The sequence below is a fragment of the Pleurodeles waltl genome, chromosome 12 (genome assembly GCF_031143425.1).
Source record: "Pleurodeles waltl isolate 20211129_DDA chromosome 12, aPleWal1.hap1.20221129, whole genome shotgun sequence".
Taxonomy (NCBI): domain Eukaryota; kingdom Metazoa; phylum Chordata; class Amphibia; order Caudata; family Salamandridae; genus Pleurodeles; species Pleurodeles waltl.
Window position 1 is genome coordinate 278,907,232 of NC_090451.1, and position 107,654 is coordinate 279,014,885.

The 107,654-nt window shown below is 46.5% G+C and overlaps 1 protein-coding gene across 3 annotated transcripts; it reads right to left on the minus strand.

Annotated features, from left to right (window-relative positions):
* Nucleotides 1–1,081: 1,081 nt before the first annotated feature.
* On the minus strand, nt 1,082–100,250 carry B3GNT9 (UDP-GlcNAc:betaGal beta-1,3-N-acetylglucosaminyltransferase 9). 3 transcript variants are annotated; one of them, XM_069216177.1, is made up of 5 exons: nt 100,183–100,250; nt 67,973–68,061; nt 46,668–46,792; nt 18,104–18,280; nt 1,082–4,651 (listed from the first exon to the last, which is right to left on the minus strand). In XM_069216177.1, the coding sequence occupies exon 5, from the start codon at nt 4,582–4,584 to the stop codon at nt 3,361–3,363; it is 1,224 nt and encodes a 407-aa protein (XP_069072278.1). In that variant the 5' UTR covers nt 4,585–4,651; nt 18,104–18,280; nt 46,668–46,792; nt 67,973–68,061; nt 100,183–100,250; the 3' UTR covers nt 1,082–3,360. The 3 variants fall into 3 exon arrangements, with proteins under 3 accessions (XP_069072278.1, XP_069072277.1, XP_069072276.1); XM_069216176.1 differs by lacking the exon at nt 18,104–18,280 and adding an exon at nt 66,179–66,214; XM_069216175.1 differs by lacking the exon at nt 18,104–18,280.
* Between the last annotated feature and the right edge of the window lie 7,404 nt (nt 100,251–107,654).

Genomic DNA, 107,654 nt, shown 5'->3' on the forward strand with positions numbered 1-107,654 from the left:
ATTTTACAAGTTCACAGAGCCCCGGAAATGTCTGTTCATAGTTCTCAACCTGTCATTAATTCATCGTGAAACACTTATGACTGATCTGAAAGCCCTATTTGTAAGGTAAGGACACGTGACGGTAATGTGTGCTGGGGCTGTCTATCAAGTATCAGACATTTAAAACATTTGGGGCCATATTTATACTCCGTTTGCGCCGAAATTGCGTCGTTTTTTTTGACGCAATTTCGACGCAAAACTAACGCCAACTAACGCCATATTTATACTATGGCGTTAGAGGCGAATAGCGCCAAAGTTCCCGGAATGTGCGTCATTTTTTAGCGTGAACCCCTTCCTTGCGTTAATGATATGCAAGGGAGGCGTTCCCGTCTAAAAAATGACTCCCAGGCCTTTACGTGGTATTTATACTCCCGGGCAAAAGAGACGCCCGGGAGTTGGCGTGGCTAAAAATGGCGCATTTGCGCCACTTTTTAACGCCTGCTCAGGGCAGGCGTTAAGGGGCCTGTGGGCTCAAAATGAGCCCACAGGTGCCCTCCCATGCCCCCAGGGACCCCCCCTGCCACCCTTGCCCACCCCAGGAGGACCCCCAAGGATGGAGGGACCCACCCCAGGGACATTCAGGTAAGTTCAGGTAAGTATAATTTTTTATTTTTTATATTTTTTTTTGGTGGCATAGGGGGGCCTTATTTGTGCCCCCCTACATGCCACTATGCCCAATGACCATGCCCAGGGGACAGAAGTCCCCTGGGCATGGCCATTGGGCAAGGGGGCATGACTCCTATCTTTACAATGATAGGAGTCATGTTGATGGGGGATGGGCGTCGTTAAAAAATGGCGCAAGTCGGGTTAAGACGATTTTTTCGACGTAACCTGACTTGCCCCATTTTAAGACGCCCATGCGCCATTTTCCCCCTACGCCGGCGCTGTCTGGTCTACGTGTTTTTTTCCCACGCAAACCAGGCAGCGCCGGTCTGATTGCGCTGTCTAACGCCATTCCATAAATACGGCGCCCGCTTGGCGCTTCAGAATGGCGTTAGACGGCGCAAAACTTTTTGACGCTAAACTGCGTTAGCGCAGTTTAGCGTCAAAAAGTATAAATATGGGCCTTAGGGGCATATTTATACTCCGTTTGCGCCAAATTTGCGTCGTTTTTTTTCGACACAAATTTGACGCAAAACTAACTCCATATTTATACTTTGGCGTTAGACGCGTCTAGCGCCAAAGTTCATGGAGTTAGCGTAATTTTTTTGCGTGAACACCTTCCTTGCGTTAATGATATGCAAGGTAGACGTTCCCGTCTTAAAAAATGACTCCGATGCTATTGCGTCGGATTTATACTCCCGGGCAAAAATGACGCCCGGGAGTGGGCGGGACTAAAAAAGCCGCATTTGCGCCGGATTTTAGCGCCTGGGTCAGGGCAGGCGTTAAGGGACCTGTGGGCTCAGAATGAGCCCAGAGGTGCCCTCCCAAGCCCCCAGGGACACCCCCTGCCACCCTTGCCCACCCCAGGAGGACACCCAAGGATGGAGGGACCCATCCCAGGGAAGAAAAGGTAAGTTGTGGTAAGTATTTTTTGTAATTTTTTTTTTGGCATAGGGGGGCCTGATTTGTGCCCCCCTACATGCTACTATGCCCAATGACCATGCCCAGGGGACAGAAGTCCCCTGGGCATGGCCATTGGGCAAGGGGGCATGACTCCTGTCTTTGCTAAGACAGGAGTCATGTTAATGGCGTCTGGGCGCCAAAAAAAAATGGCGCAAATCAGGTTAAGACGATTTTTTGGCCTCAGCCTGACTTGCCCCATTTTTGGATGCCCAAACGCCATTTTTCCCTACGCCGGCGCTGCCTGGTGTACATGTTTTTTTTTCACGCACACCAGGCAGCGCCGGTCGGCTAACGCCGGCTAACGCCATTCAATAAATACGGCGCCCGCATGGCGCTTCAGAATGGCGTTAGCCGGCGCTAATTTTTTTGGCGCAAAACTGCGTTAGCGCAGTTTTGCGTCAAAAAGTATAAATATGGCCCTTAGGGCCTCATTCCGACCCTGGCGGTCTAAGACCACCAGGGCCGTGGGCAACGGAAGCACCGCCAACAGGCTGGCGGTGCTTCAGTGCCCATTCTGACCGCGGCGGTAAAGCCGCGGTCAGAAAAGGGGATCCGGCGGTTTCCCGCCGGATTTCCCCTGGCTGGGCTGAACCTCATGGGGATTCCGACCCCCTTCCCGCCAGCCTGTTTCTGGCGGTTTTGACCGCCAGGAACAGGATGGCGGGAACGGGTGTCGTGGGGCCCCTGGGGGCCCCTGCACTGCCCATGCCACTGGCATGGGCTGTGCAGGGACCCCCTAACTGGGCCCCAGCATGATTTTGACTGTCTGCATAGCAGACAGTGAAAATCGCGACGGGTGCAACTGCACCCGTCGCACCTCTGCAACACCGCCGGCTCCATTCGGAGCCGGCCTATGTGTTGCAGTGCCTTTTCCGCTGGGCCGGCGGGCGCTCCCTTGGCGGGCGCCCGCCAGCCCAGCAGGAAAGTCAGAATGGCCTCCGCGGTCTTCTGACCGCGGAGCGGCCATTTGGCGGTTCCCGCCAGGCGGCCGGCGTCTGCCGCCCGCCCGGGTCAGAATGACCCCCTTAATGTAAATTAACACAGATTATACCACTTTCTGTTTTACATCACTAAACAGCACTTATTTTCTCTCTGTGATGTTAACATAGACGGGGACTCACAGCTGATTGTGTGTTCCAAAGTCTTTGCAGTGAGAAGTACAGCTATTGCCAGAAAAAAGACAGAAAACGAGCCAGAAAAGTGTGGGCTCTTGGCTGGAAGAACTAAACAAACTGACAGCCAATGCATAAAACATCATTTAGAAAAAATCCGTTTACAAATTTTAAAACCTTTTGTCATCTTTTATGAAAAATTACTATTTACTGTATAACAAATTATTTTTTTCCTTTTGTAAAATCGGTTTTTCTGTAGCTTAATATTATGTGGTATGTTTAAGAAGGGTTATTTTCTAATGTACCTATTGTTTGCTGGTGTGCCTTTGTTTCATGTTGTGTGTCTTTTATTGAAGAATGTTCTTTGTATTATTTTCTGTGTTTAAAAGATAAATTATGAAAAAGACCTCTAGCATGCACTTTGCAGGACACAATGAAATTTCAAGCCACAGGTCTACATATCATAAATAAGGTTCTAATGAAATCAGACAGAATGAATTCTCCAGCACAGGATAGATTTTTTACCTGTGGTCTGACAGTGCAAACAAGACATGTTAGACCTATAAGCATTTTTCACTGGTCTAGTTCAGATCAAATTCCCAAAAGTGGTATTGTCTATACTTCAGAGGTACAAATACCCGACCTATTGGTTCAGTGCTTTCTTTTTCCTCCTCCAGTGGAAAGACCTCCTGATACGTAACTTCCGGGAGCAGGATAACTGCTGGTTGTGAAGAAGGTTCCACATCAGCCAGATTTCAGCTACTTTTAGACTATGTACCACCATGAGATCTTTGTAGAAGCAGGGGTCAAATGTTTGCATGTGGGGTGCTGCCGACGGTCTGGTTATGCCAAATGTCTTGAACCCTTCATGCAGTATAGGTTTAACATTGATTCGTTGCAAGCACATGCCCAAAAATACATCATCAATGGGGAACAGCTCTACTTCTTCACAAGCCTTAGATAGTTTTCTCATTGTAGTCCCAGACATAACAAACCCTCCACCACCGGCGTAGGCTGGGTACATCCCAAGGCCATACATGGTTTCTGGAATATAGTATTTACTCTTCTTTGACCGAATAGGCTTGGCATGGTTTATAATGTGGCCAACAAAGAGATCTTCATTTGGAGGATGGGGTGCCAGGAAATTGATAATGTTATCTACATTGACAAACACATCTGCATCGCCCTTGAAAACAAACTTTACATTTGAACAAAACTCAGCAGCCCATTTCAGGAAGTGGACCTCCTTAAGGGTCAAGTTAAAGAAAGTATCCATGAAGTCCCAGAGTAAAATATCTTTGTAGGTCTGACTCTCATGATGCAGCAAGGTGTCCCACATGCTTACTGCTGTTCTATTCCTAGGAACTCCCAGAAGAAAAAGTCTGCGGACATGGAGGCCATTATAAAGACCTTCCCTGCCCCATGTTTTACGGACAATTTCACGCCTGTCAAAATCTTCCACCACAGATTTAATAGCAATGAGCAGGAAAGGGCCACCTGGGAACGTCTTGCATTTGTTGGGTTGATTCACAAGTAGAGTATAATTCCTATCATCTATATGTCTTAGATATTCCTGGAAGTCAAAGGGAGACTGTGTCAGTGCTGCAGAGAGAGTAGGCAAGGCCTTGTAATCAACCATCAATTCTGGTTTAGATGCCGGATCGTTTTCCACAAATTCCCAATCCTTGTGTGAGAGTTCCCTTTGGACTTGTGGGCCTTGCATCAATGATTTAACTCTAGGTGTCCAACTCCTTTTTTCCTCCTTCTCAGGAGTAGAAGTACTCCCAAATTGTAAGTACAACATAGCAAAAAATGTAAGGAAAAGGACAAGGGTGCACATCACATCTCCTTTTAGGTGAATTCTCATTGTCTCCTGAAGCTGTTGGAGTATGTCAAAGGCTGCTTTTTACAAATTCAGATGAGCCCATTTCCACCTGCAAAAATAAAACAAATAATCTATTATTAAAAAAGGGTGTGGCGTTCCACTGTATACATTGAAAGACTGAAGGATTAATCAAGTGGCAAAGTGGAGTATTTTCTTATACTAATTCAGGTTCAGGCCTGTCCTACTTTTAATACTAGCTAATTTCTCAGTAGCAAAAAAGTACCCAAAAGAAAGAATAGTGAAGATTAGGAAAGTTTTGTTATAAACCATCCAGAGGAATACAGGCTATCTCTCTATATAAGCTCCTCCAACAACTCTTGGTGTTGTAGGGCATTCAGCACATCACTTATTCATTCTCAGTAGCAATCACTTTGGACCACTGTATCACAATTAACTAAGTATGTATAAGTAACATGTATTTTGAAGGTAAGTATTGAAGTACTGTTTGTAAGTACACATCCACGGCTTTCAAAATATGTACACCATCTATGGGCATAGAACGTGAAAGAACAGTAATTGATTATATATGCTTACTGTGAGAAAGTGGTTTACTAGTCAGGGTGGATGGTAGTCCACCACAAGAAATAATGGCACTATCCTTTTTAGGTGCAGTAAAGTTTTCAGTCATTTAAACCTGAGCTTGACCCCCTCGTAGCTATGCCACACAGCAGGCCGGCTTAACTTCAGAAAATGTGTAAAGCATTAAGAAATACCAAGATGATTAAAAATTCATAAAAACATCAAACATAATAGCAATCCAGCTCCAATTTATGAAAATAGAGAATATTTTAATAAACAATATGATACAGAAATGATAAGAATCCAATAAGAAGAACCAGAAATATACATTTTTAAAGCTTGGATTACATTTTTGTGCCAAAAAAGCACAAAGCGCCACCAACAAGCAATTGGGTGCTTAAACCGGGGCAAATGAAAGGTTTAAGGCAGAATGCGATACAGGGTTGGTCGGACACAAGGATCAGGCCTTCGGACTCAGACACATTTCTGGAGAAAAATTGGTTGTTGATGAGCCATCTGCAGGGCAAGCTGCAAGCTGGATTCGAAGCAGGGCTCAGTGATGGTGGGTTGCTGAGGAGCAGGGTCCCAGTGTGGTCATTAATGAAGATGGCAAAAGCACCAAACAAGTGGAGTTTGTGCCCAGGAAGGCATCAACATCAATCAGCTTTGGATCAGTGTTGATCTTGGTAGAACATTCTAAATTCGGACTTTGCATTTTTTCCGAAAGTCAGATCTCTTTCAGCAGGACAAACCAGCAAGTTGGATAAGATCAGCAATTTGACGCCAGTGTCTTAGGCTTCACAGTGATCCCGGTCTCCAACTAGTTCTACAGAGGAAAAGTTGGAAAAAACTTTTCAAGTCACAGTGTGTGCAGCTTGGGCAAGAGGAGTGCATTCTAACAATTATGAAAGGGCCTCTGCACCATAGGGATACCATTCAGGGATCAGGACACACTCCAGAAGAATCCACCAGCAGTATCCAGGGTAGGTCCAGTTGGAACTTGTCAGCTAGGCTCCTCGAGAAAGCAAGTTTCTTGCAGCTTTTGCATCCCTGTAGCTTAACAGGAAGTCAGCCAACAGACCCTTGGAGTCCACGTCTTGGTCCTGGGTACACATGGAAGCAGGTCCAGCCCTTTGGGCTCTCCTCACAGGTCACAACACCAGGTGCAGTCCTTCTGCCTTCCATGGGTCCTGCAGTGTCCTTAAGAGGGTGCTGGAGGTGACACATTTATGCCCAGTGCCATCCTGTGGGTGGGGTAAACTCCTGGTCATTCCCTAACCAGTGGGGTAAAGTTCCCAGAGGTGACCCTGTACACTTTCTGAAGCACTTCCTGTGTGTTTTACTAACCTATCCTACGGTGTCCCTTTCTACCTAAAACCAACCGGACAGAATCTTTCTTCCCTGGTGCAGAGCTTCTTGTGCCCCCAGGGGAATGGCTATGATAATGGACAAACCCTCCATTGTGGTCATTCCTTAGCAGTTCAGGCGTAACATCCCCTACCACTGTGTTTGGAGGAAGGCTGACTATGAAGGCAAAATGAAGGCAGGCCAATCTGCGCGCTACATCTGTCAGTGACAGGGTAGGCTTTCTTTGAAGCTCAGGAAGGGACTGGGCCGAGCCCCCAAGTCACCTTACTCTGGGATGAAAAACATCTCCACACACCAAAGCTTTTTGATTACTCAGGAGCAATCCACATCTTACCACAGGGGAGCCATCAACAGGCAGCTGACACTGAACATCGTCAGAAAGGAATATCTGGCTTAGGCAAGAAAATGACAAGTTTCTAAAAGTGTCATTTTTAAAAATAGTAATATAAAATTTGACTTGACCATTAAGTTGGATTTAGATTACCAGTTAAACGAGTCCTTGAATAATTTCTCTAGCTACTCCCAAACTGAAGTTAAGCACTATAGGGTGTTTTCATGAAACCAGCTCTTTCCTATGGGAGAGCCAGCCTTGCCATAGTAAGAAACGGCTTTGAAGGTTTTTCACTGCCAGGACATGCGAAACATAAAATATGCATGTCCTAGTTTTTAAATAACATGCACTGTGCCCTATGGGCATTTAGGGCCTACCTTAGAGGTCACTTATAGATAATGAAAAGAAAGGTTTAGGCCTTGCAAATGGTTCATTTTCTTAGGTCGAATTGGCAGTTTTAAACCTGCACACTCACTCTGCAGGGTCAGACTTGGAGACATGCTTTGTATTGCCACTTTCGTGGTGGCACCATGTGTGTTGCAGTCCAGGGGTGACATTTAACTTACAGGGAGTGACCATACAACACCAGACATTTTCTTACACTTCCTATCACTATACTGCAAACAACAATAATGCTAGGCAGAGTATTATGGCAGGACAATATTTAAAACTCAATATTGTATTAGACTATCTCCTGCATACTGCTACAAATAGGACAGTACCAAATATCTCCATCCTTATGCAGGACACACAACACTAAACCTTTTCAGATTGAACACCACAGAATAAAATAAGAAATACCTTCTCACAAACATCACAGTACTTTCCTAATACTCTCCTAATAGGGTCCAAGAAACATAAGTAAAAAAGAACATTGGAGTTTTCCTCTTTGTGATGAGGCTGCGTAGAAAACAAAAACAAACACTGACCCTCTTACTGCACAGTCATCCTATCACATGCAATGATAACTCATTAAACATGTAGGGCAGACTACAGCCATACTCCATTTTCTGCTCTTGAAATCATATCAGCAAAGGAGCCAACATGAAAACTATAGAAGTAGACTAGGCAATACAGAACCTTCTCCTTCTGATCATTGTGTCAACACAAGGGAGCAACTCCTCAAGAATAGAGCATTAATCAACCCACCTTCCCACTTAAAACCCTGTTCATGCAGTGTTTATTCTACCTACACACAAGGACTCACTTTTGTTCTTCAATTGTATTTATATTTTGTCAACCAATGATACATAAACAAAAAACAAAAAGGAAAATCACAGATTGCTATCGTTATTTCAAAGTAGAATACTGTTCATTATATCAGACAGTACATTCCCTGTATGCAAACAGGCGTCACATCGTGCTGACCATTTATATGTGTGTGTGTAACAGTTAGGCGAGCGTCACCCGACCCTTACCCTCCATCATCGTCACTCCCACAGACGGCTTTCCATTAACATGTTGTGTTGGGTTTGAATCAACAGACAACAGGTAGTTACGCAGGGGTTGCCATACGTTTTTGGGGCGTGATGTTGGTGGCTGGAGTTCTGTGTATATCGCAATAGATAAGACTACGTAGCCATGCTCCTATTGTGGACTTTTTTTTTATTGCACCAATGTATGGCAAGTTCACGTTTTGCTAATAGTAGGGCTAGTGCCGTATACCGTCGTACCGACTGAGGTATGCCAGTTACATAACCCACCAGTGCAAGCAGAGGGCAGGGCCCTGTTGTGGCTTCTATAATTAAAGAAAGTTTGCTCAAAATGTCTTGCCAATATGACGCAAGTAGGGGGCATGTCCATGTCATATGTGCAAAATCTGCCTGAGGGGTCTGACATTTAGGACAGTGCGATGAGCGTGAGGGGTCCATTTTGGCTAGCGCCTCTGGCGTAACATACACCTGTCGTAGGAATTTGTAGTGTATGAGCCTGTGGTGGTGGTTCCGTGAGATTAATCGAGTTTGTAAGCAGCATGCTGCCCATATTTTGTCCGGGATCAGCTGTCCCAGATCCCCCTCACAGGCAGCTTACAGTTTAGCGTCATGTGTCGGTAGTAGTTTAAGGCATGTGCAATATAATCGAGATATCAGTCTGTCTCCATCGATGTCTGTAATCAATAGAGTCAGCGGTGTGAAGTCATCCAGCTCTAATTGGATATGTGGGAGTTTGCGCTCGTATGGCACTTTGGAGGCGCCTAAGTACGAAGTGGTCCATATGAGTTGCAGTGGTGAACTGTGCGCCTTCTGTCCTTGAAAACACCAGTCCCTCTGGAAACAAGTCGCCAAGGGTGTGGAGGGCGAACTTGGAGAGTGTGCACTGTACTGGTGTTTCCTCAGTCAGGGGAAGTCACGCGGGATTGGGTAGGGGTAGTGCAGGTGAGTAGAGAAGGTCAGCATGGAGGAGCCAGGCCATCTTATGCCGTGCCCAACACGTGGTTGAGACCGTCTGTATATCATTAGGGTCCAATGGGTAACCCCCTGGTTGGAGGGAGCGTAGGGGGGCCAGGAAGACAAGGTCTCTTTCGGGTATGTTAAACTGCAGTCTGGCGTCCGGGTGGTACCAGTGTGTTGCAAGTTGACCTTGTGCAACTACATAGTACAATTGAAAATGTGGGACTCCAAAACCACCACTTTCATAAAGAAGTGTCAGGACATCCCAGCGGATCCTGGGGTGCCTGCCTGCCCAAATCAGGCGTGTAAGGTGTCTCCTGAGCTCCGAAAAAAAGGAGTTGTAGAGTGGTATAGGGATGATTACAAAAAAATATAAAAATCGGGGGAGGATAACCATTTTAATGATGGCTATGGGGCCTGCCATTGACAGTGGACGGTGAATCCACCTGTCTACTTGTGTGGACATCCTGTCTAAGGCATTGCCGTAATTGAGTCAGATCACCTAGTTCTTATCCCTATGTATGTGCACTTCTAGATACTTGACATAGTCATCGCACCACTTCAGCGGGAAAGTTAAGCAGCTGGGCCATGTCCTGTCTGTGAGGGTAGAAACAATGTTCTGAGATTGATGGCTGTTGGCCGATGTGAATAAAACCAGATTGTGCTGATGATATGACACTATCCAGGAGTAAGGCCAGCTGGGTTGCTAATAACTTAGCCAGGATTTTGTTATCAAAGTTTAATAGTGAGATGGGTCTATAGGAGATGCATTTTGTTCGGTGTTTGTCACGTTTTGGCAGTAGTGTAATAACCGCCTCTCTAAGTGTTGGTGGTAAAATACCGGTTTTTAGCACTTCGGTATACATTTCTGGTAGATGTGGCGCTAGTTCATTCCGTTATGCCTTGTAGAAAGAACCAGTGAATCTGTCAAGCCCCGGAGCCTTTGACCCATTCAGAGCTTCTATTGCCTGGAGTATGTAGTCGCATGTGAACAGTTCAGCCAGAAACAGTTGTTGTGCGTTCGTCAGCCACACAATTGCTATTTCGTTAAGATAGTGTGCCAGGGCTGGATTGTCACCGCTTTGTGTGGCGTAATATAGTTGCGTGTAATAAGTGAGAAACTTAGATTGTATCCCTGCTGAGCTGGTTATATGTGTGCCGTCTTCCTTTCATAACTCGGGTATATGCGAGGAGGCCCTAGATGGTCTTAGCAGGTTTGCCAGTGTCCAACCCGGTCTCTCACCCTCCCCATATCGTCGAGCTGTCGCATATTTGCCCATAAAGTGGGTTTCACGCTCAGCAAGGTCTCAGAACTTCTCCACAAGGGAGGCCCGCCTGCTCCCTCTAGGTTGTAGATGGTGTGCCGCATCAGTTTGATCCAACTTCACCAGTGCCCCTTCCACCCTGGACAAACTGTTGCAGATATCCCGCAGGATTCCCACTTGTTTTGCTATACTGACCCCTCTTAGATAGGTTTAAAAGTTTCCCATAATGTAGCGTGACTGAATACTGTGCCCTTGTTGAGGGTGAAATATTCTTTAATTGCTTTTTGTAATTCGGCGCTGAAGAGTGTACCTTGTAAGGCTAAGGAGGGGAATCTCCATCTGTGCTCTTGTGGGACTGGCAGTAGGATCCTACAGCAGAGCCTCACTGGAGAGTGGTCTGACAGTGTGCGTGGGAGGACACTGATAGTGTCTGCCCAGAGTGTGATGGTGCCCGTGACCAGCCAGTAGTCTCTCCATGTCTACGTCTTATGTGGGGCCGAATAGAATGTGTAATCCAGTGCATGCATGTTTTGTAAGCACCATGGGTCTCTTAACCCGTGTATTTCACAAATGTCTCGTAAAACCGGCAGGGATCGAGTTTTGACAGTGGGTTTCACTGCTGTAGTGTTCCCGGAGTGAGTCCATTATTATATTAAAATCTCCACCCATAATAATGTGATCTGCTGCCATTTGATCTATTCAGGATAGTAGGGTGTGGAAAAAGTCTAAGTCGTCTGTATTTGGGGCATAGACATTTACTAATGTGGCCGGCCAACATCCCTGCCACTAATATATCTGCCCTGATCATCTGTCGAGGTGGAGATGGGATGGAATGGCAGGTTCTGATGTACTTACGTGCAGACCCCACGGGAGTACGAGCTATAACAAGAGAAGTACCTGTGAGGTCCCCAGCTAGCCGCAAAATTAAGGCCCGTATTTATACTTTTTTTAGCGCCGCATTTGCGCAGTTTTTGGCGCAAAACGGCGCAAACCTACAAAATACAATGGTATTTTGCAAGTTTGCGCCGTTTTTGCGTCAAAAAACGACGCAAATGCGGCGCAAAAAAAGTATAAATACGGGCCTATGTGTGTCTTGCGGTGGTAAGACAGTCTCCTGCAGTAATGCTATCTGCAACGCATGGCGATTCAGATATTGCAATACCTTCTTGCCTTTACGGCGATTGTTCAAGCCCCGAATATTCTAGGACAGTGGTTCCCATCCTGTGGTCCGGGGACCCCTGGGGGGTCAGCGAAGCCTTCTCAGGGGGTCCACGACTGCTTAGAAAATTAAAAAATATTAATAAATATTGACAAATTAGGTCCCAAGCTTCCAGTAATGACTCAGTGGCGGGGTCCCCGGATTCCAATGCTGATTCAATGGGGGTCCCTGGGGTCCATTAATGATAAAGTGGGGGTCCCCAGAAGTGAAAAGGTTAGGTACCACTGTTCTAGGACATATACAGTCTCCAGGGTCGCTCGCTTGTCGGCACTACTGCCTGTCACGTATTGAGCTGTATGCACGAGTATGTTATGGTACACTGCAAGTGCTGGCAATCTGTGTACTAAAATAGGAACATACAACTGATATGTAATGATAATATGAAAGACTTTCCCAACCCCTCACCCACACCCAGCAAAGAACTGCCCGTGAATCCCCGATTATTGACTAAATAGGATACAAACATCAAAAACAAACAAACAACAATCCCCCAAAAGATGCATGTGGTGTCCACCATGGGAAGGAGCAACACCACGACGGGCATCCTCTCATAACTTTAGGATTGAACCGTATTGAGGTATAAAGGAGTCTAGTGTACCATTTTGGTATGCTGCATTGTGCGCCCATCAGCGACACACTCTTTTGATGTTCTGTAGGCGTGCAAGCTCAGCCTGCCATCGCCACCCGGATCGTCCAGCTTGGTTACTCCTCGGTAAACATGTCCATACTGGTTGAGTTCTGAGTGTTAGGTGGGGAGTTCTGGTGACCCTCGATATTGCGTTTGGCCAGTATTTTACAAAGGTCCAGGGTGGTGGATGGCCTTTCCATAATACGTGGTTTGCCCTCCACGTCGATCCGTATTCGTGCAGGGTATACCATCCCATATCAGACACCAAACTTGCATAGTCGTAGTTTCGCCTCCGCGTATTCGTGCCGTTCCTCCTGCACCACGATTGTAAAATCGGGGAATATTGACACCGAGCTTCCCTGGTATTGCAGGGGGCCTTTTTCTCTTGCCAGGCATAGTGCAGGGTGGCGATCTCTAAGATTAAGCAGGCAGGCCAGGATGGGTCTCAGTGGCACCCCTAGCACTGGGCGCGGTCCCAGGGTTCTGTGGCCTCCTTCTACCACAAAAGTAGTGGTGAAATTGTTTTGGCCTAGCAGGTCTGTCAACAGGGTTTCTACAAAAGTGTCCAAACAACCAGTGTTGATGGACTCTGCAATTCCCACAATGTGGATGTTGTTCCTTCGTCTTCGGGCTTCGAAATCTACATTCTTGGCTGCCACCATACGGAGCCTGTATTCCATCCATTCAAGGTGTTTCTCCATTTTGTTTGCTCCATCATCTAGATTAGAGATACCGTCTTCAGCTCCATGGATTCTGGTATCCTGTTTATCCATTCTGGCTTTCATCCCATCAAGGTGGGACTCCATTGTGTCGAACCTGGCATTGAGTGCCCGAAACCCAGATCTCAACTCACCCATGATTGCACCCAAGTGTGCGGGTTGGGCTGTCTCCGGGCCCCTGGCCGCGGTCCCCCCCTCGGCCATGCCCCCGTCTGCCGATTTGGCACGGCGTTGCCATTCAAATGTAAGTTTCTTCTGCTTGGAATCCCCTTTGACCATGATCTCTAGATGTAGTTGTCTTAGATTCCAGTTCCCGCAGTATTAGCTACTGCCTGCACATTCCTTCCTTGCTCTGGACTGCATGGGCCATGAACCAGGGGGTTAGGCTGCACTCAGTTTCTCTCGTCGAGTATGTGTCGCCATCAGGATCTTTGACCCCTGAGTGTAGGCATCAGACTGTGACACCAGGCCGTCCCATGTGGTCCGCCGTGGGGCTTCTGGGGCACAGTATCGAGCACATAGGCCCAAGCCACAGCGGCCGCACCGTTGGCGTCACAAGGTGGGCCCCCCGCCTCCACCCGGCCCAGGGAGACTGCCCCCGTATTTCGGGTCGCACCAAGCAGCCCTCCACCCACAGCTCCTGTCGCTGCGGGGCTTCCAGGGCGCTTGGTCGATTAGCGATGTCTCTGGGCGGTCTTTCGGTCGCTCACCTCACGCAGAGCCTGTTCTTCCGCTACACATTCAGGGGGACCCCGCGGTTCTCCGTGCAGGTCCGGACGCAGGCTAGGGTCGCTCCATTGGCCTCTCGTTCATGGCAAGAGGAGATCACCCGTCGAAGCTTCAGCGCCATGCGGCTATTTTGGTCTCAGGCGTGGCTCCCCCCCACAAGGACTTACTTAAAACTAATATCAGTGATTACTACGCATGCATTTCCGATGCGTGCCTTTACCACACAAGTAATACAATTATTTTACCTCTCAGTGTGTTGTATTACACAACAGGTGTTTACCATGCATTTGCCACTAGGTAGTTATAGTTAGGATCTAGTTTCTATATAATCAGTGTTTTTTTACTTGCCTATATCTTTAGCACTGCTTGACGAATCTTAACAAAACTTTCCCCAAAAATTTGCCAGACATGGCAGCTGCTGTCTGCAAACTTTCAGGGTGATCTGTCCAGGGGGGCTGAGAAAAAGAGGGGGGTCACAATACATTTGTTCTGCATTCATTTTTCCACAGGGATTTTGAACAGCGATAGCGCCAAAACTACTGGATCGAATTACACCAAATTTGGCATTAAGGTAGGTCCTGGACCAGAAAGCAAACTTATTTTGTTTTGGTGTAAATCTGTTCAGTAGTTTTTAAGGAAGAAAGGGAACAAATGTATATATAGGGACGCGATTGATTCGCCACTCCTCCTGATCTCGTGCTGAGATCTGACTGGCTGTCAACATTTCAATCAGGAAGTGTTGGCAGCCATCTAGGGACTCGGCAGCCAAGTCCCAGACATAATGTAAAAAAAGGAAAAGGGGCCAGGGTACAGATACCCTCACCCCTTAGCTCTGGTGGTGGATTGGATTAGATGAAAGTTTTTTAAGAATGAGGAACGGGCTACTAGGGGCATTTTTTTTGGAGTGCGGGGGGATGCCTGGCCCCCCGCAGCCCTGGGGACCGCCACCTTCCCGAGGTGAAGCTCTAATTGTTTGTGCGCCCCAGGGATCACCCCCTCCCCGGGTCAAACGATAATAATGGTTGTGGGAGAGGCCATCGGCCCCCTCCCAGCCCCGGGGATCGCCACATCCCTGGGGCTCTGTTCATATTAGGTGCAGGGGGCTGCCCAGGCCCCCTCGCTGCCCCAGGAACCACCATCTCCCCAGGGCAAAGAGTTGGAAAAGTAAAGGGAGTCAGTTTCGGAGCCCCAGAGACCTCCCTGGGGCAATCTGCACGTTGGAGGGGACCGCGAGCCACTTACAGCCCTGGGAACCGCCATCCCCAGGGCCAGCTCCTGATATGACCGGGGGTACCCATCCCCGGGCCATAGTTGTTTGCTGTGGCTTGGCTGCAGCTTTGAAGCTGCAGCTAAGTCATAACAAACAGAACTCCGTGTTTTGGCAGTGAGACTTGTCAAACAGATACCGCAATCAAAAAGTGGAGTTTTCATCTCTGTTTCCTGCACACAGGCATGCAAGATGAAAGCTTTGCTCTAGCAAGCATGGAGCTGCTACTTAAAGCAGCTGCCTGCTTGTTGGAGCAATGGGACCGTATGGGAGGCCTTGAGACCTCCCCAATGGTCCCAGATAACCCGTAAAGGGCAGATTATAAAATATTTAAAAATCTGTAGGGACCACCGGGAAGCTCTTGAGGTTTCCCCTCTGATCCCAGATAGCCCATAAAAGCCTAAAAAAAGTATTTAAGAAAATGAATAGCTCAGTGTGAAGCTCTGTGTGTTCAGGGTTCGAGTCCAGCTAGACTTGTTTCCCTTATTTATTTATTTTAAGTAAAAAGGTTTAAGGCACATATGAAAGGTGATCCTACTCTTAATATATGACAAATACATTTTGTTTCAAATTTTGCGGAAATAACTTTCCAAGTATATCATATACTAAAGTCTAAAAAAGTCTTTATCTTTCTACCTCTCACTTTCTTTCTCTCTCTCTTTTTCAATCTTGTTCTCCCACTCATACACCCTCTCAGGCACTAATGCACGCACTCACAGGCCCATTCAGATACTCACGCACCCACTCGCAGACGCACTCGACCCTAGTGCATCCAGTCACAGCCCCAGTCCAACCCTCATGCGCCCATTCACAGACCCACTCAGGCAGTTACGCATCCACTCACAAACCCACTCAAACTCTCACGCACCCACTCCCAGACCCACTGACACCCTCATACACCCACTTACAGACCCACTGACACCCTTATATACCCACTCAAGGACTTTGGGTTTTTGAGGAATTAAGGGTGAAAAAATGTGTATTTAGAGAGATGCGACAGATTCAGCACTCCTCCTCATCTCATGCAGAGATCTGACTGGCTGTCAACACTTCAACCAGGAAGTGTTGGCAGCCATCTAGGGTCAGATACACCCTCTCACACCTATTCTCACACCCAGAGAGGCCGTGGCCAACTCCTGCCGAGCACGGCCAAAGGGCCGTGCACAGCATGGGGTTGAGTGGTTAGGAGGGTTGGCCGCAGGGTCTGGCTGCAGGCCAGGTCCTGAGGGCAACCTCTGCTGTGCACAGGTGAAGACCGTGCACGATGCAAGGTTGGGTGCTTATAGGGGGATGGTCTCACTGTGGCCAACTGCCACTGCGCCGAAGGCCGTGTGCAGCGGTGGTTGAATTAATGTATAGGCCCTCATTCTGACCTTGGCGGGCGGCGGAGGCCGCCCGCCAAAGTCCCGCCGTCAGATTACCGTTCCGCGGTCGAAAGACCGCGGCGGTAATTCTGACTTTCCCGCTGGGCTGGCGGGCGGTCGCCTTCAGACCGCCAGCCAGCCCAGCGGGAAAGAGGCTTCCACGATGAAGCCGGCTCGGAATCGAGCCGGCGGAGTGGAAGCTGTGCGACGGGTGCAGTTGCACCCGTCGCGTATTTCACTGTCTGCGCAGCAGACAGTGAAATACATGTAGGGGCCCTCTTACGGGGGCCCCTGCAATGCCCATGCCAGTGGCATGGGCACTGCAGGGGCCCCCAGGGGCCCCGCGACCCCCCCTACCGCCATCCGGATCTCGGCGGTCCGACCGCCGGGATCTGGATGGCGGTAGTGGGGGTCGGAATCCCCGCGGCGGTGCAGCAAGCTGCGCCGCCGCGGAGGATTCAATGGGGCCGCGGTACACTGGCGAGACCCCGCCAGTGGTGCCGGTCCGACCGCGGCTTTACCGCCGCGGTCGGAATCCCCATTGGAGCACCGCCGGCCTGTCGGCGGTGCTCCCGCGGTCCTCCGCCCTGGCGGTCAAAGACCGCCAGGGTCAGAATGACCACCATAGTCATTAAAATTACTATACCCTAAAAAAAACGTAGAAATTCACTGAAAAAAACCAAAAGCTACTGTGACGTTATAGTTAGGAAATAGAATTTAAAAAAAACATCCAAATTCACTGAAAAAAACAAAGGTTACAGGGGCGATATAGATAGGCTCACATTTTAAAAGTATGAAATCATAGAAATTCACCAGTTATAGTTAGAGTTATCTCACATAAATATAACTCATGCCCTTAGGTAACTATAACTTGCGCCCTCGCCATGCACTGCTAACTACCCCACAAATTATGGCACTCATGACACCTTTGATAATATCATTGCTAATATCAATGTAATATTTCCAGTAAAACATTTGATGAAAAAACTGTGCATTACCAGGGCGCGAGTTATAGTTACCTGAGGGCACAAGTTTACTTGAGGTAACTCTAACTATAGCTGGTGAATTTCTGTGGTTTCGTACTTTTAAAATGATGATGGGTGGGCTGTTCTACTCAAAGCAATACTTTAACACCAATATTGTGAAAACAAACAAAGGACTAAATTCTCCCCTGCTTCTCAAGGATATTATGGCAGCCAAATTTAACATAGGTTACTCATCATGCTTAGTATATCTGCTTTGGAGATCGCCTGCTCGATATATACACATAAATATACTGATTAAGAAAAACAATATTTAAAATGATGAAATAATATTGTCTAATAAACAACTCTGCAGAGAATGACAAATCTTTCTCTCTTTTTAAAAAAACCTCCTATGTGGCCCCATGGCCTCAGACATTGAAAGTAAAATAGAGCATAAACAGCCGCAAGATATCATAATGCAGTGTCCCCCATGTATAAATAATTTAAAGGGACAAGCTGTGCAATACATAAGTCCTAACTGATTTCATACATCAAAAAAATATATATACATGGGTCCAATCTTACAATCTAGCCCAAGTGGTCTGGCATCACCAGCTCAAATACAGAGAGGCCAAGTGGGCTGACATCAGCCAGTAGTTCTAAAATACAAACCTTAATAAACATTCATAATACACAATGTGCATGCTGTAATACAAGAAAATAATCACAATAAGTACCAAAGTCTTACTGTACCAAGACGATAGGGCCCAAGAACAGAACTAAACAAAATCTATCTGCATTAATATAAGAAGTACTGCAATACTGTCCACAGTCGTAACAAAGGAGTCCATGAAGAGCTGATTCCAGTCATTATAACTCTTTCAAGCGTGCTGCTCTCCTTCCACAAATTAATCCTTCATGTGCCAATTAGATAGAAGATTCAGAAAAAGAGAGACAAAAGAAAGAAACAGCAGTTAATTTATTTAGCCATTTATAAGCTGGGGATGAACATGTCACCACAAACACACCAATTTTTAACGTAAACTCTAAAAAGTGATAGAACTACCATTCTATGTCTTACAATTAATCATTTCAAAAAATATTTTTCAAAAAAAAAAAACAAAGGGGTTACAGCAACCAAACTAGGTGGAGGAACCTAGAGCTAAATATCTCTGACTATCCTACATGGGTGCCAGACAAGAACCACCTCGGGAAAAGTATAGGCACACTATTGATTCTATGGCAAGTGACAATGTGGCCACATATGATTTCGGCTATTGGTGATTATTCAGTGAAAGGTTGTTCACCCTATATACACTGTTAGTGCATGCACCTCACATGGTGGTGGATTCTTTTTGATCCTGGCTGTGGGTTTGCTTCTCTGTGATTCTTCAATCTAACATAAAAGTATATCAGGCAAAGGCCTCACGAGCCCTATGTGTATATATAAGTGATGTTTGTTTGCCTTTAGAAAATCACAGACCAATTACTTAATGCATGAAGAAATGGTGATCGCTAAGAGGTTTAAGCATTGTTCCCCTGAAGAGCTGGAAAATTGGAGTTGCCCTGAAGAAGGTGGTTCCATAACAGAAGTAACACGGTCCGCATAGTCCAGCTTCTTCTAGTTATCTTTATTTATTTCTTGGGCAATAATTGTGTCTGTACATGATTTGAAAATAATGGACTATCAATTGATTGCAAGGGCCATTTGATCTCTATAATTAAGCATACTAATCATACTGAGACCCTAGAAGGAATATATAGGAGTGTAATATGATTAGGCCATGGGCCTTGGATTGGTTTGTATAATTTATTTTACTGGAAGTGTGTGCAAGGTATGCAATGATTGGGTTTGAATGATATTTTTATGGTGATGGGAATAGCATTTCTTTTTAGAGGGGCAGAGTGTGATCACCTATGAACAGTATTTATTTAGTGTTTTTTTGTCCCTTATTTAGATTTATGGAAACTGCCGAAATTTATGGAGAACAGAATGTAATTATATTTACTTGGAATACAGTAAGGAAGATTATTTTTTGAAAAACAGAATGATACATACAGGCTCAAGAGGCATTTATTGAAATTATAGGAAAGTAATACATCCATTCATTTATGGGTTAGAAATAGGGTAGCTCTTGGTTCATGTTTAAGAACCACCAGCTAACCCAGATGGACTGCCAGCTCTTCATCGGTGTTCAGTCCATGTGGCATCTTCTTGTTTAAAGCAATGATATATTGGGATTCCAGTCTCCTGGGTGACGGTCCCCTGTTACCCCCACGTTTGTTGGGAGGCACTCTGTCAATGATAAAATATCTTACTTTAGAAACATCCCTATTGGGTTTCAAATTAAAGTATCTCACCACTGGGCCATGGGGATCAATGTGGAATAAAGCTCTCATATGTTCAAGTATAAATGTTCTTATGGCATGAATAGTATTGCCTATGTATCTTAATTGACAGGGACTTTTCAGGACATATACAGTATAATCACTGGAACAGGTTTGGTAAGTCTTAACTGTGAGCATAGTCTTTGTAAGTGGTGAGCTGTACTCTGTCACTTTTGTACTATTCCTAAATGCTTTACAATTAGTACAGAGAAAGAAACCAGTCTTGGATCCCATCTTCTTAATTTCTATGATTTTGTACGTTTAAAATGTGAGCCTAACTATAATGTCCCTGTAACCTTTATTTTTGTAAGTGAATTTCTATGTTTTTAAAAAATTCTATTCCCTAACTATAATGTCACTGTAACCTTTGCGTTTTTCAGTGAATGTTGATGTTTTGTTTAGCGTACACACTCAATTTATCCTTAAGTGTGCCACCTTTCCTAAACGTAATGCTATGAAAATCATCAATATACCTTGAAAGTGTGTCCTCACTCAGTAAGATGGGCCAGTGCTTGTGTAAGATTATTCCAACATCTTGCACTTTGTCATCGAAAGTGGTGATAAATCTGCATTTCACCACCTCCTCTTTTTTGCTATTAGAAACTAGCAATTCTTCCCTATTCTGCTGTTCAGCCTTTTCCTGGGCTGCCCTCACAATGACAGGTGTTTAACTTCTTTGTGTAAATCTTTGGGACACTCACATTCAGCATGGAATGATTCCTGTGTACTGCAGTCCCTTCTTGCCCTTAAAAACTCATCAGAGGGAATACTTTCAATCAGCTTTCTAGGGTGACTACTGGAGGCATGAAGTAAAGTATTCCCCACTGTTTGCTTTCTGTACAGATTTGAAGTCAGTTTTTTGTCTTTGACTCTAACCTGGATATTAAGAAATCCCACCATTTCAGTGTCTATGTGTGCTGTAAGATTAATGTTGTAAGGATTGTCATTTAAGTGCTGGACAAACCCAACTGCTCCCCTCTGTGTGCCCTTCCAGATGACAAAAATGTTGTCAATATACATTAACTATATGACGACCTTCTAATCAAACTCACGCAGGGTTTCTGATACCTGCTGCTCCCACCACCCCATGAAGAGGCTGGCAAAACTGGGAGCAAAGCAGGTACCCATTGCTCCCCCCTGTTTTTGGCAGAGGAGTTTGTCCTCAAAAAGAAAAAGGTTATTTTCAAGACAATACTTTATCATCTGTAAAATCATGTCTGTATGGAAACACAGAGAAAGGGAGCATGCTCTCAGAAAGTGTTTTAGGGCCATGGTGCCATCCTTATGTCTAATACCAGTGTAAAGACTAGCAGCATCTAATGTCGTCATAAGGAATTTTTTATCCCTTTCAACTTTCAATTCCTTTGATTCTATTCAAGAAATCCCTACTGTCCTGCACAAATGATGGAAAAGTCTGAGAGAATGGTGTATTCTATAATAAAGAGTTGATGTAGGATACAATTTGGCTTCCTGGTGGATTCATGGGGATTTTGTGTATTTTAGGCAGGAGATAAAGAATGGAGATTCTGGGGTACTCACAATAAATTAATTTGTACTCCTCCCACTCAATCAAACCTCTCTCTCGCCATTCTACCAGTTTGTCATAATAGGTGACATTAGATTTGTGTACAGCATTGTAGACAGTTAAATCATAGCAATATGAGTCATTGAGTTGCTGATATCCTGCCTTGAAATATAGGGCTTTGGTTAGAATCACAACATTCCCACCCTTATCAGACTGCCTTATAACAGTATCAATATATTCCTGGAGACCTTTGACAGCTTCTCGTACCATTTTAGGTAGTCAGTGTGCCAGTATGTTTTACAGGCCAATCTCTTCAAATCCTGCACTACGAGTGCTTTAAAGGTGTCAATGGCGTCATAATTCAATTTAGGAATAAAGGTAGACTTTACTTTAAAACTACTGGGACAGCTAAAATCTAAATTGATTCCTATATCATCAAGGTTAAGAAAAGGGCTTCCTGGTTATGACGTTTCCATGTCTACCTCTACTAAGGAAAACCGGGTATCAATGTCCCCTATCGTAAGGTTACTTGTTTTTTGCCCTATTGCTGGGTTGGGGTACTGCTGTGCCCTTCATGGCATGCCATTTATGTGGCTTAAGTTTCCTGATGAACTGGAAGAGATCAATTCTACTACAGGAAAAGTTAAAGGCATTTGTTGGGCAAAATAACAGTCTAACTTTAGGACTCTTATTTCTATGTCAGTAAGGGTCCTTTTAGACAAATTAATCATATTAATGTTTGTCTCCATCATAGTTGTACCGTCAGTCCCCTTGTCACCATTCCCCCAGGGGTTTGCTTTATTCTTGCGTTGTCCTCTCCTGCTTTTCCTGACTTTCGGTCTTTGCCTCTTCCTCTGGGTCAGCTTCTTCCTCTTCCATGAGAAGCAGGGAAGCTTTTAGTCCTATGTTTGTTTTCACGATATTGGTGTTAAAATATGGTTTCAAGTAGTGCAACCAACCAGTGATTGAGGCGCCGTACATTGAAACGAGTTGGGTGTGCCATTCAGTATGCTGCTGGTGTTCATTGGAGATGGAAACTGAAATAATGTGCATGTTACTTTGCACGCTAGCAAGTGTCTGTGTTTTTGACATACCAGGGACAAGCAAGAAAGAAGATGAAGAGTTGAACAAAGGGTTGAAAAACCATGAGATTTATTTGAATCCTGAGTACCAGAAACATAATATCATGGCCTAAGAGACTGTACCAGACTTTAAATCAGGTAGCCCTAGAATCTTTCCTAAGAATAAAGTAAGTTCCCGGTAAATAGGAGTATATTGTTTTGAAAATATTAGCAAATTATATAAAAAGCACAAATAGAAGAACGACTATGTAGGGCATACTGGTATGTTTTCTATGCTTATTTTAACTAACACATGTTCACTTTAAATGTGTGTTTTGGTTGGTAACATCCATACGTGATCAAGGCTTGTGAGCAGGAGCCAAAAAGCGTTCGGTCTCTGGCGGTCTGCCATATCACCAATAAAGCACTTTTTCTGTACCAAAAATCAGATGCACAGCATCTTGTCTGCTGAATAGCAAGACTGGGAGTTTGAGAATGCAGCGGGTGTCTGTTGCTGCAGGCCGAGGCCCCCTGTGTGGGTTGGAGGTCCTTTCAACTGAACTGCAGTGTATACAAATATATATATTTTGATATATATATATATATAGTTATATATATTGATATATATATAGTTATATATATTGATATATATATAGTTATATATATATATATATATATATATATATATTGATATATAATATATATATAATATATATATATATATATATATATATATATATATATATATATATATATATATATATATAGATAGATAGATACAGATATATAGATATATATAACCTAGTGGCGGTCGCCACTAGGTAGTTATAGTTAGGACCATGAATGTTTCCATAGAAAAAGCCTTTTTTAACTTGCCTGTATTCATGTCACTGTTACACCAATCTTCACAAGATTGTCAAAAAAAGTGTCCCGGGGATTCTTGTTGCACATGGAATGTTTCAGGGTGATCTGTCAAGCGGGGGCCGAGAAAAAGGTGGGGGTCAAAAAAGTTGCATTTCCTATGTTAATTCCCATAGGGCCTTTAGACACGACTACAGACCGAACCGCTGGATGGAATGACACAAAAGTTGGCAGAAAGCTAGTATTCGGCACACAGATTACACTTTCACTTATCTGGTGTAAATCCGTTCAGTATTTTTTGAGATATTAAAGAGAAGATAAATTTGTATATATAGGTATGCCGATCTTTCGCAAATAAATTGCGCAAACAGAAGCATGTGTGATATTTTCAAATATCTTCGAATATCCTCAAATATTCAAAGATATTCTCGAATATTCGAGAATATGCAACAAAAAATTATTCATAAGACTCATTCATATACTAATTCATTCGATCACACATGCACTCAGAGACTAATGCGCTCACTCACGCACCCACTCAGACACTCATGCACCCACTCAGACCCACTCATAGACTCACACACCCATTTTCAGACCCACTCAGACACTCACGCACCCACTCACAGACCCACTGACAGAGACAGGCTCTGTGGCCAACCTCTGCTGCGCAGGACCAAACACCATGCATGGCTCTGGGTTCCGTGGCTATAAAGGCTTCGGTCATGTGCAGCGGGGGTTGGAATAACGTATAGTAATTCAAATTACTTTACGATAAAAAACCATAGAAATTCAATGAAAAAACTAAGGTTACAAGGACGTTATAGATTGGATCTGAATTTACTCATACAAAACCATAGAAATTCAGCAGTTATAGTTAAAGTTATTTCAAGCAACTTTAACTCGCACCCTAAGGTAACTATAACTCACACCTTCGCCATGCACAGCTAATTACTCCACATATTATATCACTGATGACATCTTGTGTGGCATCTTTGATATTATCACTGCAACATTTACAATAAAATTATTGATAAGAAAACTGTGCAAGAAAACGTATTTATGTTGCCGGCGGGCTGCTGTACTTCCTGCAGCCCTCCTAAGGGTACCCCCAGGCTCAGAAAAATCATTAAAATCTCTTGCAGGGCATTATGGGGCACTCTTCACTTGGACCAATCCTGCTCATTTATTATTCATTGATTCTGTTTTTTATGATTTTTTTGTGCCGGTCCTGGGCCCCACAGCCCCCTGCAAGCACTGCATGCACTTCTTTATTTTTTTTTAACTGATGTGCCCTGGTGCCCACACAGGACACCCCACAGCACTATATTTGGTAGAGTCGAGGGTGGGGGAGCCCCAGAGACCGTGCCACCTTCCATGAAGAGGCCCCATGAGCTACGCAAGGGCCAACAACATTTTACGTTTTTTTCATAATAGTGGGGTGTCTCAGGTGGATACAGTACTATTCATTTTTAAGCACCCTGGGTCGGGCCATGGCCCGAGGGTTAGAGGCATTAGTTTTCAGTTATTTGGAAAAAATAAGGCCTACCAGTCTATGCCACCTGTGGAATGGTCTGGACATTCCAGGCCCTCCTCAGAGCAATGTATGGCAGAGAGGACCAGGAGAGCAGGCTAGCATAAACCTATACCTAACATCAGCAGACCAGGCTTACGATGGCCTGCAAAAGTAGGCCATTTAGGAAAGCCTGAAGCTACCAGAACCATAAAATTACTGTACACTGTAGTAAACTACACAGCAACAAGTGATCCCTCATTCTTTCTCCCTTTTAATGTAAAATGTAGAAACAGTATCACAAATTTAAATATATGAAAATTATGTATGGATTTGTGTGCTGATGGATTGAAATTTGTTTCACTCTACTGGGGTGTACAACTGTCCATTGTTTGGCTTTAAGTGGTTGTTAATATTTCAGCTACCTTTCCTAATTATATGGCTTTGTTTCATTCTAATCGTTTGTGGATGTAGTCGGTTTAGAAAAGAAGAAGGGCCCAGGCTTAGGCGGGATGAGAATGGGAGACACAAAGTCCAAGTCAACATTGCCACCACCACCACCCCTGGAGCAGCAGATGATGAGGGGTCTTTGGGAAGAGACAAAGGGAAGGGAATAAGTGGGTACAAAGGTCACACAAGGATATCTGTAACAAAAGCATTTACCCACTAAGCTAAAAAAGTGAGATCTTACATTACATGCAATGCTCTTCTGCAGGAAAACCATCACAATTATTTTAGGAGGATCACAATCCAATATTTCCCCCTTTAAATATAAGCATAAAGCACCATCTATCTACACAAGGAAAAAACATCAAAGGTATTTTAGAGATGTCTAGAGTATTTCTCAATATTTTTGATGCAAATCGAGGCAGTATTGCTATGCATGTAAAAAGAATATAGAGGGCTTTGCACAAACTACTTCTTAGGTACCATATACTTGTCCTTCCATAACTTCAGCTTACAGAGAAATGTTGAGTATTCTCCCCTGAGAAAGTTGGAGACCTACCTTAAGGTCTAACAAACAGGTGCACCTACTGGATTCTCACAGGCATGGCTGAATCCTCAGCCAGATGCACCATATAATATCAGCAGACAGTTGCACAACAGTAGGTGTGATCAATGCTTCTGAAACATGAGAGTACAAACTTCCTCCCATCACAGAATAGGTTCAGCACACCATCAGCAGCACAGGATTCACTCATAGAACAGACACAGCAAGGAATCAGCATTGCAAGTTCCCTAAGCTTCCTATCTTCAGGGAAGAAGGACAAAACAGAATTCCTTTCACAACTACATCTGGGCATCAGCAGTGCAGGCCTCCTTTACTCATGGAACAGGTACGGCTTGAGCAGAGGTGCAAGCTTTCCTCCTTCACATAACAGGTTTATCATAGTAGCAGCAGTGGAAGCTTCCCTCCCTGGCACAAATGCAGTAGTACAAGCTTACTGCTATCACAGAACAGGTAAAACCCAGAAGTTATCAGTGAGACCTCCTCTTTGCAAATAATAGTTACAGCACAGCCTGCAGCAGCAATGCTAGCACCCTTCCCTATTTGATATGTATGTTGCAATATGGTTGTGTGGACTGGTAAGTCTACGGCTAGTTGTGCAAGTAAAAAGGTTAAGTATGGATGGTTGAATGTGCACATCTGTTATTTCAGCGATGGGGTCCCCCAAGGGGTGAACATGCACTTACAAATACATTTGCCATGCCAGTTTTTGGTGTACAATGTGTGAAGTTGCGAATGGCTACATTTATACATAAGTAAATGAATGGAGAAGTGGATTGTGGTGTCAGTTGGTGGATAGCTGGGTATGTGGGAGGCTGGTGACTGTATATTTCGATGAACTCTGACTTTGTGTGGCCAGGTGGATGAGAAGTGAATGGAGAATGTTGTTGGAGAATGCATGTGGAAGGAAAGGATCTGTGAATTGATGAGTATTTCTGCATGGATGTTTGATAGTTTTAGTATATGGGTGGATTAAAGGGAATTTTGTCTATGTATGTGCCTGGGATGTGTGTGTATGTATGGATGGGCCTTGTGGGTGAGTATGCAAGTGTGCCCAGATGGATGTATATGCGGGTGGATGTGTGTAAATGACTTTGATACTGCTGCATCTGGAGCTAGTTCACTTGTGCATATGGTTAGTTGTGTAAAGGAATTAGTGCCTTTGACGGACATGTACATCTACCTACTGCAAAGAGACACAAGAAATCTCTGTGATGGCAAAGCATCATTACTGAATCTTATCAAACATCCTGATACTGCACAGTGGTTGGGAGTTTTCTTCTGTGCAATTGGTTGCACTATTCTAGACATAGAAGGTTCTATACCAACAAAGATGTTTCTGATGTGACACTGTGACTTGGCCAGCGCTGGCTTTAAGAGAAGCTCATAAAAGAAAGAATAACCGTCTTCCAATGATGTATAACATGTTATTGAAGTGTGTGTTTCAGTTCTAAGATAACTCATGCAAGTGTAACTTCAGCAATTGTGAAAAACATGTGCCTAAATTTATCAGAACATTCATTATTTACAGCACCTCAGAATGACACAACATGAAGCGCTATAAGCACTAATCGTTGGGAAGCTAATGAACTGTCAGTAAATTTGTATCTGTTTGCACTGCTATTCTCATAGTAGATACGGAACCACCACAAACATGGGCCCTGTGGCCTATTGTCGCGCCTCAGAGACAGATGAGCGATAGTCTGGGCAGAGTCTAAGGGAAGTGGGAGGTGGAGTGCTGAGGGATTTGAACCTGGTAGCAGTGAACAAAGCTGGATTTTGTTAGGACCTGACAGGGTACACAGATCCTACATCTGATACTTCCCACATACACAAGGGGATTCAGATAGAGGAAAACTAATGATGTAGCAAGGAACACATAATCAAAGAGCCAACTTCAATTGCATCTGCACAATATTTTAAGTATGCAAGCACCACACATAAGACCTGAGAGGGGAGAAAAGCTTCAACATTTTGCGTTGATCGGATCACTGTGGTCGTCATCTCAGGCAGTCACTGCTTTATGTGGGACGAAAAAGGTGGGGAGTCTCTAAAAGGGGTAATGTCTAAGAAGTGTAACTAAGAACATTTTTTAAGAGGCTTGGCCTACTTACTTAAGAGTGTGGCTTTAAACGTTGTAAACTAAAACTATTGGCTTTGTGAATGCTTGTTAGAAGTATCAGACAAGTAAGTGACATCAATGATTTTGTTGTGAATAATATTAATTAAAAATGTTTCATTTCTGAAAATGTGAGACAGAGTTAAACATTGCTAATATCTGTGGAAAGGGAGTGCCTCAATTACTCCCTTTTCCTTTCACACCGTTTTCTTCTGACATCTCTCTCTCTGTTAAACACTTAGGCCCTCATTATGACATTGGTGCTAAATCCCACTTACTGCCATTCTGACTGCCACCAACATACCGCCGCGGATATCCGTTCACCATATTATGACACACACACACCAATCCGTCACTATTCAGCCACATACACAGTTCCGCCACACCAAAGGTCAGAGTTAAACTGGCGGGATCCAAACCCACACCGTTACGCCAACAGAACAACGACCACCCCATTATGACCCACGAATCACCATGGCGGAAATTCAATAGCGATAAACCATTGGCAGTACATACCGCCGCGCTCAAATTACACACACATACAAAACAAAACCACATTGGACAATTCATACAACACACACCTGACATCCATACACACACCACACACACCCACTCACACCACTATAAAACACACACCCATATTAACCACAACCCTTTACCATTACAAACAATTACCACGAGAGAGAGAGACAGAAAGACCACTGACACAACCAGAGGCACACACTACTCACACCTATACATCACTCATGTACCCCACATCACACACCCCAACACATCACCCAACACACCATCACCTATACACCTCATACAACACCCATGGTACCACAAAGACACCCCCGATTCACAAAGGATGAGTTAAGGGTCATGGTGGAGGAAATCATCAGGGTAGAGCCTCTGCTATTTGGAGCACAGGTGCAGCAGATATTGATAGCTAGGAAGATGGAGCTCTGGAGGAGAATCGTGGACAGTGTCAACACCGTAGGACAGCACCCCAGAACTAGGGATGATGTCAGGAAGAGGTGGAACAACCTACGGGGGAAGGTACGTTCCACTGCAGCAAGATACCAGCTCGCTGTACAGAGGACTGGCGGTGGACCCCCACCTCCTCCTCCACAGCTAACAGCATGGGAGGAGCAACTCTTGGCAATCATGCATCCTGAGGGCCTGGCCGGAGTAGGAGGACTGGACTCTGGTAAGACAGCTCTTTACTACTATCACCCCCCTACCTGCATGCCATCACATACCCCCACCCTCACTCCCTTCACTCCCTTCACTCCACCACCTCCCACACACCCCACCATCACATCTCACTCATCCCAGTGCCAAGCCCTGCATGCCATTTCAATGCCTGGACACCACTCACAGCCCTGCATGGACACCTATCACTAAAGCATGCACACTAGAGAGAATCAGCTAGCCCACCATACACCAACTTACACAAGTGAAAGCTGCCAGGGCAAATACAACCAAAGAGGGTAAGCTGCAGATGCACAATATGTCATACACAGAAACAATAACACACCATTTACATCCCCACAGGTACCCCAGCCAATGTCACCGGAGAGGAGGTGCCAGCATTATCCAGTCCCCCAACTGAAGAGGCCCACAGAGATGACAGCAACTCTGGTCTTCTGGATCTGGATGACCAACCTGGTCCATCAGGGACCTCTGGACAGTCGGTTATCCAGGCCCAGTCAAACACCACCACAGAGCCTCCCCCATCTGGAAACACCACCACAGCACCCACCCAGCGTACCCACACCTCTGTCGCCAGGACACGTCAATCAGCAGTGTGTCCACCTCTACAGGGACCCCAGACCACATCTCATATCCAAGACAATCAGGGACATGTGGTCAGTGATAGTGGGCATACAGTTCAGGGGACAGAGGCACAGGCCAACAGGGAAACTGGGAGGACTGCTGTGCACCAGGGGGAGGACAGGCCCAGGGAACCGACTCTCCAGGAGGCACTTGCATAGATCCAGGGAGCATATCAACATTCCCAGGACACGATGGGCCAGATCCTGGACAATGTGCAGGAGAACAGGTGGCTGCAGGAGGGACAGTACCAGGGGACCAGGGAGGACTTGCAGGCCATCAACACAAACCTGGTCTCCATAGCAGTGGTGCTGGCAGACATGGACAATTCTATGAAGGAGGCAGTCACACAACAGCGGGGCCCCGCCACTAGCCAGACATCTGAACTGACTTCCACCTCCGCTGCCGCTAGTGGACAGGAGGCCCTGCCACAGGACCAACAGGCCACCAGCACCCTTCCCCCTGCAGAAGGAGAACCACCCCGCAAACGTTCCCAGCGGTCCAGACAGAAGTCAGAGACACTTGCCAAGACCCCCACCAGGAAACGAGACTCTTCCTGAATGTCACCCTTGTGTCCCACTCTGTCACACTGTCCACCTTGAACTGCCATTGCTCCCCTTCCTATGTCCCCTTGGACAATGAACCTGTGCTACAGGCTGGAACAATACCCTGGAATTTCCTCCATCATCACCACATTCCATTGCACTTGCCCCTCAATATTTTAGCACTTCAATAAACACCCTTGGAAAAAACGGAAGTATGGAGTATGTCACATTTTTAAAGTATGTATTCGTTTAACCAGGTTCAAACATTACAATTCAACTGTACAGTAAATGAGCATATGTTAATGACCTGTAGCTGGCTGCAGTGATCACACCAGGAGCTATTGTGAGGCACCAATATCTGTAAAATTAATTGCCAAAGGGTACAGTAAGTGGGCACAGAAGTGGGAAATAGCAGCATGCCAGTGCCACAGAAATACAAAATAATTACAATGAAATGTGAAGTAACACTGTCTTACCTGTGTGTCATTGGAAGTATTGTCTGATTGTCCTCATCCTCATCCTCTGCCTCCTCATCCTCACTGTCCACAGGGTACACTGCTGCCACACGGGCATCTCCAGCCTCCTCCTCCTGCAGAAAAGGCACATTGAGTCTCAGGGCAAGGTTGTGCAACATGCAGCATGCCACTATTATCTGGCAGACCTTCTTGGATGAGTAGAACGGGGATCCACCTGTTAGATGGAGGCACCTGAACCTGGCCTTCAGGAGGCCAAATGTCCTTTCTATAATCCTTCTGGTACACTCATGTGCCTCATTGTAACGTTCTTCTGCCCTTGTCCTGGCATTCCTCACAGGGGTCAGCAGCCAAGATAGGTTGGGGTAACCAGAGTCACCTGCAATATTGGGGAACAACATTTAGCCACCCACTATCCCATATGGCCCACACCATACCCATACACTAATTTATACTGGTTGGGGACCAGGGCTCACCTATTAGCCACACCCTGTGCTTCTGTAGTTGGCCCATCACATTTGGGATGCTGCTATGCCTCAGGACAAAGGCATCATGCACCGACCCTGGATACTTAACATTGACGTAAGAGATGTACTGGTCCGCAAAGCACACCATCTGTACATTCATAGAGTGGAAACTCTTATGATTTCTGAACACCTGTTCATTTTGACGGGGGGACAAATGCAATATGTGTTCCATCAATTGCCCCAATTATGTTGGGGATATGTCCCATTGCATAGAAGTGGGCCTTCACTGTGGCCAAATCTTCAACCTGGGGAAATACCATGTAGCTGCACATGTGTTTAATCAGGGCAGACAACACTCTTGTTAGCACTATTGAAAACAATGGCTGTGACATTCCTTCTGCCAAGCCCAATGTCACTTGTAAAGAACCAGTTGCCAGGGAATGGCACAGATAGAACTTGCAAAAGAGGGGGGATCCCAGTGGGGTGACGGATAGCAGATATCAGGTCAGGCTCCAATTGGGCAACCAGCTCTGTGATTGTGGCCCTGTCAAGTCTAAAGGGGAGGATGGTTTGCCTGTCCTCCAGTGTTGCCAAGTCCACCAGGGGTCTGTACATGGGGGTATGTCTCCATCTCCTATTCATCCGCAGTGGTAGCAATCTATGGGGCAAAACAGTGAGGAGCCGGTCACAAACTGAACAATAGGGTTACAACAGTAGTTTGCATGCTGTTAACTTGTAATGGGTCAGTGTGAATTGTCCAGTATGTCCAAATTTAAACAGTGACGCAGCAATTTTCCAGGGGCTGCTCCCCCCCGAAATGGCGTCCGCCTGTCCTGTGTGGAGGGACAGGTGGATGTGAGGTAATTCCGCTGACGTTGTGCGCCATTGCGGGAGGAGGTCGGGAACCGCCGTGCAACTCCTCATTGGTTATAATTGGGTCCTATGGGTTACAGTGGCCAATGGTGATGTACGCCAACCTGACCGCCATTTTCTATCATATTCCTCACATGCTACCTGACCTTCAAAAGGAGAGGACCTACACTGCATGTGCTGCTGTGACCTGTGTCTGGAACCTATCACTTCGGCGGAGTTGGAGAGACTGGTGGATGGGGTCCTACCCCAGTACAAACTGCTATATGGGCCTCCAGACCAACAGGTGAGTACACTGTGGGCACGATGCATGTGTCGTATACATTCATGGATTCGTTTGTGAAGGCCTTGTGTAAGGGGGGTGGGTGGATGTCCTCTGGGCGGCGTATTGGTTGTGTGCTGGGCCATGTGTGTGTAAATGGTGATGTGAAGGGGTATGGTGGGCCATAAGTGTAACAGGCAGGACTGTCTGACTAATACTATTTTCCTGTGTGTATTTCCTCTGCAGGTCAGCAGCCATCAAAAGAAGGGTATATGGCGTGCCAGCACCAAGGACGTGCGGACCCTGGGGGTCTACAGAAGGCAGGGCACCCACTGATGGCCCGCATACTGGCGGTGGCCTATCCAGAGCTGGATGGGCTCTTGAGGGCCTCACAGCAGCCACAAGGGGGTGAGTACAGTGCCCATCATTATTACTAACGCCTGGTGGGGAGGTATCTGAGTGGTGGGCATGTGTCAGTAGGTCCCCCTAGGCCAGGCCTGACATTGCAGCGGAGGTCCCCTGGTGGCTAGGGCTATGAAGGGATAATCCTGCTACCTAGCTCGTAGGCATCCACTACTGGTAAGGGCTGCTAGGTCCCAGATGTGCTGGATTTGCCAGTGTGTGCCCCTCCCTATGCTTTAGTGGCTAGCAATATCACCGGTAGTGCAATGCACAGTGCGTAGGCTTGTTCCCTGTGTGTGAGGGTGCTGTGTACGCCACCGGTGGTGTTGGTGCAGCCATTTACCAAGTGTATCCTTTGTCTCTTAACCCCCCTTCTTGTTTTGTCACCCTGTCCTTATGTGCATTAGCATCAGCCGGCAGAGGAGCAGAGGCACCGGCGACGGAGGGAGCTGCATCCCACAGGACCCAGGTGGTGGAGTCCACCGACAGTGAGGGCACCAGTGAGACAGAGGGTGAGGGGAGCACCATGGCGGAGACTGGAGGGGACAGTTCAGACACAGATACCTCCTCCGATGGAAGCTCCCTGGTGGTGGCGGACACTTCTGTGACCACCCCAGCTACAGGTACAGCCGCCACCCCCGTACCAGCATCGCCCTCCCAGCAGCCCCTCATTGAGTTGCCCGTGTCCGCTCACCCAGGAGGGTGGGAATCTCCTTCGCCCCAGGCACCTCAGGCCCTGCCCCAGTGAGCCCTGCTGCCCTGAGTGAGGAGGCTATTGACCTCCTGCGATCTATCTCTGTAGGGCAGTCAACCATTGTGAATGCCATCCAGGGCCTGGCAGCCCAGATGCAAGAGACTAATGCATTCTTGGAGGGCATTCACACTGGCTTGGCGGCCCAACAGAGATCGATCCAGGCTCTGGCCTGCCATTGTCCCTGTTTCCACCCTTCCCCCTCCAACTTCCTCTCCCAATCCCATTCTCCTGAACCCCAACTTATCCCAAGCACACAGGCAGACGAGCATGCTCACAAGACAACACACAAGAGTGGCACTGGCAAACACAAGCACCACACTTCTTCCCACAGGCACTCAGACAAACACCATCCAGATGCAGACATACCAACACCCACAATTTCCACTGTCTCCCCTCCTCCACCTCCTCCACCTCCCTCCCAGTTCCGTCTACACTCACACCTGCATGCACTACACCATCATCCACTACCAGCATGCCCACAACATCTAGCAGAACACACACCTCACTGGCAGACGCCTCCACAACAGCCATGCACATGTCCCCTGTGTCCTCTCCCACTGTGTCATTCCCCCCTCCCAAGGTACACAAACGCAAGTACACAGACACCCAACAGCCATCCACCTGACAACAGCATCCAGCCCATTCACCTGCACCCACAATCAGCAGACAGACACCTCCTACAACCACTCCCTCTACTCCCAAACCTTCTCCCTCTTCCCGCCCCAATGTTCCTAAAAAAACATTTCCTATCCACCATTGACCTCTTCCCTACCCCTTCCCTTACCCCCGTCCTGCACGTCTGGCCAGGATGGCAAAAACCCAGCCAAGCACCTCAGCCACCCAGTCCACAGGCCCAGTTGTCACCACACCCACTCGTGGTGGAAAAGGATCCAAGGCACATGTCCTGAGGGTGAAGGAGCCTGCACCAGGCAGCCTAAAGGGAAAAGAGCCTGCCACAGCTACTGGCAGGAAGACAAAGGAGCCTGCCCCAGCTGCTGCCAGAAAGATTAAGGAGCCTGCCCCAGCTGCTGGTAAGGAGTTAAAGGAGCCTGCCACAGGTGCTTCCAGGAAGAGCAAGGAACCAGCAGGCAGGAAGGGCAAAGAGCCTGGGGCAGGAACTGTGACGGAGCCCCCACCACCAACTATGGTTGTGCAGCTGTCCGAGGTTGCAGGGTATGGGCCTGGGCCTCCCCCAACCAGCAGCAGCACCGCCTCCAGTGGGCTGCCGTCCGAGGCTGCAGGGGATGGGCAGGAGCCTCCCCCCACCAGGAGCAGCAGCACCACCACCTCCAGTGCGCAGCCGTCTGAGGTTGCAGGAGATGGGCAGGAGCCTCCCCCCACTGCAGGGGATGGGCAGGAGCCTCCCCCCACCAGCAGCAGCAGCACCACCACCTCCAGTGGGCAGCCGTCCGAGGCTGACAGGAATGGGCAGGAGCCTCCCCCACCAGTTGCACCACCATAGAGCAGCCGTCACCGCCGGCGGATGGTATGTAATCCTGCCTCCACGGGCAGCTGTGCGGCCTGCCTCCTGCAAATCCAGTGGGTATGACACCCACCTGAGAGACTGTGACCTTGCACTCCCCAGGATCAAGAGACAGGGCACGATGCCCCCTCCAGAACCAGTGGGTAAGACACCCACCTACCTCAGCCGACCCAGGAACAAGAGTACAGAGCACGATGCCCCCTCCAGAACCAGTGGGTAAGACACCTGTCTACCCCAGCCTCCCCAGGAACAAGTGGGTAAGACACACACCTACCCCAGCCTCCCCAGGAACAAGAGCACGGGGCACGATGCCCCCTCCAGAACCAAGTGGGTAAGACACCCACCTACCCCAGCCTACCCAGGAACATGAGCACGGGGCACAATGCCCCCTCCAGAACCACTGGGTAAGACACCCACCTACCCCAGCCTACCCAGGATCAAGAGCACAGGGCTCGATGCCCCTTCCAGAACCAGTGGGTAAGACACCCACCTACCTAGCCTAACCAGGAACAAGAGCACAGGGCAAGATGCCCTCTCCAGAAGCACTGGATAAGACACCCACCTACCCCAGCCTACCCAGGAACAAGAGCACAGGGCACGATGCCCCCTCCAGAACCAGTGGGCAAGTCAGCCACTTAAGAGACTTTGGACTTGTGCTCTCCAGGACCAAGCACAGGGCATGTTGCCCCCTCCAGAGCATGTGGGCAAGTCACCCACGCGAGAGACTGTGGCCTTGCACTCCCCAGGACCAAGCACAGGGCATGTTGTCCCCTCCAGAACCAGTGGTCTTGTTCAATCTGCCGGCTGAGTGCCCCCGTCTCCCATCACCCTGCGGTGCCTGCCTATTTCCCAACTGATGCCCCTGCAGTGTTCTCTCCGTGTTGAGGCTGGTGCCATGTGTGGCCTTGGAATGTGGCCTGTGGCCATGTGGACAACGTACATTGTGGACTGGGCTGTGTCCCTTTTTCTGTACATATGTATATATCTATTATCTTGCTTCACTTATTTATCTTGATGTGTTGCTCTCATTACATTCACTTTTTCTAAAATGTTTTGTCCTTGCATTCTTCATCCGAGGGACGGGGTAAATATGTTTTAGTACTGCGGCTGATTGTGTGTATGGTGTTGGGGGGGTGTTGTGCATGTGTGTGTGTCACACTATTTTTCCTCCCCACCTCCCTTTGTGCTAGGTGGCTGTACTCACTGTCGTCGTCTTCGCCGTCATTGGTGTTCGTGGTGGAGCAGAACATAGAAGACCATGGGGAAGACATGCAGCTCGGGCCCCATGGCCGCTTGGTTGTTCCCTGTGTCTCCAATTGTGAGTCCTTTCCCTTCTGAGGTCTGTTTCCGCCAGGCTTTTGATGTCGTTGGTACCACCCCAGAAAGGGTGGCAGTTTCCTAGGTCATAATATGGTGGGCGGAACATTGACTTTCTCCTGGCTATAGGCGGCTACCGCTGTGGTGCCTGTTGTTTCCACCCTGGCGGGCGGTGTGGTAAAGTGGCTGTCTATCGGCGATCTGTCCGCCATAGTTATAATTTAGCAGTAATTACCGCCAGCCTGTTGGCGGTCTGACCGCCACTTTTACATCAACCGCCAGGGTTGTAATGAGGGCCTTAATTCCTTTTCTCCCCATATCTTTCTGAAATCCTCCATTTGCATATCTCACACATCATCATTCTCCTCTTCACACCATCTTGCCACTCTCTCTTTCTACAGGTATTTCTGTTCATCTCCTCGTTTTACCTCCCCACACAAAACCCACCAACTCAGCTTTAAGAACTGTGTTTTCATCCTTTAGCGTGGTCTCCCTTATCTTTTTGCCTCTGTTCCCCAGGTTGTTGATGTGTGCTGGACTCTGATTTTGCTATTTGTTTTACTCTGGACACTTTACCACTGCTAACCAGTGCTAAAGTGCAAGTGCTCCTTTACAAAATGTGTATGTGATTGGTGTATCCATGATTGGCATATTTGATTTACTAGTAAGTCCCTAGTAAAGTGCACTAGAGGTGCCAGGGCCTGTAAATCAAATGCTACTAGTGGGCCTGCAGCACTGGTTGTGCCACCCACATAAGTAGCTCTGTAATCATGACTCAGACCTGCTATTGCAGTGTCTGTGTGTGCAGTTTTACCTGTAAATTTGACTTGGCAAGTGTACCCACTTGCCAGACCTAAACCTTCCCTTTTCTTACATGTCAGACACCCCTAAGGTAGGCCCTAGGTAGCCCCAAAGGCAGGGTGCAGTGTATGGTTAAGGTAGGACATATAGGCTCTCATTCCGAGTTTGGCTGGCGGCGGTAGCCGCCAGCCAAACGGGAACTGCCACTTGGCCGCTCCGCGGTAAAAAGACCGCGGAGGCCATTCTGGCTCTCCCGCTGGGCCGGCGGGCACCCGCCAAAGGAGCGCCCGCCGGCCCAGCAGGAAAGGCTCTGCAACAATGAAGCCGGCTCCAAATGGAGCCGGCGGAGTTGCAGGGGTGCGATGGGTGCAGTTGCACCTGTCGCGATTTTCACTGTCTGCAATACAGACAGTGAAAATCTTTCTGGGGCCCTGTTAGGGGGCCCCTGCACTGCCCATGCCAGTGGCATGGGCAGTGCAGGGGCCCCCAGGGGCCCCACGACACCCGTTCCTGCCATCCTGGTTCTGGCGGTGAAAACCGCCAGAAACAGGCTGGCGGGAAGGGGTTCGGAATCCCCATGGCGGCGCTGCAAGCAGCGCCGCCATGGAGGATTCTCCCAGCCGGGGGTAATCTGGCGGAAAACCGCCGGACCCGGCTGGGCGACCGCGGCTTCACAGCCGCGGTCGGAATACATAAGGATGCACCACCAGCCTGTTGGCGGTGTTTCCGTGGTCGTCGACCATCAGAATGACCCCCATAGTAATGTGTTTTATATGTCCTGACAGTGAAATATTGCTAAATTCGTTTTTCACTGTTGCAAGGCCGTCCCTCTCATAGGTTAACATGGGGGCTACATTTAAATCTGATTAAAGTGTAGAATCCCTTTGGGAGCGGATGGACATGTGGAGTTTGGGGTCTCTGAGCTCACAATTTAAAAATACATCTTTTAGTAAAGTTGATTTTAAGATTGTGCGCTTGAAAATGCCACTTTTAGAAAGTGAGCATTTTCTTGCTTATACCATTTCTGTGACTCTGCCTGTTTGTGGATTCCCTGTCTGGGTCAGTTTGACAGTTGGGCTGGTTGCACCTCACACTAGACAGTGACACAAAGGGAGCTGGGGTGTAGCCTGCATATCCTGATGAGCCATCTGTGCTAGGAAGGAGGGGAGGAGTGGTCACTCGCACCTGAAAGGGCTGTGCCTGCCCTCACACAATGCAGTCTCCAACCCCCTGGTGAGTCTCTGGGGCCTGGCCTGGGCAAGGCAGGATTTCACATTCCAAAGAGAGATTTTACTTTGAAGTAGGCCTACTTCAAAGGAGAAACTGGGTATAAGAAGGGCACCCAAAACCACAGACTTTAGAACACTTCTGGAAACAGGAAGGAACATCTGCCTGGAGAAGAGCTGAAGAGCTGAGGAGAAGTGCTGCCCTGCCTGTGACTGTGCTTTGTGGAGCCATCCTGCAGTTGCTGCTTCTGTCAGAGTAAGAGGGCAAAGACTGGACTTTGTGTGCCTTCCATCTTGTGAAGAACTCTCCAAGGGCTTGATTTAGAGCTTGCCTCCTGTTGTTTGAAGTCTCAGGGACAGCAAAGACTTCTCTCTGCCAGCACCTAGAGTCTCTGGAGAGACTCCTGCTCTGACAAGTGGTGCCCTATCCAGTCCCTGGGCCCTTGAAAGGAAAGCTGGTGGAAATCCAAGGAAATCGACTTCGGACGACTCCAGACCAACGCTGCTGCTGAATCCGTGGACGCCGCCTGCACCCGACGCCGTGACCTTCGCTGGAACGCGACGCTCTTCGCAGGCCCGACGCCGCTGCAGCCCCGCTGAAGTCCGCGACTCCGTGGAAGTCGCCGCACCACGTCGTGACCGATGCCGCTCGAAGTGCGCGGATTCAACGTTTCGCACAGACGCCGCGAACCCCGACTTCGAGCATCAGCTTGTTTTCACTCTTCACCAAAGGTACTGTACTTGGGGGTCTACGCGACTCCGTGTCCGGCGCCGCTGGTGTTGGCTTGTTGGGAACGACTCCGTCACGACGCCGGGTTAACATCTCATCGAAGCATTTTTGTTTCTAAGCGCTATTTTGGAGTTTAATCTTTAAAAATTCATAACTTGATTTGTGTATGTCGGATTTTTGTGGTTTTGGTCTTGTTTTGTTTAGATAAATATTTCCTATTTTTCTAAACTGTTGTTGTGTCATTTTGTAGTGTTTTCATTAAGTTACTGTGTGTGTTGGTACAAATAACTTACACCTAGCACTCTGGAGCTAAGCCTACTGCTCTGCCAAGCTACCAAGGGGGTAAGCAGGGGTTAGCTGAGGGTGATTCTCTTTTACCCTGACTAGAGTGAGGGTCCTTGCTTGAACAGGGGGTAACCTGACTGTCAACCAAAGACCCCATTTCTAACAAACTGCATTTCATTTTCCTTTGGCGCTGTCAATATTTTGACTGTTGTGTACCTCCTTCACACACTTTGCTATATATGTGACCATAGCTAAATGTGCCCTGCAAAGAGGCCAAGAATTGCATGCGCATGAAGTCCGAACATCTTTATGACACATTGGCAGGCACTGAGATAAAGTCACACTCCCTATAGATACATCTCCAGAGCTCTCACTAATGATCGTTCATGAACACTCACCAACAACCAGAACTCACCCATATGCCTGGAGGTGACTCCGTTTACATAGAAAAACTACAAAAAACAACATATGAAAAATAACTAATACGTTTAGGGAATTCAAGACAAAGTTAAAATGTGATGTGAATAGGGACTACATCGCTTTTATTGATCACCGCAGGGCCTTCTACAGTGGTTACTGGGAATTTGAGCATTGGTTTTGGAACTAAAGGACTTGAATTTAGGACCCATAGGGGCACATTTTAAAGTTTTGTATTAGTGCCTCATCTGAGACCTGGAAGGACCTGACCTGAAGCCCTGCAGGCGGTACACTGATGTGGAGTGAGTTACAGGAAGGGGCCAAATCTGATACATACCCTTGACCTTGCTTGCGCATCAGGCACATCTTTGTAGGTCACTCTCCAATCCCAGCCAAGTCTTAGAGGTGGATGAGCTACAGACATCTTAAGCAAGATACCTTGCGCAGGCTTAACTCGAGGACCTCTTGGATCCTCAAGCCCAAAATGAGCTGAACATTTATGTTGCATACGCCTGCCCCCACATTCTAATCTTATGCTCCAACAATTAATGACAAAGCAGTAAACAACTGTTGTTGTGTTCATAACAAAATCATTCAAACAATGCCACCATGTGCCAGCCTGTCAGAAGTTCCGGTGTTGACTATAAAGTGCCGGTGCCGAGCACCGGAAACCACCAGCTCAAATTAGGCACTGGGTACACATGACAACTGATTTGATCTGATTTCACTAGTGGCATTGTTATCGGGGTGGTGGGAGGGATGAATATTTCTAAGTCTATGTCTGAAAACTATTACTTTGATTAAATTACTTTCAATGCAGTGATATAATCGGAAGTAGTAAGGAGAAACGGATCGGCATGCTAAACAAAATCAGGCCCATATTTATACTTTTTGACGCTAAACTGCGCTAACGCAGTTTTGCGTCAAAAAATTTTGCGCCGTCTAACGCCATTCTGAAGCGCCATGCGGGCGCCGTATTTATGGAATGGCGTTAGCCGGCGCAAGCAGACCGGCGCTGCCTGGTGTGCGTGGCAAAAAACCACGTAGACCAGGCAGCGCCGGCGTTGGGCAAAAATGACGTTAGGGCGTCTTAAAATGGGGCAAGTCAGGTTGAGGCAAAAAAATCGTCTTAACCCGACTTGCGCCATTTTTTAACGACGCCCATCCCCCATCAACATGACTCCTATCATTGTAAAGATAGGAGTCATGCCCCCTTGCCCAATGGCCATGCCCAGGGGACTTCTGTCCCCTGGGCATGGTCATTGGGCATAGTGGCATGTAGGGGGGCACAAATCAGGCCCCCCTATGCCAAAAAAAATTATAAAAAAAAAATTAAAATAATACTTACCTGAACTTACCTGAATGTCCCTGGGGTGGGTCCCTCCAGCCTTGGGTGTCCTCCTGGGGTGGGCAAGGGTGGCAGGGGGGGTCCCTGGGGGCAGGGGAGGGCACTCTGGGCTCATTTTGAGCCCACTTGTCCCTTAACGCCATGCCTGACCCAGGCGTTAAAAAGCGGCGCAAATGCGCCGTTTTTAGCCACGCCCACTCCCGGGAGTCTCTTTTGCCCGGGAGTATAAATACCACGTAAAGGCCTGGGAGTCATTTTTTAAGACGGGAACGCCTCCCTTGCATATCATTAACGCAAGGAAGGGGTTCACGCTAAAAAATGACGCACATTCCGGGAACTTTGGCGCTAGACGCCTCTAACGCCATAGTATAAATATGGCGTTAGTTGGCGTTAGTTTAGCGTCGAATTTGCGTCGAAAAAAACGACGCAAATTCGGCGCAACCAGAGTATAAATACGGCCCTCAGTCTTTTTCAAAATGACTATCATATGTTTACATTGATTGACATACATGCGCTTTCATTTTTGGTATGACTGACACTGTACTACACTTACAAGTGTACTGGCCTGTGTGTTACACTTACTATTTGTCTAACTTGTGAGTGCCATTACCATGAGCATGGTGAGTCATTAATAGAATGGATCGTCAGTTTGCCATTGAGGAGACACTTTTCTCACACTTCTAAATTATATTTGATTGGGACTACTGTTGGCATTTCTGACCTACAGCATGTCTGACTTATCGAAGTTAGCCAGTGCAGATGATGTTGTCCCATTCATTCACACATATGATGGCGTGACAGTACTAGTCACTGTTGTTCATTAGCTACTGCCATGGAGAGAGGATGAGTGCATGTCATTTTGGGACATGATAGTCTACACATGGCAGTGCACTGTGTCCACTTTATTGACAATACGAAAGGGGAGTGATTTGTTGGAGTTTTGCACTGTACAGTGCAACTATGGAACTCTCAGAACTGCCCTGCCTCACTGAGGACAGTGTAGGAAACAATTTTCTACATGAAGCAGCGTCCTGGGTTTGCCACGTGCACTTGCAGACAGTGGGCAGTATAGCACCAGGACAGGCACATTATGGGAATGGTGAATGTGTGGCTGCCTGGTCTATGAGCTGAACATTGTGCATGAGGGTGTACCTTGCTGTACAGTCTGAACCCTTGGATGAATGTTTGGATAGGTTTTTGTAATACAAAATGGAACAGACACAGGATGGCAGGTGTGTTAATATGGCGAGTAGGGTAATTTCCCATGGTGCACATGAGCTGAGTATGGTCAAATATTTGGTCCTATTTACGTTTCACAGGTATTGGATACATGTCATGCCTCATGCCATGGGAGTTACCTGTGGACACACAGACATAAAAAATTAAGGCCTTTCCCCAGTAAATGGTGTTGCATTGCTGAGGATCTTTCCACCACTTTGAAACAACACAGGGCCTCATTTCCAGGTTGTTACCACAGGGCAGCACAGGGAGTCACTTAGCTGCACTGCCCTGTATCAAATGAAAAGGGCATGAATGTGTCATACTGACGAAAAACAGCACATTTGTGTTCCTTCTGCATGCACAATATCACTGATTGGGGAATAGTGACAACACATGTCCACATGCATCATGGTACAGGTGTGTCTGCATTGTGGGCTACATTTTTTTAATGCCATAAGGGACACCTTCCTGCACATGGACAAACAAGATAGTCTTTTGACTCTTTGCATGTGTGCTGCAGAACGCAGCACACATTGGAAGAATAACTAACAATGAAAATTAAGTTATTTTCTCCTTTTGCACCTCTCCTGGGGAGGCACACATTTTTTACAAATTTGCAGTTTCCCATGTCCTTGTATATCTGGGAATGTTTCAAAAGCATTAGGTGTTGCATGAGTAAAGTCAAAATAAGGCCCATGGGACACATCCTTGAAGCAGAGTAAGTCAACGCAGCACTTTGAACTGCCTTGCCTTTGCCCATATCTACGAGGTCATGCAAAGGCAGGCAGGGTGACTTTGTGTTGCCTCAGATATGGTTGGGATACCTGTCTCACCAGAGCATCATGTAAATGGACACCCCAGCAGTACAGGCTTCTTGTACATTTGCCCCACGGTGGTTTAATGGGTCTTGACATATGTGACTTTGCAGGTTATTTTGCATATTTGCCATGAGGTATATTGCAAGTATGAGGCGTAATCCTGCTACATATATACTTTCTCATTCACCCAACCCAAATATGGCTATTTTAAGCAAGATGATTTACTGTAATGAGGTGAGTCATGTGCTTGAGATGTACTTACCAACTAGTAGGCCATTCCCATATCTCCCCTTCTGAAAGCGATTGTTGACGATGGAATGTCTGAAGATGTATGCTTCATTAGCAATTTCAGGGCACTTTGCCAGCGCATTGATGAACAACCCCAGATGGTTCACTATGGCCTGCATGTTGATGGAATATGTGTTTTTCCGGTTTCCATACAGGTGGGATCTAGCAGAAGAAGGCACCAGCTGCACATGAGTGCAGTCCATTGCCCCCCACATGTGGAAACCCAGCAATGGCTTGGAAGCCCTGCTTGTTTTCCAGTTGTGTCTGCTGTGTGTTGGCGAACATGAAGTACTGGGGTGTGAAGCTTATTATGGCACCAAGGATGAATGGGAAGAATGTGGAAAATGATGGCTCCAATACTCCTGCCACTCTGGATGTGGTGGTTTGGAATGTGCCAAACGCCAGCATGTGTAATACTGACATTAGCTTGGCCTGCAGAGGGATGTTGTCCACAGCTTTGGTCCAATGAGGCATAGGAAATGGACAATGTACTTTCTCTTGAGCCTGTAGTAGGTGATGACCTCCTCCTCCCTGAGGTCAATGAGGGTAGTCCTCTACCTGTATATTTGCTCCCTTCTCCTGCACTGCCTCTGTGGCGGTGGGAGTGGTGGCGGTGGTGGCCGTCTTCTTCTCTGTGCTCTGAGCTGCAGGAGGAGTAGCTCCACGGCGTACATGAGCTTGCCAGAGTCTTTTGGGTATGTTCTGCTTATGTACCAGTGCGTAATTTTTGCACCTGGGTTGCAGATGCTCAGGAATTATGATGCATTTTGGAGTCTGCGTGTCACTTGCCCGCGATGCGTCACTTTCTCAAAATCTTGTAAATATGGATATGTCAGTTCTGTATGGGATTTTAAGAGGGAACGCCTACCTTGCTTATGATTAACGTTACCTGACAGAGCCGGTAGTAGCGTAGGTAAAAACTGACGCAGGACACTAAAAAGTTACGCATCTCACTTTGCAAATATGGAGCAGTAAATGCACCATTGCTGCGTAAAAACAAATGAGGCAGCAGCGGCGTAAGCTCCTTGTAAATATGCCCCCTAGTTTCTACCAAGAAAGCACCCCAGTAATACTTTTTCGGTGCTTCACTTACATTAATAAAGTTAAGACACACAGAATATATAGCGTCAGGTACACATATATATTGCTTCTGTGACATGTAGGAGTGAAGCCTAAATTACGCTGCTCCAATCTCAACACCCATCCAGAGGCGGGCAAGAGCACATTCCCAGATTTACTGCATGCTCTTCTCTTTGTACTTAGCTCCATCACAGAAAAGATACAGTCATGTGACATACAAACTGCCTTAATCTACTCCTCGTAGGACATAAAGAAACACATTTTAAACATGTGATCTAAGAAGACGGCATTTCATGGAAAACATTACACTGAAGTGATTTCCTTAGGGGTCCTCAGCAACATACGGGGCTCTTATGGCTGTCTTAATAGAAACCTTTGGAAAAACCTATTTCCACATTCCCTCTGCAAGTGAAGTGCAAGACTTACAGAGCATGTACGACAGAGCTTTTAAGCCACACAAAGTTTGCAACAGGGCCCTCCACATGCTACAACCCCAGTTCTTCTTTCTACAGCTCGGATGGCCCCAGTTTCTATTGGGTCTGGGGGGTGCCCTGTGTGAATTGTTCAGTTCAGGACAGTACCATCAACCAAATTAGTGCCATTCTAATTTGTATCAACAAATACATCTTGGCACCACTCATTACCTTGATGAACTCCACTTCCAGACAAGTGTTGGTTGCAAAGAAATTCAACCTTATCACCCCATCTATCATCATTGACACTGGCTTCCTGCTAAATTTAGATTTAAATGCAAATCTGCTTGCATTACGTTTGATGCAATAGACCAACAAAAGCCAGCCTACCTATCTTCTTCCTTAAAAATATCTGCAGCATGTAGAAAGGAGCAGAAACTGTTTCAGACTTGAATCTAAGAAAGCCAGAGCACACCTTGTTGCAATCCAGTCTTTCACACGGATAACCACATCTCCTTGGAATTCTCTACCCGAAGACCTTCGTTCACATATGGACTATCTTTAGTTAGTCAAAAACTTGAAAACCCATCTTTTTAGGCTCTATATTGAGCTGTGAAAATGTTCCTGTTTCTTCCTCTGCCTTCATTCTCCATACCCTCTTTAACCCTCTTCCTCAGCCGTATCTCACTGTATTTTCTGCTTAACTAATTCCACGTAACTCCTCCTCCTCTCATTTTCCTCATTCTTCTCCTCCGTCATTCCCATGTGCCTGATTATGGCGTACTCTGCTTTGACTTTTATCCTACCCTCTTCCTTTTGTTGCACCTATCTCTCCTTCACTCCTCTCATACCTCATCCCCTATCTGATCTTAGGACTATCATCCCCCAGACCAAACCATTCTCCTTCGATTAAACTCTTTAACTCTTAGCTGCCTCGACGATCACACCTACTTCTCTCTCTCTCTCTCACTCTCACCTTTCCTTAATATGTGATCTTTTACAGGCATCCTTTCCTTGACTGGTTTATAGTAACATTTAATTTTGATTGCTTTTCTCACTTTCAATGTAAGGAGATCTCCAATCTTCACTGTTGCCCATTCACACCCTGCTTGGATTCTGTCGGCAGATATGCAAATGTGAGATAAATAGAACACTTTGGGGCTGAGGAGGGATTTTGCAGCAGAAATAGAAGAGTGAAGTCATTCTGGGTCAGCCATGGAGCACAGAGGAGGGGGCCTTATAAGTGGAAATGGGTTGGTCACTTATGTTAGTGGGTTGTTTAGGTTAGTCATTAAGGCAAAGGAGCGAGATGCAGTACCATCTCATTAAAACTGTGTTTTTCACACTGGGCCATCCTTGTACTTGCTCAGCACAAAGCGGGATTGAACGCTAAGCAGCGTTGAGAATTTGACAGGTCTGACTTCTCTGTTCTGGTCATTACTCCGAATGAACTTCAGCTGTAGCCTCCAGAGCACCTCGTCGGGGCTTGTCCCAGCAGCACCAAAGACATCATTCATACCTCACCAGGAAAGGGGCAGCTTAGGATAAAACCTCATTTGTATTGAAAACAACAGCATGCAACATATCAACCAACAGTGACTAAATAGCACACTTCTACTACAACTAGTAAAAACTAAATGCATGATTAGTTTAGAAAGTGATCACTCTGGTTAAACTGCAGGAGTTGTAAAATCATCCACAAGAATTCCAAGTAAATTTATTGGTAGCAATTGACAGACCTGCCCCACCACCATCCTTAACGTGCTTCACCACACTACTGAAATATGAGCTGTGTATGTCACCCACTCACCTGTTTTATTGTCAGGCCAGCTTTGCACTGAAAATGTAAGCTCCGAAGATACCAGGGCCTTGACTGTCAGTGAGAAAGAACTGTCAGTAGTCTCTGCTACAATGCATAGTGATGAAGGAAGATCACTAAAGTACAAATAAAATATATGATTAGGCAAAAATATTTCAGGGGAAATATTTAAGGTGTGCAGTAGTTGCATAATAAACATGTTTCTTCTTAAACAAGTTCTTTCTTAAACAATGTGCATTCCAATCACGTTTGTAGTGTTTCTGTGTTATAACCCTTTGAAGATTGCTTTCGCAAGCAGAAACATCCTTGCTCCGGTTTAAACGCAATGCGTGCAGCAGACAAAATGCACCTACTTTGTAATACTAGCATAAATAAATCAAAAAGTGAGGAATTACTGTAACTGATAGTAAACTGGCAGACTTCTGCTTGCTGCTCTGTTTGGACTTTCAAGGATGGCTGGTGGACTCTGATAAACGCGACGAGGAATGTAGTGTTTTTAATAACAATGTGTTGGGCAGCAATGGATAGATTTATTTATTGGTAATTTGTAACTCTTCACAAATGCTACAAGAAGTATCTTCAAAGTGCCAGGGGGGAGGACTATGGAACGAGGGACAACGCCAGGAATATTCACAACGTAAAAGCAGAAGTATTCCAATTCCTGATGGAAAAAGGGGCAATGAATCAGACCAGAAAGAATGGGGGTGAGCTGGAAAGAGAGCTCATCCGGTGTGATGCAGGTTCACTGAGAGATGAGTCATATCACTGGCAGTTCAGAGGTGGGAGACGCAAGGCTGGGTGGAGCAGTCCAGATTTTAGAGCTCTTCTGAATTTAAGGTTGCAATGTTTTGGCCTTTGTCTCAGGATAGGCTGTTCCATGAATTTGGATGACAGGAGTTTCCACTGGCACTACTTGAATGGTGTTGGGATGCTCCTCTTAACAAGTGTATGTCTTCGCAGACATGGGGGGTCATTCTGACCCCGGCGGTCTAAGACCGCCGGGGCCAGGGTCGGCGGGAGCACCGCCGACAGGCCGGCGGTGCCCCGCAGGGCATTCTGACCGCGGCGGTTCAGCCGCGGCCAGAAAGGGTAAACCGGCGGTCTCCCTCCGGTTTACCGCTGCCCTTAGAATCCCCCATGGTGGCGCAGCTTGCTGCGCCACCATGGGGGATTCTGACACCCCCTACCGCCATCCTGTTCCTGCCGGTTCGCCCGCCAGGAACAGGATGGCGGTAGGGGGTGCCGCGGGGCCCCTGGGGGCCCCTGCCGTGCCCATGCCAATGGCATGGGCACGGCAGGGGCCCCCGTAAGAGGGCCCCACAAAGTATTTCAGTGTCTGCCTAGCAGACACTGAAATACGCGACGGGTGCAACTGCACCCGTCGCACCTTCCCACTCCGCCGGCTCAATTCTGAGCCGGCATCCTAGTGGAAAGGTTGATTTGCCCTGGGCTGGCGGGCGGCCTTTTGGCGGCCGCCCGCCAGCCCAGGGCAAATGTCAGAATCACCGCAGCGGTCTTTCGACCGCGGTGCGGTGGTCTGACGGCGGTACCTTGGCGGACGGCCTCCGCCGTCTGCCAAGGTTAGAATTAGGGCCTTGGTGATTTATATGCACCAAGGTGGTTACAATTTGTTTCGGACCATGGGGTCAAAGTAATCTGTGGGTAATGCATAGCACCTCAAGATTAACCTCTGTAGCCAGTGTAGGCTTTTTTAAGTTTAATATTTTTATTTTTAGTTGACAATACAAGTATAGAAGCACCCATATTACCCATGTACACGAGGAATATAATTATAATATGATACAAAATGAAAACAATTGAAATATAAATACAATTGTTTGTAGTTAGTGAAGATCAGTGAAGGAGGCAGGACAGAGAAGAAAGAAAAAGAAAGGAGGGGAAAATAACTAGAAAGAGGTACCTTCATAAGTAATATCTAAAGAATACAATGTATCATAAAATTACAACAACCTATCATAAAGGCAAAAGATTGCAGTATAATGCAATATTGAACACAGGAGAATAATAAAAAATCAAACACCATAAGAGTTTGCAACATTAGAGAGGCAAGTAGTGAGAGGTGACTACAAAATATCTCTTTTACCATACATTGGAAGAGTATGTAAATTGTGCCTATCCAGTCTCTGATTGAGGCACACTAAATTCCACCACTGTTTAATGTTGAGATTGTCTGCAGATTTCCAGTTAGTTGTAATCACTTGTAAATCCAATTGTTAATAAAAGATCTACGAGTCTACCAATCATTTTGTTACTTGACCATAATGACGTAACCCATCAAGGGGGGCGTGGCCATGGAGCCGAGCATGGCGCACGCTTAACCGTTTGGCTCCGGAGGGGCCGACTACAAACTTGTGCCTGGACGCGCTGAGGCGGGCGGTATTGCACTCAGAGAAGAGTGACACGACCGCTGTGGACGGGGGGAGACAACGGAGTTGCGGTCTCGCCCCCGGAGCGGACACACGGGCGGCTGGAGCTGCTCGGGGCTGCGGGGAGGCTGCGGCCCTGTCGATGGGCGGGGCTGGATCGTGCTGGACCGGGAGGCTCCCCGAGCCGGAGCAGCGGGGTAGGTGAGCGGCTATCACGGGCGAGGCCGCTTGCGCGAGGCCGTTGCCCCAGGGGCAGCCCCAGCGGACTCGGGTGCCCTGGCGTGGACCGAGGCCCGGGAGGTCATCGGCGGACTGCGGCCGCGGCCCCGAACCGGGCAGCACGCAGCGGCCGGCACCGAAACCAGTCACGGGCCCACCCTGAAGGGAGGGGGGCAAACCGGAGCGCCGGGTGTGGGCGCCTGCCGGCAAAGAGTCGGCCTCCCACCCGGGGGGCGGGGCCTGGTGCCTCCCGACCGCGGGACTACAGACACTGAAGGGACGAGGAGACGAGGGGCCACACGACGCTGCCCAATGAGGAACCTGCCTCTTTTGCACCCCCTGGGGAACACACAACCGAAGCGTCAGTGATTGCTGCCCGGGAGCCCCCAGACGCCAATGATGAAACTCTCTGTGTCCGAGGCAGCCCAGGATAACCATTGATTGTCCACTACGGGGCGTGGCAACGCGGAATCGCCCTGTGCCGGTCGCCATCGTCTGTCAGGGTTGGAGGCCGTGTGCCCCTGTTGCCGGGAGCGGGCCCCCTCTCACTGCCGCGACCAACGCCGAGCTGAGGGCCTGTCGCACCTACCCTTTCCATATACAACGACGCAATTCTAAAGAAAAACATCAGCCCCGGTTTAACCTAAGACAATTTTTTCTCAGCTATGGAGTAGCTGGGACGCGACCGGGGGGCTGAGCACAGCACACGTAGGATCGGTTAGGATCGGTTGGTGCCGGCGGACCTGGGAATGAGCACACTGGACCAGATGACTCCCTAGCAAGGGACGGCCGCTGGGACCCGACGGCGGCGCCGGTGGGGACCCTCGGCGAGGATGGACTGCGCAACAATGGCGGAGATTCTCGACGTGCCCGCTTACCGCCATCCGTCGTGCTGGGGGTGGCTGGCGGGGTGCCTGTGACTCCCCCTGAAGCGACCGGAACCTGAGACCGTGGCAACAGAGCCCTGGACTAGTGGACAAACCAACAGCAAGTAGCATAGGCACTTGCACAGCGCGCCAGACTCACTGAGACGCCCCTCTCTGCCTGACCAATGCCCCCCAAGGGCAGGCATAAGAACAAAGCCATGGACCCTCTGACACCGACATCAATGGGGGACAATGAGCCGACCATGCAAAGCCAGTCACAAATCAAAGTACAAGACACCCTAGACAAGATACTGGGTGCCATTGAAGACACCAAATCCACATTACAGCGTGACATCAATCAGGTGGCGATAGAGGTGGGCCTTCTGAGAGCTGATCACCACAAGTTGGCCGACAGAGTAAAAGAAGCGGAAGCAACGCTAGCGGAAGTCGTCCCAAAACAAGTAGAAGTATCAGCGGAAGTGACCTCCTTGGCTAGCAGAGTGGCGAAGCTCGAACAACGAGCTGAGGACGCAGAAGGTAGAAACAGGAGGAACAATATTCGCGTGGTGGGCCTCCCCGAAGGGGCCGAGGGGACGAATATGGTGGAGTTCCTGGAGAAATGGCTATGCACAGTTGTGGCACCAGGATGTCTGACCCCCTTTTACTCATTGGAACGAGCACATCGGGTGCCGGCTAGACCACTCGCTCCTGGCAGGCCACCCCGGGCTGTAATTGCTAAACTCCTGCACTACAGAGACAGAGACATCCTCTTACAGAAAGCCAGGGAAACGGGCCCGTTTAAAGTAGCCAATGGCGAAGCGACACTATTCCCTGACTTCACCTTGGAGGTCCAAAACAAGCGCGCCTCCTTCTTAGCCGTTAAAAGAACTTTGCGAGAAGAGGGGATACAGTACTCACTGCTCTACCCAGCAAGACTACGAGTGATTGCGGAGGGGAAAACCACTTTCTTCCAAACTCCGGAGGAGGCATGGGAGTGGCTCGAGAGATCAGGGTCAAGACCGGCGCGGCCTGCACCAGAGAACCGCGGGGCGGGCGGGTCCCGGCGGGCCCCGAGGGGGAAAAGACCCGGGGACCGCCGGCGACTGGCGCCCACGCGGGCACAGAGTGAGACTGGCAAAAGAGAGGCCCTAGAAGCGGCGGCCAAGATGGGCGGAGAGTCATTGCCCCCGGAAGTCTCTGAAGAAGAATCGGACGACACAGTGGTGTCCTCGCCTACTGGTTCTGGGGACTCGGCTTGCGCGCCAGAGGTGACCCCGCAGACAGCTGATGAACTTGTGTAGATCGAACCCGCACCGGCGCTGAAAGGCGAGACAAGATAAGAAGTGAAATGGCCCCTCCGGACCTGGCCGCTCCCCCAGACCTGTCTCTTGCCTGTCAGCCCTGACCGGCGAGTATTGCATTGATGTGTTTGTATGATTTGCAGTGTTGCAGAACTTACTGGGCAGCCTACAATTTCGAAGGTGCCCTGGGGAAGGGGAGTTGGGGTTTACTGTTACTAGTTACATCGGCAATATGTGTGAAATGGACTGAATATAATGAAGGTACAAGCTTTTGGGGGGGTCGGTCGGGACCAAGGGCGTGCCGACCCTATACACAACAGGCTCTAAGAATAAGATGGGGGACTACAATATCATAACCTGGAATGTTAGGGGGATGGGTACTCCTGCTAAGAGACATAGAATTCTTTCCTTTTTAAAAAGAAGAGGAGTGCAGATAGCTATGTTACAAGAGACTCATCTCGCACCCGGAGAGGGAGAGAAACTAAGACGGAGATGGAGGGGTCAGGTGTTTGCCACAGAATATTCAGCTTACGCAAGAGGAACTCTGATTTGGATTAGAGCGGGGGTCCCATTTGTGATCGATTCCTCCAACATAGACAGGGAGGGAAGGTTTGTCATTTTAGAAGGGAAATTACAGGGGCTCCAGTTGATCCTGAGTTGTATATACGCCCCCAACCAGGACCAAACATCATTTATGACGGGCCTGTCTGGGCACCTCACTCGTCAACACATGGGGGAAGTATTAATAGGAGGAGACTTTAACACAGTGCTCGACATCGACTTAGATAGATCTAACCCCCCACTACAGGGAGCAACATCAACTAAAACAGCAAAAAAACTAGTAGAGTGGCTAGACGCCTGGGGGCTGGTAGATGCTTGGCGGCTTCAACACCCAGTGGCCAGGGATTATTCGTTTTACTCAGGCCTCCACCAGGTACACACTAGAATCGATAGGATAGTCTGCACGGTGGGACTGGCCCGAAGTATGACCCATGCGGAGTACCTTGCCCGCACAATATCAGATCACAACCCTCTATTAATGACAATGAGGGTATCACAGGACAGACCCCCCATACCGGCATGGAAAATGCTTCCGTCGGCGTTAGAAGACCAGGCATACAGGGAGGAATTACAATGCTACCTAACAGAACATATAGAAGATAACCAGGGATCCACTTCCTCCAGAGGCATAGAGTGGGAGACACTCAAAGTGGGGACGCGGGGTCACTGTCTTGGACAGTCGGTGGGGATAAAACGTACACTTGAGAGAGAATTAAACGCACTGGAGAAGGTCATCCACGAGGGGGAACTGAGGCAGGGCCCCGCAAGGCAGGCGGATGAAGAGTACGAGCGTGCGCGCAGAGAGCACTCCCAAGCAGAAGAGCGACTCAGATGCCACAGTATGCAAAGACACTTGGCATCCATACAATCAGAGGAGGGGAGATCCGTTAGACTCTTGGCATGGCTAGTGCGCTCGAACGGAGATAGTGACCCTACTGCAAGTGTACTAGACAGGGGGGGGACACGCAGACTCAGTCCAGAATCCATTAATGACGCATTCAGAGATTACTATATGTACTTATACAGGAAGCCCACAGACTTGGAGACAGGGATTCTTGATAATTTCCTAACTCGGATACCCCTACCGGTATTGAGCCCAGAAGACAGGATCGGCCTAGGGGGTCCAGTGACTGCGGAGGAGACAACTGAGGCAATTAAGCAGCTGGCCCCTGGGAAGACCCCTGGAACAGATGGTCTTCCGATGGATTTTTATAAAAAGTATAAATCCTTATTAGCCCCCAGACTGATAGAAATGTATATGGAATCTGCAAAGAACGGAGTACTCCCACGCACTCTACGTGAGGCATTGGTAGTGCCACTTCCAAAAACAAAATAGTAGGGAGGCATCGGTAACAGACTTTCGCCCACTATCAATGCTAAATAGCGACTTTAAGATCCTGAGTAAGATCCTGGCCAACCGGTTATTACCTCTTATGCCAACCCTGATACATCCTGACCAGAACGGTTTCATACCTGGTCGCAGCACCTCCCTGAATCTTAGGCGTATTTTCTCTATAATACATATGCCCGGTGAATCGAAGCCGCCAGCCGGGACCATGCTAGCAGTGGACTTTGAAAAGGCCTTCGATTCAATCAGATGGGACAATGGGGGGAATGAGGGCGACAATGTTAAAAATGGGCCTGGGTGAGGGCTGGGTTGATTGGGTGGACCTATCATATTCGTCCCCACTGGCAAGGGTCAAGACAGGTAGGACAATCTCTGCTGCTTACCCAGTGCACCGTGGAACTAGACAGGGATGCCCCCTATCTCCTTTGTTGTTCGCCCTGGCGATGGAGCCCCTGGCGGCGTGGGTACGCGGAGAAGGAGCGGACAGAGGGATTCGGTGGGGACCAACGGATCACTTTATCTCGCTATATGCAGACGACATCTTGATTTATCTTAGAGATGGGGCAAGTGGTCTCCCCTGGGCCCTGAACGTACTGGAGGAGTTTGGAGAGGTATCAGGATTAAGACTTAACCGTAATAAAACATATGTGTTCCCCCTGACGCCTGGATATAAATGTCCTGCAACATGCCTAGCAGACCTGAAATGGGCTCCACGGACATTTAGATACCTGGGGATCCAGATCTAGCATGACATGGTAGACTTAAGAGAGGGCAATCAAGGCAGAGCGCTCCGATCCCTGAGATCATCAGTACTATTTTGGCGCTCTCTGAAACTGTCAGTGATGGCCAGAGTGGCGCTTTCCAAGATGATCATGCTCCCCCGACTCCTCTATTACTTCACCAACTTACCACTGTTAATACCCCGGGCATGGTTCCGTGGTCTGAACACATTACTCAGAGAACTAATATGGGACAGTGGGCGAAGATGAACTACACTTACAACTATCTGCAGACCTCCCCACGCGGGAGGCTTGGGGGCCCCTGACTTTGAGGCATATTACTTGGCATCCCAATTACAGTGGATACCCGGGTGGCTTACGGGCCGGGGCCAACTGGATTTATATACAGCCCAAGGAGTAATTGATACGGCGTGGATTGCAGCATGCATGGCAAACAGAAAGATAACCCCCCCCCCCCGGAACAACATAATGATAAAAGTGGCAATGGCATGTTGGAAAAGATGTACGAAAAGAGTGGGAGTTGGTCATCCATATTCCCCAGTTCTGCCACTGGCGGTGCTTGCCATAGAACTAGGGGGAGGGGGCCGGGAAACACGGGACTTGGCCCCTGGTTGTCAGCTGGAATAGAAGCAGTGGGAGGACTCTTCAAGGAGGGAGTGTTGAGGGGATTTATTGATTTGACAGAGGAGGGTGTTCCCAGGGGACAGTTCCTGCTGTACGGGAGGCTAGTACACACTCTTAAAGCTCACTGGGATAAGGTGAACGCGGAACCTGACACACATGGGGTTCTGCACTCGCTGTTGACATTAGGAGAGGAAACACATCTAATCACCAAAATATATCGGGCCCAAGTTGAGGCAGCTTTAGTCCCCCTACGGTCGCTGAGAGGACGTTGGGAGGGCACAGTTGGGCGGGAACTCACAGACTCAGAGTGGAAGAGAATACTGGCTTACCCCCGGAAGGTATCACACAATACACGGTTAAGGTACCTTCAATATAATTATTTGCACAGAACGTACCTCACACCCCACAGGCTATTCCGTATATACGGAGGAACCCCAGGGACTTACCCGAGATGCGGAGGAGGAGGGGCGAATTTTGACCACATGGTTTGGACTTGCCCGGTGATCCAGACTGGCTGGAGGGAAATATTGCCCACCCTAACTGAATTGTTTGAGTTTGAGTTGAGACCCACCCCCGAGATGTGCCTGCTGGGTCTTAGACCAGCTGCACTCTGCGGAAAAGTGAAGGGGCGCTTCCTGGACCTCACTCTGGCCCTTTATAAGAGACTAATCTCGAGGGGCTGGAAAGCCGCAGATCGCCCTCTGCTGACCGACTGGAAACATGATATATCAACATGGTCTAGAGCTGAACTACAGGTCCTAAAAGCAGAAGAAGCCAGGAATATCCGCCAGGTTCTTATAGCTCCGGGGTGGGAGAATTTAATGACGAGCTGGGAGAGTATAACTAAGAGACTAGCAAGCCCAGTAAGAGAAACCAGTGAATCCCAATCCACGCCGAGAATGGAACCAAGCGATAGAAGCACATAGGCAGGCACCCAAAACAGACCCAGCCCACACATAGCTTTCATTGAGAGTAAAGGTCTGAAGACAGATGGACCTCAGACCCCCAACCCACCGACAGACATGGCAAGCAGTGTGAGCGACCCGCCATCCCCACGATGCGCCGGCGCGCCCTGGGCTGACATTTCCCCCCGCTCAAAAATGGATATGTCATAGTACCCTCAAGTCAACAACTACAAAAGCCATTCGCACAAAGCCGTATAGTTGGCCTCCTGTGGTCTGTTCTTTCTTTTTTCACCCCTTCCTCCTTTTCCCTACCCCCAATTAGCTAGCACCTAACCCTTTACACCATCCTCCCAAGTTACAAGGAAGAAGGGGTTTAAGTTTGTTGTTCGATTGTTGATAATGCAGAATAGTGACATGAAGAAAGGAAATGCGCTTGAACAAGTAAAAGAACACAGTTTGTTGAATAAAGAAAAACAAGACTAACGTTAATAAAAAGATTAAACGATAAACGAAAAGTACAACATAGAATCAGGAACAAAAATGCATGTGAAATGAACAAGTATGTAACTGTATAACAGCAAAATGTTAATAAAAATATATTCAAAAAAAAAAAATGACGTAACCCATCAAGAAATATTTTATCTAAGGGAAACAATGCAGAAATTCAAGTGACGGCAACAATTTTATCCAAACTTGGAAATTATTTGACAATGAAAAAACATATGAACATAGGTACCAGGATAATAAAAGCATCACTAACAAGTATCCTGTTGAAGAAGTATAAGTTTAAACATGTGAGCAAAAGTACAAAATAATCTGTTCTAAAAAATAGTATAGTGTTTGTGTTAAATTAGTGGCACATCCTCTGGAGTCTATTTTAGTAAAGGTTCTATCCCATAAGGAAAGAGGCCAGCTATTTTGTAAATCAGCTTCCTACGATGTTTCTTGCTTTAATTTAGGGCAAACTTGAATAGGAGCAATATGTATTTTTGTAAATAAGAGGAGCAGCGGGAGTGCTGTGTGGTGAATAGCTAGGGGGTTGTAAAAAAATCTGTTCTATTAAAAGGGTGGGAAAAGGTATTAAGGGCCTGTATAAGAAGATTATGCAATATATTATATTGTTTAAGAAGCGTAGATGGTAGATTAAATGAATGGGAAAAAGTATGAAAGGAAATAACTGAATTATCTGAGATTAGTTGAGAGATGGTAAGAATACCCTTTTCTATCCATCTCCTCCACATAGGAGGTCTTCCCTTCAATAGGAGTACTTTGTTGTACTATATAGGGCTTTGAAGAATTGATGATAAGTACAAGAACTGGTGGCAATAAATGATTTAATCATGGATCAAGAATAGGAGATAAGGGACGATAACCAGAACTTGGAGGATTGTGACATTAAACAAAGCATGTTTGTAGGAAAAAGGGAAAACTCATAGAGGATTCTATTACAAACCATAACTTAGAGTCTGTAATAGTAGAGTGAAGAAGAAATTATTGGATCTCTTTAATACTAAGGCCCATATTTATGCTTTTATAGCGCCGCATTTGCACCGCTTTTTAACGGAAAAGCGGCACAAACTTACAAAATACAATTGTATTGTGTAAGTCTGCACCGCTTTTGCGTAAAATAATGATGCAAATGCAGCACTAAAAAAGTATAAATATGGGCCTAAAAGCCTTGTAATAAAGATAGAAGTCAGGGAAGTTTACACCGCCCGGCAATTTGGGAAGTTTTAGTTTAGTCAATGAAAAATTCAAGACATTTTTCCATTTCATAGGAATCTAGATTAGAGTGTATCTAGTGAGTGAAAGAATTTCTTGGAACCTTAATTGGTAACATCTGAAGGGAAAAATTCACAACAGGGAGAGTCATCATTTAATTGTATCTATACGACCCCACCAAGATAAGAATAGAGGTGACCAGCCCTGTGTGAGATGTGTGATTCTAAAGAGTACACTATCCAAATCAATTTTATGACAAGACCGGAGGCTCCTATTATGCTTTCTTTTCCTGCTTTATTTTAATAGCGGCCAAGAGGAAAACACCAATCCCAGAGGTTTGCGCAACAAGCAACCAATGGGAGATAAGACTAATAACATTAACCAATCAGAATACTATATCACGTAACATATACCAATCCTGACTGCAGGCAGCCCTCTTTTCTTGCTGCTCGCAGTCAAGATAAGTATATCTTTCCTTGCTCCATACATTTCGATAATTTATTGTAATTTTATTGTATTTACATGTGATTTTACTACTTTATGTGTATTTATTACTATTGTTAACGTTGTGACCTTGAATGCGCGCGCATTTCTTCCTCTTCGGCTACATTTAGCCTTTATCTCTCTCGCGCGGAGAGAATTCCCCATTTTCACTTCAATCAGCTCGCCTCGCCGTGAACGTTCTATTTTGAACGCCGGCTGACACGAGCTTCAAACGCTCATTCTTGGCATTCCGGAGCGCATTCCTTCTGAAGCGCTCGTCTTATTTCGGCCGCCTGCAGCGTTTTTCAACACCTTTTCAACACGTTTCCTCGGAGCTCTTCTCTGCACCTCGTCGACTGCTCTATTTACCTTCCAGTGAAGCGGGGCCTCAGATTACAGCTTTTTATCACCTTTCTTCCTGGTGAGTCACACGCCTCTTAGTTTTCAAAGCCTGGCCTTCTTAGTTAACCCCTTACTTACCAGTTTTTGGTCTCTTCTTTCCAGCAACATGGATTTTTCAGATTTCTTCACAGAAAATGATGATTCTGAAGAGAATTTCTCCTATAATCAAAATAACTTTAGTCAATCTTCGGTTAAAAAAGCAGTTTATGCTTCTATGGGAAAGATTTCTAAACAAATCCAATCTACAGTATCATCCTGTTTATCCCAATCACAAGTGGCCCATTCTGCGGGGGAAAGCAGAAAGCGCAAAGCCTCGGAGGCTTCTTCTAATCAGGCTAACGCCTCGTCTGCGCTAATGGATGGTGAGTCAAGCTCACACAGGATGGAGGACGAAGTTCCTCAAAGGCCTCCCACGACGGAGGGGAAGAAAGTTATGGGTACTAAAAGTAAAAATAAATAAAAAAATGTGTCTCATACCCATAAAATTGTGATTGCGGATATTAAAGACACTGATGATGATGGTGATACCAATTTTTCCTCCTCTGACAATGAGGACGATAACTCCTCTAATTTTTGGATTGGTCCTCCCCCTAAAAAATCTAAACCAATTCCAACTAACCAAACCCACGCCCCCCTTTTAGACTCTGAGGGCAATCCCATGTTTGACCCTGGCTTAATCCATCATCCCAATTCTACCGAATGGTTACCTTCTGATCATGTGGCAAACTATATTCTAGCAAAATTACGCCTTCCTCTAGATAAACAGGTACGTTCAAAACTACGTTCTGAATGTCCCAGACCCTCACTTCCATTACACATTACCGCTACCCCTTCTATAGATCCGTCCCTCCTAACCTTCTTCTCCAAATTTGGCAAAGACCCCCGTAAATGGGTGGACAGAGCCTGGGCTCTGTGCCAATATAAAGTCCTTGATTTGGTCGGTCCCTTATCCCGCATTTTTGACCTCGCAGAATCCGCTAGAACCAATGACGAGTCAATTGATCCGGAAGAACTGTCCCTCTGGATTCAGAGAGCATTCTGTTTACTGGGTAATGCGAACTCAGCCATGACTCATGAACGTCGTAAAGGACTTCTGCTCAAGCTAGACCCTAAGCTTGCAAATCTGGCAGCTAAGGATCCAGGAGCTAAAGCTGATGGCTTACTCTTTGGAGATAACTTCATTAAAGAACTAAGCAAATACGTCACCACCTTTGCTTCTATTGACAAAGCCCAGCAGTCACTTAAAAAAGTTTTTAACTCACAGGTTTTTGCCAGGGCCGGTAGAGGAAGAAGCCGCTCCACCGGCCGGTCCTTCAGAAACCAAGGCTTCAGAGGCTCCTATAGTTACCAACAGCAACAGCAACACCAACAAGACTTTCGCCCACAATTCTACCCCCAGCGTTCCAGAGGATTCAGAGGGAGGAATCAACGCAGGTCCTATAACAACTCAGGTAAGCCAACCTTCTGGCCATCCCTCTATAGGGGGTCGTCTAAAGTTTTTTCTCCACAAATGGATGGAAATTACTTCAGACCCCTGGGTTCTCAACACAGTCAAAGGCTATTTAATAGAATTTTACGAAACTCCCTTTCAACCCTCCCCTCTTCTTCCCCTCAAATTTTCACAAGAAATGTCAAATCTCATTTCTACAGAAATACAAGATCTTCTTCAAAAACATGCTATTCAACCAGCGCGTCCCCTTCCCTCAGGATTCATAAGCCCACTGTTTTTAGTGATAAGAAAAAACAAGAAAATCAGACCAGTCATCAACCTCAGACAATTCAATCAATTTGTTGTCTATCGACACTTCAAGATGGAAACGATTCTCCATCTAAGAGATTCGCTCCTTCTCAACGACTGGATGGTCCGTCTAGATCTTCAGGATGCGTACCTAACAGTCCCTATTCATCACTCTCACAGAAAGTTTCTTCAATTTCAATGGAATCATCACACCTATCAGTTTACCTGCCTACCCTTCGGTCTTTCATCTGCCCCCTGGTGCTTCACCAAGCTAATGAAACCTATTGTAGCCCTTCTTCGATCTCAAGGCTTCAGAATGATAATCTATCTAGACGATATTCTTCTAATGCATCAAGACATTTCTACCCTTCGATCCCAACTCTCTTACGCAATCTCTCTTCTTTCGGACCTAGGCTTTCTAGTAAACAAAGAGAAATCGATGTTTACCCCGTCACAGACAATGGAATTCCTAGGATTCCTAATCAATTCCTCTCAAGGTCTCCTTCAACTCCCGACCTCAAAAATAAAAATTATCAAATCAGAGATAACCCTATCTTTACAGCAGACTTCACTCTCCCTCAGGTCTCTTGCAAGGATTGTAGGTCTTCTTTCTTCTTCGATTCAGGCAATTTTTCCAGGCCCTCTTCACTATCGGGCTCTTCAGAGATTGAAAATTCGTCATCTACGCAAAGGTCTTGCTTATTCAGATTTCATCCCCCTCGACCTCGAATCCCGTACAGAACTCCAATGGTGGCTCGATCACCTCGAAGCCTGGAATGGCAGGACCATCTTGGCCTCAGTCCCAGATCTTGTCTTAGAATCCGACGCAAGCCTAACAGGCTGGGGTGCAAGGTGTGGGCAGATATCGACTGGAGGCACATGGTCTCGACAGGAGTCTTCATTGCACATCAACTATTTAGAGATGCTTGCAGGCTCCTTTGCAATAAAAACTTTCACCAAAAACAGAGTCTCTTGTTCCGTACTTCTTCGTATGGACAACCTCACAGCGGTAAAATATATCAATCACCTCGGCGGTACCAAATCCAAACCGCTAGCAGAACTAGCAAAGAGCTTTGGGGAATTCTGCCTTCACCGAAAAATTTCAGTTCAAGCAGAATACTTGCCAGGTTCTCTCAACTCAGTTGCAGACTGGTTTTCTCGTCATCTTTCCGATAACAGCGACTGGAAGCTTCACTCTTCAGTCTTCAATTCTAATCATCGCAAATGGGGTCCTTTCCATACAGATCTATTCGCATCCCGTCTGAACACACAGCTTCCTCGGTTCTTCAGCTGGAGACCAGACCCTCACGCTTTAGCGACCGATGCATTTCTTCAACAGTGGCATCACACAATACATTATGCATTCCCTCCTTTCATCATGACAAACAGAGTCCTCACTCATCTCCGGCGTCAAAAAGCCACAGTCGTTTTAGTAGTCCCATTGTGGCAAGCTCAAGTGTGGTATCCCACTCTCCTAGAATTAGCTGTCGACTTCCCTGTCCTTCTGCCTTCCTTTCCCTCCCTCCTTCTCAATCCTCAAGGTCTCCCCCACGATCTCATTCTCAACAGAACCCTTCTCTTATAGGCCTGGAAAGTCTCAGGTCTTCCTCATCTTATCCAGGAATTTCACTCGAGGCTTCAACCTACATCAACAATTCCTGGGCTCCAGGCACTTCCAAGGCTTACAAATCAGCTTGGTCCATCTGGTCTAGCTGGTGTTTGGGAAAAGCATGTGATCCCTTTTCAGCAGATCTAACTTTGATAGCTAATTTTCTTGCCTCTCAAGCTAGCGCCGGCAAATCTTACAGAACCATCAACCTTTATAGATCAGCGATATCTCTACATCACCCGTTTATAAACGGGAAACCCGTAGGAGAACATCCTATCATTTGTCGTCTTTTAAAAGGAGTAAAATTCTCTAATCCCCCAATTCCCAAATACTCCACGTTATGGGATGTAAACCTAGTCCTACAAATGTTTGTCTCTTGGCAGGACAATGACTCTCTATATTTGAAAATGCTTTTGGACAAACTTACAATGTTACTTTGTTTTGTCTCTATCAAACGTCTATCAGATGTCAAAGCCCTAGATATCTCGGCTCGTCACTTCACTCCTACTGGTGTTCTGTTCAATGTGTCTCGTCGTACCAAAACCAACATTACTTCTGTGTTCTATCCCTTCTTTCCAAATCATCCAAAACTTTGTGTGGGAAATTGTTTAAAGGTTTATGAACAGAAAACGGTCGATCTTAGAACATCTTCTGCTTCCCAACTCTTAATTTCCTTTAGGAAACCCTATAAACCTGTATCTTCCCCTACCTTAGCTCGTTGGGTCAAATGGGTGATGTCCCTAGCGGGCATTGATACTTCAAAGTTTGGCGCCCATTCTGCTAGGGGTGCCTTGGCGTCAAAAGCCTTTTGGGCCGGTTCACGATTGGAAGATATTCTAAGATCGGCAGATTGGTCAAATGATTCTACTTTTCGCACATTTTATTGTAAACCTGTTAGTTCAGCAACTTCTATTGCAGTTAACATGCTTTAAACAAGCATAATAGGAGCCTCCGGTCTTGTCATAAAATGTAGATTTTCCAAGTAATTTATGATGGAAAGTCTTAATTTTATTAAAGACACGGAGGCGAGTATTATCCCACCGCTTCTTCTACTAATGTTGTTCTCTCCCACCCTTTCTAGTTAATACCAACGCTCCAGCATCCTCTTCAACCTAATCCATTGGATGACGATTCTCCCCGAAGGACTCATTCACCGCAACCTCCATTGAACTCGGATATCTGCATCCAACATACTGTCAAGCCATCCTATTCACCTAACTTGGACAGAATTCAAGACTTTTTTGCTCTAATACTGGCAATATGTTTAATTTGTTGTATAGTGCCTTTATTCCAATCTGTTTCTTGACAGTCTCGCAACCGAAAAGAGGGCTGCCTGCAGTCAGGATTGGTATATGTTACGTGATATAGTATTCTGATTGGTTAATGTTATTAGTCTTATCTCCCATTGGTTGCTTGTTGCGCAAACTTCTGGGATTGGTGTTTTCCTCTTGGCTGCTATTAAAATAAAGCAGGAAAAGAAAGCATAATACTCACCTCCGTGTCTTTAATAAAATTAAGACTTTCCATCATAAATTACTTGGAAAATCTACATTTTTAATGTGTCTCTGAGATTGTCGGTATAGAGGATCCCCAAACATTTAGGGCCTGATTTAGAGTTTGGCAGACGAGTTACTCCATCACAAATGTGTGGGATATTCTGTCTGCCGCATTGTGATTCCCTAAGGATATAATGGGATTGTAATACTGCAGACAGGATATCCGTCACATTGTGACGGAGTAACCCAATCCGCCAAACTCTAAATCAGGCCATTAACCTCTTTGCTGCCAGAGCTTTTCCCCCCTCAGATGCCAGGCCTTTTTTTGGCTATTTGGGGCAGGTTGTGCTTAGGCCCTCATAACTTTTTGGACAAATAAGCTACCAATGCCAAATTTGCATCCTTTTTTTCCAACATCCTAAGAATTCTAGAGGTACCCAGAGTTTGTGGGTTCCCCTTGAGGAGACCAAGAAATTAGCCAAAATACAGCAAAGCATTTGTCTTTATAAAAGAAACGCTTGTGTTTTTTTCCCTGGAAATGGCACCAACAAAGCGTTTGTGGTGCTAAAATCACCACCTTCCCAGCTTTCAGGAACAGGCAGACTTGAATCAGAGAACCACATTTTTCAACACAATTTTGGCATTTTACTGGGACATACCCAATTTGTACTGTTTTTTTGTGCTTTTAGCCTCCTTCCAGTTAGTGACAGAAATGGGTGTGAAACCAATGCTGGATCCCAGACAGCTAAACATTTCTGAAAAGCAGGCAAAATTTTGAATTCAACAAGGGGTCATTTGTGTACATCCCTCAAGGTTTTTCTACAGAAAATAACAGATGAAATAAAAAAATATTGAAATTGAGGTGAAAAAACAGCAATTTTTCTCTACGTTTTACTCAGTAACTTTTTCCTGCGATGTCAGATTTTTTAAAGCAATATACTGTTACGTCTGCTGGACTCTTCTGGTTGTGAGGATATATAGGGCTTGTTGGTTCATCAAGAACCATAGGCACCCAGAGCCAATAAATGATCTGTACCTTGCAATGGGTTTTCATTCTATACCGGGCATACAGCAATTCATTTGGTGAAATATAAAGAGTGAAAAATAGGTATCAAGAAAACCTTTGCATTTCCAAAATGGGCACAAGATAAGGTGTTGAGAAGCAGTCATTATTTGCACATCTCCGAATTCTGGGGTCCCCATACTAGCCTGTGAATTACTGTTCATTTCTCAAATAGACCTCTTCTTTACAAACTGTCTTACATTTGGAAGGAAAAAGTGTAGAGAAAGACAAGGGGCAATAACACTTGTTGTGCTATTCTCTGTTCCCCCAAGCCTCCCAAAAAAAATGGTACCTCACTTGCTTGGGTAGGCCTAGTGACCACAACAGGAAACCAACATGGACACATCACATTTTTATATTGAAAACTGACATGTTTTTTGGAAAGTGCCTAGCTGTGGATTTTGATGTCTAGCTCAGCCGGCACCTAGGAAAACCTACTAAACCTGTGCATTTTTTAAAACTAGACACCTAGGGGAATTCTGGATGGGGTGACTTGTAGGGCTTTCACCAGGTTCTGTTTCCAAGAGTCCTTTGCAAACCTCAAAATCTGGCCAAAAAAACACTTTTTCCTCACATTTCAGTGACAGAAAGTTCTGGAATCTGAGAGAAGACACAAATGTCCTTCCACCCAGCGTTCCCCCAAGTTTCCCGATAAAAATGGTACCTCACTTCTGTGGGTAGGCCTAGTGCCCGTGAAAGGAAATGCTCCTGTTATGCATAAAATTAAAAAAAAACAAATTCCCTGGTGTCTAGTGGGCATTTCTGCTGCCCTATTGCATCGTGATTGGGCAGCAGAAATGCTGAGAGAGACATGAAAGAAAAGGAAAGGCCTTTCCTTTCCTTTCGTGCCTTTCTCGCCCCCTCCACGTGATCGGAGGAGAAATGCTTTTGCATTTCTCCTCCGATCCGTGCTGGAAGCTGAGCTTCCAATGCAGTGGAGGGGACCTCTGATGAGGTCAGCGTGCGATCGCTCGTTGATGTCATCAGATGCCACGGGGGGATCAGGGGAGGCAGGGGTGGAAGGGGAAGCGATTCACTTTCCATCCCTGCCCAGGGAAGGGTGGTGCCAGGCCTTCGGGGAGCGCTAGCGCCTTCCCCAAGGGCCGGTAGCTGGACGTAACGGTTACGTCCTCGGCACTTGAGCAGTGCTGCAGAGTACATAACCGTTACATCCAGGGCACCCAAGGGTTTAATCTTAACAGGATTCAATGATAGTCCTGCCTTAATAAAAGGATCTTTTATACAATATTTGTTAAGGGGTAGGACTTCAAATTTCTCAAGGTTGCCTGTATCAGGGTACTGCACAATAGAAACACAACTCATCTAAGAAAGACGGCAGTGAGGTGTCAGGTTGTGAAATATGCAGTATATTTGATATATGTGTGTTTGACATGAAACCCATGTAGGGGTTCAGAGTTTTTTCACTGATGTAAGAAGAACTCTAACGCTAATATGAATAATATCGAAGAGAGAGGACAGCCTTGTCTGGTGCCTCTCTTGAGGTGAAAATAAGATGATTGTACACCATTGACAATTACTGTAGAACATAAGGAAATGAGTTGAAGAAACCTGGGGCCAAAACCAAACCATTTTAAGGCTTTCAAAACAAACTGCCAATTGACCCTATCAAACACTTTTTCTGCAACTAAAGTAAGCGCTGCTAATGAGGAAGTACATTTAGTTGCTTCATTAATGATGTTCAAAAAGGCACGTGAGTTATCTGCAATGTTCCTGTGTTTGACAAAGCCAGACTGTTCTGGGTAAACCTAATCAGAGATGAGGTCAAATAACTGAAAGGTAAAGGCCTTAGCAAAAATGCTGCAATCTGTGTTTATCAAATATATTGGGCAGTAATTTTTACAAAGGGTTAAATCAACATCCTTTTTTGGAATTACACATATCATTGCCTCTGTGAAGGAAGCAATGGGTGAATTTATAGATAGAAAATGATTAATAAGTTTGAAAAGCTGAGAAAGGAATGTATGAGAAAATTGGAGATAGAATTCAACAGTAAAGCCATCATGGCCAGGTGCCTTACCCTTACGAAGACATTTATTTGCTGCTTGAAGTTCATCTATAGTAAAGACAGATTCAAGGAAGTAAGTATCAATATTAGTGGAACTGCAAGGTTTAAAATTGTCAAAATAGGCATTTATAAGGGCTTCAGAAGGACTACTGTCAGGAGTGTATAGTTCCTGATAATATTTTGCAAAACACACTGCTATGACAGCATCAATTTGTAATTGTTTTAATAGTGTTTTTTTCTTTCCTACATTTTAAATAATTTTTCTTCACAACAAAGCACCTGCTCTATTTTAACCACATTATAGAATGCATTAATTCTAAGAAATGTGCCACAAGCTTTTTCGGTAGAAAGTTTATTGAATTGTATCCTTGCCGTAATCAGTGCTTCTTGATCTGTCTTATTTTTTGGGAAGTATAGTAAACATGTTCTAGGTGCTTGATATTGGTTAATTGGGCTATGGCTTCTTGTTCCTTAAGCTAGAGAAAACATAGTGAAATATAAAACCTCTGGAAGCGGCCTTAAGGCATCCCATGCAAAGTTAAAGGAAGTATCATATTTATCATTTTGTTCGCAAAATCTTGAAACAAAGGACGCATATGCAATAAGAAAATCTTTATCTGAAAGTAAAGAATTATCAAACTTCCATCTTTATTTATAATTATATTCATGGAAAATTTCAAGATCAGGCAAAACAGGGACATGGTCAGAGATCAATATTGATCCAATATCTGAGTTAGTCAAGTGCTGAAGCAGATTTTTGCTTAAGAAAGTATAATCAATCCTAGCTTTAGAATGATGAGGGGAGGAGTAAAAAGAATATTCTTTAAGATCAGGGTTGAATATTCTCCAGGAATCAGACAGAGAGCTGTGAAATATAGTACATTGAAAAGCTTTATGTGCTTTGTGAGGGGAGCATTTAGTAGAAGAAGAATGATCTAAGAATGGGACTATGACTTGATTACAATCTCCACCCAATGTTAAATTCTGTGAGAAATGTTGTGTGATTTTGCGATAAACCAATTCCCAGAAGTGAGGATCCGAGTGTGTCGAACCATATACATTGAAAAGTGTGAAAGAAATACCATTTATGGTAAGCTTAACTAATACCCATCGACCGTCCACAACACATTCTTGAGATACAAACAAAATATTTAGATGTTTAAGACATGAAATAATAACAACGTTTTTGCAATGTGTAAAAGGGGAAAGTACAATTCACCAACCCAACATTTCTTTAACATAACACCTTCTTTTTCCGAGAGATGGGTTTCTTGAAGGAAACCAATATGATATTTTAGGTTAGAAAAGCGTGTTAATACTCGTTGGTGTTTAACTGAGTTCTTTAATCCCTTAACATTCCAGTAACAACCCTTAGGTGTATTCCAGGAGTAGATATGGCAACATTGTAACAACATACATGATGGTTTGCAAAATATATACTGGAACAAAAGAAGGGAAGGAAAGCAGGAATAAAGGAAAAACATAAAAAAGAGGAATCAAAGAGAGGGAAACGGAAAGTGAAGAGCGAGAGTTTAAAATAAGAGTTAGAAAAGGCAACACATGAAAAAGATCCTGAATTGCAAGTGAAATAGGAATAACAGAAATGAACATCCAGAAGGAAAAGAGGAGCGCAACACCTAAAAAGATGTGCCTGATTTAACACCAAACAGACACAGACATTAATATTACTATACTATACAATAACAAATAACAGTGGTGACATGTGGAAAAGGAGGAACCATTTAGATTAAGTAGAACTATTTCAACCAATACATGACAATAATAGATAATATAGAATGGACTTACCATAAGTGACACAAAGAATTTATGGCACTGGACAAAACTTACGGAGGGAAAACACATATAGGTGTGGGACCATCTGTTGCAATTCAATACTGAAACAGAATAGGGAAAACAAAGATGTGGGTTAACATCAGTATTACATATATGACATCCTGAAATAAATAGGCACGTGGTTAATTAACAGTGTGAGGACCAGAAACTATAGTATTGGTAGCATTCTCCATGTCCTCATGACCATGATGACAAAGGAAAGCTTGTAGACATTCTGGTTCATCCAAAGTATACTGCTTATCTCTGTATTTGATTTTTTTTAAACAGATGTATCAAACCATATCTTATGTTTGAGGACTTCAACTGAAGATGCATTTCCTTTTGGCAGCAGTAGCACTGGAGACCTCCTGCGTAAAGTAGACTTTGTTTTCAGACCAGTACAAGGTGCTGAGTTGTTTAGCCGCTGATAATATTTGCATCAGTTCTATAACCTGGAGACAAAGAATAATGGTTCCTCTAGGTTTAGAATTTGAAGAAATCGTTAATTTAGGGCTCAAACGGTGAGCCATTTGAATGCTTAAAGGACTTTGGTCTTGCAGACAAACTATTGAAGGAGACTGCCTTCTGCAGGATAGCAATCATATTAGTTCCTTCAGAGTTGTCCGGTATGCCCTAGAGTCTTAAGATTACTTCCTCGTTCCTATTCTGGAAATACTCTGTTGTTTTGTTTTTTTTGCGCAATTTCATTTAATAGAGGAGAAACATTTGGAATGGAGTCTTCCACACCACTAACTTGTTCAATGGCAGAGATGCGCTGATCATGAAAGGACCATTTTTCTTCAATACGCTGAAGTGAAGTGCTGGTTTCAATAACAAAGAGCTTTAAGGTTCTAATTGCTTCCATAATGTCCTCCAAAGTAAAAGGAGAAAGTGACCTGGAGGGAGATTTAACTTCTTTTTTAGGTCATTTGGCAAATCCATATGACTTCTTTGAAATGGCACCTGTCACAGATGTTGATGAGGGCCCTATATAATCACATCCCACCTCCATGATAACTGAAAGATAGCCTGGATCGAGATTCTTTTGATGTTGCGATTTTCTGATAACAGGTTTGGCAGTAGAAAAGCATTTCAGTCTATGAGGTTTGCCCATGGAGAGTCTATGAAGCAATATCGCTTGATATTTTAAACATGCCTTTTCCCCAATTAAACAAGCAAAATGTGAGCAACCCTACTGAATAACATGAGGCAAAGCTAAATAAAAGTAGAGATAACCCTGGAGGAGATCTTTACACCAACAGATCGAAGTGAAAGTGAGTAAATGTAGTCAGTGAGAGACAAAAAAATATTAAATTGCAATTGGAACTATAAGTCACTGCAAATTATCACATTTGTGATAGTAATATAAACATCCCAAGCATCCAATGGTCATGAAAGGTAGCAGCTGTAACACAAATGCAAAGAAGAATTGTGTGGGGAGATTGAGCCACTATGAATGTATTAGCATGCAAGTTACATATGGTCCAGACGCTGTACTGATGAGCAGCTTTAGTGTTTTTGCGGGACATCTACTGAGCCCATATCTAAATTGACTTATTTTGCTTGAGGGAGAGCTTAGCTACCCATGTAAAGTTGAATATTTGTTAACTATATTGCTGTGGAACGAGTTAATAATGAGTTCTCCCACATTGCCAACATACTGAGGTTTTTAAATTTACGAGTACCGATGAGTATTCAAAATGGCAGGTGCTGTGACTGTGACGTAATGCACAAACAGGATATGTGCAGAAAAAAAGCCTAAAAAATGCCGTGAGGGGGTTGGAAGGCCCATATTCCTAAAGCGCCTACCTTCCGACGTCTGAAATCCTTGTTTATTTGCAGAAATGGAGACTGAAGGAGCCACTTATTTGTCCATCCATAGAAGCCGCTTGGGAGTCTCAAAGGCAGGCAGCCATCTTGTGTGGCACCTGCACATGTCTTCGCCAGTGCAGGCTTTTGAAGGCAATGTAATGTGACCTGACGTTTAGATCCAGTGCTAGCCTGATTTTGCATTAATTAAAGTGATTTCAGGATTTCTTCTTGAGATCAACAGCAACTGACAACAAAGTGATAAATGCCCAGACGTGGGTGCCCCACTGCTCACTGTTCCATAGGAACCTAGCTATGTTTCACTTATGTGGCCGAAACTGGTCAGTATTCCTATCTGGATGGGTCCTGGCCTTGCACCTGAGGGTAGACTGTTCTTATTAGTGCAGGATCAAGGCTATGTTGCATATGGCTGGCTTTGTGTGGAGTGGCATAGTGGGCAAACAACAATGAACTGTGATGCATGCCCTTCTAACTGCTTTGGAAATTTTTCAACAGCAAGAAAAACAGGATTTTATCAAAAAATTGTGTTTTTTAAGATTTCGGGAGGCCAATTACATTTGTCAGAATACTTAAATGTGATTGACAGAAGTCACGATTTTGGAAATCGCCATTTTTTAAGAGGCAGAGATATAAAAAAAAATAACCCTTCAATAACCTCTTGGAACCTTTTTTAAATGCTGATATCTCCAAAACAACTCAACGAGATAAAACAGGTGAAAAAAACACAGTCATTTGTGTACTACTAAATATTTCCCATGCCTAACTGCAAACACCACATCGCTGCGGCCCTTTAATGATTAATATTAATTAATGATCCAAGTGCTGGTGGATTTAGACTGGACATGCCAACTACTGAACATAAAGCATCAAAAAAACAGACTGGAAAGAATGCCATGTTCCAAAGACAATGTTACTCCAAACGCCTCTGACTTCTGTTCTGACTCAGTCAATTGTCAGTTTTGAAAATCCGCCAGGTGTTTTTCATATCAGGTAATCAGGTAATCATGACGCATTAGAGTGTAGCACTCTGATTGGCTACTCAAGCGTTCTGAAGAAGAAAAAAAACGACTGTTGCTATTGCAAATCAGCTCCTTCCTTTCTCAAACCAGTCAGAAGCCAACATATAACCGCAATATTAGCTGACGGAAGAGGACTTGCACTGCTGGTTACTGGATGAATGCAGGGCAGGCCATTCCTCACATTTGCATTCAGATTATCTTTCCCCCAGCTCTCCAGGAATAGGGAAATTGGGCCCACAATTACTAAATTTTGTGTTTTGTTCTTGCATGAGGCAACACAATTTAGTGCTGCACATACACAATGGTAAGTAATAAATGTTGGCGTTGGCCTGTACTGATTGTGCAAAACTAGGTGACTATCACAGAGCACTGATCAAGAGGCTGTATGTCAAAATATTTAGGAAAATACCTGCCAAAATGCACAAGTTCCAAATCATCACATCATGAAGGTAAGTTTATATAGGTAAGTTCAGATTTACTACACTTATTACCTTGAAGATATATATATGTATATATATATATATATATATAATAAAACCAATTGGCGATAGCCAGTTAGGACCAACTTTTCCTATAGATTAAGCTTTTTTTTTTGCTAATAACTTTGGCGCCGTTTGACGAATCTTCAAGAAATTCCCCAAAAAGTGTCCTACTTTGCCTAATTGTGCTTGGAAAGTTTCAGGGTTATTACTCAAGCAGGGGCAGAGAAAAAGGGGGGCCCAAAAACGTTTTCCCCATTCTGCACCTATGGGGATTTAGCATTCTTTATACACGGCTACAGTCCGAACGGCTGAACAGAATTTCACCAAATTTGGCAGAAAGCTAGCTCTTGGTCCACAGACTGTGCTTTCTGTGATTTGGTGTAAATTCAATCATAGACTCAAAGTTATTTAAGGTAAAAAATATAGCTATATAGGGACTCGGATCCTGCAGTGAATCTGGGGGAGAAAAGCAAGGCCCTGGCTGCAACCTGACAGAAAAGTTGCAGCCGACATTTTGTTTGCCACATCGGCCTAGGGGGTGGGAAAAGAACAGTGAAAAAACACATTAGGGGTCAGGATACAGGTATCCTGACCCCAAAGGACACATGGAGGGAGCTCTCTGGCCCAAAAATTTCCCATCTTTTGTCTCATCTGATTTACAGATCACTGGATCCTCTGTGGGATCTGCAGATCTTTGTGGGTCTCAGCATGGCCCCCTCCTTTGTAAATTTGTAGTGGATCTACGGATCCAGAGAAAAATAAAACAAACCACTTACTGCATCCAACACCATGCTGTGCACTTTAGGTTTGGGTGCATGGGAGAGGGGCCAGGCCCGGCAGCCAACCTCTGCCGCACACGGCCTTTGCCCGTGCGCGAATCTGGTTATATTAACAGGAATGCGTGCATGTTAAAAAGTCATAGAAATTCACTGAAAAAAACAAAGGTTACAGGGATGTTAGAGTTAGGGTATGAATTTACTCGCAAAAAAACTAAGAAATTCAGGAGTTATAGTTATGGTTAACTCAAGTAACTATAACTCATGTCCTAAGGTAACTATAACACACCTCTGCCATGCAATGCTAATCATCCCACATATTACATCAGTCATGACATTTTTTATGATATATTTGATAATATCACCATATTTGTAATAAAATTATTGATGAGAAAACTGTGCATTGCAGGGGGACCCTCTTTCATGAACATAATTGGTCCTGGGGGATGTGGTCTCTAGGGCCTAATAAGGCTAGGAGAGGGGGCCACACTGTCCCGTTCCCCTTTAATTAAAAAACACAGCCCTGGAGGGGTTGGATCCACAGGGCCTAAGGCAGCTCGGGGAGGGGAGCCAGGTGCCCCTCCCCCCTTGATTAAAAAAAAAGTCCCTAGAGGATGCGGTCCCCAGGGCCTATTAAGGCTCAGGGAGGGGGGCCATGTGGCCCACCTTCCATTTAGGAAACATAAGGCCCTGTGGCCAATCTCACCCCCCAGCTTTACATATGGTAATAATTATTACTGTATGTTAAAAAAAAAAAAAGAAATTCACTGAAAACACCAAAGGTTAAAGTAACATTATAGTTAGGTGTGCTAAAAGATCTGTTTTTGTTTTTTATAAAAACCTTTAAAATTTCCTGAAAATACCAAAGGTTAAAGTAACATTGTAGTTAGGTGAACATGTCAGTGACAACATTAACGCTTTGAACTAAAAAGACTCACAGAAATGTACCGTTTGTAGCTAGCAGAGCTAACTTTAACTTGCGCCCCAGCCGTGCAATGCTTTTACATATATATATATATATTGATCTAGTAGTCTATATTATGACCTTGATATTTTGGCAGGTCACTGTTCAGATGTCGATATTCTGATGATAAACATGAATGATTTCAAGTATGCAGCACTGTGCAAAAAAGACATGTCTGTTCCTATGAATAACGCATGTATCTGGCTGTGTACACTTTATTGCAGTCATCTTTCAATTTTGATGTACAAGCTTTGATATCTCCTTCACTATAATCTTTTTTTGTGCTTTTTAGGATTCCGCTGTGTGCCAGTTTCATGAATATATGTTTGCGCTGCCGAACAGATTGCCTTGGCGCCGTAAAACTCACAAACTGCCAACGCTCTTCCATAAATCAGTTTTCCCATAAGGGAAAAGAAGGCTGTGGCACAACGTGTCTCGAACATCAGCTCGATTACGAAAATAAAATGTATAGATACGTTAAAAAAAAAGTGTTTAGGATCTTGTTCCAGGCGTTTAATATTCCAGTAGCTAATTTGTCATCACTTTAACACTGTCCCCAAGGCGCTCATTTTATGATCTGCTAGAGACGTGTGCTCTGCCAAGGCTGTCAGGGCGCTGCCAATTGGCTGGCGATGACCTCAGCCGAGCTCCAGTAAAAGGCACGTGTGGAACCGACTTCAGTGGAGGTTTCAGTGGAATCACTTTCTGCCGGCTGCTCGTGAACGTACCACATCGTTACCATCCCTGACCGGATCTGATCCACAATATCTCCATATTTTAAACAATATTCAGTCACGGGATCGCAAGATGCCTAAACTACCGAGTGTTGAATGAGTGAAGACGCCTCTCTCCGCTCACTGTATGAGCATCGCAGTAAGCCATGTTTCCGGGGCTGCTCCGTGATGCAGAGAAGGGGCTCTTTGTCCAGTGAGCTGGACGGGATAAGAGAAGACGGGGAGATGCTTGGTTGTGGGAGGCGGGATTGTTGTGTTTGAAGCACTACCATTATTATTCAGTGCATCGACTGGAGACAAGGGGCCGTGGAGCCCCAGGACACTTTGGTACAACAAAAGAGGCCGCAGACACCTTCAGCAATATGGATCATGCGGCATAAAAGTTGCCTCTGCATGATTACTTAAGAGCATTTAATTTCTTGAATGGGGATGTGGTCACACGCAAATGAGGGGACTCTCCCTTGTGCCTATACCGTATTACAGATGCTGGCAAAACGGCAAAGAAGTCGTCAGGAGACACTTTTGATTGTGCGTCACATAGAAGATGGCACAAGGTTGATGCACCACCAAAGCTACTTCTTGGGCAGTGGTCACAGCAGTCCAAGCAACGCCCCAGGCATCCCCCATAAGGCAGGTTCAGTAACACAATGCAGCCATCCTGCCTTCTCTTTAACCTGAGTCCAGTCCGACTCAAGTCAAGGATGGAGCTGTGGCCCTGTTTCTCACTAAAGTGCTCCACTCAGCGCAGGTACAAACTTTCAGAGTTTGCATCTGTGCTCAGTACAACACATTTATTGTGAAATCAAGCAGGTGCACGGACTCAAGGGTGCATGGAGATAGTGTATAATTCAGATCCAGATGTTCTGACTAAAGGCTTGATTACAATCAAGATGGTACACAAATTCCTGCTTCAACCATGCATGGCATAATCCTAGTAGGCCTAGGTCATCTGCTGCCCAAATGAGTACAAAATGTGGGCAAACCATGCTAAGGTAGTTTTTCCTTGGTAACCATGGCAAAAATGAACTTAGCTTGACCGTCAGTACGCTGGGAAGTGCTCTCCTCCAGGCCTCTAAAACTGCTGGTAAATCCCTATCCATAGGGAAAATGACAGACTCTCAATAGCTTTTTTTTAAAGCACCTTCTCTCTTCCAGGTGTTAGCCCTGCATGCTGTACAATGTATCTTGGATGGAGGTACAGAAAAACTGGAAGTTTGGGACCTGTGTGCAGATGGCCTGGTGTGGGAGGTGGTGAGAGGAGCAAATGCAAGTCGTTCAGTGGACTGAGGGAACAGCGTCAACCTGAATTCTTATAACCTTTTTTCATAATACTCTCCCACTTTGAGCCAAATCGTTGCTTTTACTTTCTTTCATTGTACTCCTTTTAAAATAGCTAAAGCCTAGTTCTCAGTATGGCCAAAATGTCCCACATCTGCTCTCGCGCTCCTGTTCCAAAGAGAAACTTTCTTTGATCAAACACCTTCTACGCCAGGTCTTACAAGGCCACCTAGTGGGGCCACATGGTAATGTGCATGGGTCACTCACACCCCTCTGATCAGGACATACACTTATGACATAGTTAGAACATATACTACCAAACGTAAATCTACAGGAATCTCATGTTTATTACTGTTTCATGCGGAGCCACTAGACTGAGTGTTCATATCTCTGTTAGACTTGCTCATGGGAAGACAAAATGCATTGGGCTCCTTCAAAAACTACATCAAGTCAAGGGTGATTGGTCTCCTTATACCCTGTATCTCATTTAGATTGGAATAGCCTAGGAAAGTCGTGCAAAAGTCCTCCATAAGCTATTTGTGGTAGAGATTGAGACCACTGCTATATTGCAACTCGTAGCTTGAAATTAAACTGCCAACCCATTGCGGCAGGTAGGGAGACAGACTGTTGCCTATAAGAGATTTGGAGCAAGTTGGGTAGGCATGAATGCCAGTAGGACACCTTCGAACCTCCAGCCAGAGATGTTTTAAGGCATGGGCAAAGTGGGCTCTGGCCCAGGGCCCCCAGCTTTTCAGGGGGCTCCTTGATAGGACCAGATCTGTTCTGCAGAGAGGCTGTGCCCCGATGAACTTGAATAATTCTTAAACAGCGCTGTTAAAAATACCATTTTTTTAAATTGGTTTTTGATGTGGGTTGTGTGTCTATTACAGACATTTTGCAGAGAAATGTTGTTTATGTTTCATGAAACATCCATAAAAAAGTTTATTTTTGTTCAAAACAGGGGACCTCACATATAAGAAATTTTAGGGTGTCACAGAGATTATTTTCAGTAATATTAGTTAGCTGCTGCTGTGTTATAATATTAAAAGAACATGTCACTACTCCTGAATATTAGAAGTAAACATATTTAGCCTGGGCATGCCCATACGATGTCAGTGACCTGGCAAAAGAAGGCATGAAAGAGCTGAAATTGGATCATAAGTTCAAAGCTGTTCTGAACAGGGAACCCCAAAACACGTTTGGCCCAGGGCCCCCAAAATCCTTAAGATGTCCCTGCCTCTACCACCAGTAAAGAGCGCCTATGGGCATATTTACAAGAAACTGGCTCATCAGCGGTGATGCACTAGTTTTCTTGCGTCCCCCATGCCCCATTTAACAATACCATGGGTGCACTGTATTTACAATACAATGCACCATGGTGCACATTAGGCCAATAGCGTCAAAAATGTTGACGCCACTGTGGCGCTTTGCTGCACTAGCCTGAAAAATGTTGACGCTAGTGCAGCAAAGTGCAAGGAGGCCCATAGATTTTTATGGATTTACCGGTTACGTGCACAAGGAAACATTCACACACATTCAGAAATAGGAGATTATAGAGCAAGATATTCGGCTCCATAATACAATTATAGAATGTTTTGCCTACTGGACGACAGAAATGGGCTCGCTATCCATTCCTTCCTTGTCCTCGGTGAAAACCCAGGGAGTGATGGTCAACTGATATTAACAAATCAAATCACTTCAGTAGTCCCAATTTGCTTCTTTCACTTGAATGTAATTAGAATAAAATGTGCATTTTTGAGAGCGCCGGCAAAAAAGAGCTCTGGTTACAGAATTAATTACAGCCAGATTAGATTCTGCTAAATCTTTTTATCTTCGTCTTCAAAATACCTATTAGACAGCAGGTATCCCAAAATTCTGAAACCCGCCTGATCCTACAAGCTTTTAAACTTGCTTCCCATCAAACACTGTATTCAATTCAAGTCGCTGTGCAACTCTTGAAAAGCACTACTCGGGCCGGCTCCCGTTTTTATTTCTAAGCGACTAATTAGATAACACTCCAAGGCGTTTTCTTCGCTCATCTGCAAATTTCGATGGTACAATAAACTCAGAGGCCTGGTCGTAGGTTTCCGATTTGTGCCTGCATAGACGTTACTATTGACCAATGTCAGTTTAAAACACCTTGAGGTATCAGAAACTAAAAGGTGAAGAAAAAAAGGTTGCAAACCTTGTGGCACAGCGCAGCAACAGTGTTGCACTTTTTTAGTAGCTTAAATCCGCGCGCGCATGATACTTCGTTTAAATCTGTATAGTACGCAGGAAACGGTGGCCTGTGTGGCAAGTGCAGCAAATCCGTAATTTGTGTAACACGGTGCAGCCGCGAAATCGCATCATTCCACTTGCCCCGATTAAAAGCATGGCCACCAAGGAGGACATTGGTCCCTGCGCCTCTTTCCAGAAGCCATTACTTCCGCACGCACAAGCATAACTCAATGAAACTCGAGGGTAAAACGGAGGACAAATTCAAACAGTACGACCTCCAGGGCCAATATGTCTATTATTTTAGAGACATATGGCACATTAAGAGAACACGTTTGGGTGTGATTCAGTAAGGAAGTGAGAAGTGCCCTGATATCCTTATATCCGAAAAGACGTATGATTGACATATGTTTTTAGAAGAAAAATTTGGAATTATACCTATTGAAATCAGTGTTGTTTTTGTCCTTGAAAAGTAAGCTAATTGCAAGTATCTACAGAATTCAAGAAACCCAGTCTCTTGATGTAATCAATTTAAAAAAAAAGACTATCCAACGTTCCAAGGGCTGGATCCAGGCAAGATTTTCTGAATATACACCTGGAATAAATTGACAACAAATGAATCTAAATGGAAATTGTTTACATAGAGTGATTACAGTAAACATCTGGCATGAAGATTGCACTCCTAGACCTAGGACGGTCACCTGTAAATGAAACCGGAGACACTCTGGGATGCCAGAAAATGCTCTTTTGTAATGCATATCAACTCTTTTTAATTCCAGCATATTACGAGTTTCAAGAATCTTAACTGTTCTGCCCTGCAACGTTCTTTACCAGTCAGGCCTCAATGTCTTCCTACCAATCCCAGGTTAATTCTCCACCCAAGTATAATTCTCTCCTATTGTTAACATTCACCACCTCTACCACGTAATATAAGGTACCCGACTGTATGCCTGTGATGCCCGCCAGGAACACTATTTCCTAGAGAATTAACTTGTTCACACTAACCTTATCAGCATATTCCCATTGCTGTATGCCCCTCAGTTATTTACTTATGGAATGTTTTTCACTCAGGCGATATTCTGCCAACTCCAAGCAAGCACAATTACCTCCCACCTTGACATCCATATTAAGCTAATCAAACCCACAAAATACCCTTTGCTGAACTCTAGTGCCACTACCAAGTTCGACCTGCCAACATTGCCTAGATCTTCCTCAAAATGTGGTCTTATCAATATCCTCTCAGCCCTGAATCGTGCACTCTGCATAGGGCCTCCTGCTTGAAACCAGCTGCCACACAGTTAGCCTCGCTTAGTCATGGATTGGAGACAACTCAATCACTACTCTTGATGGCCTCCTCCCTCCTGGCCAAAAACCAACCTCAAGAACAGAGAGGGTGGGAGAAGCGTAGTGGGAGCTCTAACCAATGCTACTAAATTCAGCTGCATAGAAACACCAGATGCACCATACTCCTCATTCGTGTGCGTATTTGCCTGTTGCACGATTATTTCCAACAGCTAGTTTATTGTACCACTAGTCTTCTGCTCCCCTCACTACAACTCAACAGTCTTGTATGAATTCTTCAAAATGACACTCCATTTGCAGAACAAAACCAATATAATTCTGATCAAGACAGATTTCAATCTGTGGATTGCCAGGTCAGATTCAAACCCTGCGATTGACCTCTACCATAAGGTGAAAGCCATCAGCGTCAAACAATTGACAAGTGACTGAGCACAAACAGCTGTACATATGATGGACATGTGCCAATCCAACACCCAACAGACACTCTATTAACATTAGCTGAAGGTTATTGTTATCTACAGTGTTGCATGTTGTTAGTTAACCTGCACAGTGCACACATACCCTTGAGTGATGAATTGTTATAGATAAAGCATTAATGAATAGAAGATTTTAAACAACCTGCAAGCTGTCCAAAACAATCGATTTGGTTCAACATACCCTGAAACCTTACTTGACAATCTCTAAAACACAATTTTGAAAACTCTAAGGGGCATATTTCTACTCTGTTTGCACCGAATTAGTGTCATTTTTTTACTCTAATTTGGTGCAAAACTAACTCCATATTTATACTTTGGTGCTAGACCCCTCTAGCGGCAAATTTATGGAGTGAATTTTTTTTTTTTTAAAGTGGAGACCTACCTTGCCTTAATGAGATGCAAGGTAGGCGTTCCCGTGCAAAGAATGACTCTATGGCCTTAACGCCATATTTAGGGGCATATTTATACTCTGCGGCATATTTATACTCTGTTTGCACCAAATTAGCATACATTTTTTTACTCTAATTCGGTGCAAATCTAACTCCATATTTATACTTTGGTGCTAGACCCATCTAGCACCAAGGCCCTGACTTATACTTTTTTTGCGCCAGGTGTAGGGGCAACACAAACCATATACTCCAAAAGTGGAATGTGAACCACGTATGGACCCCAAACCTATGTGAGCTTGTAGAGGGTCGCTGGGACTGTAAGAAAACAGTGAGGGTTAGAAAAATAGCCCACCCCAAGACCCTGAAAGGTAGGTGTAAAGTGCACCTACTACCCCCAGAGAGCACAGAAGTCGTGATAGGGGGTTTCTGCAGGAAGAACAAACACCAGCAATGCAACAACAGTGGATTTCGAGACCTGAGTACCTGTAAGACAAGAGGACCAAGACCAATAGTCGCAACAGTGTCGAGAGTGGGCAGGAGCCCAGGAAATGCCAGCTGAGGGTGCAAGGAAGCTGCCACCTGTTGGAAGAAGCTTGGAGTTCTGCAAGAAAGAAGAGAGCTAGGGACTTCTCCTTTGGAAGATGGATGTCCCACATCGCGAAGAAGCTTACAGATGTATTCCCCCGCAGAAAGACCGTAAACAAGCCTTGCTAGCTACAAGGGTCGCAGTAGAGGTTTTTGGATGCTGCTGTGGCCCAGGAGGGACCAGGATGTTGCCACTTGGAGGAGGAGACAGAGGGGGCGCCCAGCAAGTCAGGGAGCCCTCACAAAAGATGGCAGCACCCGCAGAAGTACCTGAACAGGCACTTGGAAGAAAAGTGAACCAGAGTCCACCTGAAGTCACAAAAGGGAGTCCCATGACTCCGGAGGACAACTCAGAAGGTTGTGCACTGCAGGTTAGAGTGTTAGGGACCCAGGCTTGTCTGTGCACGAAGGAAATCCTGGAAGAGTGCACAGGAGCCGGAGCAGCTCCAAATCACGCGTGCCCAGCAATGCAGTCTAGAGTGGGCAGGCAAGGGCTTACCTCCACCAAACTTGGACTGAAGAGTCACTGGATAGTGGGAGTCACTTGGACAGAGTTGCTGAGTTCCAGGGACCACGCTCATCGTGCTGAGAGGGGATCCAGAGGACAAGTGATGCAGTCTTTTGGTGCCTGCGGTTGCAGGGGGAAGATTCCATCGACCCACAGGAGATTTCTTCAGAGCTCCTGGTGCAGAGAGGAGGCAGGCTACCCCCAGAGCATGCACCACCTAGAAACAGTCAAGAAAGCCAGCAGGATGAAGTGATACAAGGTTGCTAGTAGTCGTCTTGCTACTTTCTTGTGGTTTTGCAGGCGTCCTGAGCAGTCAGCGGTCGATCCTTTGGCAGAAGGTGAAAAGGGAGATGCAGAGGAACTCTGGTGAGCTCTTGCATTCGTTATCTGAAGAATTCCCCAAAGCAGAGACCCTAAATAGCCAGAAAAGGAGGTTTGGCTACCAAGGAAGGAGGATTGGCTACCAAGAGAGGTAAGAGTCTATCAGAAGGAGCCTCTGACGTCACCTGCTGGCTCTGGCCACTCAGAGCAGTCCAGTGTGCCACAAACACCTCTGTTTCCAAGATGGCAGAGGTCTGGGACACACTGGAGGAGCTCTGGGCACCTCCCCTGGGAGGTGCAGGTCAGGGGTGTGGTCACTCCCCTTTCCTTTGTCCAGTTTCGCGCCAGAGCAGGGCTGGGGGATCCCTAAACCATTGTAGACTGACTTATGCAGAGATGGGCACCATCTGTGCCCATCAAAGCATTTCCAGAGGCTGGGGGAGGCTACTCCTCCCCAGCCCCGACACCTATTTCCAAAGGGAGAGGGTGTTACACCCTCTCTCAGAGGGAATCCTTTGTTCTGCCTTCCTGGGCCAGGGCTGTCTGGACCCCAGGAGGGCAGAAACCTGTCTGAGGGGTTGGCAGCAGCAGCAGCTGCAGTGGAGACCCCGGAAAGGCAGTTTGGCAGGACCCGGGTTCTGTGCTAGAGACCCGGGGGCTCATGGAATTGTCCCCCCAATACAAGAATGGCATTGGGGGGACAATTCCATGATCTTAGACATGTTACATGGCCATGTTCTGAGTTACCATTGTGACGCTGTACATAGGTAGTGACCTATGTACAGTGCACGCGTGTAATGGTGTCCCCGAACTCACAAAGTCCGGGGAATTTGCCCGGAACGATGTGGGGGCACCTTGGTTAGTGCCAAGGTGCCCACACACTAAGTAACTTTGCACCCAACCTTCACCAGGTGAAGATTAGACATATAGGTGACTTATAAATTACTTAAGTGCAGGGGTAAATGGCTGTGAAATACTGTGGACGTTATTTGACGCAGGTTGCAGTGGCAGGCCTGTGTAAGAATTGTCAGTGCTCCCTATGGGTGGCAAAAGAAATGCTGCAGCCCATAGGGATCTCCTGGAACCCCAGTACCCTGGGCACCTCAGTACCATATACTAGGGAATTATATGGGTGTACCAGTATGCCAATGTGAATTGGTAAATTTAGTCACTAGCCTGTTAGTGACAAATTTGGAAAGTAGAGAGAGCATAACCACTGAGGTTCTGGTTAGCAGAGCCTCTGTGAGACAGTTAGGCATCACACAGGGAACACATACAGGGCACATACTTATGAGCACTGGGGCCCTGCCTGGCAGGGTCCCAGTGACACATAGACTAAAACAACATATATACAGTGAAATATGGGTGTAACATGCCAGGCAAGATGGTACCTTCCTACACATTGTGTGCCCGTTACTATTCCAGTACTGCAGCCCACCTCAACCCTAACCTGCAGCACCCCATTATTCCAATACCAGGAATTACACAGCGTTCTGTTTCTCATTTCTCACCTGCTGCCTTTCTACCACAGTTTGTCTATACCCACAATCCTAATCTTAAGCGCCATAATATTACTGTTCTGGGGTTCACATACAACTCTGCTAATGCACTTCCTGCTGTTCTGCAGTGCCCCCTGTGGTTCCACACTCTGACTTCTGTTTGAGAACGTGGAGGAGCCAAGTAAATCTATTCTTAGCTGCCATCTTTATTTGGGAGGATCTGTTTCACCTATCTCACTCAGTTCTTTACTTTATTCTGTTTATTCTCAGTGTTTTCAGTGCTCACTTTTCTCTGTCCATCACTTAAAACTCACATGTTAACAGTTTTGCTCTTTCGTTCAACTGTGTATTTCTACTCCTCTCCTTTTTTTTAGTTTCCTTCTTCCTCTTGCTACCTCCTCTTTCAAACTTGCAAAAACTTGGCTATTTTTTTGGTTCCTCTCTTTTTTCTTCATCAGGTGTTTATTCTTTCACTACTCTTTTCTCTTCCCTTCATTCTTTCTATGTCTTTTTTATTTGTTCTTTCCTTTGACTCTGTATGCATCCTTTCACTTTTTTCAGATCTTTCTTCCTTCCTTTCTCTGGTGTTTTTCTTATCCGTATCTGTCAATTCACATTTTGCTATAAATCCCTCTTTTTCCTGTCTGTATGTGGAAGCCACAAGTTACTTGTCGGGATCTGAAGTGTCAAAGTGTTTTTCCCATTCTGTGTTTGTGGGAAATGTGTCAGTAAATACATGCCATGGTACTTTAGCTGCCTGTTTCTCTCACCATCTCTCTTTTTTTCTCTAATGTTCATTTTTCTCTTTCTTTTCACACTTCTTTCATTATTTTTTCCTCTTTATCTTTTGTTCACTAGCTTCCTTCCCTTTTTTCTTTTGTCTCACACATTTGCTCTATTTCTTCTTAGTTATGTTTTCATTTTCTCATTCTTTTATTTCTTTGTGACCCTTTCTCTTTTTTCCTGTTCTCTGTTGTATTACTTTCCCTTCTCTTTTTCTGCACCATCTTTTTTCTCTCCTGAGGCCTAGTTATCAATGGAGCAACAGGTGCAGTGGCACTGGGGCCCAGAGACCTACGGACCTCACTCAACTCTGATTACTGGTGTATTTTCCTATTGAAGTTCCAGTCAACCATTTTTCTTTGTTACCCCAGGGCCCATGACACTGTTACTACACCACTTGTCCTGTCCATCTTTACTCCCGACTCCCTCTTTCCTTTCATACGTCAATCCATCCCAAACGAAAATTTTGTTATGGGTGGTCATTACAACCCTGGCGGACGGTGTTAAAGCTGCGGAAATACCGCAAACAGGCCGGTGGACAAAAAAAGGGAATTATGACCCTGGCGGAAACCGCCAACAAAGACAGACACTTTAACACACCGCCCGCCACGGCGGTACAGACAAGCAGCGCGGCGGTCACCGCCAACAGACAGGCGGAAGACAATGTACCGCCCACAGTATTACAACCCGCCAATCCGCCACCTTTTCCGGGGCGGATTCACTGTGGATAAAAACACGGCGGAAACAGCTTTTGCTATGGGAAAACGCTCACCTGAACATATCCCACGAGGAAGGAGGACTCCATGGAGCCGGAACTCCAAATACTCCCTGCCCTTGCATTTCTGCTCCTCTACGACCAACAGCTACGTAGGCGCTGAAGACAACGGTGAGTACTGCACCTACGACACGGGGGAGGGGGGAGGCAAAAGTTAGGGGGACACCCACCAAACACCCCCACCCTCACATATTACAACAAACACACCAATGCATTCACAAAAAATCACAGTAACAACCCACAATCCCCCCGGAAGAATGAAAACACAAAGCGAAATTCGGTCAAACATTGTAATGTGCCAATATACATGTCATACAAAAATATACAGATATATATTTGAAAATCAGTCATAATTATATACAATACGAGAAGTAGTGCAGATATGTACATAACAATGTCCGTGCACCATCAGTCCAAAAATGCATGGGCGAGGCCCACAAACGATACCTGACCACAATCGGAGAGAACACTGCCGGGGCATCAGATAGAAATACTACAGGCACCTCAGGGGGAAGGGAAGGGGGGGCACCTCAGCCGGATGACTGCAAAGACAGATCCACGACGGGGCTCCATGCCCATTGATGTATCCTGGGGAGTGCAAAGCCACAGTCTCTCAAGTCTCTACAGTGGGTGGCTTGCCCACTGTGCCATCCTGGGGAGTGCAAAGCCACAGTCTCTCAAGTCTCTACAGTGGGTGGTTTGCCCACTGTGACATCCTGGGAAGTGCAAAGCCACAGTCTCTCAAGTCTCTACAGTGGGTGGGTTTGCCCACTGTTCAATCCTGGGGAGTGCAAAGCCACAGTCTCTCAAGTCTCTACAGTGGGTGGGTTTGCCCACTGTTCAATCCTGGGGAGTGCAAAGCCACAGTCTCTCAAGTCTCTACAGTGGGTGGGTTGCCCACTGTTCAATCCTGGGGAGTGCAAAGCCACAGTCTCTCAAGTTGATGCAGGTCTCTACTGGTACTGGGGGGGACTGGTGCCCAGACTGGATGAGTCTCCCCGTAAAAGGTTGTGTCCTGTCACTGTCCCAGCTGCACATGGGATAAGCATGCCTGATGTGGCGGGCCATTCATTCCTACCCGGTGCTTTCCCTGTTCAGCGGTGCTTTGCCATGGCGGTCTTTGCCCTGCTCAGCGGGGCTTCGCCATGGCGGTCTTTGCCCTGTTCAGCGGTGCTTTGCCATGGCGGTTCAGGACTGTTCAGCGGTCTTCACCATGGCGGTCTTTGCCCTGTTCAGTGGTGCTTTGCCATGGCGGTTCAGGACTGTTCAGCGGTGCTTTGCCATGGCGGTCTTTTCCCTGTTCAGCGGTGCTTTGCCATGGCGGTCCAGGACTGTTCAGCGGTGCTTTGACATGGCGGTCTTTGCCCTGCTCAGCGGTGCTTCGCCATGGCGGTCTTTGACCTGTTCAGCGGTGCTTTGACATGGCGGTTCAGGACTGTTCAGCAGTGCTTTGCCATGGCGGTCTTTGCCCTGTTCAGCGGTGCTTCGCCATGGCGGTTCAGGACTGTTCAGCGGTCTTCACCATGGCGGTCTTTGCCCTGTTCACCGGTGCTTTGCTTTGGCGGTTTAGGACTGTTGAGCGGTGCTTTGCCATGGCGGTCTTTGCCCTGTTCAGCGGTGCTTTGCCATGGCGGTTCAGGACTGTTCAGCGGTGCTTTGACATGGCGGTCTTTGCCCTGCTCAGCGGTGCTTCGCCATGGCGGTCTTTGACCTGTTCAGCGGTGCTTTGCCATGGCGGTTCAGGACTGTTCAGCGGTGCTTTGCCATGGCGGTCTTTGCCCTGTTCAGCGGTGCTTTGCCATGGCGGTTCTGATACGGACGTTGGTGTGTGGCATGACGTTCCCTACACTGGACATTGGTGTGTGGCATGACGTTCCATCATTGCCCAGCGGGGCTGTGGCAGCTGGGGCCCTCCTGGGCACTGACTCCGGCGGGGGCGGTGGTCTCCTGACCAGTGACGATACTTGGGCCCTCCTGGGCTGTGACTCTGGCGGTGGTCTCTGGACCAGTGACGATACTTGGGCGCTCCTGGGCTGTGACTCTGGCGGTGGCAGTGGTCTCTGGACCAGTGACGATACTTGTGCCTTCCTGGGCAATGACTCCGGCGGTGGTCTCCTGACCAGTGATGATACTTGGGCCCTCTTGGGCTGTGACTCTGGCGGTGGTCTCTGGACCAGTGATGATACTTGTGCCCTCCTGGGCAATGACTCCGGCGGTGGTCTCCTGACCAGTGACGATACTTGTGCCCTCCTGGGCTGTGACTCTGGCGGTGGTCTCCTGACCGGTGACGATACTTGGGCCCTCCTGGGCAATGACTCTGGCGGTGGTCTCCTGACCAGTGACGATACTTGTGCCCTCCTGGGCTGTGACTCTGGCGGTGGCGGTGGTCTCTGGGCCAGTGACAATACTTGTGCCCTCCTGGGCAATGACTCTGGCGGTGGTCTCCTGGTCAGTGACGATACTTGTGCCCTCCTGGTCTGTGACTCTGGCGGTGGCGGTGGTCTCTGGACCAGTGACGATGCTTGTGCCCTCTTGGGCAATGACTCCAGGCGGTGGTCTCCTGACCAGTGACAATACTTGTGCCCTCCTGGGCTGTGACTCTGGCGGTGGTCTCTTGACCAGTGACGATACTTGGGCCCTCCTGGGCAATAACTCCGGCGGTGGTCTCCTGATCACTGCCGACAGTGCTGGCGGTTGTGTCTCGACCGCCGGAAATGATGGCGCACTTCTCCGCCGTGACACTTACAACAGGCTGGGCAGACTTCCTCTGGCCCTTCACCAGTTTTGGTGGAGTCACAGCTGACTCTCCAATCCCCTTGGAACCCATGTCAGTTGTCTTCCCACCAGGAGTCTTAACACGGTCCCGTCGTCCACTCTCCAATTTTAGAGCCTTTACAGGTGGTGGGCTGCCAGTGCCTTGGCTCCGGTCCTACTGCCTGCCCTGGTGGCCGGTGCACTCCACAAACCTTGAACGGGCACCACTGGTATTGGAGGCTTTTTGGCTGAGGCGCTACGACGGGACTGATGAATTGGAGGGGGGGGGCAAAAAGGTCACCTTTACAGAGGGACAGTTTCTGACGAACACTGGGATGGGTAGTTGGAGGGTGTCTGGGAGTGGAGGAAGAGGCGGTGGTTGTAGGAGGTGTCACTTTAGGTGTTTTGGGTGCAGGTGCAGGTACTGGAGGCTGTCATGAGGTGGATGGATGTTGGGTGAGTGATTTCCGGCGTTTGTGTACTTTGGGAGGGGGCGTCACAGACACACTGGGAGAGGACACAGGGGACGTGTAAATGGCAGTGGAGGTGGTGAGTGCAGGTGAGCGGCTTGTGGTGCTGGGTGTCCTGGTGCGAATCATGGTGCCTGTAGATGTGGTGCATGAAGGTGTGGGTGTAGACGAGACTGGGAGGGAGGAGGGAGAAGAGGAGGAGGAGGGGGACACAGTGGAGGCAGTGGATGTTGCTGTGTCTGTATGTGGGTGAGGCTTGCGTGAGTGCCTGTGGTGTGTGTGGTGCCTATGTTTGCTTGAGCTACGTGTGTGTGTTGACTTGTGTGCATGCTGGTCTGTAGGTGTGCTTGGGATGGGCTGGGATACAGGGGATTGGGTCTGGGTGGAGGAAGTTGGAGGGGGGAGGCTAGACACAGGGACAATGGCTGCCATCAGTGCTGAGGCCAGAGATTGCAGGGTTCGCTGAAGGGCAGCCTGACCAGAATGAATGCCCTCCAGGAATGCATTACCGTGTTGCAACTCTCGTTCTACACCCTGGATGGCATTCACAATGGTAGACTGCCCAACAGTGAGTGACCTGAGGAGGTCAATGGCCTCCTCACTGAGGGCAGCAGGGGTGACTGGGGCAGGGCCTAAGGTGCCTGGGGCGAAGGTGATGCCCACCCTCCTGGGGGAGCAGGCACGGGGCGAACGCTGAGGGGCTGCTGGGAGGGCAGGGCTGGTAAGGGAGGTGGCGGCTGCACCTGTAGAGGTGGGGGGCACAGATGGTGCCGCCACCACAAGGGAGCCCCATCGGCGAACGAGTCTGTGTCGCTGCTTGGTGATCCGGTTGCCGACGTGAAGCTCCCCTCGCCCTCCGTCCCACTGGTGCATTCAGAGTCCGTGGTGTGGCCCTCCATGACCATGTGGGATGCAGCTCCCTCGTGCTCCAGTGCCACTGTACCTCCGCCTGTTGATGCTGATGTACAAAAGGACAGGGAGAGCAGAAAAAGGGGGGGGAGACAGAAGAAAGAGAGTTTTAGTGCATGGCATACCGCTACCGTTGGCGGACAAGACAAACGCAGCAGCCCCCTGCATTACGCCGTGCTCCTGCCCTCTGCACATGCAATTTCTGGGATATGACCTATATGGCATTGGTGGACATCTGCGCACATGGATACCACAGGGGCAACTATACCTCGACTTGGCACTCTGCTGAGGTGGGGTAGAGTGCCACATGGACTACATTACGGAGGGGCCTTGCCTACCTAACTCGCCCTGGCCTACGGACACTCACAGCCCACCTCCCCCACCCAGACACCTCCACTGCACGCAAAGTCCGCAGAATGAGGTTGTACTCACCCCCTTGTGTCTGCTGTGATGCCCTCAAGCGCCCATCCAACTCCGGGTAGGCCACCGCCAGGATCCGGAACATCAGGGGGGTCATGGTGCAACAGGCACCCCTCCCACGTTGGGAAGCCATCCCCAGCTGAGCCTCCGCCGTCTTCTTGCTGCAGCTGCGAATGTCCTCCCATCTCTTACGGCAGTGGGTGCCCCGTCTCTGGTGGGCCCCCAGGGTCCGGACCTCCTTGGCAATGGCACGCCAAATGTCCCTCTTCTGGTGGGCGCTGACCTACATGACATGCACAAGGGAAGAGGAACAGTCATTACCAACTGCACCGTCGTTGTGAGTGCCCCCCTCCCTACTCTGGCCATTTGGCCCATTCATTCATATGCATTAATGTTCTATGAACTCTGCACCCTTCCCTCTTACATCCAGCCCTCTCCACCCAGGCCTAGCCCATACAACGTGCTCCCTGTGTACTAACCTGTTTGTCTGGAGGACCGTAGAGTAGCGTGTACTGGGGGAGGACCCCGTCTACCAGTTTCTCCAACTCCTGTGCAGTGAAGGCAGGGGCCCTTTCCCCAGACACAGCAGCCATCGTCGCTTCCAGACCGAGGTCACAGCAGCACTTGCAGGGTAGGTCCTCTCCTGTCGAAGGTCAGGTATCTAGTGATTGAACAGATAGAAAATGGCGGTGACGTCCGTGACGTCCGCGGCGGTGCGCATCATCACCGCCGGCGCACCTGTTCATTGGCTCCTGGGACCCATAGGGTCCAATGTTAACCAATGCAGCATTGCGCCGCGGTCTACGACCGCCTACCGCGATGGTGTGCAACGCCAGCGCAGTTACCCCACAATCCCATTGTCCCAGTTTAGAGGTCAGGCAGCCGCCATTTCAGGGGCCTACATGGCTTCATTTACTACTGCCTCACACATAGCTGGGCCTACACTCAACACACATTCAGGAAGGGTTTTGTGAGTGGTGTAGTCTTGTGTGTAACTGTGGGTACATACCTGGAGGAATAATGACTGGTTCTTCGCTGTTGTCCTTCCTAGGCACCGTCAGCTGGGACATATGAGAAGATGGCGGAATCCTCCGGCGTACCGACCGCTGGTGGACCTGTTGACAATGGAAGAGAGACATGTCATCGTAACCTACCGGTTTGACCGTGCCACAATCCAGGAACTATGTAGCCAGTTGGAGCCAGACCTGATGTCACCAATCCGCCATCCAACTGGAATTCCCCCCTGACGTGCAGGTGCTGTCAGTGCTCCATTTCCTTGCAAGTGGGTCTTTTCAGACAACTGTGGCCATGGCATCAGGGATGTCCCAGCCTATGTTTTCCAACGTGTTGTCCAGAGTGTTGTCTGCCCTGCTGAAACACGTAAGGAGATACATCATTTTCCCTCAGGTGGAGGATTTGCCTACAGTGAAAGGTGACTTCTATGCCCTGGGACATATCCCCAACGTCATAGGTGCCATTGATGGGACCCATGTAGCTCTGGTCCCCCCCCACAAGAGTGAACAGGTGTACAGGAACAGGAAGAGTTATCATTCCATGAATGTCCAGATGGTCTGTTTGGCAGACCAGTACATCTCGCAGGTAAATGCTATGTTCCCTGGCTCAGTGCATGACACCTACATCCTGCGGAATAGCAGCATCCCTGATATGATGGGTCAACTCCAGAGGCACCGTGTATGGCTATTGGGGGACTCTGGTTACCCCAACCTTTCCTAGCTATTGACCCCAGTGAGGAATCCCAGGACCAGGGCAGAGGAACGGTACAATGAGGCCCATGGGCGGACTAGGGGGGTGATCGAACGCACCTTCGGCTTCCTGAAGGCCGGGTTCAGGTGCCTCCATATGACAGGTGGATCCCTATTCTACTCACCGAAGAAGGTGTGCGACATCATCATCGCCTGCTCCATAATTTGGCTTTGCGACGCCAGGTGCCTTTTCTGCAGGAGGATGATCCAGATGACAGTGTTGTAGCAGCTGTGGAGTCTGTGGAGCCTGTGGACAGTGATGAGGATGAAGCTGAGGAAAAAGACAACGACAACAGGGAGTCAGTCATACAGCAATATTTCCAGTGAGACACAGGTAAGAACATTTTCATTTTTAGCATTACATTTACTTTCACTCGTCTACCTCTATCCTGTTTCTCGATTTAAATCACTATTTGGTAATTGAGATGTACCCTTCCATTACAGTTTCACAGGTGTGGTTACCTACATCCTTCAAGGGCTTGTGATGTGTGACATAGGTATGTTAGCCTTACAATGGTAAACCCATTATGACACTGTCATTGATAATACATATTTACTAAATCACAGACTGACTCAAGTTTGTTTTGTGTTTCAAGGGTGTTTATTGAAGTGCTCTGAAATGTGAGGGGTTTGTAAAATGAGGATGGATGATGCTGGAGGAATGTCCATGGCAGAGTCCAGTCTATTAGTCTCACAGGTGCACTGCCCATCTGGGCATAGGAAGTGGAGCTGGTGCAGTTTAAGTATGGACAGGGTAACAAAGTGGGACAGTGGGAGGACAATCAGGGTGGTCTCATTTCCTGGGTTTGTGTGGTGATGGTTGGGGGGTTGTTCTGGGTATGTGCAGTGGGCATGCTTTAGTGAGGGGTGACCATGCTTAGTTGTATCATGCAGGGCTTGGTGTTGGGGTGGGTGGTTTGTGTCATGGGTACATTAGTGAGGAGTTGTAGTGATAGGGGAGGGGGTGAGGGTGGGGGTGTGTGATAGCATGCAGGTAGGGTGGGGGATATGACAGTTAAGATTTGACTTACCAGTGTCCCATCCTCCACCGACTCCTGCGAGGCCCTCAGGATGCAAGATGGTCAAGACTTGCTCCTCCCATGTTGTTAGTTGTGGGGGAGGAGGTGGGGGTCCGCCGCCATTCCGCTGTACCGCGATGTTGTGCCTGGAGACCGTTGAACGCACCTTCCCCCGTAGGTCGTTCCACCTCTTCCTGATGTCCTCCCTATTTCTTGGGTGCTGTCCCACGGCGTTGACCCTGTCCACTATTCTGCACCATAACTCCATCTTCCTGGCTATTGATGTGGGCTGTACCTGTGAGCCAAATAGCTGTGGCTCTACCCGTACGATTTCCTCCACCATAACCCTGAGCTCCTCCTCGGAGAAGCGGGGGTGTCTTTGGCGTGACATGGGTTGGTGTGGGTGATGTGTGGGGTGGTGTATGTGGTGATGGTTGTGGTGAGTGTAGTGGTGTGTGGTGTTTTGTGCGTGGATGTTGTGTGGGTGATGGTGTTGTGTGCCTCTGTGTAGTGGGGTTGTCAATTCTGTGCTCTCTCTCTGTCCTTCCTTCGTGTTTTTTTGGTCATAGGGGTTTGTGGGTGATGTGGGTGTGTGTTTTATATTGTATTGGGTGTGTGGGAGTGGTGTGTGTATGTGTATCAGGTGTGTGTATTTGGAATTGTCCAATGTGGCCGTGTTTTTGAGATGTGTGTGTATTTTGAGCGCGGCGGTGTGTACCGCCAATGGAATACCGCGGTTGAAAGACCGCTGCGTGGATTCGTGGGTCGTAATAGCATGGGCGTGTTTCTGTTGGCGTGGAGGTGGAGGATTTGTTTCCGCCAGTTTATCACTGACCTTTGGTGTGGCGGTCTTGTGTGGGTGTCTGAATTTCGACGGATTCCAAGATGTGTGTCATAACAGCTGTGGCGGAATACCGCCGCCGCCGCAGTGTATTGGCGGTCTTCTGCACGGCAGTAAGCGGCTTTTACCGCCAATGTTGTAATGACCCCCATGGTGTTTTTAGCATTACACTCTAATACCAAAAGTTTATTTCTGATAAAAGATTGTGGGCCTGATTCCGACCCCGGCGGTCAAGGACCGCCGGGGCCGGGGTTGGCGGGAGCACCGCCAACAGGCTGGCGGTGCCCCGCAGGGCATTCTGACCGCAGCGGTTTTGCCGCGGTCAGAACAGGAAAACCGGCGGTGTCCCGCCGGTTTTCCGATGCCCTGAGGAATCCCCCATGGCGGCGCAGCTTGCTGCGCCGCCAAGGGGGATTCCGACCCCCTCACCGCCATCCTGTTCCTGGCGGTTCCGACCGCCAGGAACAGGATGGCGGTGAGGGGTGTCGTGGGGCCCCTGCAGTGCCCATGCCAATGGCATGGGCACTGCAGGGGCCCCCGTAATCGGACCCCACATAGAATTTCAGTGTCTGCTTTGCAGACACTGAAATTCGCGACGGGTGCAACTGCACCCGTCGCACCCTTCCCACTACGCCGGCTCCATTCGGAGCCGGCGTCCTCGTGGGAAGGGGTTTCCCGCTGGGCTGGCGGGCGGCCTTCTGGCGGTCGCCCGCCAGCCCAGCAGGGAACACAGAATGGCCGCCGGTCATTCGGTGGTTCCCGCCAGGCGGGCGGCTCCCGCCGCCCGCCGGGGTCTGAATGACCCCCTGTATGATAATTGTATATGTTTCAAGAAAGAGGAAGAAGCTAAATGGAAGTGCTTTAGTTAAATGCTAGGTCACTGGAATTATACGCAGGAAAAGACGAAATTATGAGACAGGGTTGACCAATGTATGTGGCAAGAAAAGTCAAGTTAAGAAAATGTGAGACCTATTGCACTGCAAATGATTGTTATTACTATGCTGTGCAGGAAATCTCAGTTCTGTAGCTCCTGCCGCCCATTTACTGTGTAAGCTAGTACAGGCCCATCAAAGGCACCTCTGCCCATTCATGGTGGCTGTGCGTTGCGCTGCAAGCGAGACATCCCATGGGGTGTGCAAGGCTTAAGAGTAAGAGGTGTGTGGGATGAGGAGCAAGAGAAGAAGGACTGGGCAAATGAGAAGAATCAGGAGGAAGACCAGGAGACTAGGAAGACAAGGATCATCAAGACCAAGAGGTATAGGACCAGGTGGACGATGTCCAAGAGAAGATGAAGCACCAGTACCAAGACTGTTGGGAGGGCCAGGACCGGAACCACCAGGAGGACTGATCAGAGTGATCAAAACCAGGTGAACAAAGACCAAGTGGACATGGAGCAAGAAGAGGAGGGGAAAGGTGAAAAGGAAGACCAGGACGACACCCAGGAGAGGGACTGGAGGGACAGGAATAGGAAGAGGACCATAAGGACAGGACTAGTAGCATTACAGGAGGACCAAGAAGGCAAGTGGGACAAAGACTAAGACCGGCATCCAGGGAACCAGTGCCAGAAGGACAAAAGATCATGAGCACTGGAATCACGAGAAGCAGGGGGGACTAGGAAGAACAGGCGGAGCTGGTCCATAAGAAGGAGGAAGACCACCAAAATGAGGCCCAGAAGCAGAAGAACCACTAGGAAGAATTAAGATTGTCTGCACAGGACCACCAGGAGAACAAGGAGCACATGCAGGACCAAGATCTTCATGAAGATCATCGCCAGGAGGATCAGGAGAAGAAGGACCACGAGGAAGGCCAAGACCATGACCATCAAGAAGACTTGCACCAGGAGGAACAGGACCAATGAAGCTACAGGAGAAGCAGGAAATAAATGTGGAGGAGTACCAGGAAGACTGCAAAGAGGAAGAGAACCAAAAGATGGAGGAGGATGGCCAAGATGACCAGAAGGAGGACCAGGATCAGAAGAACCACTAGGAAGAATTAGCTTATCTCCAGGACCACCATGAGGCCTTGCCCCACAAGCAGGGCCAAGACCCCCATAAGGGTCATGGTCAGGAGGACCACGGGAAGGAGAGAAGAAGGACCACCAGAAAGGGTAAGACCATGACCATCAGGAAGACCTGGACTAGGATGCCTGGGACCAGGAAAATAATGAGCGGCAGGACGACCAGGAAGAACAGGAGGAGTGAGAGAACCAAGAGATGGAGGAGGATAGATAGAAGGAGAATCTGAGGAGGATCTGGAGGTATAGAAGGACTGGACTGAGGGCAATGAATAGCAGGATCAGAATCACCAGGACCATCAAGAGGACTGAAACCAGGCGGACCAGCATAGGACTACCAGGAGGGTTTCAATAAACCAGGAGGACCAACAGGAGGAGGGGGGAAGGAACATGAAAGCAGCAAAATGATGGGACATGAGGAGGAGGACAAGGAATAGGAGAGAAGTTCCAGAGCCACCAGTAAGACCAGGCCCAAGACAACAAGGAAGAACATTATAGGACCATCGGGCAGAGGCCAAGTCCTGAAGAACCAGGAACAGAAGCATCAAAACTAGGAGGATCAGGATGAGGAGCAGAAAGGCCACAAGAAGGACAAGAAGAACGAAGAGGACTAAGAACAGGAAGACCAGTAGGAACTTGAAAACCAGGAGGAGAACCAGGGGAAGAGGAGAAAGAGGATGGGAAGATGGATCAAGAGGAGGAAGGTTTGAGAGAAAAGAGACTAGAAGGAGGAGTACCACCATCACGAGGAAGAACAAGGCCACCAAAAGGACCATGGGAAGGTGAACTGGAAGACATGATCAAACGGACTAGAGAGACCAGGACTAAGAGGACCAGAGTCAGAAGGACCAGAAGCAGGGGGACCAAGACTAGCAGGACTGGAACCAGAAAGACATAGATGAGGAAGAGGGACAGAGAGGACCCTTAGATTGATGGACAAGTAGAGGACCAGTATCATGAGGTCCACCAGGAGCATTAGGGCCAGAAGTACCAAGACCAAGTGGCAAGACAAGGAGAACAATACCTTCTTTGGCTAACTACCTTTGTAAGGCATCAAAGACTGAAGATGCATAAACATGGGAACCCAAGTATGTGTTAATAACGTGGACCTTTTATTTACCCTAAGCAGAATGAATGCTTCATCGTGCCTTTCATACCATACAAAGTGCACTTAGGTAAAGTAGAAAGGACAGGAAATAATAACAAATCAGTCCACTTTTTTCTGACACTCCAATAATAAAAATGATCATATTTTCAAGCAAATCAAAAGCTCTGCTTCATTTATCTCAAATTGATCAATCTATTCAATTTCAAATTGCCAAAATACTATCTTTTTTTAAAGGAAGCTGCCAATAGCTTACATATCTTATGCAAAAACAGCAATTGTCAGCATATGTTTCGCAGCTTAATACATGCTGCTGCCACTGGGCTCATCTAAGCCTTGATTCTTTTCAGCATGGATTGTTATAGAAAATCATTCCATCTAATTGATCGATGATTCCTGAAACATGCTACAAATTTATATCGGAATACTACTACTACAACTAATAATAATAATGTTGACTTATTTTCTCAAAGAAAGGTAGGCTCAGCAGTACTCACAAATACATGCGATTAAACACGTAGCACAAAATACATAGCATCATCTCATGCTTCAAACTAGTGAGCTCTTAAGTTGATAGTCTCTGCATCCAGCCTTCTCCCACAAATAGGTATGGAGCTACTGGTAGCTACCTCACCTACCTATAATACACTCCCTTGTGTGCAGCCCAGACTACAATTTAGAATTGTTTGCTTGGATGAATGAATATATGTACGTCAAAATTGAAATGTGTGTAGCTGAGATGAAAATGTGCGCATTTTCAAAACTCAGGCTGATGTTTGGAGAAACATGGTTGAATTTCCAAAACACTTAGGCCCATATTTATACTTTTTTAGCACCGCATTTGTGTCATTTTTTGATGCACAAGCAGCGCAAACTTACAAAATACAATTGTATTTTGTAAGTTAGCGCCGATTTTGCGTCAAAAAACGATGCAAAGGTGGAGCTAAAAAAGTATAAATGTGGGCCTTAAAGCTTATTTTCAGTGTTAACTTAAGCAGTGTTGGAAGATTCATTACTGAATATTAAGGTTGTGGTGCAGACACCCTGCAGCTGTGGCTGTGCATTTCCCACATACAGGCATTGCACATTGACAAAGCCTTATTTTTGTATTGCTGTTGGCAGCCCTGCCTGATGCACTGAGGTGATCACAACTGGTAATCTTGCCTGGGTTGGCAACTAATCTTCTCTGATGTGGTCACTATTACAACACTAATAATAGTAGTAGTTTAGGATTATGTTCATTGAACATAAGTAGCTGTTCTTACTAGAAACGTCGGTGACCCTTGCATTAGTTTGCAGGGACTAACGAAAACAAAGAACATACCCTACAAGCTAGTGTTTGAGAAAACTGAGACCGCCCCTTTCGGTCTGAACTAATCCTTTCCTCGTTTCCAAGAAATGCAAAGAGCAAAACCTATCTCCAAAAGGCACGAAACATGGAGTGTACATGTTCGTCCCCCAAAAAAATGTGGCAGAGAACAGTGAGAGCCTGGGACAAGAGCCAGCAGCACGGCCGACGCCAACGCACTTAAAGGAACAGCCTTAGCAAAAGACAGGCGAGCAAACCATCTGCAAAGACCCTTCCCTAACAGAACTACGGTGAATGCTGAGGGGCAAAAGACATTTAACCTTTTCAAAATGTGTGGATCAGCGCATGTCATGAATGCAGAGGAAAGGGATACTGGTAAAAGATGAAGACAGCTTCACAAATTTTTTTTTATTGGCAAATTGATTTGTACCCACAACAAAGAGGCATTTGTGCAAGCGCAAAATGTGCATGATTTACGAAATAAAAAAGAGGTGAAAGGTGCACATCTTACAATTTGCACTTCATTACCTTCGCCCACGCTGCAAACCGGCGAGTGTGTATGATTGCAAAAAGAAGTGGGCATAAAATGGCCAACTACTGAAAAACAACCCCCTCATCTGCATATGTTAATTAGGTAGACGCTCACAAAAGTGCAAATCCCACAAAGATGTGTGGTAACTCATAAAACGAATAAACACATTTCTCGTGTATCCTGCAGAAAATGTGCTCCTTTTCCAGCATGGCATTTGTCAGGGATTCTTCACAGGCAAATCTATAGAAATTCATATTTTATATGTTGTTTATGTTTCCTTTTCTAGAAATGCTTCTTGCCTTTTCTCCACAGTTCCGTGGCAGCAGGGATGTTTTAAACGTTTTTATCATGAAATATGTTAATCTCAATTTTGTATGCTTCGGAGTTATGACCATATTTTCATGTGCACCTGATTTAGTGATATACAGTCATATTCATTCACGTTTTGCAAATTCACATTTTTTGAATCATCAATATATTACCAATTTGCCCTTGGTGCATTTTGCTCCCAGGTCTGTGCTTTATTTGTGAATCTGACCCAGAGTATCTAACAGTTTGTAAAATCTAACGTGTACACAAAGACTGAGACTGGCTTGGGCCGGCCTTCTCCCATGGAACAAGAGAAAGTAGATCCAGGCCAAGCATATACAGCACTGTCCCTTCCGCTCTCTAAGCTAGGAGGCATATTTACAATATTTTGGCGCAGCGCAGAAAGGCTTCTACCTGCGCTGCCCTGCATCAAAAGGGCAAGAATGCACCATAAAGATTCTGTCCTCTCCTCCTGCACTGGCGCACAGTTGGCTGCCATGCGCCCTTGCACAATGGTGGAAGGGTGTCTGTGTTGTAGGAATGACTGTTTTTGTGCAGGAAGTTACAGCTTCCTGCACAAAAATAATCCATGGGGGTGTTTTCCTCCTTGTATGTGAGCTGCAGTACGCAGCACACATAGAAAGAGAAAAAGGAAAAAAACGAGAAGAAATTAAGGTATTTCTCCTCGTTACATCTCCACTGGGGAGGGGTAGGCTTTTGAAGCATTCCCTGGTTTACAAATCCTTGTATTTCTGAGAATGCATCTAAATTCATGGGTGTTGTATGGGACAACCCACTGCAACGCCCACGGAATGCCTCTTTGACGCAGATTAAGGCAAAGCAGCGGCTCACGCTGCTTTGTCTTACTCCATATCTACAAGGCCATGTAAAGCCCCACGAAGTGGCTTTGCATGGCCTTCTAGATATGGCGCTGCAGCCTGAGCAACTGGTGCATCAGAAGAAGTGATGCGCAAGCCGCTTCTAAATATGCCCCTAGGTTTAGAAAAAACAAAAACTGCTAAATGCTGGCCTGCTGAGTGCTTTTCCGCTTTAACCCCTTAGCTGTTAATGAGAACCTGTCTGCGGTCAAACTGCACCTCACACAGGCCTCAGTAAGGGCTTTGAATCAGAGAGCAAACTCTGTTACATCTATTAATCTGGGTATTTCCCTCAATTAATTCATTGAGCCCTTACTGCAGTCATTCCGTTTAAGTCAGTTAAGAATGCTATGTCTTCTCTAACACTGACCTTTGTGTATTTTCCCTAGCATACTACTTCTCCCATGTTGATTCATCATGTTGGATGTGTATATACTGAATACAATGTACTCATTTTGCGCTTGAAATATCTAAATACGAAGCAGTGTCCTTTGATGCTAAACAGGGAAAGACGAGATATTTGGTACCCCAAATGCGCACTGTGCCACAAGGAAACCTGGGAGCAAATCCTGCTTCTACATGCGACCAAACTGTGTAATCTTATGTTATGACTTTATTTCAGAATGCATAGTTTTCCTTAATAGTCAAATTCGACAGCACATTTAAGTAATACATTTCAGAATGTGCTCTATACAAACACCACACATGGCAAACTGTAGTTTCTTGGTTCACTAATGGCATCAGCATCAGGATATTGGGGCTATCACGGATGTTTCTAAGTCACATTAGTAATTATTACCTTCAATAAATGCCACTGAATGCAGAGATATCATGTAACGTAGTATAGTGAAACACAGGTGCTAAAAACATAAACATTTTTTGAAATGTAAAGAGTCTGTCATTATTTTACAGTACGTCAGTGGAGTGATTTAAATGTCAAATATGTCAATTTTTCAAATTTCACATTTTCTAATAATTTAAATATAACATAATATTTTTTTCCAAATTTAAATTTATAACATAACATAACATAATATAATAGAACAATATACGTTTTTTTCGAATTTAAATTTTTCACATTTCAAGTATTTCAATAATTGCTCAACTACCCATTTGACTCTAAGGGCCAAGTCAGATCTTTGGTTGGTCTCTGGCTAGCTCCTCCCATATTAATGTTATGGTTTTCCCTCTTCCAAGACAGATAGCCCAAAAAACCTTATGCCCCTCAGCACACTCCCCGTAATATCCCTCAGCACAATACACCAAATCCTTAAGTTTGTCAAATACTGGACGCACGGCACACAGACGATCAGTGGATAATACAACTAAGCATGCCATTTGAAGGTTTGAGAAGTTTCTTAAATATAGAGTGAATCCTAAAAATAAGCAAAACTAGAGTTTTCTAAAAGTGGCATGCTCCCGCATGTTTCGGTGTGACGTTGTCCCCGGGAAGAAAAGGGTGAGCCAGAACACTGAGGCCCTGTTCTTCTCCAACAAACCCAAACATAGCTTCAGAACCAGCAGAGCAGCTGCGAACTTTCCCTAAATGGTGATGGAACAAGCAGTCCCGTGAGAAGGTTCTTACAAGCGCTGGACGTGGCACACAGCCGGCGCACACACAATTCATTTAAAACGTCAAGTTTTCGGTAATAATGCGATAATGTAAAATACGAATAAAGTTTCGTAGAAGAGACAAAGAGCGACCTGTAAACTAGAATAATTCTATTCTAATAGGATGGAGTGAAACGCTCCTCTTTTTGAGTGATAGACTACGCTCCGTTTTTAGGGCAAGTCTACACTTCACTATCCCCTTAGAAGTGGGCAGGCAGATCCCACGGGAGCGGCTAGTTTTGCTCTTAAAGTCGCATTTTACTGGACAGAATTTGCAAAGACGGAAGAAGAGCAGTGGAGATGGTACATACAGTGTGCAGTGCGCGTCTGTGCCGCGGCTCCGTCCTCCTCTGCCAACCCAGCACATCTGGAGCCGATTTTTAGGGAAGCATTCGAGCTCCTCCCTCAGAAACAGGGCGGACCAACCACTGACTACCAACGACATGGAAAAGGAACTACCTTGTCACACTTAAGCCGATGCTACTTCAAGATACGTTGCTCGAACACATTTTATTAACGGTTATATTGGGCTGGCTTTTGAAGAAAACAAAAGATTATGTGAAAGAGGCAATCGCGTGAAAGAGTTTACAAAGTCCGGGAAAAAGCAACAGAGCTCACGATGGAAGAGTAGTTGAGTGTTTGGTAATAGAAGTCATACATTCCCTGCCATAGTAGTTCTCCCAGGTCCTCCTGGTGGGGCAAGGGGGAGGGCGCAGTTTTCTCCACATAGGAGGACACCAAGGTATGGTGCTGCAAATCAGATGACATGGAGCCCTATGGCCAATGAAATCACATGGGAACCTCCCCGTTTTTTTCCATAGTGTTGGCCAACTCCAAGGTTTAGTCACCTCATTTTAGTAGCATGAGGGATTAGGGCCCCCAACACTACATTCACCAAAATCAGTCAGTTGGGAAAAAGTGCCAGACATCTTGCTAGAATATGTTAGGCATGTTATGATGTGTCTTCCAATCCCCTAATTGTATTACAAGACCGGAGGCTAATATTATGCATTTCTTTTCTTACTTTGTTAAACAGCAGCCAAGAAACTACAAATCCCAGAAAACCTGGGAGAAAAACTACCAGATAGCATCACAATGGAGTGACCAATCCCACAGTGATTATGCACATAACAATCTTCACTGAGAGTAACAAGACCTCTTTTCTTGCTGCTTGCAGTCAAGATAAGTACTCTGCTCGCCATTGCATCCATAACGTTACTTTTGTTATAACTTGTTTTATACTGTATAGTATTTATAGTTTTAATTATAGTATTCATTCATTGTATTTATCACGCACGTTGCTTACAGTTCCATTTCATGCTGTGGGCCATGCACTTGCGGCGTTCCTCAAACGTTCTATAACGTTCCCTGTGCCCGTTCTGAGGTATTCCTGCCTCTGGAAGCGTGTCGCTGGTTGCTCTAGTCAAGCGCTGCTGCCTCTGCTGAGCTGAAGCTGCCTCTATCCTCCTCACCTTTTTCAATGAACACCTCTCCGACACTCGCTCGTGTCGGCATAGTGGCTGGTGAGGGCTTTCCTTGCTATTGCCTTTGTTCTTCGCTAGTGACCGCCTCTGAGCACACCCCCTCCCACCCCCTTTTTTAAGGCCCTCCCTCTTGGGTTTTCCTCAGCACTAACCCTTCCTTGTCAGGTTTTTTCTATATAGAAGCCTTTCCTGGGTTTTCCTTTCGTTTTTAGTTAATCCTTTCACATGTTTATACCATTTTTACAGATTTTAATTAATAAATCACCACAATTTTTCTTTTACTATGTCAGGTGATGAGCAGACACAGTCTATGACTCGTTTATTAAAGAGATGAGCAGATATGTTTATGCTTTTAGTTCATTGGACAAGGCTCATTCTTCTATGAAGAAATTTTTTCTCAGCGTGTTTTTGGAAGGGCCGGCAAAGGAAGGGGTCGATCTGCCAGCTGTTATTCTTCAATAGGGCAATCCCTCAGCAGAAGCTCCTTCAATCAAGGCACCCAACAAGAATTCTACCAGGGGTACAAACCTCAATTCTATCCCCAACATTTCAGTGGAGCCCGTTACAGGGGATATAGATCCAAAGGAGACCAACTTGCAGGTAAGGACTTCCAATTCTGGCCTTCCTCCCGTAGGAGGCAGACTGGGATCTTGTTTAGATGCTTGGTTATCTCTAACCTCAGATCCTTGGGTTATCCAGACCAATCAAGGTTACTGCATAGAGTTATATCAGGTTCCTTTTCAGACTCACCGGCCTCAACCTCTTCATTTTTCTCAGGATCAGTTCCTTCTGGTTCAGGAGGAAGTGCAGTCTTTGTAACAAAACAGGCTATAGAAAGGGTTTCCTTCAACCCTTCAGGGTTTCAATGTACCATCTTTTTAGTTCAGAAAAAGAACATCAAACATCGACCAGTTATAAACCTAAAGCTCTTCAACAATTTTGTGGTGTATCACTATTTCAAGATGGAAACTATCCTTCATCTTCATCTAAGAGACCTTCTGCTTCAGAACGTCTGGTTGGTCCATCTGGACCTCCAGGACGCGTATTTCTCAGTACCCATTCATCCGTCCTACAGGAAGTTTCTTCAGTTTCAATGGGGGTACTCTTTCTTCCAGTTCAAAACTTTCCCTTTTGGTCTTTCATCAGCTCCTAGGTGCTTCACCAAAATTCTCAAACCTGTAGTGGCCTTCCTCAGAAGTCAGGGGATAAGACTCATTGTCTATCTGGATGATTTCCTTATCATGGCACGGGACAAATCTTGCCTGCTGGATCAGTTGAACCTTTGCTTGGACCTTTTGTCAAGGCTGGGGTGTCTTATAAACCTTCAAGAGTCTGTCTTAATCCACAACGTCTTGAATTCCTGGGTTTCATAGTGAACACTATCGAATCGGTGCTTCATCTTCCTCAACAGAAGGTATCTCTGATAAAGAAAGAAATACGTCATGCTTTGTCTATCCCTCTCTGTTCCCTCAGATCCATAGCTCATTTAGTAGGTCTTCTTTCTTCCTCCATTCAGGCCATCTTTCCGGGGCCCCTTCGTTACAGAACTCTGCAAAGGTTGAAGATCCATCATCTTTGAAAGGGGTTAGCTCACTCAGACCCCGTCATTCTGGATTCCGAGTCCAGAGAAGAACTTTGCTGGTGGATGACACACTTAGACCCTTGGAACAGCAGAACGATTTTCCTTGCCGCTCCAGATCTTGTCTTAGAGTCAGATGTAAGTCTGACAGGATGGGTCACAAGATGTGGCCAACTCTCGACTGGAGGTCCATGGTCCATTCAGGAGTTGTCACTGCACATCAATTGTTTAGAGACGCTTGCAAGTTCCTTTGCCATCCAGTCCTTTATAAAAGACAGGGTAAAATGTTCAGTTCTACTGAGAATGGACAACGTGTCTGCAGTCAGGTATACAAAACATGTGGGCGGAACAAGATCCAAATCTCTAGCTATCTTGGCCAGGAGTCTGTGGGGATTCTGTCTCCCAAGGAATATCTCGGTCAAGGCAGAATATCTCCCAGGCATACTTAACGTCGTGGCAGATTGGTTTTCCAGGCATATCTGCGACTCGAGCGATTGGAAGCTTCATCCTTCTGTATTCAATCATCTTTCTTCTGTGTTTGGCCCCATGTCAATAGACCTCTTTGCTTCTCGGATCAACACTCATCTTTCTTCTTCAGCTGGAGGCCAGATCAGTTAGCAATTGCCACAGATGCTTTCCTTCAGTCATGGCCTCCATCCCTCCTCTATGCCTTTCCCCCTTTCATCTTTAAAGCTCAGGCCCGCAGACAGCTCTCATCCCTTGTTCTGATCACTCCATTCTGGCAGTCCCAGCCTTGGTACCCATCCCTATTGGAGCTATCCTCAGATCTTCCAATATTGATTCCTCTTTTTCCCGATCTGCTCTTGAACCCTCAGGATCTTCCCCATACTATGGTATTAGAAGGCTCTCTGCATCTCGTAGCTTGGAGAATTTCAGGGCTTCCAGGAGATCCCCAGGAATTTTGGAGGAAGCTGTCCAGTTCATTCAGCAATCCTGGGCTCCGGGTTTACAAGGGTTTACAAACTGGCCTGGTGTAGCTGGTATTTTGACAGGGATTCAGATCCCCTTTCAGCGGATGTAACCTTAGTGGTAAATTTTCTGGCTTCCTTGGCATCTCAAGGTAAGACTTATCACACCCTTAACCCTTTAAACGCGGGCGTTGGCCACTGGCCGACGCCCGCACTACCTCCCTGGTGCGGGTCACGACCAGAGGGCGACACCAGGGAGGGGGGTTAATAAATCCTCGGTTGCGTCGCACCGAGGTTTTTTTATTTTTTTTTTGTACCCTGGGAGACACGGAAGCTCTTCCGTGTCTCCCCCCGCCCCTTTGTGACGTCAGCGCGCCACGAGGTGCGCTGACGTAACTTTGTGGCTTTCCCCATTGGAGCAGGAAGCGGCCTTGCGGCCGCTTCCTGCTCCAATGGGGAAAACGGCCACAAACGGCCTTCCTCACGTTCAGGAAGACCTCGTAAGAAAGGGGAGAGTCTCCCCTTTCTTACGAGGCCTTCCTGAAAGTGTTTCTTGGCCCTGTGCTGCGATCGGGGGCCAGGAAACACCACTGGACACCTGGGATTTCTTTTGGGGGGGGGTCGGCCCCCTCAGAAAACGGGCCACCCCCCCCGGGGGCATATGTTTTTTAAAAAAAAGGTAGGTGCCCCCTAGGAGGGGGGGCGCCATTTTTTTTTTTTTTTAAATAATAAATAAAAAATAAATGGACAGGGGGTCGCCCGTGGCCAGGGCGACCCCCTGTGGGGGCAATATTTTTTTTAGTTGTTGTAGGGTTTCCCTGGGGGCTATTTTAGCCCCCAAGGAAACCATACAACAACTAAAAAACATATATATATATATATATATATATATATATATATATATATATATATATATATATAACTATATATATAGATATATCTATGTAGATATATCTATCTACATGGATATATCTATAGATAGATCCATAGATATATATATAGATATATGTATTTATATATAAAGATCTATCTATAGATATATCTATGTAGATAGATATATATATGTAGATAGATCTATATCACTATATCACTATCTCACTATATCACTCTATATATCACTTTTGTCAATACGTGTGTGGTTTCCCTGGGGACTGCGATCGGCCCCCAGGAAAACCAGACCCACATATAAAAGTGATATATATATATATTTATATATATATATATATAGAGATTTGCCACCAGTTGTCTTGCAGTTGCGTCTTCAAAGCATTGCACATACTTCAACTGACGCTTTTCAACTGTAGCTTTTAGGCAGCAATTAAAAAGTCAAGTAAGTATTGTGATTATGTTTCTGCTACAATAGGGTCAGACTTGTCTAGTGGCAGTTTTAGTGCCATAAAGAAGCGCAGAAGGTTTATATGCCTACTGCAAAGAGCAAATCTGTATTTTATGTAAATAGCTGAGTACATTAGTAAAGTCAGCCATTACCTGCGCTATAATACAAATGAAATGTATGTGCGGGTGGAGGGCGGCTATAGAGAGATGAAGGGCACTTTTGCTGGGTGGTAATAAGGGAATCTGAGGAGAAGGGAGTGGGAGCACCAATAATGATTGTTGGACTGGGCACAGGAGGTGCTAAAGACTGTGATGAATGGTATGTGACAAGGTGTTTTTTGAGTGTCTTGAAAGAAAGTGCTGATTGAGGGAAGAAGTGCAGGTAAGGTGGCCTCTACTGTTGCACGTATCTCACACACACCATCGATTTTGTGACTGTCTACGTATGCTAGTGTTTTAGAGCAACAGTTTAGCCAATAGCAGAGATGGCATCTTGATGGATGACTGCTACCATCACTCGGGTTATAGAGGACAGCTCTGACATAGGATCAGAGACTGAGACATCAGATACTGAGACAGCATCTGAGGGATAGGACAATGGCGCAGACCCTGGGAGTGATTTTTCAGTCGGAGGAGTCCCATTCGATAACTCCTCTTCCAGTAAATTATGAGGGAGGTGATGAGGACAGTCCTGCTGTCCCTTCGCAAGCAGTCTGTGCAACTGGGTAATAGTGGGTTAGCCCAACTCAGAGAGAAGGTGAATGCAGCGGCAAGCAGAGAGAGAGAGTGCTCTCTTGGGAGCTCCCCAATTTAGTTCAGCCCCAAATTCCACCGCCCAAATCGTATTGTGGAGACATCAAAATTATCTATTGCAAAACAAACTGGTTTTGTAAGGCAGGCACCTGTGTTTTTGGTCCTGGTTTCGGCGGCCATATAGAGAAACACACTAAACCCAAACATTTCTGGAAACTAGACATTCAGGGGAGTCCACAGAGGTGTGACTTGTGTGGATTCCCCAAAGATTTCTTACCCAGAATACCCTGCAAAGCTGAAATGTTGAATAAAAACTCTATTTTTCTCGCATTCTGTCACACAAGCTACAGGAATATGCTGGGATCCACAAAATTCCTACCACCCAGTGATTCCTCACCTGTCGTGATAAAAACACTACCCCACTTGAGTGCCTACACCTAGTGCCTGCGTCAGGAATGGATCACCCCAGGGTCAACAGCTGCCTCATGTAAGGACCAACATTGACCGTTGTGTGATCTATTCCTGTCGCGGGCACCAGGCCTACCCACACAAGTGAGGTACCATTTTTATCGGGAGACTTGGGGGAACACTGGGTGGAAGGAAATTTGTGGCTCCTCTCAGATTCCAGCACTTTCTGTCACCGAAATGTGAGGAAAATGTGTTTTTTTAGCCAAATTTTGAGGTTTGCAAAGGATTCTGGGTAACAGAACCTGGTCAGAGCCCCACAAGTCACCCCATCTTGGATTCCCCTAGGTCTCTAGTTTTCAAAAATGCACAGGTTTGGTAGGTTTCCCTAGGTGCCGGCTGAGCTAGAGGCCAAAATCTACAGTAGGCACTTTGCAAAAAACACCTCTGTTTTCTGTGAAAAAATGTGATGTGTCCACGTTGTGTTTTGGGCCATTTCCATTCGTGGGCGCTGGGTCTACCCACGCAAGTGAGGCACCATTTTTATCGGGAGACTTGGGGGAACGCTGGGTGGAAGGAAATTTTTGGCTCCTCTCAGATTCCAGAACTTTCTGTCACCGAAATGTGAGGAAAATGTTTTTTTTTAGCCAAATTATGAGGTTTGCAAAGGATTCTGGGTAACAGAACCTGGTCAGAGCCCCACAAGTCACCCCATCTTGGATTCCCCTAGGTCTCTAGTTTTCAAAAATGTGCTGGTTAGCTAGGTTTCCCCAGGTGCTGGCTGAGCTGGAGGCCACAATCCACAGGTAGGCACTTTGTAAAAAACACCTCTGTTTTCTGTGAAAAAATGTGATGTGTCCACGTTGTGTTTTGGGCCATTTCCATTCGTGGGCGCTAGGCCTACCCACGCAAGTGAGGTACCATTTTTATCGGGAGACTTGGGGGAATGCTGGGTGGAAGGAAATTTGTGACTCCTGTCAGATTCCAGAACTTTCTGTCGCCGAAATGTGAGGAGAAGTGTTTTTTTGGCCAAATTTTGAGGTTTGCAAAGGATTCTGGGTAACAGAACCTGGTCAGTGCCCCACAAGTCACCCCATCTTCGATTCCCCTAGGTCTCTAGTTTTCAAAAATGCACAGGTTTGGTAGCTTTCCCTAGGTGCCGGCTGAGCTAGAGGCCAAAATCTACAGGTAGGCACTCTGCAAAAAACACCTCTGTTTTCTGTGAAAACTGTGTAACGGTATATTGCTTTAAAAAATCTGACATTGCATGAGAAAGTTACAGAGTAAAACGTGGAGAA

Bases quoted from the DNA above. Each gene is read 5' to 3' on its own strand.
- B3GNT9 (XM_069216175.1), bottom strand. From the start codon at position 4,584: ATGAGAATTCACCTAAAAGGAGATGTGATGTGCACCCTTGTCCTTTTC.